The sequence below is a fragment of the Balearica regulorum genome, unplaced genomic scaffold (genome assembly GCF_011004875.1).
Source record: "Balearica regulorum gibbericeps isolate bBalReg1 unplaced genomic scaffold, bBalReg1.pri S36, whole genome shotgun sequence".
In the NCBI taxonomy this organism is placed as follows: Eukaryota; Metazoa; Chordata; class Aves; order Gruiformes; family Gruidae; genus Balearica; species Balearica regulorum.
In genome coordinates this window covers 212771-349336 of record NW_022679029.1, presented here as the reverse complement: position 1 = coordinate 349336, position 136566 = coordinate 212771, and the positions used below count along the sequence as shown (strand labels likewise).

At 51.3% G+C, this 136566-nt stretch overlaps 8 protein-coding genes, 1 long non-coding RNA gene and 1 pseudogene across 18 annotated transcripts in view; 8 read left to right on the top strand and 2 right to left on the bottom strand.

Annotated features, from left to right (window-relative positions):
- Positions 1–1298, bottom strand: part of LOC142599675 (endogenous retroviral envelope protein HEMO-like) — a 4479-nt gene extending 3181 nt beyond the window's left edge. The window contains 1 exon segment of the mRNA XM_075741405.1: positions 1157–1298. Coding sequence (XP_075597520.1) covers positions 1157–1298 — 142 coding nt within the window.
- Positions 1299–8663: 7365 nt separating this feature from the next.
- On the top strand, positions 8664–12690 carry LOC142599674 (ribosome maturation protein SBDS-like; annotated as a pseudogene).
- Positions 12691–14726: 2036 nt separating this feature from the next.
- Positions 14727–19975, top strand: LOC142599673 (coiled-coil domain-containing protein 183-like). Its single transcript, XM_075741404.1, has 14 exons — positions 14727–14838; positions 14923–15050; positions 15185–15262; positions 15944–16162; positions 16277–16381; positions 16576–16698; positions 17088–17216; positions 17368–17428; positions 17511–17611; positions 17896–18056; positions 18422–18596; positions 18740–18865; positions 19107–19203; positions 19863–19975. Exons 1-14 carry the CDS (start codon positions 14727–14729, stop codon positions 19973–19975), a joined length of 1728 nt encoding a protein of 575 aa, XP_075597519.1.
- A 15401-nt stretch (positions 19976–35376) lies between these two features.
- LOC142599663 (uncharacterized) lies at positions 35377–40842 on the top strand. 3 transcript variants are annotated; one of them, XM_075741392.1, is made up of 9 exons: positions 35377–35852; positions 36053–36114; positions 36483–36636; positions 36850–37106; positions 37292–37377; positions 37726–37787; positions 38323–38431; positions 38831–39342; positions 39850–40842. In XM_075741392.1, exons 1-8 carry the CDS (start codon positions 35735–35737, stop codon positions 39285–39287), a joined length of 1305 nt encoding a protein of 434 aa, XP_075597507.1. In that variant the 5' UTR covers positions 35377–35734; the 3' UTR covers positions 39288–39342; positions 39850–40842. The 3 variants fall into 3 exon arrangements, with proteins under 3 accessions (XP_075597507.1, XP_075597506.1, XP_075597505.1); XM_075741391.1 differs by having other exon boundaries at positions 35377–35514; positions 37726–37844; positions 39850–40840; XM_075741390.1 differs by having other exon boundaries at positions 37726–37844; positions 39850–40840.
- Positions 40843–55204: 14362 nt separating this feature from the next.
- On the top strand, positions 55205–60796 carry LOC142599661 (uncharacterized). Of its 3 annotated transcripts, none has more exons than XM_075741385.1 (9): positions 55205–55680; positions 55881–55942; positions 56311–56464; positions 56678–56934; positions 57120–57205; positions 57554–57615; positions 58151–58259; positions 58659–59170; positions 59678–60796. In XM_075741385.1, exons 1-8 carry the CDS (start codon positions 55563–55565, stop codon positions 59113–59115), a joined length of 1305 nt encoding a protein of 434 aa, XP_075597500.1. In that variant the 5' UTR covers positions 55205–55562; the 3' UTR covers positions 59116–59170; positions 59678–60796. The 3 variants fall into 3 exon arrangements, with proteins under 3 accessions (XP_075597500.1, XP_075597499.1, XP_075597498.1); XM_075741384.1 differs by having other exon boundaries at positions 55205–55342; positions 57554–57672; positions 59678–60794; XM_075741383.1 differs by having other exon boundaries at positions 57554–57672; positions 59678–60794.
- Positions 60797–71359: 10563 nt separating this feature from the next.
- Positions 71360–91127, top strand: LOC142599666 (uncharacterized). Its single transcript, XR_012833212.1, has 3 exons — positions 71360–72278; positions 73234–73463; positions 90987–91127. It is a non-coding gene; the product is annotated as an uncharacterized LOC142599666 (long non-coding RNA).
- Positions 74813–79873, top strand: LOC142599662 (uncharacterized). Of its 3 annotated transcripts, none has more exons than XM_075741389.1 (9): positions 74813–75441; positions 75642–75703; positions 76072–76225; positions 76439–76695; positions 76881–76966; positions 77315–77376; positions 77912–78020; positions 78420–78931; positions 79439–79873. In XM_075741389.1, exons 1-8 carry the CDS (start codon positions 75324–75326, stop codon positions 78874–78876), a joined length of 1305 nt encoding a protein of 434 aa, XP_075597504.1. In that variant the 5' UTR covers positions 74813–75323; the 3' UTR covers positions 78877–78931; positions 79439–79873. The 3 variants fall into 3 exon arrangements, with proteins under 3 accessions (XP_075597504.1, XP_075597502.1, XP_075597503.1); XM_075741387.1 differs by having other exon boundaries at positions 74815–75441; positions 77315–77433; XM_075741388.1 differs by having other exon boundaries at positions 74816–75103; positions 77315–77433.
- Positions 91128–96389: 5262 nt separating the features above from the next.
- On the top strand, positions 96390–100131 carry LOC142599665 (uncharacterized). Of its 2 annotated transcripts, none has more exons than XM_075741397.1 (6): positions 96390–96485; positions 96671–96756; positions 97105–97166; positions 97702–97810; positions 98211–98722; positions 99230–100131. In XM_075741397.1, the coding sequence occupies exons 1-5, from the start codon at positions 96417–96419 to the stop codon at positions 98665–98667; spliced, it is 783 nt and encodes a 260-aa protein (XP_075597512.1). In that variant the 5' UTR covers positions 96390–96416; the 3' UTR covers positions 98668–98722; positions 99230–100131. The 2 variants fall into 2 exon arrangements, with proteins under 2 accessions (XP_075597512.1, XP_075597511.1); XM_075741396.1 differs by having other exon boundaries at positions 97105–97223.
- A 14453-nt stretch (positions 100132–114584) lies between these two features.
- On the top strand, positions 114585–119814 carry LOC142599664 (uncharacterized). Of its 3 annotated transcripts, none has more exons than XM_075741395.1 (9): positions 114585–115060; positions 115261–115322; positions 115691–115844; positions 116058–116314; positions 116500–116585; positions 116934–116995; positions 117531–117639; positions 118039–118550; positions 119058–119814. In XM_075741395.1, exons 1-8 carry the CDS (start codon positions 114943–114945, stop codon positions 118493–118495), a joined length of 1305 nt encoding a protein of 434 aa, XP_075597510.1. In that variant the 5' UTR covers positions 114585–114942; the 3' UTR covers positions 118496–118550; positions 119058–119814. The 3 variants fall into 3 exon arrangements, with proteins under 3 accessions (XP_075597510.1, XP_075597509.1, XP_075597508.1); XM_075741394.1 differs by having other exon boundaries at positions 114585–114722; positions 116934–117052; positions 119058–119812; XM_075741393.1 differs by having other exon boundaries at positions 116934–117052; positions 119058–119812.
- Positions 119815–131518: 11704 nt separating this feature from the next.
- The window catches only part of LOC142599681 (uncharacterized), a 5538-nt gene continuing 490 nt past the window's right edge, over positions 131519–136566 (bottom strand). The window contains exons 2-6 of the mRNA XM_075741412.1: positions 133990–134067; positions 133527–133820; positions 132607–132906; positions 132206–132307; positions 131519–131768 (exon numbers count right to left, since the gene is read on the bottom strand). Of these exons, the coding sequence (XP_075597527.1) occupies positions 131740–131768; positions 132206–132307; positions 132607–132906; positions 133527–133820; positions 133990–134067 (803 nt within the window). The 3' untranslated portion in view covers positions 131519–131739. The remainder of the gene's footprint in view (positions 131769–132205; positions 132308–132606; positions 132907–133526; positions 133821–133989; positions 134068–136566) is intronic.

Here is a 136566-nt window from a genome sequence, read left to right as displayed (position 1 = left end):
TCCATATCCTAGAGTTAAGAACGTGAAAAATATAATTTTCCAGGTTGCACCTGTTTTACCCTCCATGGGGTTTTACAGGATTTCTTCACCCTGGAGTGATGGACCCAGGCGTTCTGGTTTTTAATCTTGATTGCAGTAAAAGAAGTAAGGAGCACTTGAAACAGTCCCTCCCACTGTGGCTCCAGGGTTTTCTCTGCAAGAGACTTAACATATACATAGTCTCCAGGTTGTATGTTATGTACAGGCCTATCCAAACCCCTACTTCGAGTCCCAACCACGTGTTTCTCAATTTTGCTGAGTTGTTTGCCTAATGCCACCATGTAGGAGGTCATGATTTCATCCCCCACTTGTGTGGACATCCCTTTCTGTATTCCACAGGGTCGTCCATACAAAATTTCAAAAGGGCTCAGCCCCTCTTTCGCTCTTGGCCTGGTTCGTATGCGCAAGAGAGCCAAAGGAAGAGACTGAGGCCAGGCCAAGTTAGTTTCCTGTCCCAATTTCACAATTTGCCGTTTGATTAAGTGGTTCATTTTTTCTACTTGGCCACTCGACTGAGGGCGATATGGGGTATGAAGCTGCCAATCTATATCCAAATGGCAGCTAATTTGTTGTACTACTTTTGAAATGAAATGTGGTCCTCTATCAGAAGATATGGTTGCTGGAACCCCAAAGCATGGTATTATTTCTTGTATTAATGTTCTGGTTACCTCCCGAGCCTTGGCTGTCCTGGTAGGAAATGTTTCTGGCCAACCTGAAAAGGTATCAGTTAATACCAATAAATATCGATACCCTCCTTTTCTTGGGAGTTCCGAAAAATCAATCTGCCATTGTTGCTCAGGCCCATTGCCTTTCCCAATTTGGCCCATTTCCGGTTTGGGGGTATTCTTGGGATTAGTCTGGAGGCAAAGATCGCACTGCTGAGTCACTTGTCTCACAGTGGTGTATAAATTTCTAGCTACAATCCCTCTAATTAGGTGTTTATATAGGGCCTCTGCCCCCCAATGCCTCTTCCTATGTTCTTCCCTTATCAGAGACCATGTTAGATAAGAGGGAATGATTAGTTTCCTTTGTGAGGTGAGAGCCCACCCCTCTTTATTATATGACCCTTCTAGATCTGTGATAAGCTGCTGATCCTCCTCAGTATATTCTGGCTTACCTTCTAGGGAGATTCGCCTGTCAGGGACCAAAGCCCCTTCTGTTTTTACCTTTATTTTGGCTACCTCTTTTGCCTCTCTGTCCGCCAGCTCGTTTCCTCTTTCCAACTCTGAGTTCACTTTCTGGTGCGCCTTAATGTGCATGATTGCCACTTTCTCAGGGAGTTGGACTGCCTCCAACAGCTTCAGGATCTCCTCCGCATGCTTGGTGTTTTTGCCTTGTGAGTTCAATAATCCTCTCTCCTTCCAGATTACTCCATGCGCATGCACGACTCCAAAGGCATATTTTGAGTCTGTATAGATATTTACAGCTTTGCCTCAGGCCAATTCCAAGGCACAGGTCAGAGCAATTATTTCTGCCTTCTGTGCAGAGGTATTCATGGGCAAGGGCCCTGACTCTATTACTTCCTGGCTGGTGGTAATGGCATATCTGGCATGTCTTTTACCGCTTAGGACATAGCTGCTTCCATCCGTGAACCAGTTTTCCGTGTTTTCCATAGGACTGTCTCTCAGGTCCGAGCGGCTCGAATATGTTGCCTCGTTGGTCTCCAGAGAGTCATGATGCACTGGTTCTCCTGTGTTTCCACTGAGGAAAGAGGCTGGATTGACAATGTTAGTGACTACAATCTCCACATCATCTTGTTCTACCATTATAGCCTGATATTTCAAGAATCTTTGTGGGGAAAGCCAGTGTCCACCTTTTGCTTCCAGTACTGCAGATACTGTATGGGACACTAACACAGTCATTTTCTGGCCCAGGGTGAATTTTTGGGCTTCCTGGATGTTCAGTACTACAGCCGCGACCGCTCGCAAGCATCCAGGCCAGCCCTTTGCAGTTGCATCCAATTGTTTGGAAAAGTAGGCAACTGTTTGTTGATAGGGGCCCAGATCCTAGGGCAATCCCCTGCTTCTCATGGGAAAAAAGGAAAAATGGCTTATTCACATCTGGGAGTCCTAAGGCTGGGGCCGACATCAGGGCCTTCTTTAGCAGCTCAAAGGCCTGTATGGTCTCTTTGCTCCATTTAAGGGGTTTCTGCTCAGTGGTTGTTAGTGCGTACAGGGGTTTAACAAGCAGTCCATAATTATAGATCCATAGTCGGCACCACCGAGTCATCCCCAGGAAAGTTCGTAACTCTTTCACTGTTTGTGGTCTCGGGGTTTGGCATATTGTCTCTTTGCGGGCCTGTCCCAAAGTCCTTTGTCCAGCACTAATTTCATAGCCCAGATAAGTCACTTTGCGCTGCATTATTTGGGCCTTTTTCTTGGATACCCGGTATCCCTGGAGCCCCAAAAAATTTAACAGACTCACCGTCCAGGTCATACAAGTGTCCTTTGTCTTAGTGGCAATCAGGATGTCATCCACATATTGCAACAGCTTCCCTTCCTCAGGCAGGGCTTCCCAAGACTCAAGATCTTTGGCGAGTTGATTACCAAATATAGTAGGGCTGGTTTTGAACCCTTGTGGTAACACCATCAAAGTAAGCTGAGTTTTACAACCGCTTTTAGGATTTTCCCATTTGAATGCAAATATTTTCTGGCTGGCTTCATGGAGAGGGAGGCAAAAGAAGGCATCCTTCAGGTCTAAAATGGTAAACCAGGTTAGTTCAGGTGTCAATATCAGGTGTCAGCAAGGTGTATGGATTCGCCACTACCGGGTAGAGGTCTTCAGTTATCTTATTTACAGCCCGTAGGTCCTGGACTACCCGGTATGATCCGTCGGGCTTACGGACAGGTAATATGGGAGTGTTAAAGTCGGACTCACATTCCTTTAGTAATCCTAGTCGTAGCAAATTTTCTATCACTGGCTGGATTCCTTCCTTGTCCTCCTTCCTCAGGGGATATTGTTTAATTCTTACCGGCTGCCTTCCTTCTTTGAGTCTGACCTCAACAGGTGGGGCATTCTTTGCTCTTCCAGGTACATCAGTGGCCCATACCCCAGGGTATACCTGGTTCGTGATCTCCTCCCCGATTTTTCCTTCTGTGGGAACACTAGCTAGTGATAAACTCATTATTTGGATATACTGTTGATCATTTACCTCCAGAGTAATCTCTCCCTTTTCGAATTTAATTATTGTACCCAATTGCTCCAATAAATCTCTTCCCAAAAGTGCCTTCGGGGAGTTGGGCATATACAGAAATCTGTGAATGCCCCATTGTTTTCCCAGTTTATATCTCAGAGGCTCACAAAAATATGCCTTTTCACTTTGGCCAGTTGCCCCTTTTACCATGATATAGTCATTTCCCAGGGGCATCAAAGCTTGGTTTAAAACTGAATACGTCGCCCCTGTGTTGATCAGAAATTCTATCTTCTTTTGTTCTTTCCCTAGCTTCATTATAACCAGTGGATCCGCTAGGGTAGATTCCCCAGGTCCCCGTCAGTCCTCCTTCACGTGGGCCACTATCCCTCTTTTCTGATTGCTTCGTCCCTTCCCCTTATTTCCCTGCCTTTCTGGACACTCATCCTTCCAGTGACCAGATCTTTTGCATAACGCACATTGATCCCTGCCTAATCGAGGCGGTCCTCGTCTGGGTTTTCTTTCTTCTTCTTCCCTGACGACCGCTACCACCCTTCTCTGTCCCCGTTTGTAATCTTCCTCTCTATTGCTGAACACTCTCCATGCCTCATCCAACAATACTTCCAGGTTCCTGCCCTCTGTGGGATGCAGCTTTTGGAGCTTTCACCTAATATCCCCTGTAGACTGGCCCAAAAATAAAGAAACTAGTTGTTCTATTCCTACCTCTGACCCAGGGTCCAGCGGTGTATTACGGCGCATTACGTCCCTCAGTCGATCCAGGAATTCAGATGGTGACTCGGAAGGCCCTTGCTTAATTGCATATAGTGATGACCAATTTATGGTCTGGGGAATGGCTCTTTCCATTCCTTTTGAAATCCATCCCTGATATGCCCGCAATTTCTTCATATGGGCGGACCTATTCGCATCCCATTTTGGGTCCTGAAGGGGGAGGTATTCTTTAACGTCTCCTCCCGAGACTTTATAATGGTCCTCAGCCAGATCCCCTGCAGTTTTTAAAATCAATTGTTTTTCCGTCTCGGTCATACATTCTAACAATAATTGTATGTCATTCCAATCGGGGTTGTATTGCTTTACGATAAACTGAAAATGTTTGGTCACACTCACCGGATCGTTCCTGTGATCATTAGCAACTCTTTTCCATGCCTCTAAATCGATTGTGGAAAAAGGTACCTTGATCAGCATTGTCCCACCATCAGGTCCTACTGCTTCCCGGAGAGGTGCCTGCAGGACTGTCAGGGCAGGCTTCCGCCTAGTGCGGGAGGATACAGGGCTAGTCGGGGGAGTGGAGGTTCCGTCCAAGTCCACATCCTGCTCCTGTGATCGAGGGGGAGGCTTAAACAAATCGGTTAGATCTTGTTCTAGTGCCTGGCGGTTTTTGTTTACGTTTGTACATCTTTGTCCAATACTACATGCCGAGCAGCACCGCTTCAGCTTGCCTTTAAGTTCCTTGTTATTTTCTCGTTCAAGGGCAAGTACCATAGGGTCCTGTGGTGGCACCATCCCACAGTCCCTTTGCCACTCCAGATGATTTTGGAGGCTGAAAAACATATCTGCATATGACACTTCATCCCATTTTCCTTCCCTTCTTAAAAACGGCATTAATTGCAAGATAGTGTTATAATCAATTGACCCATTCAATGGCCATTTGGCTCCATCTTCTAGTTTGTACAGCGGCCACCACTGATTACAGTACTTAATAAGGGTCTTCCTGCTCTCTGTGCCTCCAGTCCCAGCAATTTCCTTCCAGTGACCAAGCACACAGCCTAGGGGACTCTTTTTTAGAATGGCTCCCTGGGTATTGCCCATCCTAATAATTTCTTTTTCCTTTTCCCAAACTGTTTCCTGCTACTTTCTGTATCCCGTTTTAACTTCCACGCGAACCTCCTTTTGCAAATCTTCACGGTTTTCTCACAATCCTTTTCCCAAACGTCCCAAATTTCTGGGATTAGGTTTTTCTTTCCACACACCAATTTTACTGTTTCGGATTCTTGATAAGCCCTTTCCCAATCATGAAGCCGTGGGATTTTGGGAAAGCACTTAGGACATTCAGCTTTCCGCCTTCTAGATAAACAATACCACCTTTCCTTACAAAATGAACACTCTAACAAGACCCAGGCCGAATGCCAATTTTCGCATAATTTGTTAGTAAGCCCACACACAAAACAAGGAATCACCCTCCATCAATATGGGGGTTTAAAAATGGTATCTGGGACAGGTTGTTCCCAATCTAGGGCTACTATCTGTCCAGTTGGTGTTAAATACGCTCCGCTTAATAAAATTCGCTTCTCTCCCCTCCTTATACAGTTCCCTCCTTCGTTTAAATACTCCCAGGGTTCGAGCCCAAACCACTGAAGGAGTGACTCTCTCCGTCCTGCCACTTTGATGATCAGCCAGGCCTCTGATACTTAGGAGATTGACTAAACACCGCAGCAGCCCAACTTACATATATCAAAAACATTTACAGATCTTACAAACGTTTCAGAAACTTTGTCTGTCTCTGGCCGTGTTCCTCACGGTATCACGGAACCGCAAATCAGGACTCCCACTCGCTTCACAGTGGCGCTGTGTCTCAAACAAACACACACACACACACACTCTCATGCTTTTAACATAAAATACCCGGGCGTTTCATAGATAAATCATACAGTTCACGCTCTAGTTGTTATCCCTTCAGCAGCTGCACACTTTGAGGCTCGCTTACCCTTCTCCTGCTTCTTATACAGTCATTAGCAGGTCCGTCCTGGCTCCCGATGCCGGGATGCAGCAATAACCTCGGATTCACTCGATCTACTCCCAAGATCGCTAGCAGCCGCTCTATCAGTCAGCAAATCCCCCCCTTTACCTTAGGGTACCCTCCTCCCATACGGGGACTATGCTGTACGCCAGACGTCTCTGCGCGATTTACCAGCGGCCCCGGCCAAGTGTGGGCGTCCCCTATGACTTACTGGCCCCCTTGTTAAACGTACCGTTTATCTGCAGCTTCAGGAGGTTGTTGTCTACTCCCGCGGTGAGCGGCTGGGAGTGGAGGCTCCTCCGAGAGAAGTACTCAGGGCGCGCCTAGGAGCGTCCGCTCCTCAGTTGATCCCGCAGCCGAGCAGAGTGTCTCCTGGCTGGCTCACCAAAATGATGTGTGGAAAATCAGACTCCACAACTGGGAAAGTTGTAAAGTAGGTATGTTTATTCAGCGCTGGGCAGCACGTGGTCATCCCACCAAAATCGTGCGCACCTTGCGGCAATTCCCTTTGAATTTTATACAACAAAATGTTACATACTCAAAAAGCACCTATACATATTCATGATCTTTCCGTGTGTGTTGGTTTTGCGTGCCAAGGTTTTGGTAGCAGGGTGGGGGGGTCACAGGGGTGGCTTCTATGAGAAGCTGCCAGAAGCTTCCCCTGTGTCTGACAGAGCCAATGCCAGCCGGCTCCCAGACAGACCCACCGCTGGCCAAGGCCAAGCCAATCAGCACCTCTGTGATAACATATTTAAGAAGGACAAAAACAGTTAGAGAGAGCTTTTGCAGCCAGAGAGAGGAGTGAGAAGATGTAAGGAACTCTGCAGACACCAAGGTCAGTGCAGAAGGAGGGGCAGGAGGTGCTCCAGGTGCTGGAGCAGAGATCCCCCTGCAGCCCGTGGTGAAGACCATGGTGAAGCAGGCTGTCCCCCTGCAGCCCATGGAGGGAGGATGAGGGGGTGTAGCGATTCCACCTGCAGCCTGTGGAGGACCCCACGCCGAAGCAGCTGGAGGCACTTGAAGGAAGCTGTGGCCCCGTGGGAAGCCCGCGCTGGAGCAAGCTCCTGGCAGGACCTGTGGATCTGTGGAGAGAGGAGCCCACGCCAGAGCAGGTTTGCTGACAGGACTTGTGACCCCGTGGGGGACCCACGCTGGAGCAGTCTGCTCCTGAAGGTCTGCACCCCATGGGAGAGACCCACGCTGGAGAAGTTGGTGAAGGACTGTAGCCCGTGGGAAGGACTCACGTTGGAGAAGGTCGTGAAGGACTGTCTTCCGTGAGAGGGACCCCACGCTGAGCAGGGGAACGATGAGAGGAGTCCTCCCCCTGAGGATGAAGAAGCAGCAGAAACACCACGTGATGAACTGACCGTAACCCCCAGTCCCTGTCCCCCTGTGCCGCTGAGGGGGGGCGGAGGTTTGAAGCCGGGAGTGAAGTTGAGCCCGGGAAGATGGGAGGGGTGGGGGGACATGTTTTAAGATTTGGTTTTATTTCTCATTCCTCTACTCTGTTTTGCTTAGTAATAAATTGTATTAATTCCCTCTCTAAGTTCAGTCTGTTTTGCTCGTGACAATAATTAGTGAATGATCTCTCCCTGTCCTTATCTCGACCTATAAGTTTTTTTCGTTGTACTTTTTCTCCCCTATCTGATGAAGGAGGGGAGTGATAGAGCGGCTCGGGGGGGCACCTGGCCCTCAGACAGGGTCAACCCACCACACCGTGGAAAGGCGATCTTATTACAATGAGTTCATTTCCATTGTCTCCACCTTTAACTCCTCTCAGCTGTGCATGCGCAGTGCCTCTTGGTGGTCGTGGGCCAGGGTCTTAGGGATGAAGGCCGTATGTCTTCCTCACTGTGCACTTTTCACCTTCACCACAAAACTTACTCAGACCGGTTCCTAACTAGCAGAGAATCCTCCGTGTTCATTCCATTCTGATTTACTACCTCCTCATCTTGTGATTGGTTACAAAAGTGCAAGCAGAGCGAAGGGTCATCTTGACCCTTCCTTATGCTAGTTCTTGTTAAAACATCTTACGTAAGGGTTAAGATTACTAGATATGTGGCTTAAGCTAGTTAATGGTCCTGCCATTTCCCTTAAGTGTTAGTTCTCTCTATCAACGGTTCTGAACCAACTGGACAATTCAGGGTGCACCATGCTGCAGGCAGCAGTGTGCTTGTGATTACCTGTCATCTCCTAGGAAACATGCAGGAGCTTCAACAAGGGTGGTTTGTGAGACTTAGTGACTGAGAAACACAGAAGACACCCCCCTGCTGCTACCTGCAGTCCTCTTGGATCCGCTTTTCACAGGCATCAGACATGAGCACAGAAATCGAGGATTTCCAAGAGGCTGGGAACTTTGTTCTCTTCCTTCTCCCCTGGGCTGTCACTTACCATACCAGACCAAAACCTTGAGGGGATTCCTCCTCACCCCTCCACCAGCAGCACTGAACACCCCAAAAGCAGCCAGCTGCCAGCGCTCACCGCCGTGCCGCCAGCCCACGCAAGCAGCAACCCCCCTCGGACGGGGCTCCAGAGGCCGCAGCAGCCGCCTGCCCCCGGGTACCCCCCGCTACCTGCCCCCCGCCCCTCACCCCTCTGCCTGCCCCGCTACCTGTCCCCTCAGCCTGTAGCAGAAAAGATAGCCGCTAACAAAGGCCTGCTGAGAGGTGATAAGAAACTATGCATTATTCCTTTCGGTAGAAGACCAACGGCTCTTAGAATGAGCCCCTGCTACACATCATGAGACAAAGGAGCAGCTACAAGACACTGCAAGGTCCTTATGGACAGACTTGGCAGAAAGGGAGGACACTCCTTGCCTCCAGCAGCGTCCTGATCTTCCTGAGGCACATAGCGAACAATTACCAACACGGAAGTACGGAGAAACTAGGGGAAAGGGAATCTGGGCCAGGGTCCCCACCACCATCACCCATCCATAAGCCCCCTACCCAAATTATAGCACCTACGCAAAAGACAGAGGCGGAGAAAGGAACTGAGCAGGCCTTCTAGTTTGCATACTAGGTGAAGAAATAGGAACCAATTCTTGGAACGGGGAGTGTCCCGCTTTGGCATCTTTGTAACACTCGTGTATAAATATGACAAGAGAAGCAGCATTAGGGGTGCCTGAGGGGAGGAACTCTCCCCCGGTTCCCTCCGGACGGCTTTTGCTGGTGCGACGGAGGGCGGGGAAAGCGCAGCGGTGACCAATGGGGAAGCAGCACCGGTGGTGCAGGAGCCGCAGCCGCCGTGTCCATCTTCACCCCCAGGAACCAGATCCGCCTCCCCAACGTGGCCGTGGTACGGGCGCAGTGGAAAGCGCTTCGAGATCGGCTGCACCCGCAACAAGGTCCTGGGGTGGCGCAGCGGAGCGTGAGTGCAGGGCTGGCAGCGCCGGGGCCTGGCCAAGGGGGGCCGGCTGTGGTGGGGGGGAGGCCTGTGGGCCCGTGTGCGGCCCAGCTGTAGTGGGGGGGAGGCCCCCCCCGCCCTGTGGGGACCCGGCTGTGTGGGAGGGGAGGCCCCCCCCCATGGGGACCCGGCTGTGCATCCGTTGGGCCGGTGTGGAGCCGGGCAGGGGGAGCACCCTGGGGCACTGTGCGGTGTCCCTGGCCCTTCCCTGGGGAGTGACATTTCGGTAGTCGGAAGTGCCCAGGCTCCGCTGATTCGGCCTTGGCAGCAGGACTTGTTCCTCCTTGCCAAAAACTGGCGCACTCGTTCTCACATTGCTGGTTTCGCAAGTTTTCTAACCCTGCCCTGATCTGTAGGGAGAAAGATCTCGACGAGGTCCTGCAGACACCCACGGTATTTGTTAACGTTTCCAAAGGGCAGGTGGCAAAGAAGGAAGATCTCGTGCAAGCCTTTGGGACGGATGACCAAACAGAAATTTGTCAGATGGTAGGTTTCAACCGCTTTGCAGTTCCCTGCTTTCTAAAAGCTTGGAGAAGACTTTCCCAACGTTTGACGTGAGGGCCACGCAGATGTGGTAGGGTTGGTCTGGTACTGGGAAGGTTTTGTGGTGTGCGGTGCTGCTGTAGGCGCAACAGTTGGTCATTTGTTAAGAAATGGGTAGGAAGGAGTGGGCCCTGCTCCACAGGCTTTCACCTAGCAGAGACTTTTACCTGAGATGTCTCCCTAGCCCAACTCTGCGCAGCTTTCACCACGCCTTACGAGCAGGCCTCCCGTGCTCTTGGTGTGGGCCTGTCCCAGTGCGGGCCTGTCCCTTGCAGTGGTGAGAGCCACGGGGCTCCTTGAATAAGGCCTTCAACTCATGCAAATATTCAGATCAAATAAGATTGCCTTTACCTCTCCCAGGGGTCTTGCTCAGAGCTCTTCTCCCCAAGAATTCCCCGGTGCCGGCTGGAGGTCCTGCGATCCCACAGATCCGTCGAGGTTCAAAAGCAGTGTCCCACCTGGGTCGCCAAAAACTGTCACCGAAATCCGGGAATAAACCTCGTAACACCAATGTAGTGCTAAAAGGCAGGCATTCTTTATTGCAGAGCTGGATGCACGGGGAATAGCTCCACCCAACGTGCATGCCAGGTGATCACCAACACACAGGTTATGTAGGATCAAAACATACATATTCATCATTTTTCTCAGGAAGGGCAGTCCTATGATAATCATTTCTCAGAATCCATTTCCATATTCTCCTCCCCGTCACGCATGCTGAGTGATTGGAGTCGGTGGTCAAGGGTCTCTGGTGGTCGTCAGTGGTCTCGCACCCGTGTCCGCTGGGTGACCCTCTTCTTGTGGGCATGCGCAGTACCCTTGCTGTGGATGCACCTGTCCGTAACGACTTCATAAGATTAATATCTCCAAGCCTATTGTTAAGTTTGGTAGGGACTGTGCATGGAACGTAGCAGCATTGTACATTGCCATGGTCAATTAGCTTCATTACCTATTACCTTGGTTACAAACTAATTATCTCAACCTGATTCTATAGTTTCTGTTTCACAGTCCCTATCCTGCGGTTACGCTGCCTGTCACAACGATGTACGTTATTAATATGGTTATTCTTTTTCTGCGCTGCACATCAAACCGTTCAAGCAGTTGTGAAATTTAACAGAGTTACAAGAGGTTTCACTCTTTAGGCTGTGATGTTTATTAAATTATGTGTTACTTCCATAATACATTCTACATTTTGATATGATAAATAGTATCTATTTATTCTAGTGAATATTTTGTTTTTGTTTTTCCTGTACAGATTTTATCAAAAGGGGAGCTGCAGGTCCAAAGAACGACACGCAGAGCTGGAGCAGATGTTTAGAGACATTACAACTATTGTGGCTGACAAAGGTGTGGATCCCGAAACAAAGAGGCCATACACAGCAATCCTTACCGAAAGAGCCGTGAAGGACATTCGCTACTCCGTCAAACCACACAAGAGCACCAAGCAGCAGGTTAGTTTTCGTGCCAAATCGGCCTCTGCTCAGAGGTGTTGCCTTCAAGTGTAATTTCTCTGTTAGCGGTCACAGAGGGAACAGCAAAGCCCTCTGGTCTCACAGGCGCAGAGTGACTCCTCAGGTGGCTGGCAGGTGACTGCTGGGTACGAGCAGCCCCTGACACACGTGCAGTTTGGTTTCTAACCATTCAGGGAAGGGAGACGGAAAGAAAGGAATTAAAGCAGCGACAGCGATATGCCTGGAACAGAAAAAAAGAGTCTTAGGATTTATTTTCCTTGAGGTGGTAAATCCGGGTTTGCACCGGAGCCACATGGGTTTCTGTTGTGCTGCTGTGTAACTGCTACGTAACGTTGTTTCAGACAGGTTTGTTTAGTATTGGAAGTGATCTCCAACAGCAAGAACTCTGCCTTTTCTTGTTAATCTCTCAAAATAACGTAAGGGCAAGGTCCCTGCGGCAGAGTGGCGGTGATCGGTACTGAGACGTGTGTCTGAAGCTCGTGCAAAGGATCCGAGATTTTGAGCTGTGCCTGTTCTGTAAGCAGGTGTGTAACTGCTCTTTGTTCTGAATGTCTTTACAGGCCCTGGAAGCGATCAGGCAGTTAGAGGAGACCATGCAAATGGAACGTGCTCACATGAGGCTGCGATTTCTTCTTCCAGCACAGGAGGGGAAGAAACTGATCTTGAGAAGCTCAAGCCCCTGATTAAAGCTATTGAGAATGAAGACTTCGATGAACAGTTGGGAATTGTAAGCGGTCAAGCGATTCTTGTGTTTCCTATTTGATTTGACTACACCTGTACAGTTTACTGGGAGATGAATTAATCTATGGAAGTGGTTTCGATAAGCTGCAAGATTACCAGAGATTCTAAATCAGAGGGGTAGTTTGTAGTTTTTCATTTCACACGACCCTATTGATGAAAGCTTGGAAGTAGCCTTTATTACTCAGAGACTGCTGCTTGGAGCTGAGGAGAAGCCCCGTGTCATTTCTCTTCGCAGCGCCTCTCCTACAACACCGATGATTTCCTTTGCAAATATGGAGCATTTCTCTTGTGTACTTGGTGGGTCAGGCCTGTATTTTGACAGTGGTTAATTAGTTTGTTCAACAATAGTCTGTGGTAAAGTAAAATTTGGTCTTGGTAAAAATCTTTCTGAGAACAGACCAGAATCCAGCAATGTCTCTAGTCAAGAGACATGTCCCCAGCATGGACATGGAACTGCAGAACTGTGGAAAGATGACTTGATAGAAATCGCTGATCAACTCTGCAAAGTCCTTCGTAGGAACTAAACAATGCGGAGTGAGACAAAAGGGAAAGGAACGCTGGGAGTGCTCAGTCTGAAAGACGTGGAGGAAGGAAATGAAAAGCTTGAATAAGGAAAACCTTCCTGGCACAGTTCTACTTGAACAACATCCTACGAAATGACTGGTGTTAGCCACTCTCTTCTGTTAGGTCTTCCTGGTTTTTTTCCAATCTCTTGCTGCCACATGTTTTCTGACACTAATCCTTTGGGATTTTTCCATGCAGTGTGGGGTTTTTTTAATCGTTTGACACTTGTTTGTTTACAGATGGGTTTGCCTGTAGGAACATTTGGTGTCAGAGTTGCGCTACTGAGGATTGAGTTAAGACTTGATATGGAAGTTACTCTGGCTTTGGTTTGCTTTAATGAAGGGTTGCAGTTGAAGAGCATCTGACCGATACGGTGCCAAGAGGTTTTTCTTGAAGTTGTCGGTGTTGAGCGGAAGATGGCATATGTGGCTGAGAGGTGGGTTTTGTATGTGAGGAACCTGAAGAAAAGGGAGCTGCTTTTTTACTCTGAAACAGGTGCAAAGCGTGGATCGTATCTGAACTGATCTCGTGGCAGCGTGAAAAGTGACTTAGCCTTCCGTAACTGGCTGCTCGATAATTAGAGTACTTTAAAGGGCCATTCTTAGAGATTTCCTTCACTGGCTATAACAGTACTTGCTGACTTTTAGGAAAAAAAAATGTTCTCCAAATAAGGTATTCATAAAATATATTTAGCTACATTAATAAAAATGAACTATCATCTCTTTATATATTACAGGTAGAGAAAGAAATAAAAGCATTATTTTTCATTAATAGTCTAGGAGGTCTCTGTGGCCGTGGCGATGCTTTTTGTAGGCTGAAGGCTCAGCCTGCGCTTGTGAGCTGTTCTCACGTGATAAAACGCGTGTGGGACAGGCAGCGGTGGCCCCTGGCTGTTGAACTAGACGGGCTTTGTTGGGCCGTAATTCCCTGGCGGTAACTGTACGTGCTCCTTTTCTTCTCAGTGGGGTAGAGAACAATTCTGACAGCTGTCCTTTAGCCTCTCTCTTTTTATGCTGCTTTCTAATACATGCACAGAATTTCCTGATTCTTGAACCATGTTATCCATTTTAAAATGCTTTCTCCTACCCCCAAGGTGATCTTCTGTGGTGTTTCAGTTCTGCCTAGGAAAGTTTAGTGGCACGATGACTATATTTGCCATGTGGACACAGCCTCTGTGGAGATGTCTACACGCGTGGAGAGATTCCTCGTGCGTACAAACCCTTGACCGCTTGTTTTTCAAGCGGCCATCTCTTCCTGCATACTTTATGAAGCGCTGAAGATGATAATGTTGCTATTTAGCTTGTCACTGGCAATTAGCGCTAACATGCAACTGATAAATCTGCAAACGAGACACTGTCGGTGATGCTTTATTTCACAGTCCTGTCGTTTCTTCTTTCCCGATGTTGAACAGCTAGAGCGCAGTCAGATGGCTGCAGGTGAAAGATCTGGAGCTACAGAAACTTAATCTGAGCTGATTTACGAGCTTGGTGCTAGGGAGGCAATTTCCGTATAAAGTCTTTCTGTAAATCAAACGTTGAGGACTTTTTTCTGGTAGAGGGGCCTTGATTTTCTTTATCAACAACTAAATGTGCATGCTTGCCTTTCTTGTTGTATTTGTAGTTCAGCAAGAACGTATGGTGAGCATGGAGATAAATGTCAATATTGGTGGCTGGTTTGTTCTGGCCTGTTTCCACGGTTGTAAGTGCCCGCACAATCGCTTCCTCGCTAATGAACTGTAACTTCCAAAGGTACAGATCTGGGTAGTGGTGGACTCCCCTTGCCATTTGAAATACGCTGGCAGGTGCCAGGAGAGCGCTGGACGTGTCTGGGTTACCTGTAGAGGTCTTTTCCCCACAATGGTCCTCGTCCTGTTCCCGGTGGGGCGCGGAGGGTTCCGCGGCTGGGCGGGTTGCAACCGCTGTAGCCACGGTGATGGGAAACAGAGGGGGAGGTGATGGCCAAGCAGGAGGTGTGCGGCATGCCGCAGCTGGAGGTGTCACAGCAACGGTTCCACGGGCAACGGTAGCTGGGCTGCGTCCGTGGTCACAGCCCGGCCACGGCCCCACCGGGCATTGGAGCCGTGATGGCTGCCGCGGGGCTGGAGGGCCGAGGTGGGAGCGCCAGCACGGCGCAGGGCCGGAAGGCAAAGCTCAGCCAGCACACCCAGGAGCTGCGCACCATGGTCGCCTTGCAAGGTGCTGCCCCTTGGGCTTGGCGGGGGCAGGTGGGGGGCTCTTGGTCCTGCACGGTGCCAACAGCAGCGCCTTAATGTCCTGCAGAGCAAGGGAGGAAGGTTTTTGCCCAGTGCTGTGAGGAAAAGCTCCGTCAGAAGAGAGAGCTGCTCCCGCACCTGCGCGAGGCGGTGCAGGAGGACGTCCGTGCCCTGGGCAGCGTCCAGGCGGTAGCGGTAGGTGCCATCTGCTGTACCCTGCCTGGTGCTGGCCCTGCGGAGCCAGCTCCTCCAGCGGCCCTCTCCAGGAGCAGGATGTGACCTTCCCCAGGCTGGCGGTGATGTTCTCTCTGCCCCTTTCCTGCCCCCAGCGCAGCAAGTTGCCCATCGCTGCAGCTTGCGGAGCACAGAGGCACGTGGGCATGGATTTGGCCGGGAAGACGGTGGAGGTAATGGCAGGGTCGGGCGGGTGCGGGCTGCTGGCAGGGGTTGGGGCTCCAGGGACCCTTGGAAGGATGAGGTGCACGATGGAGGGACCTGGTGCCGGCACAAGGGCAGCACCCCGGGGCTGGTGTGGTGAGAGCCGGGGTTTTCACCTGCGGTCCCATGGGTCCCTTTCCACGGTAGGAGCCATGCATGCGGGTCCTCCTCTGGCTCCCTGAGCTTCCTTTGCCCCCTGCCGTGTCCCCAGGGCTGCTGGGGTTCCTGCCGGGTCCAGCTGCATCCCTGGGAGAGAGATGCTGTCTGTGCCCTTGACTGCCTGCCCCAAGGTCATGACCTGGTTCCAAGCCCATGGAGACGAGGCGCTGGCCCTGCAGAGCTGCCTTTGCCCAGGGGCCTCTTGCAGGGACAGAGCGGTGCCACTGCTCTCCGCCAGCAGCCGCATCTGGGGCACCAATGGATTTGGTTGACGCCCAGCCCCGGGTCTGCGTTACGCAGAGTCCCGAAGCCCGGCCCACCGCTGCCATCAGCAGATGCCCACCTCCGCCTTGCCCCAGCCAGCCCCCCAGAGCAAAGCTCTCCCTGAGCCCATCCTGCCAAGGGAGTGACGATGTCTCAGAGCAGCGTCCCAGTGTCCCTGGCTCTACCTTGGGGGGTGTTTTCCAGGCTGTGCCCCCTTCTCTCCCGAGTGCCCACCTAGCCCTGCCTCCAGCCTGGCAAACTCTCCCATGCCCATCCAGGTGGCCCTGGAGGAGCTCCGTGCCGAAATCTATGAGCAGAGGAGGACGTGCGACATGCTGCTGGACCGGGTGAGGCAGCGGAGCCAGACCCGGGACGAGCTGCAGAGGCGGCTGCAGCAGCTGCAGGATGCCAAGAGGGATGAGAAGCAGCACCAGGCGCAGGTGCAGGTACGTAGGACCCCTTCCTGGGGTGGCAGCACCCACGGGGGGTTTAATCCAACCCCTGCACCCCCCCGGGTGGGTGCCAGGCTCGGCACGCGGGGGTCACCGTCTGCGCCCCAGGCGATTCACCAGCTGGAGAACAACATCGAGAAGATGCTCGCAAAAGGCCGCGCTGCACAGAAGGTGACCGCCCGGTACCTGGTGGTGCGGGATGCCCTGAGGAAGGTGAGCTCTTCCTCACCGTGCTGTCGTCCCACCCACCACTCCTGCAAAGGCAGAGGTGCCCAAGGGGCTGTGCTGGTGGGATGCCCTCCTGGCTCGGTGAGGTCCTCCTGCTCCCCTCCATGCACTGTTGCAGTGTGCAGGGGACCCCCGGGGCTCGCTGGGGTGACGGGGTGCTGTGGCTCCCTGTGTCCCAGGAGCTGGCCCACCTGCCTCCACACCTGGACCTCCTGTGCGGGATGGCCGAGCTGTACCCTGGGGAGCTGGAAGACATGGAGCTCATGGCCTCGGATGCCCTCCGAGCTGCTGATGTAGCCAAGGTGAGATGGTCCAGGGCACCTTGGGGCCCTCTCCCACTCTCCAGAGAGCCCCCAGGCGCAGCCAGGCTGGTGAGTCTTCCTTCTCAAAAGAGGAGGCAAAAGAGCCTGAGCTGGGCTTGCCCACAGCACCCAGATGCCTCCCTAGCTCCTCCCGCATCTCGCTGTTGGGCTGGGCTGCCCTGGGGCTGGGGACAGCCCGCCCGAAGCACCAGCCATGGTGAAGGCAGCATGCTCCATCCTCCAGCCCTCCTTTCCCAGTTTCCTTCCCAGCCTGCTGACATGGGGGGGAGGGGGGCATCTTTGACCCTGGTAATCCCAGAAGCTCCGCTGGTGCACTAAGGTCTGTCCCAGCTTTGGCAGCCACTTCTCCCTTCTCCGATCTGCTCCAGGAGGACATGGCCGAGATGAAAACCCAGCTCCTGGCAGAGAGAGAGCGCAGGTACCGCTCCCTGGCTGCCCAGGAGGTGCACGGGGACAGGCTCTGGCTGAAGGAAGCAAGCAAAAGGCAGCCGAGAGCGGTGAGCTGGGGAGGCCCAGCGCAGGCAGGGCTGTGGGCAGAGAGCAGGCAGCAGTGTCGAGCCCCCCCATAGCGGGGGGGCTGCAGGGCCAGCTCCCCCAGGGTGCCAGCAGCCAGCAGCCAGGGGTGATGATGAACATCCATCCTTGCAGCAAGCCAGGTCCCAGCTCACCGTGGACTTCCCGAGCCTGCACTCGCAGGACCCGCTGGTGGGTGAGTGCCTGGCGGGGTGCCGGGGGGTGGGACGCGGGTGCAGCCGCAGGCATCCTGCCCTGCCGCTTCCCTCCCGACCCAGACGCCAAACTGGAGGCCACCCAATCCCCGATAGAGCGCGAGGCCTGGCTGACTGAGAAGATGGAGAAGGCCAAGGCTGCGGCGCAGCGCTCCTGCCCCTGGGTAACGTAAAAACCCATCTCTGGTAAAACCTGGGGCTGCTCGAGCCACAGGGAGACGAGACCTCACGGCTCGCCTTGTTTCCTTGTGGCGTTGTCTGCTCTCCGCTGCCCGTGGAGCCCCCCAAAGCCCCTCTTGCGCGGGCAGGGATGGAGCTCCTTTTCTCCATGCCATGAGTTTGCAGCGGTCGGTCCGTGGTGCAGAAACCTCCGCAAGGCCACGGCCTGGCTGCTGTACCGTGCTGCAGGAGTGCCGTGGGCTGAGTCCTGGTGCTCTCCCCCGGCCAGGACATCCCCAGCAGGCTCCTGGCGCAGCAGAAGTCCTGGGTGGAGCTGGAGCAGCACGTCAAGGAGGGCAAGCAGAAGAAGGCAGCGCTGAAGGAGACACTGAAGGAGCTGGAGCTGAAGCAGGCTGAGCTGAAGTTTGGCCAGCCCCGCAACACACCCAGGTGCTGCTGAGCTCGGGACAGATGTGCTAACCGGGCCCCCAGCCTTGGCAGGGGACACGTGCCTCACAAGTGTCCCAAGAGGGCACCCCTTCCTCCGTCCCCGCTGCAGCCACCCAGCCCTCCTGCACCGCAAGTTTTCTCAGCAGGGTGCTCCCCCAGCTCTGGTCCTGGCACAGCACCCAAAGCTCCCGCTGTGGCAGCAGGAGCACCCTTGCTCCTTGCCTGGTATGGGAAGTGGTGGCAGCATGTCCGAGTTGGGCTGCAGGCAGCATCTCTGCTCTGCAGTTGAGAGAGGGACAAGCAGAGCAGCTTTTGCAAGAGAGGTGGGGTGTCTCTGCGCCCCTGTGCACTTGTATGGATGGGAGTGTGGTTGGCTCCAGGATGCTGGAGGAGGACCTGAGGGTGAGGCTGCAGCGGGAAGAGGCTCAGCTGGAGCAGGCACGAACCCAGGCGCTGCGGAACGAGGAGCTCCTGCTCCACTTTGAAAACGGCATGGACAACCTCTTAGTCCATCTGCACGGCATCCCTGTGCCTGACCAGGTACCTGCACAGCTCTGGGGTGAGCACGGCCCAGGTAGTGCTTGGGGAGGCAACGGCACAGCATGGTGACACTTGGTGCAGCCACCATCACCCCAAGTGGCTCATTTTCCCCACCGAGGTTGTTGTTCTCTCTCTGACTCCAGGACGATTCTGTCAAGCCCTGGGGGGTGGTCGAGAAGCTCCAGTACGGTGAACAGAAGCTGCGGTACCTGGCACAGTGCATGGCCAACTTGCCCCGCAACAGCTACAGCCCCGATGAGAACAACGAGGTGCGTAGGGGCTCTGTCCCTGCTGTGGTCTTTGGGACTCTCCTGGATGGCCCATCCCAAACCGTCCTCCCAGCTAGGAGGATGGAGGAGGCCCCAGGGAAGAGCCATGGAGCAGCTCAGCCCCAGGTGGCACTGGGCACTGCAGGGTGTCCCCCCCAGGGGACATCAAGGTGGGGAACCAACCCCTGGGCTTCTTAAAACCACCTCCCCTCCATCAGTTAACCCCGGGTGTCTTTCACAGACTTTTGTGCACGTCAGGGATTTCCTGGAGAAAGCGACCGCCAGTGATCCACAGAACCTGCAGATCTCCTTGGATGACGTGGGCAGCCGGGTCCAAGGTAGGAGAGCACAGTGGGGACGCGTCCCACAGTGACTGTCCCAGCCCCTGCCCGCTGGGATTTCTGGGCATCCTTGCCTGCTTCCCGCTGTCCCAGCAGACCCCAAGCCATGAGTTGTCTCCAGACCTTGGGGCTGGCCTTGGCTATCTGCGAGGCTTTGAGCATGGCTGATGGTTTGAGGTGGGGATGCGGGCGAACAAAGGCAGCCAGTGGGGCAGTGAGTGTCGAACCACAGCAGGAAGAAGGAGGGATGCTGTGGGGCAAGGAGGGAGACCCTAATCTTCCAAATCATCTGGTTGTGAAGAATAACCAGTGCTTGGCTCTGGCTGTGGCCTCCTCCTCCTGTTGGATGCTCTTGGAGGAACCGCTGAGTTTTTGGCAGCTTACCACCCTTTTTTGAAGGAAGCGGGAGCTGTACCCACCACCCCATGGCTCCAGAGCTTTATGGGAAGCCCCGGCAGTGTTGGAGATGGGCCATGGCAGGTCCCCCAGGGATGCTGGGGTGGAAGAGCCAGTCAGCAGTGCCAGTGCTGGAGGGCTCAGCACGAGGGCTCCCTGTGAGGCCTCCGTAACGTGCTGGCTCTTCCCGGGGACACGGGCACAGCAGAGGTGGCCCCACAGCCTCTCCTCATCCCGCTCCTCTCTGGTCTCTCCTCCAGACCCCTCCGATTTCTCTGCAGAAGACCATGGCCTTGTCCCCACCCGGCAAGAAATCAAGCAGCAGGGGCTGCTCCTGCTGGAAAGCAGGAAGAAAAGCAGCAGGGAGAAGTAGCGGTCGCTCCACAAGAGCTTTGGCTGTTGCAGACCACCCGTTGTGCTTTGGATGCCCCAGACCACCCGTTGTACCTTTCCCAGCTGGTTCAATACAGCAGATCTTTTTCATTTCTCCCAAGCCTGTAGTCAAACCGGAACGAGGGGCCTAGCTCGCATCTGCCACCCGGGACGCACGGGGTGCAAACCCTGAGGGGTGCTGAGCTGGGTTTGGAGGAAGCCCCATCCCCATTCCTTGTCTCCCGGCCCTTGGCCCAGCTGCTCTCCCTGCAGAGGTGGGGATGGGCTGCGGTGGGGCCAGCTCTCCTGGCCAGAGCCAGGAGCTCCCCTTGATCCTGTGGGGCCAAGACCTCCCTGGGACCTCTGTCCCCAGCCAGCTCTGGGCCCTGCTGGGCTGGCATGTGTGCGAGGTGGCTATGGGGAAATGTGGGGCAGGGGATGAGACCTGGCTATCGGACCTCAGGGTGTCCTTTGTGTCCTTGTGTGGGAGTGGAAGGGCAGAGCCTGCCTTGGAAAGGGAGACCCAAGTCTGAGATGAAGCCCCTAGCCTGGGGCTGTCTGACCTGTCTGGGGACCCTTCGTGCCTCTTCCCTCCTCTGGCCCCGGCACGCACACACGTTGTGCAACACGTACTCATAAGCCTAAACTCAGAGCAAACATCAGGCGTTCCCTTTGGGTGCCTGGAGGTAAGGTCTAACTCAACGTGACCCAGGACAGCAGAGGATGCTGCACCGTGCCTGTGGCTTGGGGATGGATCCCCATCCCTGCAGGTGGGTCACGGACATCTGACCATGGAGGCCACATTGGCTTCCCTACAAAGACGCTCGTAAAACACCGCTGCAAACAGATGGTGCTGTTCCCCCTCCTACAGCCACCACTGAGGGCTTCTGCCGGGACCTGGAGTCCTGTCTGGAGACCCAGGAGAGTCACAGGGGGACATCGGCATCAGCCCAAGCTCTTGCTGTCATTTCTACTTGGTCCCTGTACTTTGTGCTGACATCGCTTGTGACATCATCATTGCAGGGAAAGAACGGCTGTTTCTGCCAAGCCTTCCAGCAGACTGGCAGGTCACGCCAACTGTTCTTGGTGGGTTTTGTGAAACTGCAGCTCTGGGGTTCATATTGCCAAAATACTTGTGTCTTTTAAGAATAGTGTAATGTGCCAGTGCACTCATCTGGTGGACCTTCCCAGAATCAACAGCCATAGAGGTGGGCTCCTCTGCCATTCAAGACCACACTATAATGACAGCCATCCATCTCCTGTCCCGTTCTCAGGTGCCCACCACAGCTGGGGCGGGTGCTGGGCTCTGGGTCAGGGAGTCCTCTGCTATGAGGAGCTGCCAGCCGTGGCAGCAGCAATTGGAAGATACTCAGCGAACCAGGAGGCTGAGCAGACAGCATGGGTGCATGGTGCTGGGCCACCCTGAAACTGCCCACGCTCAACACACCCAGGGTGTGAAGAAGCTTAGCCGGGCCACTGTGCCCAGACACCACCACACCAGTGATGAACGCTTTGAGGCCAGTTGATGAAACCAAGGGACTCTAGCTTTCTACACCTAGCTCCAGGAAGGGTGGTTGTGTTGTCCCAAAAGTGGGATCGTTTACCCGGCGTGCAGTACGCCAATAGACACACAGAGCAGAGGTAGTTTCTTTCTTTCATGTCTGCGCAGAGATGGGTGCTAGCTGGTAATTCCACACAGCTAGCACAGCACCCACAGAATCTGCCACATAGTTATCTTGTTACAAGATTAGAAAAACCCGCCGAAATTTACACTAATGGGGTATCAATTACCACATCATCACTACTGGTCAAGCATCTTTAAATGAGCAGGCATGCTCCTCGAGGGTGTGTGGGGTGTCACTTGCACAGGCCTTTAATTGGGTAGGTGGTGCTAAACCTGCCCCCCGCCCCCAGCCACCTTTCCCATCCCCTGGTTACTGGCGATTCTTGTTGACTTCAGGCCTCTCGGGCATTCGCCCAGCTCTCAGCGCCTTCTGGGGCAGGATGTTTCATCTGTATCAGTTTTTCAGCTCTCCTTCAAGGATGCTCTTTAGCAAAGCATGCTTTTGATCAGTCTTTCGGCTCTTCTTCAAAGATACAGTCATCAGCAAAGCAAGTAGTGCATTGAACCCTAAATTCAACAGTCTCTAAGCACTAACCCAAACACATTTCTCTCCCTGTAAAGCGGAAAATTCTACTTTAAGGATATCAAGAAGACTACACAGAATTGCGCAGTCTTCAGATGAGACGCTAAGGGTGGTTGTGCGGCAGGAGGGTATTGAGAAGGAATTTGGGAAGTTGTGGATTGCAGCTGGAGGAGATAAAGTACCATCTATCTGGGACCCAAAAGTGGTTATGGTAGTAGCAGATGTAATTGGCGGTGAAGACGTTGTCTCAGAATGGGAGATGTCCGCTCCACAAATCATCTTCCTGAGACCTTGTGACTGGAGAAAACAAGAATTCATAAAGTGGACCAGGCTGCTATCCCAGGGCCGTGAGATTTCCAACTTTGAGAAGGATAAGATCAGGAAGAACTGGATAGAACATTATAGGGGCATACCACACAGAAAGCTCATCAGAGCATTACAGCTGCAAGCAAACGCCTACCCAACAAGAGAATTTCTGGCAAGGGGTAGGCAAGAAACCCAAATTAAAGCCTGTCGCCACTGTCAGGCGGAGAATGAGACCTACTCCTATATAACTGGATATTGTCCTGTGGTTCAGGACGCCAGAATCAAAAGACATACTCAATTATGCGATCTGCGTCAGAAAAGTTACGACAGGGCTAACTGGCTTGTGGCAGCCAAGCGTTCATAGCGACGTCGCTTGTTGATCCTTCGATGTCGGCTCTTCCTGTCGTTGTGAAGCAGAATTCACCAAGCGTTGGATTGTTCACCCACTAATAGGGAACGTCAGCTGGGTTTAGACCGTCGTGAGACAGGTTAGTTTTACCCTACTGATGATGTGTTGTTGCAATAGTAATCCTGCTCCGTACGAGAGGAACCACAAGTTCAGACCCCTGGTGCGTGCGCTTGGCTGAGGAGCCACTGGCACGAGGCTACCATCTGCGGGTTTATGACTGTAAGTCAGAATCCTGACTAGACGTAGCGATACCACAGCACCGCTGACACCTCGGTGGGCTCGCGACAGCCAGCCGCCCGCCCTGCCTGGGGAGGGTCTGGTGCAGAGTGCCGCTCGTGGTCGGGACCAGAGGGGTCGACAGATGCGGCGCCGCCTCTCCCCCGTCACGTACCGAGTGATCGTGGGGCACCCGGCGCTAAATCATTCATAGACGACCTGATTCTGGGTCAGGGTTTCGTACGCAGCCGAGCAGCTCCCTCACTGCCAGCTATTGAGAATCAGCCCTCGACACAAGCTTTTGTCGCTCGCTTGCTCGCTCTCTCCTTGGTGGTAGTAGAGATGGGAAGGGGGCTTGGGGCGATTTTGGGTTGGTTTTGTCCTCCCCCCCCTTTCTTGAAATAGCTGTACTGACCTCCATCACCTATCTCCTCACCACTCTTCTGCATCTAACCGTACAGACACCAGCCCTGGAGTCTGTACGGTTTAAAACCTGCTTCACCAAGTAGGCCAGCCTGCTGCCAAAGATTCCCCCACCTCTTCTAGACAGGTGGATCCCATCCCTCTCTAACAGGTTACCATCATCCGAGAACGTCCCATTGTCATTTCACTGAGATGAGGCATGTGTTTCTGGTTCAGCAAAACGCCTTTGAACGGACCACCAAAACTCCGCACGCAGCTGTCAATAGGTTTCCTTATGAGAACTTGCCAAACCAGGTTGTAATAGTGCAAAACAAGATTTATTTGCAGAAAGACTTCCCAAGGTGCCCAGGACATGGCTAGTAGACAAGCCACTGAGCCAATCCTCTTGCCACCAGAGTTCTGTTCACTGACACCACCTAAAGGGAGGTATAAAAAAGAAAGAAAAAAAAAGGAGAAAGGTGAACAAGCCACGAGAGAGAAACATCAGCAAGTTCCTAATCACATGTCTGCATAACCAGAAATTCTCAGTGTTGAAAAAAATCGCTAGGTCAACATACGCACCTTGTCTCCCATCAAGTTCCACAGCTGGATCAGTGGCAGACCTGTTGCGTTGTCATAATTTGTGACCTGGAAAGACAGAAAAACATTAGTTTGCAGGCATCAGCCTGCAGCAATTCATTCAGGTCATGAGTGTGAGCAATTCTCCGCAAGTCTCTGGTCCGAGCCATGGAGGACGCAAGGCTAGCACCAGTCACTGCAGCTCAGGTCCTCAAAACACCAACTTAGGTGGAGGCTGGAGGAAAGGTAGCTACTGCTACCAGGCAGCTGGGACAGCCTGCTGGCAAATTGTCTCTAGTCACTCAAATCCATGCCCTTGCTAGAAGTCGTGACGCCTTTGAGCACTGCCTTAAAGCAAAGGAAGCTCTGAGACTGAGCATCACAAATGCCATCAGCTTCCCACTCGTCCCAATTCCACTGACGGGGATGGCTACAGCCACGAGTAGAAGCACTTCAAAAGCGGGAAGCGCCTCTCCCTTGAGATCAGGCACGACATGCAGAAGCCTTGGGGACACTGCCAGAAGCCTTACTTCTCCCTCTGGCCGGCCAGAGGCCAGGTCCCAGATGTCGGTGTTGCAAAGACAGCCGAGACTGACAAAGCAGTGCAGACCCAGGCAAATACTTCTCCGCTGGACAACAGGCCACTTTGTGCTCTGTAAAGCCATTCGGGAGCCCTGCCTCCTGGCCCACATCAGCAACAAGAGGGAATACTCAACCCTTCCCAGCCACAGCGTCCGGAGCGGTGCCGATGCTCCACAAGGAAGTTCTCAGCACCCAGATTGCTCCACAAGAACCCTGCCCAGCAGCCGGCCTGACAAGCTCGGCCCTTGTTTCGGATTTGAACACACACACGGTGGGCTAGGGGGATAACACAGAGGCTAACAGCAGCAGTCAAATCAGCAACAAGGCTTTTGCAGACAGCTCTCAGGTACCTGCGCCACTAGGACTGCGCCTTGGGTCATCTCAACAACAGCGGCGTCAGCTTTGGCGGAAAAGTGATCCTCGCCTGTGGAAAGAAGAGAGCAGGAGAAAACAAATGAGAGAGAGTCACGGGCTTTAAAGGCCAGAAGGGACTATTCAGCTCATCTCGTCGCACCTCCCACATCAGTTAGGCCAGAGAATAATCCTCACCTGCCCTTGCTGTGGGCACTTGCTGAACCCAGTCTATTAAGCTGGAGGTCACACAAGGAGTATGCCTGCTGTGTTGCCAAAGGGAAAGGGCAAAGTGCTTTCGAAAGCCACCAGCTAAGTGTACGTGAACATCGGTGGCTGATGAATTAGCATTGCTTGCAAGACAGAAAAGTAGACTTCTGCGGTACCTTTGAGCTGCCATGAGTACTTTGATCCTGAATAAACTAAGCTCAGGGGCTTCAGGACTTTACAGACCCTGCACAGAGCGCAGCACTCTCATGGGGACCTCAAAAGCATTTCTACCGCAGGCTGGCTGGCACCTGAGCAGTGCCAAACGCCCTCTTTGCAAGCACCGGCAGCTCCAGTCTCTCAGCCTGCACAGCTTACGTGGGTACCATTGCTAACTCCACACCTGTAAATGCAGCAGGAAACCCTTGTCTCCCGGGCAATCCAGTTACAATCGACTGGGCAGAAGGGTTGTCATTTTGGAGGACAGTCGCTTATTTCCTACCACATTGCTGCAAAATACAGCTTCTCCTTCGTGCTCCCCACCGCGAGACCATCTCCAGCAGCAAGTGAACAACTCCTGACAAGCCCACAAATCCTGAACGAGGTCGATCTCCTCCGGGAACGTGCAAAACACTGACTTCTGCTAGAAGCAGCTTAAACCCTGCCATCCCGCTAGTCTTGGCAGGGCCTGTACCTCCTGCAGTGCTGCCAGCCACAAACCCAGGGCTGAAACCTGGCCTGACCCTGAGCTCCTACAGCCACCCCTCCCGCACCCAGAAGGGCAGCTTTGGAGACACCAGCACAGCCTGCATCTCTAACATCACCAGAAAGAATGGGGGCAGTGGGGGCAGGGGCAATAAAAAAAAGCAAACCAGAAAGCATCTCTAGGCAGTGGCTGACTGACATTCTGCCAGGGCTTGGAGGCTAGTCTTTTGAACACAGAACCAGACACCTCCGTCATTTGCGTAGGGAAATGCCAGCTATTTGGCTGGCAGATTGAAAACGAAGTTGGCATGTACAGCTACTCTGTGCCAGAAGGCGGCAGCGTAGGTACAGCTACTTCACCTCTACCCTGCCAGTCCTGCCAACTTGCTGCTTAGGGGAGTCAGTCCTTCTCTCCTCCATGCACAAAAAAGCCTGGCCATTTATCCTCTTTCCCCTGGAGTGGGAGGGGTTATGCCATGCTAGCACATTTACAAGAAGAAAATACAATTTCTCGCTCTAGTCCTTGCTTGTACACAGTTGGCATCCATGGAAACCTGCAGGAGCACCACCGACGGTACGTCGAGAGTCCCGTTACCTGGAAGCGGTACCACGTTGTCCAGTAAAACTTCCGCTCCTTGGAAAGGCAGTGATAAGAAATCGGACCTTAAAGAAAAGAGAATCGATCCCATCGTAAGAACATGCCTTTAAGTTACTCCTGTATTCTTGAAGGTGACATTGATTAATCAATTGCTCTAACAGATATTCAGCTGAAAATTACTGACCTGGAACCTGGGAACCTGGCTTCTGCAGGTGTTTCTGTCACTGCTGGCTTAGTAACTGATAGCGCAGGCATGGGAACCTGGAGTGTGTAGGTGCATTTGATGTCACCCCATGCACAGTTCCTGCTAAGGCAGGCATGGGAACGTGGCTTGTGCAGGAGATTATGTCCCTTGTGGAACAGTCCCTGATGGGAGAGGCGCAGTGACCTGGCTTGTGCGTGTGCTTCTGACATCACAGATGGCTGACTAGCTGGTATGGCCAGCACGAGTACCAGGCGTACGTTGCTATTTTGACGTCACTGGTGCCCTACGTAGCTCCTATGGCGGGTGCGGGAAGCTGGCTTCTGCAAGTGTTTCTGTCACTGCTGGCTTAGTAAGTGATAGGGGAAACGCAGGAACCTGGCTTGTGCAGGAGGTTCTGATGTCACGTACGGCACAGGTCCTGATTGGGCAGGTGCGGGAACATTGCTTGTGGAGGTGCTTGTGATGTCAAGGCTGGCTGACAATGCGATATGGCGAGCACCGGAACGTGGCTGGCGAAGGTGCTTGTGATGTCATGGGTTGTGACTGACTGGCTTATAAACAGCAGGCACGGTAACCTGACTTATGCGGCTGTTCTGATGTCACAGCTGCACGTGTAGTTCCTCTGTCAGGCGCAGGAACCTGGCTTATGCAGGAGCTTCTGATGTGACTCTTTGCACGGTTCCTGACAGGGCGGTTGAGGGAATGTGGCTTGTGCAGGTGTTTATTTCACTGTTGCCGTAGTAGCCGATAGGGAAGCCGCGGGAACGTGGCTTGTGCAGGAGCTTCTGATGTCATGTATGGCACAGGTCCTGTTTGGGCAGGCTCAGGATCCTGGCTTCTGCAGGTGCCTCTGCTATCAGTTATGGCGCAGTTCCTGATGACGCGTGCCTGGGAAACAGGCTTATGCAGGAGTTGATGTTGTCTGTGGCACAGTCGATGATGAGGCAGGCATGGGAACACGAATTGTGCACGACTTCTGATTTTGCTTAAGGAACAGTTCCTTGTAGGATAGGCATGGGCACCTGGCTTGACCAGGTGCTTGTGATGTCACAGCAGCAGAAGCGTGTGCTTGTGAGGTCACATGTGCCCGAAGAGGTGATAGGGCAGGATGAGGACTTGTCTTGTAGAGCTGCTTGTGATGTCGCTGGCAGCTCTTTAGCGGTCAGGGCGCAGCACACATGTGCGCTGTGCAGGTGTTTGTCATGTCACGTGTACATGACTAGGTGATATGGCAGGAGCAGGCCCCTAGCTTCCAGATGTCCTTTTGTGGTCCAAGTATCCGACTGGGAATGAAAGGACATCTGGCTTGTCCAGCTGCTTCTCATGTCACTGGTGGCTAAGTGGCTGATAGGGCACAGGAGTATGTACCTGGCTTCCGCAGGTGCTTGTGATGTCATAGGTGGCTGAGGAGCTGATAGGGCAGGAGCTGTCAAGGGTGCTTACTAGTTGATAGGGTAGGTGCAAGAACCTGTCTTGTGCAAGTTCTTGTGAGGACGCTGGTGTTTGTGAAGCTGTGAAGCTGACACGGCAGGCATTGGAGCCTGGCTTCTGACAGTGCTTCTGATGTCATAGTACCTGACTGGGCAGGCGTGGGAACCTGGCTTGTTAAGGTCTTGTGATGTCACGGGTGGCTGACAGGCTGATGTGTCAGACACGGGAACCAGGCTTATGCTGCTGGTTTGATGTCTCTAGAGACTGTGCATCTCATGCGGAAAGGGCGAGAACCCGGCTTGTATAGGTGTTTGTGTCACTGCTGCTTAGTACCTGACAGGGCAGGCAGGGGAACCTGGCTTGCGCAGGTGCTTGTGATGTCACGTGTGCCTGAGGAGGTGATAGGCAGAAGGTGGGCCCTGGCTTGTGCAGGCTCTTGTGAGGTCACATGATCCCAAGTAGGAGATAGGGCAGGAGTAGGCCCCTGGCCTGTTCAGGTGTTTGTGATGTCACATGTACATGAGTAGGTGACAGGGCAAGAGCAGGCCCCTGGCTTGCAAAGGTGCATCTGATGTCACTGATGACTGATTAGGTCATCAAAAGGTGCTTTTGAGGTAACCGTTGTCCGAGTATCTGATTGGGAATGAAAGGACATCTGGCTTGTCCAGCTGCTTCTCATGTCACAGGTGGCTGAGGAGCTGATAGGGCAGGAGTATGCCCCTGGCTTCCGCGGGTACTTGTGATGTCACAGGTGGCTGAGGAGCTGATAGGGCAGGAGTATGCCACTGGCTTCCACGGGTACTTGTGATCTCAGTGGCGGGTGTTGCAGGAAACAACTACAGGATCCAGCCGAGTTGAGTAAAAAGCCACAGGGCAGTGGTGTGGAAGTAGCTGTTGAGTAAGGACTCTGCTGGCTACTCCTCTGTTCTCATGCAAAGGACCTGTTCTGGGTCTGCTAATCTTTGTCCTCCTTTTAATACGAATCCTAAATATGTTACTTCCTGCTGACACAGCTGAAGCTTAGAAAGAGATGCACGGTGACCTTTTCTGCTAAAGTTCTCCATAGACAAATAGTACTGTTGTCCGAACAGCGGATTCGTTGCCTGGTGTGCAATAAGCCAATTCTCACAAACAGAGGAGACATACTGCTTTTTATTCGGCCCTGGGTGCTCGGTGGATTCCCACAAATCAAGCACACCTAATGCCCGTTCTCTGTCATATTTATACACAAACCTTCCAAATGAGGACACTCCCACTTACAACAATTGCTTCATATTTCTTCTCCTAGCATGCCAACTAGAAGGCATGCTCGGTTCTTTTCTCCGCCTTTATCTTTGGGTAGGTGGTATAGTTTGGGTAGGGGGCTCATGGGTCGGTGGTTGCGGAGACCCTGGCCCAAATTCCCTTTCCCCTACTTTCTCAACACTTCTGGCACTCCCAAATGGTTCTTCAGGGTCTGTTGATCAGACTAACGATTTCTTCTACCTCTTGACAATCACGTCTTAATTGATACATTGTTTGGGTGAATATTAACTAACATAATGGTAGGACTGTACAATAGTCATCCTTAGCAGTACCTAGCAACTATTTGCAAAATTCTCTGTGACGTTCGTAACTATGGAGCTGTGGAGAACTATGTGTAACTTCTTAGCTACAGAATCATGATTGACTCTTCAACTTCGATGCTGGGTATCAGTATCTTTCAAGCAGTCTTGCTGGCGAGTAACAAATCATCTACGTGTTGTCCAAGTGTAGAACGTCCAGGTAATGTAATATCTGTCAAGTTGTCTTTAAGCAAACGGGAGAATATCATAGGAGACCCAGTGAAGCCCTGGGGCAAGAGGGTCCAGGTTAGTTGTTGGCCTTTCCACATAAATGCAAACAGATGCTGGCTGTCTTCTGCTGTAGGAATTCTATAAATGCAGCTGTTAAATTGGTAACACTTAAGTATTTAAGTCTGGGCACAGACAGATCTGGGCATTTAGGGATTGTAATAGTTCTCATCCCAACAAACAACAGAGGTGATTCTTCTGCCATCCCAAATCTGCCCTGCAGCCCCTGGCTACCTCTCCGTGGCAACGTTGGCTGGCTAAGCAATTTTTATCCCCCCCCCCCCCCCCCATCTTCTTCCTCTTCTGTCCCATTAAACTGTCTTTATCTCAGCCTTCCAGTTTTACCTCTTTACAGTTCTCTCCCATCCCACTGCAGGGTGGGGAGTGAGTAAACGGCTGTGTGATCGTTTTAGCTGCTGGCGGGGTTAAACCACAGCAAAGGTCCAAACTCCTCATTTAGGGAACAAAGACTTATTTGTTCCATGTCCAAAGCCTAGTTTTGAGCCTCCAAAGACCCATTTTTGGGGGTGAAAAGCCTTAGTTTTTGCTACCAAAGCCTCATGTTAGGACACGAAATCAAATTTCAGGGTTTAAACCCTCAATTTCATTTCTAGAGCCCCATTTTCAGGGCTCAAAGCTCCCTTCTTAAGGCCCAAACTCTCCTTTTGAGGCTCCAAACTCTCCTTTTGAGGGCCCAAACCCCTCTTTTACAGCTCTCAGCCTCCACGGAGTGCCCAAAGCCCTGTATTCAGGACCAAAGCTTCATTTTGTGGGGCCATAGAGGAACCAAGAGATTCCCCTCGTATTCAGGGTCCAAAGCATCATTTGTAGCATCTCACCCATCCTTATTAGTGCTCAGAGACTCATTTTGAGGGCTAAAATCCTCATTTTAATATTAAGGGATGAGAAAGGTGGTAGTGGTTAATGAGGATGTATTGAATTGTGTGGGACCTAAGCATGATGTAAATAGTATGGAATAAGGGGTGGATAATGTCCTGGTTTCAGCTGAGAGGATTGATTTTTCTTCGTAGTAGCTAGTGTGGGGATATGTTTTGGATTTGTGCTGGAGACAGCATTGATAATATAGAGATGTTTTTGTTTTATGGACCTGTTGTTGAGCAGTGTTTACGCGGGGCCAAGGCCTTTTCTGCTCCTCGCACTGCCCTGCCAGCGGGACGGCTGGGGGTGCACAAGGAGTTGGGAGGGGACACAGACAGGACAGCTGACCCCAACTGACCAAAGGGGGTATTCCATACCATGTGACGTCATGCTCAGCATAAAAGGGGGCTAGCCGGGGAGGGGCAGCAGCAGCTTCAGGACGCGTGGCTCGGGGACAGTCCGGTTTCGGGGCAGGTCTGAGCGTGCGGTCTGAGTTGTACGGTCCTCGGGTGAGAAACTGCATTCTGTATCACCAGTTTCGTATACTCTGTTAAGTACTGTTTTGTTTTGTTTTGTCTTGTCTTCCCCTCTCCCTTTGCAATCCTAGTAAACTGTCCTTATACCAACCCACCAGGTCTTGTCTTTTTTCCTTCCCATTCTCCTCCCCATCCCACTGAGGGGGGGGGGGGGGGAAGTGAACAAGCGGCTGCGTGGTGCTCAGCTGCCGGCTGGGGTAAAACCACGACAAGGTCCAAACCTGCCTTTTATTAGCCATAGCCTTTTGGGGGGACTACAGTTTCATTTCTTGGGTCTAAAACCTAATTTTCAGGGCAGAAAGCATTGTTTTAGGGTCCAAAGCTACATTTATAGTGACCAAAGCCTTGTTTTTCCTTTCCACAGCGTCATTTTAGGCTCCAAAGCCTCATTTTTATGATTCAAATTGGCAGTTTGCAGGGTGTCCTTTTTAGAGTCCAAAGCCTCACTTTCAGGCTCAAAAGTGGCATTTTTAGGATGCAGCCGGGCTTTTTTAGGGTACAAGCCACATTTTGAGTGTCCAAACTCTCATTTTTTAGGGTCCAAACCCTTTTGATAGGGCCCAAAGCCTCATTTTTAGGTCCCGAGCCTCAGTTTTAGGGTACAAACCCTCAATTATAGGTTCCAAACCCCCATTTTAAAGTCAAAAGACTCATTTTAACAGTACAAAGCATTATTTTTAAGGGCCCAAGGCCTGATTTTGAAGGTCCAAAGTCTCACTTTTAGAGTCCAAAGCCATATTTGTAGGGTCCAAGCCTGTCTTGTATTAAGCATAGCCTTTTGTTAGGACACACTTTTTCATTTTTAGGGTCTAAACCATCACTTTGACAGCAGAAAGCCTCTTTTTAGGCCCCAAAAGTTCATTTTTATGGTCCAGAGACTCAGTTGTGGTTTGCAAAGTCTCCTTCTTAGAGCCCAAAGCAGCATTTTTAGTTTGCAAAGCCTCATTTTCAGGCTTCAAAGCGGCATTTTTAGGATCCAGCCAGTTGATTTTTGGGTCCAAGCTGCACCTTGAGTGTCCAAACCCTCATTTTTATGGTCCAACCTCTCTTCTAGAACTCAAAGACACATTTTTAGTGTCCAAAGCCTCATTTTGAGGAATGAAATCCTCACTTTTAGGGTACAAGCCTGTCTTTTATTACCCATAGGTTTTTTTAGGGCCCACAGTTTCATATTTGGATGTCAACCCTCATTTTAAGGTGCCAAAAACCTATTATAAGGAGTAGCGTCATTACAAAGATACAAAGACACACTTTTCGTTTGCAAAAAGTCTCCCTTTTAGAGAACAAAGATGCATTTTTAGTGTCCAAAACTTCATTTACAGGTGTCGCGTGAAAGGGTACAAGTCTGATATGTGGCTGAGGGAGGCCCTCCCGTTGAGTCACGAGGTTCAGAAAGGACCCCCTTGCTTTCTAAACTCCTTCTCAGAGAGGAGCCTAGGTGCGGCTAGGTCCAGTCTTAGTCCCAGACTTGGTCAATGGTTTATGTCTAAAGGGTTATGTGTGTAGCCACTTATCAGAGTCAACGTTTGCCTGTCAGAGCCCCACTAAGGACTTTCACTGCAACAGTTTCGCAAAGTTGAAAAGAAAAATAGGTAATTTATTGAAGCGACAGATATAAAAGTTCAGAATTGGCGTTGATAAATGCACTAACTGCAACAATTTTGAGCTCAAGTTAATAGTTCAGCGCTTTTGTTAATGATAGTTTTCCCGGGGTAACATCCGACATAATCGGAGGCGCAAGTCTTACCAAAGAGGCGTCCCTGCTTGGGGAGGAGAGAGGTCCAGGCCCGTCGACCCGTCCGGATAGTTGGAGTTCTCGTCCTCAGAAAAGAGGATTCTAAATGCCAGATTTATACTTTTGGTGAGGTGGGACTAAGTCAGGTATTGTGTGTCGATTGGCCCTTAACAAGGCTTGTAGTGCAGTTGATCAGGGCTGGCGGGGGGGCGGGGGGAAGTGGCAGAGAGCAAAGGCATTCAGTACAGAGGAGCGGTGGTCTGTTTAGTTTTACCAAAGTAACGTCAAGCTGTGAAGGCTCCCCCTCACCCCAGGCGTCACTTAGTTGATTAAGGAGCAGACCCGTCAGGCGCTGCATCTTGTTAAGATGAACAAATTGCTCATCTCCTGCCCCTGTTCAGGTCCAGTGCTTATCAGCGCAAGATAAGCAAGTTGCTCAATCCCTGCTCTCGCCCAAGCTGGACTCCCCCAGGGCCCCTTCTGCTGGGTCATAACAGCCCTGTATTTGGCACCAACAAGCCTGGATAAGGCCGGCACCCCACAACAGGTTCCAAGCACCACTTTTAAGTTTCTAAGACTCATTTTAAGGGTCCAGATCATAATTTTTAAGGCCCGAAGTCTGATTTTGAAGGCCCAAAGCCTGAATGTTACAGTCAAAGTCTTATTTAGCGGGTCCCAAGCCTCATTTTCAGCTACCAAAGCCTCCTTTTCAGGAACCAAAGCCTGATTTTTAGGATACAGGCTGCAATTTTTAGAGCCCAAAGCCTCATTTTAAAGGTCCAAATACTCATTTTTAGGTGCCGAAGCCTCATTTTAAGATCCAAACTCCTCATTTACACTCCAAAGCCTCATTTGTTCCATATCCAAAGCCTCCTTTTGAGCCTCACTTGGTTTGTTCAGCTTGGAGAAGAGAAGGCTGAGGGATGCCCTCATAGCAGCCTACAACTTGCTCGAGGGGGAGGTGCTGATCTCCTCTCTCTGGTGACCAGTGACAGGACATGACAAAATGGAATGAAGCTGCATCAGGGCAAGTTCAGATTGGACACTGGGAGAAGGTTCTTCACTGAGAGGGCTGGAGGTCGCTGGAACAGGCTCCCCAGGGAAGCGGTCACGGCACCAAGCCTGTCAGACTTCAAGGAGCATCTGGATGACGCTCTTAGTCATATGGTTTAGGTTTAGGTAGTCCTGCGAGGAGCAGGGAGTTGGACTCAATGAGCTTTACGGGTCCCTTCCAACGTGAGATATTCTAGGGCTGTATTCTAACCCCAGAGGGCTGTGATAAGTGACGCAGAGTCTAGTTGGAGGCCTGAATCTAGTGGCACCCCAAGGGTCAGTGCTCGGTCCGGTCTTACTCAACATATTCATCCATGACCTGGATGAGGGGACAGAGTGTACTCTCAGCAAAATTCCTGATGATACTAAGCTGGGAAGAGCGGCCGACACACTGGAAGGCTGCGCTGCCATTCCGCGAGATCTTGACAGGCTGGAGAACTGGGCAAAGAGGAACCATATGAAATTCAACAAGGGCAAGTGTAGGATCCTGCACCTAGGGAAGAACAACCCCAGACACCAGTGCAGGTTAGGGGTTGACCTGCTGGGAGGCAGCGCTGCAGAGAAGGACCTGGGAGTCCTGGTGGACAGCAAGCTCTCCATGACCAGCAGTGTGCCCTCGTGGCCAAGGAGGCCAATGGTGTCCTAGGGTGTATTAAGAACGTGGCCAGCAGGTCGAGGGAGGTTCTCCTCCCCCTCTGCTCTGCCCTGCCCTGGTGAGGCCACGTCTGGAGTTGTGTGTCCAGGTCTGGGCTCCTCAGTTCCAGACAGACAGGGAACTACTGGGGAGAGTCCAGCAGAGGGCTGCGAGGATGAGGAGGGGACTGGAGCATCTCTGGTATGAGGAAAGGCTGAGAGCTGGGTCTCTTTAGCCTGGAGAAGACTGAGAGGGCATCTGATCAACGCTTATCAATATCTAAAGGGTGGGTGCCTAGAGGATGGGGCCAGACTCTTCTCAGTGGTGCCCAGTGACAGGACAAGGGGCAACGGGCACAAACTGGGACACAGGATGTCCCATCTGCATATGAGGAAAAACTTCTTCCCTCTGCGGGTGACCGAGCCCTGGGAGAGGCTGCCCAGAGAGGTTGTGGAGTCTCCTTCTCTGGAGAGATCCAAAACCCACCTGGACACGATTCTGTGCAACCTGCTCCAGGTGATCCTGCTCTAGCAGGGGGATTGGACTAGATGATCTCCAGAGGTCCCTTCCAACCCCTTACCAACCTGTGAATCTGTGAATCACGGGCCTGAGACAGCACGGACAGATGTTAGCTGGACAACGGACACAGAGGAAGGAGCCATGGCCTGGGCCCTGTATCATCACCAGGCATTGGCACAGGGGCGGTGGCAGCCCCGTCACAGAGGGCCAGCAGGTCAGTGGGTGGCATGTCCCCATGATCAGCAGCGCATGGTGGCCGTCTCACAGCAGGTAGCAGGTTGCTGGTGGCCGTGTCACAATGGGCAGCGTAGTCAGCAGTGGCCGTGTCACCACGATGTCACACTGAGTCTGTGACACGGCTGCACAGGGGTGTAAAAGGGGCTGCAGGGCACTGGGTCCCGCACCCTGGAGAAGTGTCCATAGGACGAACAGGGATGAGCTCCCACATGGCTGTTGCCACTAAGGAGCGACCCGCCAGCATGAGGCGGATCAAAATGGACTTCTGGGACGGGATGGAGCACACCTTCATGATGTCCAGCATCAGCGCCAAAGGTACAGGCATCCACGGCCACCACATTGTGGTGACCAAGGGTTGCGGCGTTGTCTGGGTGAGAGTCGGCACTGCAGCCATCTCAGGGATGTCTCCATATGGGGCTGGGGACAGTGATGACTCTTTGTATCAGCCACCTCACCACCGCTCAGGGGTTGGTGGTACACCGAGATCATGACCTCATTTTTCCTTTGCTTTCTAGTGCGAACAGCCATCTGGGACGCAGTGGCCGAATACATCCAACAACAGCTGCTGCTGCGGAAGGTGGGTCAACTCCTTGTCCGTGACCTTGTCCAGGGGGTGGGGAGAGGGTGGTCCAGAGGGAGGGCACACATCCCCAACATTGGACACTTCTAAGCTTCAGCTGGACAGGGTGCTGGGCCCTCTTGTCTAGACCATGCTTTTGCCAAGAAAGGTTGGACCAGATGATCCTTGAGGTCCCTTCCAACCTGGTATTCGATGATGTTATGATTCTGTGACTCGACGTCTCCTCCCCAAAGCTCTCCCCACTGCCCCAGCTCATGGACTGGGCAGGATCCAGCCTGAAGCGCCATCCCTGGACAGGACCACCTCTAGCTCTTTCCTCCGGCCAGTCCTCACCCTTCTGCCCTTCCCTTCTCTTCCGCTTACAGGGGGTCCAGATTCCTTCCATTGGCTCCTTTGACGTGGTCCCCACACGCATCCAGGTTGGGAACAAGGTGGTGATTATCCAGAGGCCCGTGTTTCGGCTGGCCAGGAACCTCGTGGTTGTCCACAACCTCAGGGACAACAAGGACTACCTGCCCGGTAAGCAGGAGGATTAAGCCCTGGTTGGTTGCATGGTCATCGCGTCCCTCCCCTGGATCTGAGACGCTTCTCTAAAGCAAACTGTCCTCTCTGCGGAGAAGGTCCAAAAATGGGGGGTTTTGTGGGTGACTGCAAGAGGCAGCCCTTGGGAAACGTTGGCCTGCAGAAGGAGCACTGGGTGAGCACCTCCATCCCTCTCGTGTGGTTTTACAGGCCATAAGGAGCTGGAGCCCCTGAAATATGCCAAGGTGGCCGAAGCCGCCTCGGTGTCCCGGCGGAAAGTGGAGAACTGTATCCAAGGCACCACGTCCCTCCTCTCTTACTGCCTGGGAAAGGGGAAGAACATCGCCCTTGTCCTGAGGGACATAGGGGTGCTCCTCATTGAAGGCACAAGGGTACAAATGAAGTTCTACCTCAGCTTCTTGGAGAGGATGTCTGGGAAAGAGAACTTTGAGAAAGCTACTTTTAAGGTGAGCATTTTGGCTTCTCCACGGCCCAGGTGGTTGCACAGCGGTGGCCCACCAGAACTTGGTCAGCCACTCAGGCCAGGTGAGAGCCACGGTCCTACCAACCCTCACTGCCTCAGGCTCCTCCGATATCGAGTGCCGCAGCCATGCTGAGGGCGTCCTGCCATCTTTGTGCTCCTCCGTTGCAGGTCCCCCAGCTGCTGGACATGATGGTGTCCCCAGTGGTACCTCTGGCCTCTCTGACATTTTCTGGCCGTCTCATCATCTTTCCTGAGTGAGTACCTCTGCAGATGTGACCTCTAGTTGCTCAGGTGTGGTTTGGTCGCATTTGCTCCACATGATCACAGGTGTCCTGCCGCAAGGGCACCAGGCAGCGACATGTGCCCCCTGCCCACAGTCCTTCGTGTGAGGCAGATCTGATGGGAAAGATGGAGGACTTCAGGCAACTCTTTGCAGGCTGACTTCATTTCCCAGGATAGTCCTTGGGGATGGGGTGTAGTCAACGTGGGAAAAAAAGGGGGTTTTGTGCAACGCCAAAATCTGCGTGTGAGCAGGCGATCGTGGCAAATGGCCATGGCTGGTGGTGCCGTGGGTCATGCTGGTGTCACCTCTTTGTCTCCAGGTTTGAAATGTATGTTGTGCCCAAATCACCACCAAGGGACCCTCGCAAGAGAAACGTTGCTGGTGAGGACAAGGAGAAGAAAGAAGAGGTTTTGGCAGGTCTCGACCAGGGCAAAAAAGGTAAAGCTGCTCCTGGCTCCTTTCCGCAGCACAGCCATCCTGCTTCTGTGATATATTGGGGAAAATCCTTCAGTGATGATTGTCAGAAGATCTGACTAGTGCCGGAGCTTCATGACAGCTCGGCACCGCCTTTTCTGCTGACGACTTCTTGGCTTCCACACAACCGAACCCCAGGGTGGGATGTGCCCCAGGGCGCAGTGGGAGGCTGGCAATCCAAGGCCCTCGGGAAATGAGAGTCCCTGTCCCAGCACCAACTGGCTCCTCATTCCCAAATCTGGTGCTGATAACGCGGTCACAAAACCACATTGCACCTTGGAAATGAGGCGCCAGGCAAGACCTGGTGTTGGGGTGGCTGCGAGGGGAGCAGAATGGCCCCCGCCATCGTTTTGGGAAGGGGCCTGAGCACCTCTACGTGTCACCCGGGCCAGCAGCATCCCAGCAATGCTCTTCTGACAAGGTCTCTCCTTCCCAATTCTAGTGGCATGTGCTAAACTGTCCTTGCTTGCCTGTTCGACCTTGACTCCTAATGAAGCCTCACAGCTCCAGGAAAGAAAGGAGATGGAGGACAAGGTGAAGTCTTGGCTCAGGTGAGTATGGAGGTTCAGGGCTGGCATCTGCACAGGGTCATTTTCTGACCCAGCAAGAGGCCATTCCCCAGCCCCAAACACTCACCGTTCATCACCACCCAACAGTGGTGAAGGCAGTGCCAGAGGGGCGGGATGATCCTGCCGGGACCCCCCCATTTCACAGGGCTGGCTCCTCTCCTTCCCTTCAGGAGAGCCCCAGCGTGGCCTCCTGAGCTGCGCATGGGGACAGCCGTGTGTCAGCCGAGGGTCCTGGCTCAGGGGGTTTCCTCTCTGGAGCTGAGCACAGCCATCGGCTGAGCTGCCAGCAGCTGCGCACAGAGGCACATGGCTCACGGGGGCAGGATGTGGCCCCAAACCCATGGCGTCCTCAAGCAGAGTCCTCCCATTGTGTCCTTTCAGGCAGCTGCCACCGATCCCAGAGCACTCCTCTGGCAAAAAGCAACCTGCGGCCAGCACACCCAAGGGCAAAGCCAAGCTCGAAGGCCAAGCATCAAAGCAGAGCCGAGCGCAGGCAGCAAAATCTCGGAGCTGCAGAGGAGGGGGACAAGGAGAACATAAAGTTCCCTTTGGAAGCAAATTACCGTCGTTGAGCTCTGAGACCAGGCTGCCTGAGGAGGCCACCTACAAGGTCTTTGTTCCACAGCCACCAGGACCTGAGACAGTAGAATTACTGAGATCAAGGCCTGAGATGTTCTGGTCAGTGCTGCAAGAGCCACAGAAGACCATCTTAGCTGGATACAGCTTTGATCCCTCCCTTTTGGTGCCACCAATCTACGAGAGGTCCAGGTCTGCACAATGCCAACCACCGAAGACCACACCAGTGGTCTCCAGGATGGAGTGGCCCTGGCTGGAGTGATCATGGCTTGGAGTGCCCGGAGCTGAGGGAGCACCACCTGGGGTGATGCCAACAGGTAGGTGATTGGGATCTGTGTCGTTCTTGGGTGCTGTTTCCTGGTAGAAATGCAGAGTTAGAGGGACAGTGGGGACTCTTCCAAGAGCCCTTGGTTCTGATTGACGGGGGGCTCAGTTCCCACCGTGGGCTCTTCCATCACCAGGGGCAAGGTACTGCTTTTCCAGTGTTGCCCTCTCTTCTGTAGCCTCAGGAAACACACAAGGCCACGTTACTTGGCCATGTTTGGAAGGCCTGACTAACCGCAAGGCTGCTCTGGGCCGGAGAGGGGACTGTTTCTCCCCAGCCTCATTGCTGCTTTAGATCCCCGGTGGGAAGAGAAAGGATTTTTGGGTGGGTCTGGCACAGCCTGGGAGCAAACCGCTGCTGCTAGAGCGGCTGCAGAGGGAGAGAAGCAGCTGCCCTCCGCTCAGTGTCCTGACCTGAAGCCATCTCTGGGTTCCGTGTGTGGGCAAAGAGTTCCCAAAACCTGCAGTATTGTCTGAGAAGAGTCTCTCTTCTTTTGCAGAAACCCATCTGTGCTCAGAACACGAGGAGCCCGGGAAAGAGATGAATAAAAACACAAAGGAGAAGTTGCAAAAAAGCGTTGACTCTTCCGTTGTTCCCAATGGTCCTTGACTGGAACAGGGGAGAGGGGTTTTACAGTTGGCCACGGCTCTGAGATCAGCCCAGCGTGGTACTGGAAGCAAGGCCACCTGAGGGACCTTCCTCGGGTCTTTTTCCATCCAGGGGACCTTTTGCATGGCTGCTATGGAAAGAAACCAGCTTTCTGGGGCAAGGGAGGGAAAGCGGGCACTTGGAGCTATGTAGCAAAGCGCTGAATGTCCCTGGAGGGGAAAGGAGAGGATACGAGCGCAGCTGGGGAAACATGAAGGGCACCTACACGCAGGAGCAGTGGAGGCCACCTGAGCTTTCACCCAGGGCCATAAGGGAACGAGGAAGGCACGAGCGCAAGGTTGAGCCCAGCTCCACTGGGCTGGACTTTCTACTTCCACTTGGGGTAGAGCCAGATGTCTTTACCGTCCTATTTTTCTCCCTGTTTATCCAATTTATATTCTATTTTTGGCTCTACTTCTGAAATCCTCCAAGTAGATCCGCCCTCTGGCCAACCCATGGGCCACCTGCAGTGATAGAAGGCCCATCTCCTGTCCCAGCGCTATGGCAGTCGTGTCCCCTGCTGTTACCTGGCATTTTTCTCCTTGCCCAAATCCATGCTACTTAACCCAGGAACCCAACCGTCCTTAAAGGAAGCTTCTACTTAGGACCCCTCCAGCATCTGGGAGAAGGGCTGAATGATGAGGGTCTACCAAGCCAAAGGCCACTTTGCAGGGCCGGATCTTTCTGCACCGGTTTGCAAGAGATCCGGGGGTGCCAGGCTGGAAATTTGAACACCTTGTTGAAGTGCCAAAATGGAGAGATCTGCCCAGAACCAGGAGCTCAGTGCTGGGCTGAGTTGTGTCTCTTGCTGGGGAGTCTGTAATGTCACCCTGTCTAGCTGAGCGTGTCAAATCAGGTCTTTCTACTGAGGGAAATCACAAAAATCATGGAATAATTCTGGTCAGGGGGGACATCCAGAAGTCTCCAGCCCAACCCCGTGCTCAGAGCAGGTCCCATCAGGCTGCTCAAGGACATGCCCAACGGAGGGAGGTATCAACACCACCAAAGTCTCGTCCCTCTGGCTACAAGATCTGCCCACCCTTTGGATAAAAAGCCCTCCTTCTTAACTTCCAAATCCTCATTTTTGAGTCCCAACCACCATGTTTACAGCACAAAGCATCTACATGTTTTTATTGTCCAAAGCTGCATCTTAAAGGCACTAAAACCTATTTCAGGCTCCAAAAGCCTCAATTTAGAGCCTAAATCAGCATTTCCAGAGTCCAAAGCCTCATACAAGTGTCCAAACCCTCATTTTTAAAGTCCAAGCTCATGTTTTTAAGGCAAACCTCATTTTCAAGAGGCAAGCCTCATTTTCAGGCCCAAAGCATCACTGTTTAAAAGCCCAGATTACCCCTTTGGGGGTCCAAATAGTCATTTTTAAGGTCCAAAGCCTCCTTTTTAGGAAACAAGCCCTCATTTCTAAGTTCCAAACCCTACTTCAAAGGTTCAAAGCCTCATTTTAAGGGCCCGAGGGCTCCTTGCTGGGACCCAATCCTCATTTTCAGGAACCTCAGTCTTTAGTCTTAGGATTATTTTGAGGATCCACTCCACACTTTGGAGGGTCCAAATCCTCATTTTTAGTGTCCAAAGCCTCATTTTAGCATCCAAACTCCTCATTTAGGGAAAATTTTAGTCTCATTTGTTTCATGTCCAAAGCCGTGTTTTAAGCCTCCAAAGACCATTTTTAGGGTGCAGAGCCTTAGCTTTCGGTACCAAAGCATCATTTTAGGGCACAAAAGCTAATTTCAGCATTCAAAACCTCATTTTCCTTTCCAAAGTCCCGTTTGTAAGGCTGAACCCCTCCAAACTCTCCTTTTGAGGGCCCAAACCCCTCTTTTACAGCTCTAAGCCTCCACGGAGTGCCCAAAGCCCTGTATTTGGGACCAAGGCTTCATTTTGTGGGGCCATAGAGGAACCAAGAGGTTCCCCTCGTATTCAGGGCCCAAAGCATCATTTGTAGCATCTCACCCATCCTTATTAGTGCCCAGAGCCTCATTTGAGGGCTAAAATCCTCAACTTCAGGGTGCAAACTTGTCTTCTATTACGCATAGACACTTTTTTACAGGCTACAGTTTCATTTCTTGGGTCTAAAACCTCATTTTTAGGGCAGAAATCCTCTTTTTAGAGTGTAAAGCCGCATTTTCCTTTCCAAAGTCTTAGGTTTTGCTTCCAAAGCCTCATTTCAGGGTCCAAAGCCCTTTTTTTGGCTCCAGAGCCTCGTTTGTAGGGTCCAAAGGCTCACTTTGAAGTTCCAAGCCACAGTTTTAAGGTCCAAAGACTCATCTGAAGGGCCCAGAGCATCATTTTCAATGACCCAAGTCCGATTTTGAAGGTCCAAAACCTCGCTTTAGGGTTCAAAGTCTCATCTTCCCATCCAAACACTCAATTTAGCTCCTAAAGCCCCATTTCCCTCATTTTTAGGATACTGCCTGTAATTTTTAGAGCCCAAAGCCTCATTTTCAGGGTCCAAAGCCGCATGGTTTTTATGTCCAAATCCTCATTATTAAGGCCTAAAGCCGTATTTTTGTTTTCCACACCTGAAGTTTGATGGCCAGAACTCTCATTTATAAAGTCCAAAGCCTCATTGTTAGCGTGCAAATCTTCATTTTGGGTCCACAAACTTTGAAGTGGACCTGATGCATCATTTTCAGGGTCAGAGTCCCCATTTTCATTTCCAAAGCCTCAGTTTGAGGATCCAAACTTCATTTGAAGACACAAAAGCTCATTTCAGAGTCCAAAGCCTCATTTTTGTTTCCAAGCCTTACATTATAGGGCTCAAAGCTTTGTTTTTAGAGTCCAAATTCTCATTCGCAGGGTCCAAACCCCTCTTTTACAGATCAAAGTCTTATTTTAGGACTGATTTTTAAGGCCCAAAGCTTCATTTTAAGGGTGTAAACGCTCATTGTTAGGGCCAAACCCACTTTTTTTTAAGGGCCAAAGCTACATTTATAGAGTCTGAAGTATTGTTTTAGGTCCCAAAGCAAACTTTTTTGTTTCAAAGTTTTAGTTAGAGAGTCCAAAGCATCAATTCGAGGGTCCAAAGCGTCAGTTTATTCATCCAAACCCTCGCTTCAGAGAACAAAACCTCATTTGCGGGCTCAACGCCTCATTTTCTTTGTTCAAAGCCTCATTTTTGGGGTCCAAACACATTTTTCAGGACTGAAAGCCTTGTTTTTAAGGCTCTAAGAATCCGCTTCAGATCCAAATCTTCATTTTCACCATACAAAGACTCATTTGTAGTGTTTTAACCCTCCTTTTAGGGTACCAGGCCTAATTTTTAAGAGTTCAAAGCCTGAGCTTTAGTTTAGAAGCTCAAACGTTCTGAGTCAAAGCTCCCATTCCTATGCCCCACACCCGCATGATTAGGATCCAATGCTGCATTCATAGCGTCCAAATCCTTATTACAGGACACAAAACCCAATTTCAAGGTCCAAAGCTTCATCTGTAGGCTACAAAGCCACAAGTGATGCTGCAAAGCCACATGTAAACTCTCATTTTCAGATCCAGACTCTCCCATGAAGTTACGAAAGCCCCCTTTATATAATCCCAAGCCTCATTTTTAAGGCCCAAAGTTGGGGTTTGAGGGGCCAAACACCAATCTGTAGGGTCTAAACCCTCTTTTTAGGGAACAAAGGCTGGGGTTTAGGGTCCAAAGCTTTATTTGGAGGCTCCAAAGCCGCATTTATATGGCCCAGATCTTTCTTTTGGAGTCCAAAATCTCGTGTTCTTGTCCAAATCCTTGATTTTGGTTTCTAATCCCGAAGCTTGAGGGGCAAACTCTCAGTTTTAGGGCCCAGTGCCTCCTTCTTGGGGTTCTAAGCCTCATTTATCGGGTCCAAATAGTAATTTCTAGGGTCCAAAGCCTCACATTCAGAGTTTAAAGCCACATTTTCAGTTTGCAAGGCCCTTCTTTAGGGCCCAAAGCCTCACTGTTAGGATCCCTCCACTCATTTTAAGGGTCCCAAGCCTCATTTTGACAGCCTAAATGCTCCTTTGTAGGGTCCAAGCCCTCACCTCAAAAGCAAATCCTGAGTTTTAGGGTCCAAAGGTTCACTTGGAGAGTAAAAGGAGTCATTGCTAAGGGCCTGAGCTTCATTTGGAGTGTGCAAATAGTCATGTTTAGGGTCCAGATACTCATTTTGGGGTCTAACTCTTCCCGGCCTAAAGTCTAATTGGAAGGGCTGCAAGCCTCATTGTAGGGCCCAAGCGCTCATTACTTTTGAGGACCGAAAGCCTCATTTCCAGGGTCCAAGCCCAAACTTTGAGGTCCTGAAGCCTCATTTTGGGAGACTAAATCCTCCTGTTTTGAAGCCTAACGACTTGTTCTGAGGGTACAAAGCCAATTTTCTATGGTCTGAAGCCACAGGCCTCGTCTGCGGTGGTTTGTTGTTCTAAGCAAGGTGGGTTGCCGTTAGCACCCTGCCTTTCGCAGCAGCAGCAGCTGCGAGGGCAGGATCAGGCCCCTGGCTGCTGGAGGTGCTTTTGACGTCCCCGGTGGCATCAGCCAGGACTATGGGGCTGGGCCGGGCCAGGCTGCCATGACAACGGCCCCCTGCCCGCCTTCAGCCCAGAACCTTCCCCGGCCGGCCGGCACTGCAGCAGCCAATGGGCTGCTGCCGTGGGAAGCGCGGCCACTCAGAGCTGTGCGTGCAGTGCCCAATCCCAGCGCTGCTCTGGGGAGGCGGCAGAGAGGTGGGAAGCCCTGAGGGGCGGGACCCGTCCCCGGCTGAGGCCCGGCCGCTCCGGCCCGTCCAGCCCCTGGCTTCTCCCGGACCCCTGGGCGTCCTGTGCCCCAGGAACTCCTCAGCAGTAGTTCTTCCGTTGGTCTTGCCTCCTCAGGGCTGAAGCGCTCACCCCCTGTGGCTGCAAAGTATTTCTGGTGGGGCGCAGCCTGCTTTCTCTCCGCAGACTCCTGAAAGGTACCTACTCAAAAAGCTCTCATCTCCTGTTGCAAGGACGACCGTGGTTTGTAGTGGCTCAGGCTTCCTGCCAGGACTTGCAGTGTCTGTTGGCCACCTCAGGAGGGAGCAGAACTCTTGGGTAAGAGAGTTCCTCCGGATTCCTCCAAGGCAGCTACCAGCGGAGTTTTGTGTCTGCTGCAGGCAGCTCCGGGCCCAGTAGCTGCCCCGGCCGACTCCTCCCAGGCATCTCCTGGGGACTTCTGGCCTCCTGTGAAGGGGAGCTGAAGTCCCATGTAGCAGCCCCAGATTCCTGCGAGGCAGCTACCAGAGGACTTTTGTACATGGTGGAAGCAGACCCATGGCCGGTAGCTGCCTGAATCTCTTCCCAGGACTCTCCCGGATTCTTCTGGCATGCTGTAGAGAGAGCTTAAGTCTCGGTAGGCAGCACCAGACACATCCAAGGCAGCTACCAGAGGAGTTCTGTGTATGATGGAGCCAGGTCCATGCCCGGTAGCTGCCCGTGCCTCCTTCCAGGAATCTCCTGGAGTCTTGTGGCTTCCTGTGGAGGGAACTGAAGTCCCAGGGAGCAGCCCAAGACTCCTCCAAGGAAGCCAGCAGAGGAGTGTTGTATGTAGGAGGCAGGTCTGTGCCTGGCAGCCCCCGCCAGGACTCCTCTCAAGCCTTTCCTGGAGACTTTTGGCATGCTGTGGAGGGAGGAAAGAGCCTGGGCAGCAACCCCAGACTCCTCCAGGGTCACTGCCCGAGGGGTCTCTTGTGCATTACAGGAAGATCTGTGCCCCGTAGCTACTGCCGTCTCCTGCCAGGGTGTTTCCATCTGGGGCTGGGGCTGGCAATGACACTTTGCATCTGCCACTGCACCATGGATCGGGGGGCGTAGACGGCTTAGAATGTGTGGACACAGAACGTGAGGTGGTTCTCCTTTGCTTTCCAGAGTGAACAGCCGTCTGGAGTTTGTCTTTTGCTGCTGTTTTGATGTCACTGGTGGCTGTGCAGCTCATATGGCAGGCCCGGGAAGATGGCTTGTGGAGGAGGTTAATGTCACTGGTGGCTTGTTAGCTGCTAGGGCAGGTGTGGAAACCTGGCTTTCCAGGTGCTTCTGATGTCACGGGTGGCTCACTATGTGATTCGCAGGTGCGGGAACCTGGCTTCTGCAGGTGTTTCTGTCACTGCTGGCTTAGTAACTGATAGCGCAGGCATGGGAACCTGGAGTGTGTAGGTGCATTTGATGTCACCCCATGCACAGTTCCTGCTAAGGCAGGCATGGGAACGTGGCTTGTGCAGGAGATTATGTCCCTTGTGGAACAGTCCCTGATGGGAGAGGCGCAGTGACCTGGCTTGTGCGTGTGCTTCTGACATCACAGATGGCTGACTAGCTGGTATGGCCAGCACGAGTACCAGGCGTACGTTGCTATTTTGACGTCACTGGTGCCCTACGTAGCTCCTATGGCGGGTGCGGGAAGCTGGCTTCTGCAAGTGTTTCTGTCACTGCTGGCTTAGTAAGTGATAGGGGAAACGCAGGAACCTGGCTTGTGCAGGAGGTTCTGATGTCACGTACGGCACAGGTCCTGATTGGGCAGGTGCGGGAACATTGCTTGTGGAGGTGCTTGTGATGTCAAGGCTGGCTGACAATGCGATATGGCGAGCACCGGAACGTGGCTGGCGAAGGTGCTTGTGATGTCATGGGTTGTGACTGACTGGCTTATAAACAGCAGGCACGGTAACCTGACTTATGCGGCTGTTCTGATGTCACAGCTGCACGTGTAGTTCCTCTGTCAGGCGCAGGAACCTGGCTTATGCAGGAGCTTCTGATGTCACTCTTTGCACGGTTCCTGACAGGGCAGTTGAGGGAATGTGGCTTGTGCAGGTGTTTATTTCACTGTTGCCATAGTAGCCGATAGGGAAGACGCGGGAACGTGGCTTGTGCAGGAGCTTCTGATGTCATGTGTGGCACAGGTCCTGTTTGGGCAGGCTCAGGATCCTGGCTTCTGCAGGTGCCTCTGCTGTCACTTATGGCGCAGTTCCTGATGACGCGTGCCTGGGAAACAGGCTTATGCAGGAGTTGCTGTTGCCTGTGGCACAGTCGATGATGGGGCAGGCATGGGAACTGGGATTGTGCACGACTTTTCTGATTTTGCTTAAGGAACAGTTCCTTGTAAGGCAGGCATGGGCACCTGGCTTGACCAGGTGCTTTTGATGTCACAGGAGCAGAAGCGTGTGCTTGCGAGGTCACATGTGCCTGAAGAGGTGATAGGGCAGGATGAGGACTTGTCTTGTAGAGCTGCTTGTGATGTCGCTGGCAGCTCTTTAGCTGTCAGGGCAGAAGCACGCATGTGCGCTGTGCAGGTGTTTGTGATGTCACGTGTACATGAGTAGGTGATAGGGCAGGAGCAGGCCCCTGGCTTGCAGAGGTCCTTTTGTGGTCCAAGTATCCGACTGGGAATGAAAGGACATCTGGCTTGTCCAGCTGCTTCTCATGTCACTGGTGGCTAAGTGGCTGATAGGGCACAGGAGTATGTACCTGGCTTCCGCAGGTGCTTGTGATGTCATAGGTGGCTGAGGAGCTGATAGGGCAGGAGCTGTCGAGGGTGCTTACTAGTTGATAGGGTAGGTGCAAGAACCTGTCTTGTGCAAGTTCTTGTGAGGACACTGGTGTTTGTGAAGCTGACAGGGCAGGCATTGGAGCCTGGCTTCTGACAGTGCTTCTGATGTCATAGTACCTGACTGGGCAGGCGTGGGAACCTGGCTTGTTAAGGTCTTGTGATGTCACGGGTGGCTGACAGGCTGATGTGTCAGACACGGGAACCAGGCTTATGCTGCTGGTTTGATGTCTCTAGAGACTGTGCATCTCATGCGGAAAGGGCGAGAACCCGGCTTGTATAGGTGTTTGTGTCACTGCTGCTTAGTACCTGACAGGGCAGGCAGGGGAACCTGGCTTGCGCAGGTGCTTGTGATGTCACGTGTGCCTGAGGAGGTGATAGGCAGAAGGTGGGCCCTGGCTTGTGCAGGCTCTTGTGAGGTCACATGATCCCAAGTAGGAGATAGGGCAGGAGTAGGCCCCTGGCCTGTTCAGGTGTTTGTGATGTCACATGTACATGAGTAGGTGACAGGGCAAGAGCAGGCCCCTGGCTTGCAAAGGTGCATCTGATGTCACTGATGACTGATTAGGTCATCAAAAGGTGCTTTTGAGGTAACCGTTGTCCGAGTATCTGATTGGGAATGAAAGGACATCTGGCTTGTCCAGCTGCTTCTCATGTCACTGGTGGCTGAGGAGCTGATAGGGCAGGAGTATGCCCCTGGCTTCCGCGGGTACTTGTGATGTCACAGGTGGCTGAGGAGCTGATAGGGCAGGAGTATGCCACTGGCTTCCACGGGTACTTGTGATCTCAGTGGCGGGTGTTGCAGGAAACAACTACAGGATCCAGCCGAGTTGAGTAAAAAGCCACAGGGCAGTGGTGTGGAAGTAGCTGTTGAGTAAGGACTCTGCTGGCTACTCCTCTGTTCTCATGCAAAGGACCTGTTCTGGGTCTGCTAATCTTTGTCCTCCTTTTAATACGAATCCTAAATATGTTACTTCCTGCTGACACAGCTGAAGCTTAGAAAGAGATGCACGGTGACCTTTTTCTGCTAAAGTTCTCCATAGACAAATAGTACTGTTGTCCGAACAGCGGATTCGTTGCCTGGTGTGCAATAAGCCAATTCTCACAAACAGAGGAGACATATTGCTTTTTATTCGGCCCTGGGTGCTCGGTGGATTCCCACAAATCAAGCACACCTAATGCCCGTTCTCTGTCATATTTATACACAAACCTTCCAAATGAGGACACTCCCACTTACAACAATTGCTTCATATTTCTTCTCCTAGCATGCAAACTAGAAGGCATGCTCGGTTCTTTTCTCCGCCTTTATCTTTGGGTAGGTGGTATAGTTTGGGTAGGGGGCTCATGGGTCGGTGGTTGCGGAGACCCTGGCCCAAATTCCCTTTCCCCTACTTTCTCAATACTTCTGGCACTCCCAAATGGTTCTTCAGGGTCTGTTGATCAGACTAACGATTTCTTCTACCTCTTGACAATCACGTCTTAATTGATACATTGTTTGGGTGAATATTAACTAACATAATGGTAGGACTGTACAATAGTCATCCTTAGCAGTACCTAGCAACTATTTGCAAAATTCTCTGTGACGTTCGTAACTATGGAGCTGTGGAGAACTATGTGTAACTTCTTAGCTACAGAATCATGATTGACTCTTCAACTTCGATGCTGGGTATCAGTATCTTTCAAGCAGTCTTGCTGGCGAGTAACAAATCATCTACGTGTTGTCCAAGTGTAGAACGTCCAGGTAATGTAATATCTGTCAAGTTGTCTTTAAGCAAACGGGAGAATATCATAGGAGACCCAGTGAAGCCCTGGGGCAAGAGGGTCCAGGTTAGTTGTTGGCCTTTCCACATAAATGCAAACAGATGCTGGCTGTCTTCTGCTGTAGGAATTCTATAAATGCAGCTGTTAAATTGGTAACACTAAAGTATTTTGCCCAAGGTGGACTTTGTAATAATTTTGTTGGTGGGTCTGGAACCACCAGGTGAGGTACAACCACGTGTTGATTTATTGCTCTGAGATCCTGTGCAAACTCATATTCTGGATCTCCTCCTTTGTCTAACCGGTTTTTGCTTATAGGTAAAAAGGGGTATTATACAGGGGATTGCATGATCGTAAAACCTCTTTTTTCAGATATTGGTTGATTCGTTTCTGAATACTTTTTTCTGCTTCTCTGGGAATGTGATCCTGCTTGATTGCTATGGGCTTTCCTCCCTTTGTTTTTATGGAGACCGATTGTGCCGGTTTCAATCCACCCACATCCATTCCGCAGGAGCTCCACAATTTTGAAGGCGCTTTAACAACTTCAGGTGGAACCCCAGGAGTTTCAGGCGTCTTTTTGGCAGTGAGACAGATCCTTGCTTCTAAAAGTTCTACCCCTTCTGGGCACAGACAGATCTGGGCATTTAGGGATTGTAATAGTTCTCATCCCAACAAACAACAGAGGTGATTCTTCTGCCATCCCAAATCTGCCCTGCAGCCCCTGGCTACCTCTCCGTGGCAACGTTGGCTGGCTAAGCAATTGTTCTCCCCCCCCCCCCCCATATCTTCTTCCTCTTCTGTCCCATTAAACTGTCTTTATCTCAGCCTTCCAGTTTTACCTCTTTACAGTTCTCTCCCATCCCACTGCAGGGTGGGGAGTGAGTAAACGGCTGTGTGATCGTTTTAGCTGCCGGCGGGGTTAAACCACAGCAAAGGTCCAAACTCCTCATTTAGGGAACAAAGACTTATTTGTTCCATGTCCAAAGCCTAGTTTTGAGCCTCCAAAGACCCATTTTTGGGGGTGAAAAGCCTTAGTTTTTGCTACCAAAGCCTCATGTTAGGACACGAAATCAAATTTCAGGGTTTAAACCCTCAATTTCATTTCTAGAGCCCCATTTTCAGGGCTCAAAGCTCCCTTCTTAAGGCCCAAACTCTCCTTTTGAGGCTCCAAACTCTCCTTTTGAGGGCCCAAACCCCTCTTTTACAGCTCTCAGCCTCCACGGAGTGCCCAAAGCCCTGTATTCAGGACCAAAGCTTCATTTTGTGGGGCCATAGAGGAACCAAGAGATTCCCCTCGTATTCAGGGTCCAAAGCATCATTTGTAGCATCTCACCCATCCTTATTAGTGCTCAGAGACTCATTTTGAGGGCTAAAATCCTCATTTTAATATTAAGGGATGAGAAAGGTGGTAGTGGTTAATGAGGATGTATTGAATTGTGTGGGACCTAAGCATGATGTAAATAGTATGGAATAAGGGGTGGATAATGTCCTGGTTTCAGCTGAGAGGATTGATTTTTCTTCGTAGTAGCTAGTGTGGGGATATGTTTTGGATTTGTGCTGGAGACAGCATTGATAATATAGAGATGTTTTTGTTTTATGGACCTGTTGTTGAGCAGTGTTTACGCGGGGCCAAGGCCTTTTCTGCTCCTCGCACTGCCCTGCCAGCGGGACGGCTGGGGGTGCACAAGGAGTTGGGAGGGGACACAGACAGGACAGCTGACCCCAGCTGACCAAAGGGGGTATTCCATACCATGTGACGTCATGCTCAGCATAAAAGGGGGCTAGCCGGGGAGGGGCAGCAGCAGCTTCAGGACGCGTGGCTCGGGGACAGTCCGGTTTCGGGGCAGGTCTGAGCGTGCGGTCTGAGTTGTACGGTCCTCGGGTGAGAAACTGCATTCTGTATCACCAGTTTCGTATACTCTGTTAAGTACTGTTTTGTTTTGTTTTGTCTTGTCTTCCCCTCTCCCTTTGCAATCCTAGTAAACTGTCCTTATACCAACCCACCAGGTCTTGTCTTTTTTCCTTCCCATTCTCCTCCCCATCCCACTGAGGGGGGGGGGGGGGAAGTGAACAAGCGGCTGTGTGGTGCTCAGCTGCCGGCTGGGGTAAAACCACGACAAGGTCCAAACCTGCCTTTTATTAGCCATAGCCTTTTGGGGGGACTACAGTTTCATTTCTTGGGTCTAAAACCTAATTTTCAGGGCAGAAAGCATTGTTTTAGGGTCCAAAGCTACATTTATAGTGACCAAAGCCTTGTTTTTCCTTTCCACAGTGTCATTTTAGGCTCCAAAGCCTCATTTTTATGATTCAAATTGGCAGTTTGCAGGGTGTCCTTTTTAGAGTCCAAAGCCTCACTTTCAGGCTCAAAAGTGGCATTTTTAGGATGCAGCCGGGCTTTTTTAGGGTACAAGCCACATTTTGAGTGTCCAAACTCTCATTTTTTAGGGTCCAAACCCTTTTGATAGGGCCCAAAGCCTCATTTTTAGGTCCCGAGCCTCAGTTTTAGGGTACAAACCCTCAATTATAGGTTCCAAACCCCCATTTTAAAGTCAAAAGACTCATTTTAACAGTACAAAGCATTATTTTTAAGGGCCCAAGGCCTGATCTTGAAGGTCCAAAGTCTCACTTTTAGAGTCCAAAGCCATATTTGTAGGGTCCAAGCCTGTCTTGTATTAAGCATAGCCTTTTGTTAGGACACACTTTTTCATTTTTAGGGTCTAAACCATCACTTTGACAGCAGAAAGCCTCTTTTTAGGCCCCAAAAGTTCATTTTTATGGTCCAGAGACTCAGTTGTGGTTTGCAAAGTCTCCTTCTTAGAGCCCAAAGCAGCATTTTTAGTTTGCAAAGCCTCATTTTCAGGCTTCAAAGCGGCATTTTTAGGATCCAGCCAGTTGATTTTTGGGTCCAAGCTGCACCTTGAGTGTCCAAACCCTCATTTTTATGGTCCAACCTCTCTTCTAGAACTCAAAGACACATTTTTAGTGTCCAAAGCCTCATTTTGAGGAATGAAATCCTCACTTTTAGGGTACAAGCCTGTCTTTTATTACCCATAGGTTTTTTTAGGGCCCACAGTTTCATATTTGGATGTCAACCCTCATTTTAAGGTGCCAAAAACCTATTATAAGGAGTAGCGTCATTACAAAGATACAAAGACACACTTTTCGTTTGCAAAAAGTCTCCCTTTTAGAGAACAAAGATGCATTTTTAGTGTCCAAAACTTCATTTACAGGTGTCGCGTGAAAGGGTACAAGTCTGATATGTGGCTGAGGGAGGCCCTCCCGTTGAGTCACGAGGTTCAGAAAGGACCCCCTTGCTTTCTAAACTCCTTCTCAGAGAGGAGCCTAGGTGCGGCTAGGTCCAGTCTTAGTCCCAGACTTGGTCAATGGTTTATGTCTAAAGGGTTATGTGTGTAGCCACTTATCAGAGTCAACGTTTGCCTGTCAGAGCCCCACTAAGGACTTTCACTGCAACAGTTTCGCAAAGTTGAAAAGAAAAATAGGTAATTTATTGAAGCGACAGATATAAAAGTTCAGAATTGGCGTTGATAAATGCACTAACTGCAACAATTTTGAGCTCAAGTTAATAGTTCAGCGCTTTTGTTAATGATAGTTTTCCCGGGGTAACATCCGACATAATCGGAGGCGCAAGTCTTACCAAAGAGGCGTCCCTGCTTGGGGAGGAGAGAGGTCCAGGCCCGTCGACCCGTCCGGATAGTTGGAGTTCTCGTCCTCAGAAAAGAGGATTCTAAATGCCAGATTTATACTTTTGGTGAGGTGGGACTAAGTCAGGTATTGTGTGTCGATTGGCCCTTAACAAGGCTTGTAGTGCAGTTGATCAGGGCTGGCGGGGGGCGGGGGGAAGTGGCAGAGAGCAAAGGCATTCAGTACAGAGGAGCGGTGGTCTGTTTAGTTTTACCAAAGTAACGTCAAGCTGTGAAGGCTCCCCCTCACCCCAGGCGTCACTTAGTTGATTAAGGAGCAGACCCGTCAGGCGCTGCATCTTGTTAAGATGAACAAATTGCTCATCTCCTGCCCCTGTTCAGGTCCAGTGCTTATCAGCGCAAGATAAGCAAGTTGCTCAATCCCTGCTCTCGCCCAAGCTGGACTCCCCCAGGGCCCCTTCTGCTGGGTCATAACAGCCCTGTATTTGGCACCAACAAGCCTGGATAAGGCCGGCACCCCACAACAGGTTCCAAGCACCACTTTTAAGTTTCTAAGACTCATTTTAAGGGTCCAGATCATAATTTTTAAGGCCCGAAGTCTGATTTTGAAGGCCCAAAGCCTGAATGTTACAGTCAAAGTCTTATTTAGCGGGTCCCAAGCCTCATTTTCAGCTACCAAAGCCTCCTTTTCAGGAACCAAAGCCTGATTTTTAGGATACAGGCTGCAATTTTTAGAGCCCAAAGCCTCATTTTAAAGGTCCAAATACTCATTTTTAGGTGCCGAAGCCTCATTTTAAGATCCAAACTCCTCATTTACACTCCAAAGCCTCATTTGTTCCATATCCAAAGCCTCCTTTTGAGCCTCACTTGGTTTGTTCAGCTTGGAGAAGAGAAGGCTGAGGGATGCCCTCATAGCAGCCTACAACTTGCTCGAGGGGGAGGTGCTGATCTCCTCTCTCTGGTGACCAGTGACAGGACATGACAAAATGGAATGAAGCTGCATCAGGGCAAGTTCAGATTGGACACTGGGAGAAGGTTCTTCACTGAGAGGGCTGGAGGTCGCTGGAACAGGCTCCCCAGGGAAGCGGTCACGGCACCAAGCCTGTCAGACTTCAAGGAGCATCTGGATGACGCTCTTAGTCATATGGTTTAGGTTTAGGTAGTCCTGCGAGGAGCAGGGAGTTGGACTCAATGAGCTTTACGGGTCCCTTCCAACGTGAGATATTCTAGGGCTGTATTCTAACCCCAGAGGGCTGTGATAAGTGACGCAGAGTCTAGTTGGAGGCCTGAATCTAGTGGCACCCCAAGGGTCAGTGCTCGGTCCGGTCTTACTCAACATATTCATCCATGACCTGGATGAGGGGACAGAGTGTACTCTCAGCAAAATTCCTGATGATACTAAGCTGGGAAGAGCGGCCGACACACTGGAAGGCTGCGCTGCCATTCCGCGAGATCTTGACAGGCTGGAGAACTGGGCAAAGAGGAACCATATGAAATTCAACAAGGGCAAGTGTAGGATCCTGCACCTAGGGAAGAACAACCCCAGACACCAGTGCAGGTTAGGGGTTGACCTGCTGGGAGGCAGCGCTGCAGAGAAGGACCTGGGAGTCCTGGTGGACAGCAAGCTCTCCATGACCAGCAGTGTGCCCTCGTGGCCAAGAAGGCCAATGGTGTCCTAGGGTGTATTAAGAACGTGGCCAGCAGGTCGAGGGAGGTTCTCCTCCCCCTCTGCTCTGCTCTGCCCTGCCCTGGTGAGGCCACGTCTGGAGTTGTGTGTCCAGGTCTGGGCTCCTCAGTTCCAGACAGACAGGGAACTACTGGGGAGAGTCCAGCAGAGGGCTGCGAGGATGAGGAGGGGACTGGAGCATCTCTGGTATGAGGAAAGGCTGAGAGCTGGGTCTCTTTAGCCTGGAGAAGACTGAGAGGGCATCTGATCAACGCTTATCAATATCTAAAGGGTGGGTGCCTAGAGGATGGGGCCAGACTCTTCTCAGTGGTGCCCAGTGACAGGACAAGGGGCAACGGGCACAAACTGGGACACAGGATGTCCCATCTGCATATGAGGAAAAACTTCTTCCCTCTGCGGGTGACCGAGCCCTGGGAGAGGCTGCCCGGAGAGGTTGTGGAGTCTCCTTCTCTGGAGAGATCCAAAACCCACCTGGACACGATTCTGTGCAACCTGCTCCAGGTGATCCTGCTCTAGCAGGGGGATTGGACTAGATGATCTCCAGAGGTCCCTTCCAACCCCTTACCAACCTGTGAATCTGTGAATCACGGGCCTGAGACAGCACGGACAGATGTTAGCTGGACAACGGACACAGAGGAAGGAGCCATGGCCTGGGCCCTGTATCATCACCAGGCATTGGCACAGGGGCGGTGGCAGCCCCGTCACAGAGGGCCAGCAGGTCAGTGGGTGGCATGTCCCCATGATCAGCAGCGCATGGTGGCCGTCTCACAGCAGGTAGCAGGTTGCTGGTGGCCGTGTCACAATGGGCAGCGTAGTCAGCAGTGGCCGTGTCACCACGATGTCACACTGAGTCTGTGACACGGCTGCACAGGGGTGTAAAAGGGGCTGCAGGGCACTGGGTCCCGCACCCTGGAGAAGTGTCCATAGGACGAACAGGGATGAGCTCCCACATGGCTGTTGCCACTAAGGAGCGACCCGCCAGCATGAGGCGGATCAAAATGGACTTCTGGGACGGGATGGAGCACACCTTCATGATGTCCAGCATCAGCGCCAAAGGTACAGGCATCCACAGCCACCATATTGTGGTGACCAAGGGTTGCGGCGTTGTCTGGGTGAGAGTCGGCACTGCAGCCATCTCAGGGATGTCTCCATATGGGGCTGGGGACAGTGATGACTCTTTGTATCAGCCACCTCACCACCGCTCAGGGGTTGGTGGTACACCGAGATCATGACCTCATTTTTCCTTTGCTTTCTAGTGCGAACAGCCATCTGGGACGCAGTGGCCGAATACATCCAACAACAGCTGCTGCTGCGGAAGGTGGGTCAACTCCTTGTCCGTGACCTTGTCCAGGGGGTGGGGAGAGGGTGGTCCAGAGGGAGGGCACACATCCCCAACATTGGACACTTCTAAGCTTCAGCTGGACAGGGTGCTGGGCCCTCTTGTCTAGACCATGCTTTTGCCAAGAAAGGTTGGACCAGATGATCCTTGAGGTCCCTTCCAACCTGGTATTCGATGATGTTATGATTCTGTGACTCGACGTCTCCTCCCCAAAGCTCTCCCCACTGCCCCAGCTCATGGACTGGGCAGGATCCAGCCTGAAGCGCCATCCCTGGACAGGACCACCTCTAGCTCTTTCCTCCGGCCAGTCCTCACCCTTCTGCCCTTCCCTTCTCTTCCGCTTACAGGGGGTCCAGATTCCTTCCATTGGCTCCTTTGACGTGGTCCCCACACGCATCCAGGTTGGGAACAAGGTGGTGATTATCCAGAGGCCCGTGTTTCGGCTGGCCAGGAACCTCGTGGTTGTCCACAACCTCAGGGACAACAAGGACTACCTGCCCGGTAAGCAGGAGGATTAAGCCCTGGTTGGTTGCATGGTCATCGCGTCCCTCCCCTGGATCTGAGACGCTTCTCTAAAGCAAACTGTCCTCTCTGCGGAGAAGGTCCAAAAATGGGGGGTTTTGTGGGTGACTGCAAGAGGCAGCCCTTGGGAAACGTTGGCCTGCAGAAGGAGCACTGGGTGAGCACCTCCATCCCTCTCGTGTGGTTTTACAGGCCATAAGGAGCTGGAGCCCCTGAAATATGCCAAGGTGGCCGAAGCCGCCTCGGTGTCCCGGCGGAAAGTGGAGAACTGTATCCAAGGCACCACGTCCCTCCTCTCTTACTGCCTGGGAAAGGGGAAGAACATCGCCCTTGTCCTGAGGGACATAGGGGTGCTCCTCATTGAAGGCACAAGGGTACAAATGAAGTTCTACCTCAGCTTCTTGGAGAGGATGTCTGGGAAAGAGAACTTTGAGAAAGCTACTTTTAAGGTGAGCATTTTGGCTTCTCCACGGCCCAGGTGGTTGCACAGCGGTGGCCCACCAGAACTTGGTCAGCCACTCAGGCCAGGTGAGAGCCACGGTCCTACCAACCCTCACTGCCTCAGGCTCCTCCGATATCGAGTGCCGCAGCCATGCTGAGGGCGTCCTGCCATCTTTGTGCTCCTCCGTTGCAGGTCCCCCAGCTGCTGGACATGATGGTGTCCCCAGTGGTACCTCTGGCCTCTCTGACATTTTCTGGCCGTCTCATCATCTTTCCTGAGTGAGTACCTCTGCAGATGTGACCTCTAGTTGCTCAGGTGTGGTTTGGTCGCATTTGCTCCACATGATCACAGGTGTCCTGCCGCAAGGGCACCAGGCAGCGACATGTGCCCCCTGCCCACAGTCCTTCGTGTGAGGCAGATCTGATGGGAAAGATGGAGGACTTCAGGCAACTCTTTGCAGGCTGACTTCATTTCCCAGGATAGTCCTTGGGGATGGGGTGTAGTCAACGTGGGAAAAAAAGGGGGTTTTGTGCAACGCCAAAATCTGCGTGTGAGCAGGCGATCGTGGCAAATGGCCATGGCTGGTGGTGCCGTGGGTCATGCTGGTGTCACCTCTTTGTCTCCAGGTTTGAAATGTATGTTGTGCCCAAATCACCACCAAGGGACCCTCGCAAGAGAAACGTTGCTGGTGAGGACAAGGAGAAGAAAGAAGAGGTTTTGGCAGGTCTCGACCAGGGCAAAAAAGGTAAAGCTGCTCCTGGCTCCTTTCCGCAGCACAGCCATCCTGCTTCTGTGATATATTGGGGAAAATCCTTCAGTGATGATTGTCAGAAGATCTGACTAGTGCCGGAGCTTCATGACAGCTCGGCACCGCCTTTTCTGCTGACGACTTCTTGGCTTCCACACAACCGAACCCCAGGGTGGGATGTGCCCCAGGGCGCAGTGGGAGGCTGGCAATCCAAGGCCCTCGGGAAATGAGAGTCCCTGTCCCAGCACCAACTGGCTCCTCATTCCCAAATCTGGTGCTGATAACGCGGTCACAAAACCACATTGCACCTTGGAAATGAGGCGCCAGGCAAGACCCGGTGTTGGGGTGGCTGCGAGGGGAGCAGAATGGCCCCCGCCATCGTTTTGGGAAGGGGCCTGAGCACCTCTACGTGTCACCCGGGCCAGCAGCATCCCAGCAATGCTCTTCTGACAAGGTCTCTCCTTCCCAATTCTAGTGGCATGTGCTAAACTGTCCTTGCTTGCCTGTTCGACCTTGACTCCTAATGAAGCCTCACAGCTCCAGGAAAGAAAGGAGATGGAGGACAAGGTGAAGTCTTGGCTCAGGTGAGTATGGAGGTTCAGGGCTGGCATCTGCACAGGGTCATTTTCTGACCCAGCAAGAGGCCATTCCCCAGCCCCAAACACTCACCGTTCATCACCACCCAACAGTGGTGAAGGCAGTGCCAGAGGGGCGGGATGATCCTGCCGGGACCCCCCCATTTCACAGGGCTGGCTCCTCTCCTTCCCTTCAGGAGAGCCCCAGCGTGGCCTCCTGAGCTGCGCATGGGGACAGCCGTGTGTCAGCCGAGGGTCCTGGCTCAGGGGGTTTCCTCTCTGGAGCTGAGCACAGCCATCGGCTGAGCTGCCAGCAGCTGCGCACAGAGGCACATGGCTCACGGGGGCAGGATGTGGCCCCAAACCCATGGCGTCCTCAAGCAGAGTCCTCCCATTGTGTCCTTTCAGGCAGCTGCCACCGATCCCAGAGCACTCCTCTGGCAAAAAGCAACCTGCGGCCAGCACACCCAAGGGCAAAGCCAAGCTCGAAGGCCAAGCATCAAAGCAGAGCCGAGCGCAGGCAGCAAAATCTCGGAGCTGCAGAGGAGGGGGACAAGGAGAACATAAAGTTCCCTTTGGAAGCAAATTACCGTCGTTGAGCTCTGAGACCAGGCTGCCTGAGGAGGCCACCTACAAGGTCTTTGTTCCACAGCCACCAGGACCTGAGACAGTAGAATTACTGAGATCAAGGCCTGAGATGTTCTGGTCAGTGCTGCAAGAGCCACAGAAGACCATCTTAGCTGGATACAGCTTTGATCCCTCCCTTTTGGTGCCACCAATCTACGAGAGGTCCAGGTCTGCGCAAGGCCAACCACCGAAGACCACACCAGTGGTCTCCAGGATGGAGTGGCCCTGGCTGGAGTGATCATGGCTTGGAGTGCCCGGAGCTGAGGGAGCACCACCTGGGGTGATGCCAACAGGTAGGTGATTGGGATCTGTGTCATTCTTGGGTGCTGTTTCCTGGTAGAAATGCAGAGTTAGAGGGACAGTGGGGACTCTTCCAAGAGCCCTTGGTTCTGATTGACGGGGGGCTCAGTTCCCACCGTGGGCTCTTCCATCACCAGGGGCAAGGTACTGCTTTTCCAGTGTTGCCCTCTCTTCTGTAGCCTCAGGAAACACACAAGGCCACGTTACTTGGCCGTGTTTGGAAGGCCTGACTAACCGCAAGGCTGCTCTGGGCCGGAGAGGGGACTGTTTCTCCCCAGCCTCATTGCTGCTTTAGATCCCCGGTGGGAAGAGAAAGGATTTTTGGGTGGGTCTGGCACAGCCTGGGAGCAAACCGCTGCTGCTAGAGCGGCTGCAGAGGGAGAGAAACAGCTGCCCTCCGCTCAGTGTCCTGACCTGAAGCCATCTCTGGGTTCCGTGTGTGGGCAAAGAGTTCCCAAAACCTGCAGTATTGTCTGAGAAGAGTCTCTCTTCTTTTGCAGAAACCCATCTGTGCTCAGAACACGAGGAGCCCGGGAAAGAGATGAATAAAAACACAAAGGAGAAGTTGCAAAAAAGCGTTGACTCTTCCGTTGTTCCCAATGGTCCTTGACTGGAACAGGGGAGAGGGGTTTTACAGTTGGCCACGGCTCTGAGATCAGCCCAGCGTGGTACTGGAAGCAAGGCCACCTGAGGGACCTTCCTCGGGTCTTTTTCCATCCAGGGGACCTTTTGCATGGCTGCTATGGAAAGAAACCAGCTTTCTGGGGCAAGGGAGGGAAAGCGGGCACTTGGAGCTATGTAGCAAAGCGCTGAATGTCCCTGGAGGGGAAAGGAGAGGATACGAGCGCAGCTGGGGAAACATGAAGGGCACCTACACGCAGGAGCAGTGGAGGCCACCTGAGCTTTCACCCAGGGCCATAAGGGAACGAGGAAGGCACGAGCGCAAGGTTGAGCCCAGCTCCACTGGGCTGGACTTTCTACTTCCACTTGGGGTAGAGCCAGATGTCTTTACCGTCCTATTTTTCTCCCTGTTTATCCAATTTATATTCTATTTTTGGCTCTACTTCTGAAATCCTCCAAGTAGATCCGCCCTCTGGCCAACCCATGGGCCACCTGCAGTGATAGAAGGCCCATCTCCTGTCCCAGCGCTATGGCAGTCGTGTCCCCTGCTGTTACCTGGCATTTTTCTCCTTGCCCAAATCCATGCTACTTAACCCAGGAACCCAACCGTCCTTAAAGGAAGCTTCTACTTAGGACCCCTCCAGCATCTGGGAGAAGGGCTGAATGATGAGGGTCTACCAAGCCAAAGGCCACTTTGCAGGGCCGGATCTTTCTGCACCGGTTTGCAAGAGATCCGGGGGTGCCAGGCTGGAAATTTGAACACCTTGTTGAAGTGCCAAAATGGAGAGATCTGCCCAGAACCAGGAGCTCAGTGCTGGGCTGAGTTGTGTCTCTCGCTGGGGAGTCTGTAATGTCACGCTGTCTAGCTGAGTGTGTCAAATCAGGTCTTTCTACTGAGGGAAATCACAAAATCATGGAATAATTCTGGTCAGAGGGGATAATCGAGAGGTCTCCAACCCAACCCCGTGCTCAGAGCAGGTCCCATCAGGCTGCTCAAGGACATGCCCAACGGAGGGAGGTATCAACACCACCAAAGTCTCGTCCCTCTGGCTACAAGATCTGCCCACCCTTTGGATAAAAAGCCCTCCTTCTTAACTTCCACATCCTCATTTTTGAGTCAAAACCATTATGTTTACAGCACAAAGCAGCTACATGCTTTTGTTGTCCAAAGCTGCATCTTGAAGGCACTAAAACCTATTTAAGGCTCCAAAAGCCTCAATTTAGAGCCTAAATCAGCATTTCCAGAGTCCAAAGCCTCATACAAGTGTCCAAACCCTCATTTTTAAAGTCCAAGCTCATGTTTTTAAGGCAAACCTCATTTTCAAGAGGCAAGCCTCATTTTCAGGCCCAAAGCATCACTGTTTAAAAGCCCAGATTACCCCTTTGGGGGTCCAAATAGTCATTTTTAAGGTCCAAAGCCTCCTTTTTAGGAAACAAGCCCTCATTTCTAAGTTCCAAACCCTACTTCAAAGGTTCAAAGCCTCATTTTAAGGGCCCGAGGGCTCCTTGCTGGGACCCAATCCTCATTTTCAGGAACCTCAGTCTTTAGTCTTAGGATTATTTTGAGGATCCACTCCACACTTTGGAGGGTCCAAATCCTCATTTTTAGTGTCCAAAGCCTCATTTTAGCATCCAAACTCCTCATTTAGGGAAAATTTTAGTCTCATTTGTTTCATGTCCAAAGCCGTGTTTTAAGCCTCCAAAGACCATTTTTAGGGTGCAGAGCCTTAGCTTTCGGTACCAAAGCATCATTTTAGGGCACAAAAGCTAATTTCAGCATTCAAAACCTCATTTTCCTTTCCAAAGTCCCGTTTGTAAGGCTGAACCCCTCCAAACTCTCCTTTTGAGGGCCCAAACCCCTCTTTTACAGCTCTAAGCCTCCACGGAGTGCCCAAAGCCCTGTATTTGGGACCAAGGCTTCATTTTGTGGGGCCATAGAGGAACCAAGAGGTTCCCCTCGTATTCAGGGCCCAAAGCATCATTTGTAGCATCTCACCCATCCTTATTAGTGCCCAGAGCCTCATTTGAGGGCTAAAATCCTCAACTTCAGGGTGCAAACTTGTCTTCTATTACGCATAGACACTTTTTTACAGGCTACAGTTTCATTTCTTGGGTCTAAAACCTCATTTTTAGGGCAGAAATCCTCTTTTTAGAGTGTAAAGCCGCATTTTCCTTTCCAAAGTCTTAGGTTTTGCTTCCAAAGCCTCATTTCAGGGTCCAAAGCCCTTTTTTTGGCTCCAGAGCCTCGTTTGTAGGGTCCAAAGGCTCACTTTGAAGTTCCAAGCCACAGTTTTAAGGTCCAAAGACTCATCTGAAGGGCCCAGAGCATCATTTTCAATGACCCAAGTCCGATTTTGAAGGTCCAAAACCTCGCTTTAGGGTTCAAAGTCTCATCTTCCCATCCAAACACTCAATTTAGCTCCTAAAGCCCCATTTCCCTCATTTTTAGGATACTGCCTGTAATTTTTAGAGCCCAAAGCCTCATTTTCAGGGTCCAAAGCCGCATGGTTTTTATGTCCAAATCCTCATTATTAAGGCCTAAAGCCGTATTTTTGTTTTCCACACCTGAAGTTTGATGGCCAGAACTCTCATTTATAAAGTCCAAAGCCTCATTGTTAGCGTGCAAATCTTCATTTTGGGTCCACAAACTTTGAAGTGGACCTGATGCATCATTTTCAGGGTCAGAGTCCCCATTTTCATTTCCAAAGCCTCAGTTTGAGGATCCAAACTTCATTTGAAGACACAAAAGCTCATTTCAGAGTCCAAAGCCTCATTTTTGTTTCCAAGCCTTACATTATAGGGCTCAAAGCTTTGTTTTTACAGTCCAAATTCTCATTCGCAGGGTCCAAACCCCTCTTTTACAGATCAAAGTCTTATTTTAGGACTGATTTTTAAGGCCCAAAGCTTCATTTTAAGGGTGTAAACGCTCATTGTTAGGGCCAAACCCACTTTTTTTTAAGGGCCAAAGCTACATTTATAGAGTCTGAAGTATTGTTTTAGGTCCCAAAGCAAACTTTTTTGTTTCAAAGTTTTAGTTAGAGAGTCCAAAGCATCAATTCTAGGGTCCAAAGCGTCAGTTTATTCATCCAAACCCTCGCTTCAGAGAACAAAACCTCATTTGCGGGCTCAACGCCTCATTTTCTTTGTTCAAAGCCTCATTTTTGGGGTCCAAACACATTTTTCAGGACTGAAAGCCTTGTTTTTAAGGCTCTAAGAATCCGCTTCAGATCCAAATCTTCATTTTCACCATACAAAGACTCATTTGTAGTGTTTTAACCCTCCTTTTAGGGTACCAGGCCTAATTTTTAAGAGTTCAAAGCCTCAGTTTTAGTTTAGAAACTTGAATGTTGAGAGTCAAAGCTCCCATTCCTATGCCCCAAACCCGCATGATTAGGATCCAATGCTGCATTTGTAGCATCCAAATCCTTATTACAGGACACAAAACCCGCTTTCACGGTCCAAAGCCTCATCTGTAGGCTACAAAGCCACAAGTGACGGTGCAAAGCCGCATGTAAAGAATCCAAACTCTCATTTTCAGATCCAGACTCTCATATGAAGTTACCAAAGCCTCCTTTATGTGGTCCAAAGCCTCATTTTTAAGGCCCAAAGTTGGGGTTTGAGGGGCCAAACACCAATCTGTAGGGTCTAAACCCTCTTTTTAGGGAACAAAGGCTGGGGTTTAGGGTCCAAAGCTTTATTTGGAGGCTCCAAAGCCGCATTTATATGGCCCAGATCTTTCTTTTGGAGTCCAAAATCTCGTGTTCTTGTCCAAATCCTTGATTTTGGTTTCTAATCCCGAAGCTTGAGGGGCAAACTCTCAGTTTTAGGGCCCAGTGCCTCCTTCTTGGGGTTCTAAGCCTCATTTATCGGGTCCAAATAGTAATTTCTAGGGTCCAAAGCCTCACATTCAGAGTTTAAAGCCACATTTTCAGTTTGCAAGGCCCTTCTTTAGGGCCCAAAGCCTCACTGTTAGGATCCCTCCACTCATTTTAAGGGTCCCAAGCCTCATTTTGACAGCCTAAATGCTCCTTTGTAGGGTCCAAGCCCTCACCTCAAAAGCAAATCCTGAGTTTTAGGGTCCAAAGGTTCACTTGGAGAGTAAAAGGAGTCATTGCTAAGGGCCTGAGCTTCATTTGGAGTGTGCAAATAGTCATGTTTAGGGTCCAGATACTCATTTTGGGGTCTAACTCTTCCCGGCCTAAAGTCTAATTGGAAGGGCTGCAAGCCTCATTGTAGGGCCCAAGCGCTCATTACTTTTGAGGACCGAAAGCCTCATTTCCAGGGTCCAAGCCCAAACTTTGAGGTCCTGAAGCCTCATTTTGGGAGACTAAATCCTCCTGTTTTGAAGCCTAACGACTTGTTCTGAGGGTACAAAGCCAATTTTCTATGGTCTGAAGCCACAGGCCTCGTCTGCGGTGGTTTGTTGTTCTAAGCAAGGTGGGTTGCCGTTAGCACCCTGCCTTTCGCAGCAGCAGCAGCTGCGAGGGCAGGATCAGGCCCCTGGCTGCTGGAGGTGCTTTTGACGTCCCCGGTGGCATCAGCCAGGACTATGGGGCTGGGCCGGGCCAGGCTGCCATGACAACGGCCCCCTGCCCGCCTTCAGCCCAGAACCTTCCCCGGCCGGCCGGCACTGCAGCAGCCAATGGGCTGCTGCCGTGGGAAGCGCGGCCACTCAGAGCTGTGCGTGCAGTGCCCAATCCCAGCGCTGCTCTGGGGAGGCGGCAGAGAGGTGGGAAGCCCTGAGGGGCGGGACCCGTCCCCGGCTGAGGCCCGGCCGCTCCGGCCCGTCCAGCCCCTGGCTTCTCCCGGACCCCTGGGCGTCCTGTGCCCCAGGAACTCCTCAGCAGTAGTTCTTCCGTTGGTCTTGCCTCCTCAGGGCTGAAGCGCTCACCCCCTGTGGCTGCAAAGTATTTCTGGTGGGGCGCAGCCTGCTTTCTCTCCGCAGACTCCTGAAAGGTACCTACTCAAAAAGCTCTCATCTCCTGTTGCAAGGACGACCGTGGTTTGTAGTGGCTCAGGCTTCCTGCCAGGACTTGCAGTGTCTGTTGGCCACCTCAGGAGGGAGCAGAACTCTTGGGTAAGAGAGTTCCTCCGGATTCCTCCAAGGCAGCTACCAGCGGAGTTTTGTGTCTGCTGCAGGCAGCTCCGGGCCCAGTAGCTGCCCCGGCCGACTCCTCCCAGGCATCTCCTGGGGACTTCTGGCCTCCTGTGAAGGGGAGCTGAAGTCCCATGTAGCAGCCCCAGATTCCTGCGAGGCAGCTACCAGAGGACTTTTGTACATGGTGGAAGCAGACCCATGGCCGGTAGCTGCCTGAATCTCTTCCCAGGACTCTCCCGGATTCTTCTGGCATGCTGTAGAGAGAGCTTAAGTCTCGGTAGGCAGCACCAGACACATCCAAGGCAGCTACCAGAGGAGTTCTGTGTATGATGGAGCCAGGTCCATGCCCGGTAGCTGCCCGTGCCTCCTTCCAGGAATCTCCTGGAGTCTTGTGGCTTCCTGTGGAGGGAACTGAAGTCCCAGGGAGCAGCCCAAGACTCCTCCAAGGAAGCCAGCAGAGGAGTGTTGTATGTAGGAGGCAGGTCTGTGCCTGGCAGCCCCCGCCAGGACTCCTCTCAAGCCTTTCCTGGAGACTTTTGGCATGCTGTGGAGGGAGGAAAGAGCCTGGGCAGCAACCCCAGACTCCTCCAGGGTCACTGCCCGAGGGGTCTCTTGTGCATTACAGGAAGATCTGTGCCCCGTAGCTACTGCCGTCTCCTGCCAGGGTGTTTCCATCTGGGGCTGGGGCTGGCAATGACACTTTGCATCTGCCACTGCACCATGGATCGGGGGGCGTAGACGGCTTAGAATGTGTGGACACAGAACGTGAGGTGGTTCTCCTTTGCTTTCCAGAGTGAACAGCCGTCTGGAGTTTGTCTTTTGCTGCTGTTTTGATGTCACTGGTGGCTGTGCAGCTCATATGGCAGGCCCGGGAAGATGGCTTGTGGAGGAGGTTAATGTCACTGGTGGCTTGTTAGCTGCTAGGGCAGGTGTGGAAACCTGGCTTTCCAGGTGCTTCTGATGTCACGGGTGGCTCACTATGTGATTCGCAGGTGCGGGAACCTGGCTTCTGCAGGTGTTTCTGTCACTGCTGGCTTAGTAACTGATAGCGCAGGCATGGGAACCTGGAGTGTGTAGGTGCATTTGATGTCACCCCATGCACAGTTCCTGCTAAGGCAGGCATGGGAACGTGGCTTGTGCAGGAGATTATGTCCCTTGTGGAACAGTCCCTGATGGGAGAGGCGCAGTGACCTGGCTTGTGCGTGTGCTTCTGACATCACAGATGGCTGACTAGCTGGTATGGCCAGCACGAGTACCAGGCGTACGTTGCTATTTTGACGTCACTGGTGCCCTACGTAGCTCCTATGGCGGGTGCGGGAAGCTGGCTTCTGCAAGTGTTTCTGTCACTGCTGGCTTAGTAAGTGATAGGGGAAACGCAGGAACCTGGCTTGTGCAGGAGGTTCTGATGTCACGTACGGCACAGGTCCTGATTGGGCAGGTGCGGGAACATTGCTTGTGGAGGTGCTTGTGATGTCAAGGCTGGCTGACAATGCGATATGGCGAGCACCGGAACGTGGCTGGCGAAGGTGCTTGTGATGTCATGGGTTGTGACTGACTGGCTTATAAACAGCAGGCACGGTAACCTGACTTATGCGGCTGTTCTGATGTCACAGCTGCACGTGTAGTTCCTCTGTCAGGCGCAGGAACCTGGCTTATGCAGGAGCTTCTGATGTGACTCTTTGCACGGTTCCTGACAGGGCGGTTGAGGGAATGTGGCTTGTGGAGGTGTTTACGTCACTGCTGCCATAGTAGCTGATAGGGAAGACGCGGGAACGTGGCTTGTGCAGGAGCTTCTGATGTCATGTGTGGCACAGGTCCTGTTTGGGCAGGCTCAGGATCCTGGCTTCTGCAGGTGCCTCTGCTGTCACTTATGGCGCAGTTCCTGATGACGCGTGCCTGGGAAACAGGCTTATGCAGGAGTTGCTGTTGCCTGTGGCACAGTCGATGATGGAGCAGGCATGGGAACAGGGATTGTGCACGACCTCTGATTTCGCTTAAGGAACAGTTCCTTGTAGGGTAGGCATGGGCACCTGGCTTGACCAGGTGCTTGTGATGTCACAGGAGCAGAAGCGTGTGCTTGTGAGGTCACATGTGCCCAAAGAGGTGATAGGGCAGGATGAGGACTTGTCTTGTAGAGCTGCTTGTGATGTCGCTGGCAGCTCTTCAGCTGTCAGGGCAGAAGCACGCATGTGCGCTGTGCAGGTGTTTGTGATGTCACGTGTACATGAGTAGGTGATAGGGCAGGAGCAGGCCCCTGGCTTGCAGAGGTCCTTTTGTGGTCCAAGTATCCGACTGGGAATGAAAGGACATCTGGCTTGTCCAGCTGCTTCTCATGTCACTGGTGGCTAAGTGGCTGATAGGGCACAGGAGTATGTACCTGGCTTCCGCAGGTGCTTGTGATGTCATAGGTGGCTGAGGAGCTGATAGGGCAGGAGCTGTCGAGGGTGCTTACTAGTTGATAGGGTAGGTGCAAGAACCTGTCTTGTGCAAGTTCTTGTGAGGACACTGGTGTTTGTGAAGCTGACAGGGCAGGCATTGGAGCCTGGCTTCTGACAGTGCTTCTGATGTCATAGTACCTGACTGGGCAGGCGTGGGAACCTGGCTTGTTAAGGTCTTGTGATGTCACGGGTGGCTGACAGGCTGATGTGTCAGACACGGGAACCAGGCTTATGCTGCTGGTTTGATGTCTCTAGAGACTGTGCATCTCATGCGGAAAGGGCGAGAACCCGGCTTGTATAGGTGTTTGTGTCACTGCTGCTTAGTACCTGACAGGGCAGGCAGGGGAACCTGGCTTGCGCAGGTGCTTGTGATGTCACGTGTGCCTGAGGAGGTGATAGGCAGAAGGTGGGCCCTGGCTTGTGCAGGCTCTTGTGAGGTCACATGATCCCAAGTAGGAGATAGGGCAGGAGTAGGCCCCTGGCCTGTTCAGGTGTTTGTGATGTCACATGTACATGAGTAGGTGACAGGGCAAGAGCAGGCCCCTGGCTTGCAAAGGTGCATCTGATGTCACTGATGACTGATTAGGTCATCAAAAGGTGCTTTTGAGGTAACTGTTGTCCGAGTATCTGATTGGGAATGAAAGGACATCTGGCTTGTCCAGCTGCTTCTCATGTCACTGGTGGCTGAGGAGCTGATAGGGCAGGAGTATGCCCCTGGCTTCTGCGGGTACTTGTGATCTCAGTGGCGGGTGTTGCAGGAAACAACTACAGGATCCAGCCGAGTTGAGTAAAAAGCCACAGGGCAGTGGTGTGGAAGTAGCTGTTGAGTAAGGACTCTGCTGGCTACTCCTCTGTTCTCATGCAAAGGACCTGTTCTGGGTCTGCTAATCTTTGTCCTCCTTTTAATACGAATCCTAAATATGTTACTTCCTGCTGACACAGCTGAAGCTTAGAAAGAGATGCACGGTGACCTTTTTCTGCTAAAGTTCTCCATAGACAAATAGTACTGTTGTCCGAACAGCGGATTCGTTACCCGGTGTGCAATAAGCCAATTCTCACACACAGAGGAGACATACTGCTTTTTATTCAGGCCTGGGTGCTCGGTGGATTCCCACAAATCAAGCACACCTAATGCCCGTTCTCTGTCATATTTATACACAAACCTTCCAAATTAGGACACTCCCAGTTACAACGATTGCTTCATATTTCTTCTCCTAGCATGCCAACTAGAAGGCATGCTCGGTTCTTTTCTCCGCCTTTATCTTTGGGTAGGTGGTATAGTTTGGGTAGGGGGCTCATGGGTCGGTGGTTGCGGAGACCCTGGCCCAAATTCCCTTTCCCCTACTTTCTCAATACTTCTGGCACTCCCAAATGGTTCTTCAGGGTCTGTTGATCAGACTAACGATTTCTTCTACCTCTTGACAATCACGTCTTAATTGATACATTGTTTGGGTGAATATTAACTAACATAATGGTAGGACTGTACAATAGTCATCCTTAGCAGTACCTAGCAACTATTTGCAAAATTCTCTGTGACGTTCGTAACTATGGAGCTGTGGAGAACTATCTGTAACTTCTTAGCTACAGAATCATGATTGACTCTTCAACTTCGATGCTGGGTATCAGTATCTTTCAAGCAGTCTTGCTGGCGAGTAACAAATCATCTACGTGTTGTCCAAGTGTAGAACGTCCAGGTAATGTAATATCTGTCAAGTTGTCTTTAAGCAAACGGGAGAATATCATAGGAGACCCAGTGAAGCCCTGGGGCAAGAGGGTCCAGGTTAGTTGTTGGCCTTTCCACATAAATGCAAACAGATGCTGGCTGTCTTCTGCTGTAGGAATTCTATAAATGCAGCTGTTAAATTGGTAACACTTAAGTATTTTGCCCAAGGTGGACTTTGTAATAATTTTGTTGGTGGGTCTGGAACCACCAGGTGAGGTACAACCACGTGTTGATTTATTGCTCTGAGATCCTGTGCAAACTCATATTCTGGATCTCCTCCTTTGTCTAACCGGTTTTTGCTTATAGGTAAAAAGGGGTATTATACAGGGGATTGCATGATCGTAAAACCTCTTTTTTCAGATATTGGTTGATTCGTTTCTGAATACTTTTTTCTGCTTCTCTGGGAATGTGATCCTGCTTGATTGCTACGGGCTTTCCTCCCTTTGTTTTTATGGAGACCGATTGTGCCGGTTTCAATCCACCCACATCCATTCCGCAGGAGCTCCACAATTTTGAAGGCGCTTTAACAACTTCAGGTGGAACCCCAGGAGTTTCAGGCGTCTTTTTGGCAGTGAGACAGATCCTTGCTTCTAAAAGTTCTACCCCTTCTGGGCACAGACAGATCTGGGCATTTAGGGATTGTAATAGTTCTCATCCCAACAAACAACAGAGGTGATTCTTCTGCCATCCCAAATCTGCCCTGCAGCCCCTGGCTACCTCTCCGTGGCAACATTGGCTGGCTAAGCAATTGTTCTCCCCCCCCCCCCCCCCCTATCTTCTTCCTCTTCTGTCCCATTAAACTGTCTTTATCTCAGCCTTCCAGTTTTACCTCTTTACAGTTCTCTCCCATCCCACTGCAGGGTGGGGAGTGAGTAAACGGCTGTGTGATCGTTTTAGCTGCCGGCGGGGTTAAACCACAGCAAAGGTCCAAACTCCTCATTTAGGGAACAAAGACTTATTTGTTCCATGTCCAAAGCCTAGTTTTGAGCCTCCAAAGACCCATTTTTGGGGGTGAAAAGCCTTAGTTTTTGCTACCAAAGCCTCATGTTAGGACACGAAATCAAATTTCAGGGTTTAAACCCTCAATTTCATTTCTAGAGCCCCATTTTCAGGGCTCAAAGCTCCCTTCTTAAGGCCCAAACTCTCCTTTTGAGGCTCCAAACTCTCCTTTTGAGGGCCCAAACCCCTCTTTTACAGCTCTCAGCCTCCACGGAGTGCCCAAAGCCCTGTATTCAGGACCAAAGCTTCATTTTGTGGGGCCATAGAGGAACCAAGAGATTCCCCTCGTATTCAGGGTCCAAAGCATCATTTGTAGCATCTCACCCATCCTTATTAGTGCTCAGAGACTCATTTTGAGGGCTAAAATCCTCATTTTAATATTAAGGGATGAGAAAGGTGGTAGTGGTTAATGAGGATGTATTGAATTGTGTGGGACCTAAGCATGATGTAAATAGTATGGAATAAGGGGTGGATAATGTCCTGGTTTCAGCTGAGAGGATTGATTTTTCTTCGTAGTAGCTAGTGTGGGGATATGTTTTGGATTTGTGCTGGAGACAGCATTGATAATATAGAGATGTTTTTGTTTTATGGACCTGTTGTTGAGCAGTGTTTACGCGGGGCCAAGGCCTTTTCTGCTCCTCGCACTGCCCTGCCAGCGGGACGGCTGGGGGTGCACAAGGAGTTGGGAGGGGACACAGACAGGACAGCTGACCCCAACTGACCAAAGGGGGTATTCCATACCATGTGACGTCATGCTCAGCATAAAAGGGGGCTAGCCGGGGAGGGGCAGCAGCAGCTTCAGGACGCGTGGCTCGGGGACAGTCCGGTTTCGGGGCAGGTCTGAGCGTGCGGTCTGAGTTGTACGGTCCTCGGGTGAGAAACTGCATTCTGTATCACCAGTTTCGTATACTCTGTTAAGTACTGTTTTGTTTTGTTTTGTCTTGTCTTCCCCTCTCCCTTTGCAATCCTAGTAAACTGTCCTTATACCAACCCACCAGGTCTTGTCTTTTTTCCTTCCCATTCTCCTCCCCATCCCACTGAGGGGGGGGGGGGGGGAAGTGAACAAGCGGCTGCGTGGTGCTCAGCTGCCGGCTGGGGTAAAACCACGACAAGGTCCAAACCTGCCTTTTATTAGCCATAGCCTTTTGGGGGGACTACAGTTTCATTTCTTGGGTCTAAAACCTAATTTTCAGGGCAGAAAGCATTGTTTTAGGGTCCAAAGCTACATTTATAGTGACCAAAGCCTTGTTTTTCCTTTCCACAGCGTCATTTTAGGCTCCAAAGCCTCATTTTTATGATTCAAATTGGCAGTTTGCAGGGTGTCCTTTTTAGAGTCCAAAGCCTCACTTTCAGGCTCAAAAGTGGCATTTTTAGGATGCAGCCGGGCTTTTTTAGGGTACAAGCCACATTTTGAGTGTCCAAACTCTCATTTTTTAGGGTCCAAACCCTTTTGATAGGGCCCAAAGCCTCATTTTTAGGTCCCGAGCCTCAGTTTTAGGGTACAAACCCTCAATTATAGGTTCCAAACCCCCATTTTAAAGTCAAAAGACTCATTTTAACAGTACAAAGCATTATTTTTAAGGGCCCAAGGCCTGATTTTGAAGGTCCAAAGTCTCACTTTTAGAGTCCAAAGCCATATTTGTAGGGTCCAAGCCTGTCTTGTATTAAGCATAGCCTTTTGTTAGGACACACTTTTTCATTTTTAGGGTCTAAACCATCACTTTGACAGCAGAAAGCCTCTTTTTAGGCCCCAAAAGTTCATTTTTATGGTCCAGAGACTCAGTTGTGGTTTGCAAAGTCTCCTTCTTAGAGCCCAAAGCAGCATTTTTAGTTTGCAAAGCCTCATTTTCAGGCTTCAAAGCGGCATTTTTAGGATCCAGCCAGTTGATTTTTGGGTCCAAGCTGCACCTTGAGTGTCCAAACCCTCATTTTTATGGTCCAACCTCTCTTCTAGAACTCAAAGACACATTTTTAGTGTCCAAAGCCTCATTTTGAGGAATGAAATCCTCACTTTTAGGGTACAAGCCTGTCTTTTATTACCCATAGGTTTTTTTAGGGCCCACAGTTTCATATTTGGATGTCAACCCTCATTTTAAGGTGCCAAAAACCTATTATAAGGAGTAGCGTCATTACAAAGATACAAAGACACACTTTTCGTTTGCAAAAAGTCTCCCTTTTAGAGAACAAAGATGCATTTTTAGTGTCCAAAACTTCATTTACAGGTGTCGCGTGAAAGGGTACAAGTCTGATATGTGGCTGAGGGAGGCCCTCCCGTTGAGTCACGAGGTTCAGAAAGGACCCCCTTGCTTTCTAAACTCCTTCTCAGAGAGGAGCCTAGGTGCGGCTAGGTCCAGTCTTAGTCCCAGACTTGGTCAACGGTTTATGTCTAAAGGGTTATGTGTGTAGCCACTTATCAGAGTCAACGTTTGCCTGTCAGAGCCCCACTAAGGACTTTCACTGCAACAGTTTCGCAAAGTTGAAAAGAAAAATAGGTAATTTATTGAAGCGACAGATATAAAAGTTCAGAATTGGCGTTGATAAATGCACTAACTGCAACAATTTTGAGCTCAAGTTAATAGTTCAGCGCTTTTGTTAATGATAGTTTTCCCGGGGTAACATCCGACATAATCGGAGGCGCAAGTCTTACCAAAGAGGCGTCCCTGCTTGGGGAGGAGAGAGGTCCAGGCCCGTCGACCCGTCCGGATAGTTGGAGTTCTCGTCCTCAGAAAAGAGGATTCTAAATGCCAGATTTATACTTTTGGTGAGGTGGGACTAAGTCAGGTATTGTGTGTCAATTGGCCCTTAACAAGGCTTGTAGTGCAGTTGATCAGGGCTGGCGGGGGGGGGAAGTGGCAGAGAGCAAAGGCATTCAGTACAGAGGAGCGGTGGTCTGTTTAGTTTTACCAAAGTAACGTCAAGCTGTGAAGGCTCCCCCTCACCCCAGGCATCACTTAGTTGATTAAGGAGCAGACCCGTCAGGCGCTGCATCTTGTTAAGATGAACAAATTGCTCATCTCCTGCCCCTGTTCAGGTCCAGTGCTTATCAGCACAAGATAAGCAAGTTGCTCAATCCCTGCTCTCGCCCAAGCTGGACTCCCCCAGGGCCCCTTCTGCTGGGTCATAACGGCCCTGTATTCGGCACCAACAAGCCTGGATAAGTCCGGCACCCCACAACAGGTTCCAAGCACCACTTTTAAGTTTCTAAGACTCATTTTAAGGGTCCAGATCATAATTTTTAAGGCCCGAAGTCTGATTTTGAAGGCCCAAAGCCTGAATGTTACAGTCAAAGTCTTATTTAGCGGGTCCCAAGCCTCATTTTCAGCTACCAAAGCCTCCTTTTCAGGAACCAAAGCCTGATTTTTAGGATACAGGCTGCAATTTTTAGAGCCCAAAGCCTCATTTTAAAGGTCCAAATACTCATTTTTAGGCGCCGAAGCCTCATTTTAAGATCCAAACTCCTCATTTACACTCCAAAGCCTCATTTGTTCCATATCCAAAGCCTCCTTTTGAGCCTCACTTGGTTTGTTCAGCTTGGAGAAGAGAAGGCTGAGGGATGCCCTCATAGCAGCCTACAACTTGCTCGAGGGGGAGGTGCTGATCTCCTCTCTCTGGTGACCAGTGACAGGACATGACAAAATGGAATGAAGCTGCATCAGGGCAAGTTCAGATTGGACACTGGGAGAAGGTTCTTCACTGAGAGGGCTGGAGGTCGCTGGAACAGGCTCCCCAGGGAAGCGGTCACGGCACCAAGCCTGTCAGACTTCAAGGAGCATCTGGATGACGCTCTTAGTCATATGGTTTAGGTTTAGGTAGTCCTGCGAGGAGCAGGGAGTTGGACTCAATGAGCTTTACGGGTCCCTTCCAACGTGAGATATTCTAGGGCTGTATTCTAACCCCAGAGGGCTGTGATAAGTGACGCAGAGTCTAGTTGGAGGCCTGAATCTAGTGGCACCCCAAGGGTCAGTGCTCGGTCCGGTCTTACTCAACATATTCATCCATGACCTGGATGAGGGGACAGAGTGTACTCTCAGCAAAATTCCTGATGATACTAAGCTGGGAAGAGCGGCCGACACACTGGAAGGCTGCGCTGCCATTCCGCGAGATCTTGACAGGCTGGAGAACTGGGCAAAGAGGAACCATATGAAATTCAACAAGGGCAAGTGTAGGATCCTGCACCTAGGGAAGAACAACCCCAGACACCAGTGCAGGTTAGGGGTTGACCTGCTGGGAGGCAGCGCTGCAGAGAAGGACCTGGGAGTCCTGGTGGACAGCAAGCTCTCCATGACCAGCAGTGTGCCCTCGTGGCCAAGGAGGCCAATGGTGTCCTAGGGTGTATTAAGAACGTGGCCAGCAGGTCGAGGGAGGTTCTCCTCCCCCTCTGCTCTGCTCTGCCCTGCCCTGGTGAGGCCACGTCTGGAGTTGTGTGTCCAGGTCTGGGCTCCTCAGTTCCAGACAGACAGGGAACTACTGGGGAGAGTCCAGCAGAGGGCTGCGAGGATGAGGAGGGGACTGGAGCATCTCTGGTATGAGGAAAGGCTGAGAGCTGGGTCTCTTTAGCCTGGAGAAGACTGAGAGGGCATCTGATCAACGCTTATCAATATCTAAAGGGTGGGTGCCTAGAGGATGGGGCCAGACTCTTCTCAGTGGTGCCCAGTGACAGGACAAGGGGCAACGGGCACAAACTGGGACACAGGATGTCCCATCTGCATATGAGGAAAAACTTCTTCCCTCTGCGGGTGACCGAGCCCTGGGAGAGGCTGCCCGGAGAGGTTGTGGAGTCTCCTTCTCTGGAGAGATCCAAAACCCACCTGGACACGATTCTGTGCAACCTGCTCCAGGTGATCCTGCTCTAGCAGGGGGATTGGACTAGATGATCTCCAGAGGTCCCTTCCAACCCCTTACCAACCTGTGAATCACGGGCCTGAGACAGCACGGACAGATGTTAGCTGGACAACGGACACAGAGGAAGGAGCCATGGCCTGGGCCCTGTATCATCACCAGGCATTGGCACAGGGGCGGTGGCAGCCCCGTCACAGAGGGCCAGCAGGTCAGTGGGTGGCATGTCCCCATGATCAGCAGCGCATGGTGGCCGTCTCACAGCAGGTAGCAGGTTGCTGGTGGCCGTGTCACAATGGGCAGCGTAGTCAGCAGTGGCCGTGTCACCACGATGTCACACTGAGTCTGTGACACGGCTGCACAGGGGTGTAAAAGGGGCTGCAGGGCACTGGGTCCCGCACCCTGGAGAAGTGTCCATAGGACGAACAGGGATGAGCTCCCACATGGCTGTTGCCACTAAGGAGCGACCCGCCAGCATGAGGCGGATCAAAATGGACTTCTGGGACGGGATGGAGCACACCTTCATGATGTCCAGCATCAGCGCCAAAGGTACAGGCATCCACGGCCACCACATTGTGGTGACCAAGGGTTGCGGCGTTGTCTGGGTGAGAGTCGGCACTGCAGCCATCTCAGGGATGTCTCCATATGGGGCTGGGGACAGTGATGACTCTTTGTATCAGCCACCTCACCACCGCTCAGGGGTTGGTGGTACACCGAGATCATGACCTCATTTTTCCTTTGCTTTCTAGTGCGAACAGCCATCTGGGACGCAGTGGCCGAATACATCCAACAACAGCTGCTGCTGCGGAAGGTGGGTCAACTCCTTGTCCGTGACCTTGTCCAGGGGGTGGGGAGAGGGTGGTCCAGAGGGAGGGCACACATCCCCAACATTGGACACTTCTAAGCTTCAGCTGGACAGGGTGCTGGGCCCTCTTGTCTAGACCATGCTTTTGCCAAGAAAGGTTGGACCAGATGATCCTTGAGGTCCCTTCCAACCTGGTATTCGATGATGTTATGATTCTGTGACTCGACGTCTCCTCCCCAAAGCTCTCCCCACTGCCCCAGCTCATGGACTGGGCAGGATCCAGCCTGAAGCGCCATCCCTGGACAGGACCACCTCTAGCTCTTTCCTCCGGCCAGTCCTCACCCTTCTGCCCTTCCCTTCTCTTCCGCTTACAGGGGGTCCAGATTCCTTCCATTGGCTCCTTTGACGTGGTCCCCACACGCATCCAGGTTGGGAACAAGGTGGTGATTATCCAGAGGCCCGTGTTTCGGCTGGCCAGGAACCTCGTGGTTGTCCACAACCTCAGGGACAACAAGGACTACCTGCCCGGTAAGCAGGAGGATTAAGCCCTGGTTGGTTGCATGGTCATCGCGTCCCTCCCCTGGATCTGAGACGCTTCTCTAAAGCAAACTGTCCTCTCTGCGGAGAAGGTCCAAAAATGGGGGGTTTTGTGGGTGACTGCAAGAGGCAGCCCTTGGGAAACGTTGGCCTGCAGAAGGAGCACTGGGTGAGCACCTCCATCCCTCTCGTGTGGTTTTACAGGCCATAAGGAGCTGGAGCCCCTGAAATATGCCAAGGTGGCCGAAGCCGCCTCGGTGTCCCGGCGGAAAGTGGAGAACTGTATCCAAGGCACCACGTCCCTCCTCTCTTACTGCCTGGGAAAGGGGAAGAACATCGCCCTTGTCCTGAGGGACATAGGGGTGCTCCTCATTGAAGGCACAAGGGTACAAATGAAGTTCTACCTCAGCTTCTTGGAGAGGATGTCTGGGAAAGAGAACTTTGAGAAAGCTACTTTTAAGGTGAGCATTTTGGCTTCTCCACGGCCCAGGTGGTTGCACAGCGGTGGCCCACCAGAACTTGGTCAGCCACTCAGGCCAGGTGAGAGCCACGGTCCTACCAACCCTCACTGCCTCAGGCTCCTCCGATATCGAGTGCCGCAGCCATGCTGAGGGCGTCCTGCCATCTTTGTGCTCTTCCGTTGCAGGTCCCCCAGCTGCTGGACATGATGGTGTCCCCAGTGGTACCTCTGGCCTCTCTGACATTTTCTGGCCGTCTCATCATCTTTCCTGAGTGAGTACCTCTGCAGATGTGACCTCTAGTTGCTCAGGTGTGGTTTGGTCGCATTTGCTCCACATGATCACAGGTGTCCTGCCGCAAGGGCACCAGGCAGCGACATGTGCCCCCTGCCCACAGTCCTTCGTGTGAGGCAGATCTGATGGGAAAGATGGAGGACTTCAGGCAACTCTTTGCAGGCTGACTTCATTTCCCAGGATAGTCCTTGGGGATGGGGTGTAGTCAACGTGGGAAAAAAAGGGGGTTTTGTGCAACGCCAAAATCTGCGTGTGAGCAGGCGATCGTGGCAAATGGCCATGGCTGGTGGTGCCGTGGGTCATGCTGGTGTCACCTCTTTGTCTCCAGGTTTGAAATGTATGTTGTGCCCAAATCACCACCAAGGGACCCTCGCAAGAGAAACGTTGCTGGTGAGGACAAGGAGAAGAAAGAAGAGGTTTTGGCAGGTCTCGACCAGGGCAAAAAAGGTAAAGCTGCTCCTGGCTCCTTTCCGCAGCACAGCCATCCTGCTTCTGTGATATATTGGGGAAAATCCTTCAGTGATGATTGTCAGAAGATCTGACTAGTGCCGGAGCTTCATGACAGCTCGGCACCGCCTTTTCTGCTGACGACTTCTTGGCTTCCACACAACCGAACCCCAGGGTGGGATGTGCCCCAGGGCGCAGTGGGAGGCTGGCAATCCAAGGCCCTCGGGAAATGAGAGTCCCTGTCCCAGCACCAACTGGCTCCTCATTCCCAAATCTGGTGCTGATAACGCGGTCACAAAACCACATTGCACCTTGGAAATGAGGCGCCAGGCAAGACCTGGTGTTGGGGTGGCTGCGAGGGGAGCAGAATGGCCCCCGCCATCGTTTTGGGAAGGGGCCTGAGCACCTCTACGTGTCACCCGGGCCAGCAGCATCCCAGCAATGCTCTTCTGACAAGGTCTCTCCTTCCCAATTCTAGTGGCATGTGCTAAACTGTCCTTGCTTGCCTGTTCGACCTTGACTCCTAATGAAGCCTCACAGCTCCAGGAAAGAAAGGAGATGGAGGACAAGGTGAAGTCTTGGCTCAGGTGAGTATGGAGGTTCAGGGCTGGCATCTGCACAGGGTCATTTTCTGACCCAGCAAGAGGCCATTCCCCAGCCCCAAACACTCACCGTTCATCACCACCCAACAGTGGTGAAGGCAGTGCCAGAGGGGCGGGATGATCCTGCCGGGACCCCCCCATTTCACAGGGCTGGCTTCTCTCCTTCCCTTCAGGAGAGCCCCAGCGTGGCCTCCTGAGCTGCGCATGGGGACAGCCGTGTGTCAGCCGAGGGTCCTGGCTCAGGGGGTTTCCTCTCTGGAGCTGAGCACAGCCATCGGCTGAGCTGCCAGCAGCTGCGCACAGAGGCACATGGCTCACGGGGGCAGGATGTGGCCCCAAACCCATGGCGTCCTCAAGCAGAGTCCTCCCATTGTGTCCTTTCAGGCAGCTGCCACCGATCCCAGAGCACTCCTCTGGCAAAAAGCAACCTGCGGCCAGCACACCCAAGGGCAAAGCCAAGCTCGAAGGCCAAGCATCAAAGCAGAGCCGAGCGCAGGCAGCAAAATCTCGGAGCTGCAGAGGAGGGGGACAAGGAGAACATAAAGTTCCCTTTGGAAGCAAATTACCGTCGTTGAGCTCTGAGACCAGGCTGCCTGAGGAGGCCACCTACAAGGTCTTTGTTCCACAGCCACCAGGACCTGAGACAGTAGAATTACTGAGATCAAGGCCTGAGATGTTCTGGTCAGTGCTGCAAGAGCCACAGAAGACCATCTTAGCTGGATACAGCTTTGATCCCTCCCTTTTGGTGCCACCAATCTACGAGAGGTCCAGGTCTGCGCAAGGCCAACCACCGAAGACCACACCAGTGGTCTCCAGGATGGAGTGGCCCTGGCTGGAGTGATCATGGCTTGGAGTGCCCGGAGCTGAGGGAGCACCACCTGGGGTGATGCCAACAGGTAGGTGATTGGGATCTGTGTCGTTCTTGGGTGCTGTTTCCTGGTAGAAATGCAGAGTTAGAGGGACAGTGGGGACTCTTCCAAGAGCCCTTGGTTCTGATTGACGGGGGGCTCAGTTCCCACCGTGGGCTCTTCCATCACCAGGGGCAAGGTACTGCTTTTCCAGTGTTGCCCTCTCTTCTGTAGCCTCAGGAAACACACAAGGCCACGTTACTTGGCCGTGTTTGGAAGGCCTGACTAACCGCAAGGCTGCTCTGGGCCGGAGAGGGGACTGTTTCTCCCCAGCCTCATTGCTGCTTTAGATCCCCGGTGGGAAGAGAAAGGATTTTTGGGTGGGTCTGGCACAGCCTGGGAGCAAACCGCTGCTGCTAGAGCGGCTGCAGAGGGAGAGAAGCAGCTGCCCTCCGCTCAGTGTCCTGACCTGAAGCCATCTCTGGGTTCCGTGTGTGGGCAAAGAGTTCCCAAAACCTGCAGTATTGTCTGAGAAGAGTCTCTCTTCTTTTGCAGAAACCCATCTGTGCTCAGAACACGAGGAGCCCGGGAAAGAGATGAATAAAAACACAAAGGAGAAGTTGCAAAAAAGCGTTGACTCTTCCGTTGTTCCCAATGGTCCTTGACTGGAACAGGGGAGAGGGGTTTTACAGTTGGCCACGGCTCTGAGATCAGCCCAGCGTGGTACTGGAAGCAAGGCCACCTGAGGGACCTTCCTCGGGTCTTTTTCCATCCAGGGGACCTTTTGCATGGCTGCTATGGAAAGAAACCAGCTTTCTGGGGCAAGGGAGGGAAAGCGGGCACTTGGAGCTATGTAGCAAAGCGCTGAATGTCCCTGGAGGGGAAAGGAGAGGATACGAGCGCAGCTGGGGAAACATGAAGGGCACCTACACGCAGGAGCAGTGGAGGCCACCTGAGCTTTCACCCAGGGCCATAAGGGAACGAGGAAGGCACGAGCGCAAGGTTGAGCCCAGCTCCACTGGGCTGGACTATCTACTTCCACTTGGGGTAGAGCCAGATGTCTTTACCGTCCTATTTTTCTCCCTGTTTATCCAATTTATATTCTATTTTTGGCTCTACTTCTGAAATCCTCCAAGTAGATCCGCCCTCTGGCCAACCCATGGGCCACCTGCAGTGATAGAAGGCCCATCTCCTGTCCCAGCGCTATGGCAGTCGTGTCCCCTGCTGTTACCTGGCATTTTTCTCCTTGCCCAAATCCATGCTACTTAACCCAGGAACCCAACCGTCCTTAAAGGAAGCTTCTACTTAGGACCCCTCCAGCATCTGGGAGAAGGGCTGAATGATGAGGGTCTACCAAGCCAAAGGCCACTTTGCAGGGCCGGATCTTTCTGCACCGGTTTGCAAGAGATCCGGGGGTGCCAGGCTGGAAATTTGAACACCTTGTTGAAGTGCCAAAATGGAGAGATCTGCCCAGAACCAGGAGCTCAGTGCTGGGCTGAGTTGTGTCTCTTGCTGGGGAGTCTGTAATGTCACCCTGTCTAGCTGAGCGTGTCAAATCAGGTCTTTCTACTGAGGGAAATCACAAAAATCATGGAATAATTCTGGTCAGGGGGGACATCGAGAAGTCTCCAGCCCAACCCCGTGCTCAGAGCAGGTCCCATCAGGCTGCTCAAGGACATGCCCAACGGAGGGAGGTATCAACACCACCAAAGTCTCGTCCCTCTGGCTACAAGATCTGCCCACCCTTTGGATAAAAAGCCCTCCTTCTTAACTTCCAAATCCTCATTTTTGAGTCCCAACCACCATGTTTACAGCACAAAGCATCTACATGTTTTTATTGTCCAAAGCTGCATCTTAAAGGCACTAAAACCTATTTCAGGCTCCAAAAGCCTCAATTTAAACTCATTTCCAGAGTCCAAAGCCTCATACAAGTGTCCAAACCCTCATTTTTAAAGTCCAAGCTCATGTTTTTAAGGCAAACCTCATTTTCAAGAGGCAAGCCTCATTTTCAGGCCCAAAGCATCACTGTTTAAAAGCCCAGATTACCCCTTTGGGGGTCCAAATAGTCATTTTTAAGGTCCAAAGCCTCCTTTTTAGGAAACAAGCCCTCATTTCTAAGTTCCAAACCCTACTTCAAAGGTTCAAAGCCTCATTTTAAGGGCCCGAGGGCTCCTTGCTGGGACCCAATCCTCATTTTCAGGAACCTCAGTCTTTAGTCTTAGGATTATTTTGAGGATCCACTCCACACTTTGGAGGGTCCAAATCCTCATTTTTAGTGTCCAAAGCCTCATTTTAGCATCCAAACTCCTCATTTAGGGAAAATTTTAGTCTCATTTGTTTCATGTCCAAAGCCGTGTTTTAAGCCTCCAAAGACCATTTTTAGGGTGCAGAGCCTTAGCTTTCGGTACCAAAGCATCATTTTAGGGCACAAAAGCTAATTTCAGCATTCAAAACCTCATTTTCCTTTCCAAAGTCCCGTTTGTAAGGCTGAACCCCTCCAAACTCTCCTTTTGAGGGCCCAAACCCCTCTTTTACAGCTCTAAGCCTCCACGGAGTGCCCAAAGCCCTGTATTTGGGACCAAGGCTTCATTTTGTGGGGCCATAGAGGAACCAAGAGGTTCCCCTCGTATTCAGGGCCCAAAGCATCATTTGTAGCATCTCACCCATCCTTATTAGTGCCCAGAGCCTCATTTGAGGGCTAAAATCCTCAACTTCAGGGTGCAAACTTGTCTTCTATTACGCATAGACACTTTTTTACAGGCTACAGTTTCATTTCTTGGGTCTAAAACCTCATTTTTAGGGCAGAAATCCTCTTTTTAGAGTGTAAAGCCGCATTTTCCTTTCCAAAGTCTTAGGTTTTGCTTCCAAAGCCTCATTTCAGGGTCCAAAGCCCTTTTTTTGGCTCCAGAGCCTCGTTTGTAGGGTCCAAAGGCTCACTTTGAAGTTCCAAGCCACAGTTTTAAGGTCCAAAGACTCATCTGAAGGGCCCAGAGCATCATTTTCAATGACCCAAGTCCGATTTTGAAGGTCCAAAACCTCGCTTTAGGGTTCAAAGTCTCATCTTCCCATCCAAACACTCAATTTAGCTCCTAAAGCCCCATTTCCCTCATTTTTAGGATACTGCCTGTAATTTTTAGAGCCCAAAGCCTCATTTTCAGGGTCCAAAGCCGCATGGTTTTTATGTCCAAATCCTCATTATTAAGGCCTAAAGCCGTATTTTTGTTTTCCACACCTGAAGTTTGATGGCCAGAACTCTCATTTATAAAGTCCAAAGCCTCATTGTTAGCGTGCAAATCTTCATTTTGGGTCCACAAACTTTGAAGTGGACCTGATGCATCATTTTCAGGGTCAGAGTCCCCATTTTCATTTCCAAAGCCTCAGTTTGAGGATCCAAACTTCATTTGAAGACACAAAAGCTCATTTCAGAGTCCAAAGCCTCATTTTTGTTTCCAAGCCTTACATTATAGGGCTCAAAGCTTTGTTTTTAGAGTCCAAATTCTCATTCGCAGGGTCCAAACCCCTCTTTTACAGATCAAAGTCTTATTTTAGGACTGATTTTTAAGGCCCAAAGCTTCATTTTAAGGGTGTAAACGCTCATTGTTAGGGCCAAACCCACTTTTTTTTAAGGGCCAAAGCTACATTTATAGAGTCTGAAGTATTGTTTTAGGTCCCAAAGCAAACTTTTTTGTTTCAAAGTTTTAGTTAGAGAGTCCAAAGCATCAATTCGAGGGTCCAAAGCGTCAGTTTATTCATCCAAACCCTCGCTTCAGAGAACAAAACCTCATTTGCGGGCTCAACGCCTCATTTTCTTTGTTCAAAGCCTCATTTTTGGGGTCCAAACACATTTTTCAGGACTGAAAGCCTTGTTTTTAAGGCTCTAAGAATCCGCTTCAGATCCAAATCTTCATTTTCACCATACAAAGACTCATTTGTAGTGTTTTAACCCTCCTTTTAGGGTACAAGGCCTAATATTTAGAGTTCAAAGCCTGAGCTTTAGTTTAGAAGCTCAAACGTTCTGAGTCAAAGCTCCCATTCCTATGCCCCACACCCGCATGATTAGGATCCAATGCTGCATTTGTAGCGTCCAAATCCTTATTACAGGACACAAAACCCGCTTTCACGGTCCAAAGCCTCATCTGTAGGCTACAAAGCCACAAGTGACGGTGCAAAGCCGCATGTAAAGAATCCAAACTCTCATTTTCAGATCCAGACTCTCATATGAAGTTACCAAAGCCTCCTTTATGTGGTCCAAAGCCTCATTTTTAAGGCCCAAAGTTGGGGTTTGAGGGGCCAAACACCAATCTGTAGGGTCTAAACCCTCTTTTTAGGGAACAAAGGCTGGGGTTTAGGGTCCAAAGCTTTATTTGGAGGCTCCAAAGCCGCATTTATATGGCCCAGATCTTTCTTTTGGAGTCCAAAATCTCGTGTTCTTGTCCAAATCCTTGATTTTGGTTTCTAATCCCGAAGCTTGAGGGGCAAACTCTCAGTTTTAGGGCCCAGTGCCTCCTTCTTGGGGTTCTAAGCCTCATTTATCGGGTCCAAATAGTAATTTCTAGGGTCCAAAGCCTCACATTCAGAGTTTAAAGCCACATTTTCAGTTTGCAAGGCCCTTCTTTAGGGCCCAAAGCCTCACTGTTAGGATCCCTCCACTCATTTTAAGGGTCCCAAGCCTCATTTTGACAGCCTAAATGCTCCTTTGTAGGGTCCAAGCCCTCACCTCAAAAGCAAATCCTGAGTTTTAGGGTCCAAAGGTTCACTTGGAGAGTAAAAGGAGTCATTGCTAAGGGCCTGAGCTTCATTTGGAGTGTGCAAATAGTCATGTTTAGGGTCCAGATACTCATTTTGGGGTCTAACTCTTCCCGGCCTAAAGTCTAATTGGAAGGGCTGCAAGCCTCATTGTAGGGCCCAAGCGCTCATTACTTTTGAGGACCGAAAGCCTCATTTCCAGGGTCCAAGCCCAAACTTTGAGGTCCTGAAGCCTCATTTTGGGAGACTAAATCCTCCTGTTTTGAAGCCTAACGACTTGTTCTGAGGGTACAAAGCCAATTTTCTATGGTCTGAAGCCACAGGCCTCGTCTGCGGTGGTTTGTTGTTCTAAGCAAGGTGGGTTGCCGTTAGCACCCTGCCTTTCGCAGCAGCAGCAGCTGCGAGGGCAGGATCAGGCCCCTGGCTGCTGGAGGTGCTTTTGACGTCCCCGGTGGCATCAGCCAGGACTATGGGGCTGGGCCGGGCCAGGCTGCCATGACAACGGCCCCCTGCCCGCCTTCAGCCCAGAACCTTCCCCGGCCGGCCGGCACTGCAGCAGCCAATGGGCTGCTGCCGTGGGAAGCGCGGCCACTCAGAGCTGTGCGTGCAGTGCCCAATCCCAGCGCTGCTCTGGGGAGGCGGCAGAGAGGTGGGAAGCCCTGAGGGGCGGGACCCGTCCCCGGCTGAGGCCCGGCCGCTCCGGCCCGTCCAGCCCCTGGCTTCTCCCGGACCCCTGGGCGTCCTGTGCCCCAGGAACTCCTCAGCAGTAGTTCTTCCGTTGGTCTTGCCTCCTCAGGGCTGAAGCGCTCACCCCCTGTGGCTGCAAAGTATTTCTGGTGGGGCGCAGCCTGCTTTCTCTCCGCAGACTCCTGAAAGGTACCTACTCAAAAAGCTCTCATCTCCTGTTGCAAGGACGACCGTGGTTTGTAGTGGCTCAGGCTTCCTGCCAGGACTTGCAGTGTCTGTTGGCCACCTCAGGAGGGAGCAGAACTCTTGGGTAAGAGAGTTCCTCCGGATTCCTCCAAGGCAGCTACCAGCGGAGTTTTGTGTCTGCTGCAGGCAGCTCCGGGCCCAGTAGCTGCCCCGGCCGACTCCTCCCAGGCATCTCCTGGGGACTTCTGGCCTCCTGTGAAGGGGAGCTGAAGTCCCATGTAGCAGCCCCAGATTCCTGCGAGGCAGCTACCAGAGGACTTTTGTACATGGTGGAAGCAGACCCATGGCCGGTAGCTGCCTGAATCTCTTCCCAGGACTCTCCCGGATTCTTCTGGCATGCTGTAGAGAGAGCTTAAGTCTCGGTAGGCAGCACCAGACACATCCAAGGCAGCTACCAGAGGAGTTCTGTGTATGATGGAGCCAGGTCCATGCCCGGTAGCTGCCCGTGCCTCCTTCCAGGAATCTCCTGGAGTCTTGTGGCTTCCTGTGGAGGGAACTGAAGTCCCAGGGAGCAGCCCAAGACTCCTCCAAGGAAGCCAGCAGAGGAGTGTTGTATGTAGGAGGCAGGTCTGTGCCTGGCAGCCCCCGCCAGGACTCCTCTCAAGCCTTTCCTGGAGACTTTTGGCATGCTGTGGAGGGAGGAAAGAGCCTGGGCAGCAACCCCAGACTCCTCCAGGGTCACTGCCCGAGGGGTCTCTTGTGCATTACAGGAAGATCTGTGCCCCGTAGCTACTGCCGTCTCCTGCCAGGGTGTTTCCATCTGGGGCTGGGGCTGGCAATGACACTTTGCATCTGCCACTGCACCATGGATCGGGGGGCGTAGACGGCTTAGAATGTGTGGACACAGAACGTGAGGTGGTTCTCCTTTGCTTTCCAGAGTGAACAGCCGTCTGGAGTTTGTCTTTTGCTGCTGTTTTGATGTCACTGGTGGCTGTGCAGCTCATATGGCAGGCCTGGGAAGATGGCTTGTGGAGGAGGTTAATGTCACTGGTGGCTTGTTAGCTGCTAGGGCAGGTGTGGAAACCTGGCTTTCCAGGTGCTTCTGATGTCACGGGTGGCTCACTATGTGATTCGCAGGTGCGGGAACCTGGCTTCTGCAGGTGTTTCTGTCACTGCTGGCTTAGTAACTGATAGCGCAGGCATGGGAACCTGGAGTGTGTAGGTGCATTTGATGTCACCCCATGCACAGTTCCTGCTAAGGCAGGCATGGGAACGTGGCTTGTGCAGGAGATTATGTCCCTTGTGGAACAGTCCCTGATGGGAGAGGCGCAGTGACCTGGCTTGTGCGTGTGCTTCTGACATCACAGATGGCTGACTAGCTGGTATGGCCAGCACGAGTACCAGGCGTACGTTGCTATTTTGACGTCACTGGTGCCCTACGTAGCTCCTATGGCGGGTGCGGGAAGCTGGCTTCTGCAAGTGTTTCTGTCACTGCTGGCTTAGTAAGTGATAGGGGAAACGCAGGAACCTGGCTTGTGCAGGAGGTTCTGATGTCACGTACGGCACAGGTCCTGATTGGGCAGGTGCGGGAACATTGCTTGTGGAGGTGCTTGTGATGTCAAGGCTGGCTGACAATGCGATATGGCGAGCACCGGAACGTGGCTGGCGAAGGTGCTTGTGATGTCATGGGTTGTGACTGACTGGCTTATAAACAGCAGGCACGGTAACCTGACTTATGCGGCTGTTCTGATGTCACAGCTGCACGTGTAGTTCCTCTGTCAGGCGCAGGAACCTGGCTTATGCAGGAGCTTCTGATGTCACTCTTTGCACGGTTCCTGACAGGGCAGTTGAGGGAATGTGGCTTGTGCAGGTGTTTATTTCACTGTTGCCGTAGTAGCTGATAGGGAAGACGCGGGAACGTGGCTTGTGCAGGAGCTTCTGATGTCATGTGTGGCACAGGTCCTGTTTGGGCAGGCTCAGGATCCTGGCTTCTGCAGGTGCCTCTGCTGTCACTTATGGCGCAGTTCCTGATGACGCGTGCCTGGGAAACAGGCTTACGCAGAAGTTGATGTTGTCTGTGGCACAGTCAATGATGGGGCAGGCATGGGAACTGGGATTGTGCACGACTTTTCTGATTTTGCTTAAGGAACAGTTCCTTGTAAGGTAGGCATGGGCACCTGGCTTGACCAGGTGCTTGTGATGTCACAGGAGCAGAAGCGTGTGCTTGTGAGGTCACATGTGCCCAAAGAGGTGATAGGGCAGGATGAGGACTTGTCTTGTAGAGCTGCTTGTGATGTCGCTGGCAGCTCTTTAGCTGTCAGGGCAGAAGCACGCATGTGCGCTGTGCAGGTGTTTGTGATGTCACGTGTACATGAGTAGGTGATAGGGCAGGAGCAGGCCCCTGGCTTGCAGAGGTCCTTTTGTGGTCCAAGTATCCGACTGGGAATGAAAGGACATCTGGCTTGTCCAGCTGCTTCTCATGTCACTGGTGGCTAAGTGGCTGATAGGGCACAGGAGTATGTACCTGGCTTCCGCAGGTGCTTGTGATGTCATAGGTGGCTGAGGAGCTGATAGGGCAGGAGCTGTCGAGGGTGCTTACTAGTTGATAGGGTAGGTGCAAGAACCTGTCTTGTGCAAGTTCTTGTGAGGACACTGGTGTTTGTGAAGCTGACAGGGCAGGCATTGGAGCCTGGCTTCTGACAGTGCTTCTGATGTCATAGTACCTGACTGGGCAGGCGTGGGAACCTGGCTTGTTAAGGTCTTGTGATGTCACGGGTGGCTGACAGGCTGATGTGTCAGACACGGGAACCAGGCTTATGCTGCTGGTTTGATGTCTCTAGAGACTGTGCATCTCATGCGGAAAGGGCGAGAACCCGGCTTGTATAGGTGTTTGTGTCACTGCTGCTTAGTACCTGACAGGGCAGGCAGGGGAACCTGGCTTGCGCAGGTGCTTGTGATGTCACGTGTGCCTGAGGAGGTGATAGGCAGAAGGTGGGCCCTGGCTTGTGCAGGCTCTTGTGAGGTCACATGATCCCAAGTAGGAGATAGGGCAGGAGTAGGCCCCTGGCCTGTTCAGGTGTTTGTGATGTCACATGTACATGAGTAGGTGACAGGGCAAGAGCAGGCCCCTGGCTTGCAAAGGTGCATCTGATGTCACTGATGACTGATTAGGTCATCAAAAGGTGCTTTTGAGGTAACCGTTGTCCGAGTATCTGATTGGGAATGAAAGGACATCTGGCTTGTCCAGCTGCTTCTCATGTCACTGGTGGCTGAGGAGCTGATAGGGCAGGAGTATGCCCCTGGCTTCCGCGGGTACTTGTGATGTCACAGGTGGCTGAGGAGCTGATAGGGCAGGAGTATGCCACTGGCTTCCACGGGTACTTGTGATCTCAGTGGCGGGTGTTGCAGGAAACAACTACAGGATCCAGCCGAGTTGAGTAAAAAGCCACAGGGCAGTGGTGTGGAAGTAGCTGTTGAGTAAGGACTCTGCTGGCTACTCCTCTGTTCTCATGCAAAGGACCTGTTCTGGGTCTGCTAATCTTTGTCCTCCTTTTAATACGAATCCTAAATATGTTACTTCCTGCTGACACAGCTGAAGCTTAGAAAGAGATGCACGGTGACCTTTTTCTGCTAAAGTTCTCCATAGACAAATAGTACTGTTGTCCGAACAGCGGATTCGTTGCCTGGTGTGCAATAAGCCAATTCTCACAAACAGAGGAGACATATTGCTTTTTATTCGGCCCTGGGTGCTCGGTGGATTCCCACAAATCAAGCACACCTAATGCCCGTTCTCTGTCATATTTATACACAAACCTTCCAAATGAGGACACTCCCACTTACAACAATTGCTTCATATTTCTTCTCCTAGCATGCAAACTAGAAGGCATGCTCGGTTCTTTTCTCCGCCTTTATCTTTGGGTAGGTGGTATAGTTTGGGTAGGGGGCTCATGGGTCGGTGGTTGCGGAGACCCTGGCCCAAATTCCCTTTCCCCTACTTTCTCAATACTTCTGGCACTCCCAAATGGTTCTTCAGGGTCTGTTGATCAGACTAACGATTTCTTCTACCTCTTGACAATCACGTCTTAATTGATACATTGTTTGGGTGAATATTAACTAACATAATGGTAGGACTGTACAATAGTCATCCTTAGCAGTACCTAGCAACTATTTGCAAAATTCTCTGTGACGTTCGTAACTATGGAGCTGTGGAGAACTATGTGTAACTTCTTAGCTACAGAATCATGATTGACTCTTCAACTTCGATGCTGGGTATCAGTATCTTTCAAGCAGTCTTGCTGGCGAGTAACAAATCATCTACGTGTTGTCCAAGTGTAGAACGTCCAGGTAATGTAATATCTGTCAAGTTGTCTTTAAGCAAACGGGAGAATATCATAGGAGACCCAGTGAAGCCCTGGGGCAAGAGGGTCCAGGTTAGTTGTTGGCCTTTCCACATAAATGCAAACAGATGCTGGCTGTCTTCTGCTGTAGGAATTCTATAAATGCAGCTGTTAAATTGGTAACACTTAAGTATTTTGCCCAAGGTGGACTTTGTAATAATTTTGTTGGTGGGTCTGGAACCACCAGGTGAGGTACAACCACGTGTTGATTTATTGCTCTGAGATCCTGTGCAAACTCATATTCTGGATCTCCTCCTTTGTCTAACCGGTTTTTGCTTATAGGTAAAAAGGGGTATTATACAGGGGATTGCATGATCGTAAAACCTCTTTTTTCAGATATTGGTTGATTCGTTTCTGAATACTTTTTTCTGCTTCTCTGGGAGTGTGATCCTGCTTGATTGCTACGGGCTTTCCTCCCTTTGTTTTTATGGAGACCGATTGTGCCGGTTTCAATCCACCCACATCCATTCCGCAGGAGCTCCACAATTTTGAAGGCGCTTTAACAACTTCAGGTGGAACCCCAGGAGTTTCAGGCGTCTTTTTGGCAGTGAGACAGATCCTTGCTTCTAAAAGTTCTACCCCTTCTGGGCACAGACAGATCTGGGCATTTAGGGATTGTAATAGTTCTCATCCCAACAAACAACAGAGGTGATTCTTCTGCCATCCCAAATCTGCCCTGCAGCCCCTGGCTACCTCTCCGTGGCAACGTTGGCTGGCTAAGCAATTGTTCTCCCCCCCCCCCCCCCCCATCTTCTTCCTCTTCTGTCCCATTAAACTGTCTTTATCTCAGCCTTCCAGTTTTACCTCTTTACAGTTCTCTCCCATCCCACTGCAGGGTGGGGAGTGAGTAAACGGCTGTGTGATCGTTTTAGCTGCCGGCGGGGTTAAACCACAGCAAAGGTCCAAACTCCTCATTTAGGGAACAAAGACTTATTTGTTCCATGTCCAAAGCCTAGTTTTGAGCCTCCAAAGACCCATTTTTGGGGGTGAAAAGCCTTAGTTTTTGCTACCAAAGCCTCATGTTAGGACACGAAATCAAATTTCAGGGTTTAAACCCTCAATTTCATTTCTAGAGCCCCATTTTCAGGGCTCAAAGCTCCCTTCTTAAGGCCCAAACTCTCCTTTTGAGGCTCCAAACTCTCCTTTTGAGGGCCCAAACCCCTCTTTTACAGCTCTCAGCCTCCACGGAGTGCCCAAAGCCCTGTATTCAGGACCAAAGCTTCATTTTGTGGGGCCATAGAGGAACCAAGAGATTCCCCTCGTATTCAGGGTCCAAAGCATCATTTGTAGCATCTCACCCATCCTTATTAGTGCTCAGAGACTCATTTTGAGGGCTAAAATCCTCATTTTAATATTAAGGGATGAGAAAGGTGGTAGTGGTTAATGAGGATGTATTGAATTGTGTGGGACCTAAGCATGATGTAAATAGTATGGAATAAGGGGTGGATAATGTCCTGGTTTCAGCTGAGAGGATTGATTTTTCTTCGTAGTAGCTAGTGTGGGGATATGTTTTGGATTTGTGCTGGAGACAGCATTGATAATATAGAGATGTTTTTGTTTTATGGACCTGTTGTTGAGCAGTGTTTACGCGGGGCCAAGGCCTTTTCTGCTCCTCGCACTGCCCTGCCAGCGGGACGGCTGGGGGTGCACAAGGAGTTGGGAGGGGACACAGACAGGACAGCTGACCCCAACTGACCAAAGGGGGTATTCCATACCATGTGACGTCATGCTCAGCATAAAAGGGGGCTAGCCGGGGAGGGGCAGCAGCAGCTTCAGGACGCGTGGCTCGGGGACAGTCCGGTTTCGGGGCAGGTCTGAGCGTGCGGTCTGAGTTGTATGGTCCTCGGGTGAGAAACTGCATTCTGTATCACCAGTTTCGTATACTCTGTTAAGTACTGTTTTGTTTTGTTTTGTCTTGTCTTCCCCTCTCCCTTTGCAATCCTAGTAAACTGTCCTTATACCAACCCACCAGGTCTTGTCTTTTTTCCTTCCCATTCTCCTCCCCATTCCACTGAGGGGGGGGGGGGGGGAAGTGAACAAGCGGCTGCGTGGTGCTCAGCTGCCGGCTGGGGTAAAACCACGACAAGGTCCAAACCTGCCTTTTATTAGCCATAGCCTTTTGGGGGGACTACAGTTTCATTTCTTGGGTCTAAAACCTAATTTTCAGGGCAGAAAGCATTGTTTTAGGGTCCAAAGCTACATTTATAGTGACCAAAGCCTTGTTTTTCCTTTCCACAGTGTCATTTTAGGCTCCAAAGCCTCATTTTTATGATTCAAATTGGCAGTTTGCAGGGTGTCCTTTTTAGAGTCCAAAGCCTCACTTTCAGGCTCAAAAGTGGCATTTTTAGGATGCAGCCGGGCTTTTTTAGGGTACAAGCCACATTTTGAGTGTCCAAACTCTCATTTTTTAGGGTCCAAACCCTTTTGATAGGGCCCAAAGCCTCATTTTTAGGTCCCGAGCCTCAGTTTTAGGGTACAAACCCTCAATTATAGGTTCCAAACCCCCATTTTAAAGTCAAAAGACTCATTTTAACAGTACAAAGCATTATTTTTAAGGGCCCAAGGCCTGATTTTGAAGGTCCAAAGTCTCACTTTTAGAGTCCAAAGCCATATTTGTAGGGTCCAAGCCTGTCTTGTATTAAGCATAGCCTTTTGTTAGGACACACTTTTTCATTTTTAGGGTCTAAACCATCACTTTGACAGCAGAAAGCCTCTTTTTAGGCCCCAAAAGTTCATTTTTATGGTCCAGAGACTCAGTTGTGGTTTGCAAAGTCTCCTTCTTAGAGCCCAAAGCAGCATTTTTAGTTTGCAAAGCCTCATTTTCAGGCTTCAAAGCGGCATTTTTAGGATCCAGCCAGTTGATTTTTGGGTCCAAGCTGCACCTTGAGTGTCCAAACCCTCATTTTTATGGTCCAACCTCTCTTCTAGAACTCAAAGACACATTTTTAGTGTCCAAAGCCTCATTTTGAGGAATGAAATCCTCACTTTTAGGGTACAAGCCTGTCTTTTATTACCCATAGGTTTTTTTAGGGCCCACAGTTTCATATTTGGATGTCAACCCTCATTTTAAGGTGCCAAAAACCTATTATAAGGAGTAGCGTCATTACAAAGATACAAAGACACACTTTTCGTTTGCAAAAAGTCTCCCTTTTAGAGAACAAAGATGCATTTTTAGTGTCCAAAACTTCATTTACAGGTGTCGCGTGAAAGGGTACAAGTCTGATATGTGGCTGAGGGAGGCCCTCCCGTTGAGTCACGAGGTTCAGAAAGGACCCCCTTGCTTTCTAAACTCCTTCTCAGAGAGGAGCCTAGGTGCGGCTAGGTCCAGTCTTAGTCCCAGACTTGGTCAACGGTTTATGTCTAAAGGGTTATGTGTGTAGCCACTTATCAGAGTCAACGTTTGCCTGTCAGAGCCCCACTAAGGACTTTCACTGCAACAGTTTCGCAAAGTTGAAAAGAAAAATAGGTAATTTATTGAAGCGACAGATATAAAAGTTCAGAATTGGCGTTGATAAATGCACTAACTGCAACAATTTTGAGCTCAAGTTAATAGTTCAGCGCTTTTGTTAATGATAGTTTTCCCGGGGTAACATCCGACATAATCGGAGGCGCAAGTCTTACCAAAGAGGCGTCCCTGCTTGGGGAGGAGAGAGGTCCAGGCCCGTCGACCCGTCCGGATAGTTGGAGTTCTCGTCCTCAGAAAAGAGGATTCTAAATGCCAGATTTATACTTTTGGTGAGGTGGGACTAAGTCAGGTATTGTGTGTCGATTGGCCCTTAACAAGGCTTGTAGTGCAGTTGATCAGGGCTGGCGGGGGGGGGAAGTGGCAGAGAGCAAAGGCATTCAGTACAGAGGAGCGGTGGTCTGTTTAGTTTTACCAAAGTAACGTCAAGCTGTGAAGGCTCCCCCTCACCCCAGGCATCACTTAGTTGATTAAGGAGCAGACCCGTCAGGCGCTGCATCTTGTTAAGATGAACAAATTGCTCATCTCCTGCCCCTGTTCAGGTCCAGTGCTTATCAGCGCAAGATAAGCAAGTTGCTCAATCCCTGCTCTCGCCCAAGCTGGACTCCCCCAGGGCCCCTTCTGCTGGGTCATAACGGCCCTGTATTCGGCACCAACAAGCCTGGATAAGTCCGGCACCCCACAACAGGTTCCAAGCACCACTTTTAAGTTTCTAAGACTCATTTTAAGGGTCCAGATCATAATTTTTAAGGCCCGAAGTCTGATTTTGAAGGCCCAAAGCCTGAATGTTACAGTCAAAGTCTTATTTAGCGGGTCCCAAGCCTCCTTTTCAGGAACCAAAGCCTGATTTTTAGGATACAGGCTGCAATTTTTAGAGCCCAAAGCCTCATTTTAAAGGTCCAAATACTCATTTTTAGGCGCCGAAGCCTCATTTTAAGATCCAAACTCCTCATTTACACTCCAAATCCTCATTTGTTCCATATCCAAAGCCTCCTTTTGAGCCTCACTTGGTTTGTTCAGCTTGGAGAAGAGAAGGCTGAGGGATGCCCTCATAGCAGCCTACAACTTGCTCGAGGGGGAGGTGCTGATCTCCTCTCTCTGGTGACCAGTGACAGGACATGACAAAATGGAATGAAGCTGCATCAGGGCAAGTTCAGATTGGACATTGGGAGAAGGTTCTTCACTGAGAGGGCTGGAGGTCGCTGGAACAGGCTCCCCAGGGAAGCGGTCACGGCACCAAGCCTGTCAGACTTCAAGGAGCATCTGGATGACGCTCTTAGTCATATGGTTTAGGTTTAGGTAGTCCTGCGAGGAGCAGGGAGTTGGACTCAATGAGCTTTACGGGTCCCTTCCAACGTGAGATATTCTAGGGCTGTATTCTAACCCCAGAGGGCTGTGATAAGTGACGCAGAGTCTAGTTGGAGGCCTGAATCTAGTGGCACCCCAAGGGTCAGTGCTCGGTCCGGTCTTACTCAACATATTCATCCATGACCTGGATGAGGGGACAGAGTGTACTCTCAGCAAAATTCCTGATGATACTAAGCTGGGAAGAGCGGCCGACACACTGGAAGGCTGCGCTGCCATTCCGCGAGATCTTGACAGGCTGGAGAACTGGGCAAAGAGGAACCATATGAAATTCAACAAGGGCAAGTGTAGGATCCTGCACCTAGGGAAGAACAACCCCAGACACCAGTGCAGGTTAGGGGTTGACCTGCTGGGAGGCAGCGCTGCAGAGAAGGACCTGGGAGTCCTGGTGGACAGCAAGCTCTCCATGACCAGCAGTGTGCCCTCGTGGCCAAGGAGGCCAATGGTGTCCTAGGGTGTATTAAGAACGTGGCCAGCAGGTCGAGGGAGGTTCTCCTCCCCCTCTGCTCTGCCCTGCCCTGGTGAGGCCACGTCTGGAGTTGTGTGTCCAGGTCTGGGCTCCTCAGTTCCAGACAGACAGGGAACTACTGGGGAGAGTCCAGCAGAGGGCTGCGAGGATGAGGAGGGGACTGGAGCATCTCTGGTATGAGGAAAGGCTGAGAGCTGGGTCTCTTTAGCCTGGAGAAGACTGAGAGGGCATCTGATCAACGCTTATCAATATCTAAAGGGTGGGTGCCTAGAGGATGGGGCCAGACTCTTCTCAGTGGTGCCCAGTGACAGGACAAGGGGCAACGGGCACAAACTGGGACACAGGATGTCCCATCTGCATATGAGGAAAACTTCTTCCCTCTGCGGGTGACCGAGCCCTGGGAGAGGCTGCCCGGAGAGGTTGTGGAGTCTCCTTCTCTGGAGAGATCCAAAACCCACCTGGACACGATTCTGTGCAACCTGCTCCAGGTGATCCTGCTCTAGCAGGGGGATTGGACTAGATGATCTCCAGAGGTCCCTTCCAACCCCTTACCAACCTGTGAATCACGGGCCTGAGACAGCACGGACAGATGTTAGCTGGACAACGGACACAGAGGAAGGAGCCATGGCCTGGGCCCTGTATCATCACCAGGCATTGGCACAGGGGCGGTGGCAGCCCCGTCACAGAGGGCCAGCAGGTCAGTGGGTGGCATGTCCCCATGATCAGCAGCGCATGGTGGCCGTCTCACAGCAGGTAGCAGGTTGCTGGTGGCCGTGTCACAATGGGCAGCGTAGTCAGCAGTGGCCGTGTCACCACGATGTCACACTGAGTCTGTGACACGGCTGCACTGGGGTGTAAAAGGGGCTGCAGGGCACTGGGTCCCGCACCCTGGAGAAGTGTCCATAGGACGAACAGGGATGAGCTCCCACATGGCTGTTGCCACTAAGGAGCGACCCGCCAGCATGAGGCGGATCAAAATGGACTTCTGGGACGGGATGGAGCACACCTTCATGATGTCCAGCATCAGCGCCAAAGGTACAGGCATCCACAGCCACCATATTGTGGTGACCAAGGGTTGCGGCGTTGTCTGGGTGAGAGTCGGCACTGCAGCCATCTCAGGGATGTCTCCATATGGGGCTGGGGACAGTGATGACTCTTTGTATCAGCCACCTCACCACCGCTCAGGGGTTGGTGGTACACCGAGATCATGACCTCATTTTTCCTTTGCTTTCTAGTGCGAACAGCCATCTGGGACGCAGTGGCCGAATACATCCAACAACAGCTGCTGCTGCGGAAGGTGGGTCAACTCCTTGTCCGTGACCTTGTCCAGGGGGTGGGGAGAGGGTGGTCCAGAGGGAGGGCACACATCCCCAACATTGGACACTTCTAAGCTTCAGCTGGACAGGGTGCTGGGCCCTCTTGTCTAGACCATGCTTTTGCCAAGAAAGGTTGGACCAGATGATCCTTGAGGTCCCTTCCAACCTGGTATTCGATGATGTTATGATTCTGTGACTCGACGTCTCCTCCCCAAAGCTCTCCCCACTGCCCCAGCTCATGGACTGGGCAGGATCCAGCCTGAAGCGCCATCCCTGGACAGGACCACCTCTAGCTCTTTCCTCCGGCCAGTCCTCACCCTTCTGCCCTTCCCTTCTCTTCCGCTTACAGGGGGTCCAGATTCCTTCCATTGGCTCCTTTGACGTGGTCCCCACACGCATCCAGGTTGGGAACAAGGTGGTGATTATCCAGAGGCCCGTGTTTCGGCTGGCCAGGAACCTCGTGGTTGTCCACAACCTCAGGGACAACAAGGACTACCTGCCCGGTAAGCAGGAGGATTAAGCCCTGGTTGGTTGCATGGTCATCGCGTCCCTCCCCTGGATCTGAGACGCTTCTCTAAAGCAAACTGTCCTCTCTGCGGAGAAGGTCCAAAAATGGGGGGTTTTGTGGGTGACTGCAAGAGGCAGCCCTTGGGAAACGTTGGCCTGCAGAAGGAGCACTGGGTGAGCACCTCCATCCCTCTCGTGTGGTTTTACAGGCCATAAGGAGCTGGAGCCCCTGAAATATGCCAAGGTGGCCGAAGCCGCCTCGGTGTCCCGGCGGAAAGTGGAGAACTGTATCCAAGGCACCACGTCCCTCCTCTCTTACTGCCTGGGAAAGGGGAAGAACATCGCCCTTGTCCTGAGGGACACAGGGGTGCTCCTCATTGAAGGCACAAGGGTACAAATGAAGTTCTACCTCAGCTTCTTGGAGAGGATGTCTGGGAAAGAGAACTTTGAGAAAGCTACTTTTAAGGTGAGCATTTTGGCTTCTCCACGGCCCAGGTGGTTGCACAGCGGTGGCCCACCAGAACTTGGTCAGCCACTCAGGCCAGGTGAGAGCCACGGTCCTACCAACCCTCACTGCCTCAGGCTCCTCCGATATCGAGTGCCGCAGCCATGCTGAGGGCGTCCTGCCATCTTTGTGCTCCTCCGTTGCAGGTCCCCCAGCTGCTGGACATGATGGTGTCCCCAGTGGTACCTCTGGCCTCTCTGACATTTTCTGGCCGTCTCATCATCTTTCCTGAGTGAGTACCTCTGCAGATGTGACCTCTAGTTGCTCAGGTGTGGTTTGGTCGCATTTGCTCCACATGATCACAGGTGTCCTGCCGCAAGGGCACCAGGCAGCGACATGTGCCCCCTGCCCACAGTCCTTCGTGTGAGGCAGATCTGATGGGAAAGATGGAGGACTTCAGGCAACTCTTTGCAGGCTGACTTCATTTCCCAGGATAGTCCTTGGGGATGGGGTGTAGTCAACGTGGGAAAAAAAGGGGGTTTTGTGCAACGCCAAAATCTGCGTGTGAGCAGGCGATCGTGGCAAATGGCCATGGCTGGTGGTGCCGTGGGTCATGCTGGTGTCACCTCTTTGTCTCCAGGTTTGAAATGTATGTTGTGCCCAAATCACCACCAAGGGACCCTCGCAAGAGAAACGTTGCTGGTGAGGACAAGGAGAAGAAAGAAGAGGTTTTGGCAGGTCTCGACCAGGGCAAAAAAGGTAAAGCTGCTCCTGGCTCCTTTCCGCAGCACAGCCATCCTGCTTCTGTGATATATTGGGGAAAATCCTTCAGTGATGATTGTCAGAAGATCTGACTAGTGCCGGAGCTTCATGACAGCTCGGCACCGCCTTTTCTGCTGACGACTTCTTGGCTTCCACACAACCGAACCCCAGGGTGGGATGTGCCCCAGGGCGCAGTGGGAGGCTGGCAATCCAAGGCCCTCGGGAAATGAGAGTCCCTGTCCCAGCACCAACTGGCTCCTCATTCCCAAATCTGGTGCTGATAACGCGGTCACAAAACCACATTGCACCTTGGAAATGAGGCGCCAGGCAAGACCCGGTGTTGGGGTGGCTGCGAGGGGAGCAGAATGGCCCCCGCCATCGTTTTGGGAAGGGGCCTGAGCACCTCTACGTGTCACCCGGGCCAGCAGCATCCCAGCAATGCTCTTCTGACAAGGTCTCTCCTTCCCAATTCTAGTGGCATGTGCTAAACTGTCCTTGCTTGCCTGTTCGACCTTGACTCCTAATGAAGCCTCACAGCTCCAGGAAAGAAAGGAGATGGAGGACAAGGTGAAGTCTTGGCTCAGGTGAGTATGGAGGTTCAGGGCTGGCATCTGCACAGGGTCATTTTCTGACCCAGCAAGAGGCCATTCCCCAGCCCCAAACACTCACCGTTCATCACCACCCAACAGTGGTGAAGGCAGTGCCAGAGGGGCGGGATGATCCTGCCGGGACCCCCCCCATTTCACAGGGCTGGCTCCTCTCCTTCCCTTCAGGAGAGCCCCAGCGTGGCCTCCTGAGCTGCGCATGGGGACAGCCGTGTGTCAGCCGAGGGTCCTGGCTCAGGGGGTTTCCTCTCTGGAGCTGAGCACAGCCATCGGCTGAGCTGCCAGCAGCTGCGCACAGAGGCACATGGCTCACGGGGGCAGGATGTGGCCCCAAACCCATGGCGTCCTCAAGCAGAGTCCTCCCATTGTGTCCTTTCAGGCAGCTGCCACCGATCCCAGAGCACTCCTCTGGCAAAAAGCAACCTGCGGCCAGCACACCCAAGGGCAAAGCCAAGCTCGAAGGCCAAGCATCAAAGCAGAGCCGAGCGCAGGCAGCAAAATCTCGGAGCTGCAGAGGAGGGGGACAAGGAGAACATAAAGTTCCCTTTGGAAGCAAATTACCGTCGTTGAGCTCTGAGACCAGGCTGCCTGAGGAGGCCACCTACAAGGTCTTTGTTCCACAGCCACCAGGACCTGAGACAGTAGAATTACTGAGATCAAGGCCTGAGATGTTCTGGTCAGTGCTGCAAGAGCCACAGAAGACCATCTTAGCTGGATACAGCTTTGATCCCTCCCTTTTGGTGCCACCAATCTACGAGAGGTCCAGGTCTGCGCAAGGCCAACCACCGAAGACCACACCAGTGGTCTCCAGGATGGAGTGGCCCTGGCTGGAGTGATCATGGCTTGGAGTGCCCGGAGCTGAGGGAGCACCACCTGGGGTGATGCCAACAGGTAGGTGATTGGGATCTGTGTCATTCTTGGGTGCTGTTTCCTGGTAGAAATGCAGAGTTAGAGGGACAGTGGGGACTCTTCCAAGAGCCCTTGGTTCTGATTGACGGGGGGCTCAGTTCCCACCGTGGGCTCTTCCATCACCAGGGGCAAGGTACTGCTTTTCCAGTGTTGCCCTCTCTTCTGTAGCCTCAGGAAACACACAAGGCCACGTTACTTGGCCGTGTTTGGAAGGCCTGACTAACCGCAAGGCTGCTCTGGGCCGGAGAGGGGACTGTTTCTCCCCAGCCTCATTGCTGCTTTAGATCCCCGGTGGGAAGAGAAAGGATTTTTGGGTGGGTCTGGCACAGCCTGGGAGCAAACCGCTGCTGCTAGAGCGGCTGCAGAGGGAGAGAAGCAGCTGCCCTCCGCTCAGTGTCCTGACCTGAAGCCATCTCTGGGTTCCGTGTGTGGGCAAAGAGTTCCCAAAACCTGCAGTATTGTCTGAGAAGAGTCTCTCTTCTTTTGCAGAAACCCATCTGTGCTCAGAACACGAGGAGCCCGGGAAAGAGATGAATAAAAACACAAAGGAGAAGTTGCAAAAAAGCGTTGACTCTTCCGTTGTTCCCAATGGTCCTTGACTGGAACAGGGGAGAGGGGTTTTACAGTTGGCCACGGCTCTGAGATCAGCCCAGCGTGGTACTGGAAGCAAGGCCACCTGAGGGACCTTCCTCGGGTCTTTTTCCATCCAGGGGACCTTTTGCATGGCTGCTATGGAAAGAAACCAGCTTTCTGGGGCAAGGGAGGGAAAGCGGGCACTTGGAGCTATGTAGCAAAGCGCTGAATGTCCCTGGAGGGGAAAGGAGAGGATACGAGCGCAGCTGGGGAAACATGAAGGGCACCTACACGCAGGAGCAGTGGAGGCCACCTGAGCTTTCACCCAGGGCCATAAGGGAACGAGGAAGGCACGAGCGCAAGGTTGAGCCCAGCTCCACTGGGCTGGACTTTCTACTTCCACTTGGGGTAGAGCCAGATGTCTTTACCGTCCTATTTTTCTCCCTGTTTATCCAATTTATATTCTATTTTTGGCTCTACTTCTGAAATCCTCCAAGTAGATCCGCCCTCTGGCCAACCCATGGGCCACCTGCAGTGATAGAAGGCCCATCTCCTGTCCCAGCGCTATGGCAGTCGTGTCCCCTGCTGTTACCTGGCATTTTTCTCCTTGCCCAAATCCATGCTACTTAACCCAGGAACCCAACCGTCCTTAAAGGAAGCTTCTACTTAGGACCCCTCCAGCATCTGGGAGAAGGGCTGAATGATGAGGGTCTACCAAGCCAAAGGCCACTTTGCAGGGCCGGATCTTTCTGCACCGGTTTGCAAGAGATCCGGGGGTGCCAGGCTGGAAATTTGAACACCTTGTTGAAGTGCCAAAATGGAGAGATCTGCCCAGAACCAGGAGCTCAGTGCTGGGCTGAGTTGTGTCTCTTGCTGGGGAGTCTGTAATGTCACGCTGTCTAGCTGAGTGTGTCAAATCAGGTCTTTCTACTGAGGGAAATCACAAAATCATGGAATAATTCTGGTCAGAGGGGATAATCGAGAGGTCTCCAACCCAACCCCGTGCTCAGAGCGGGTCCCATCAGGCTGCTCAAGGACATGCCCAATGGAGGGAGGTATAAACACCGCCAAAGTCTCGGTCCTCTGGCTACAAGATCTGACTGCCCTTTGGGTAAAAAGCCCGCCTTCTTAACTTCCACATCCTCATTTTTGAGTCAAAACCATTATGTTTACAGCACAAAGCAGCTACATGTTTTTGTTGTCCAAAGCTGCATCTTGAAGGCACTAAAACCTATTTCAGGCTCCAAAAGCCTCAATTTAGAGCCTAAATCGGCATTTCCAGAGTCCAAAGCCTCATACAAGCATCCAAACGCTCATTTTTAAAGTCCAAGCTCATGTTTTTAAAGCAAAACTCATTTTCAAGAAGCAAGCCTCATTTTCAGGCCCAAAGCATCACTGTTTAAAAGCCCAGATTACCCCTTTGGGGGTCCAAATAGTCATTTTTAAGGTCCAAAGCCTCCTTTTTAGGAAACAAGCCCTCATTTCTAAGTTCCAAACCCTACTTCAAAGGTTCAAAGCCTCATTTTAAGGGCCCGAGGGCTCCTTGCTGGGACCCAATCCTCATTTTCAGGAACCTCAGTCTTTAGTCTTAGGATTATTTTGAGGATCCACTCCACACTTTGGAGGGTCCAAATCCTCATTTTTAGTGTCCAAAGCCTCATTTTAGCATCCAAACTCCTCATTTAGGGAAAATTTTAGTCTCATTTGTTTCATGTCCAAAGCCGTGTTTTAAGCCTCCAAAGACCATTTTTAGGGTGCAGAGCCTTAGCTTTCGGTACCAAAGCATCATTTTAGGGCACAAAAGCTAATTTCAGCATTCAAAACCTCATTTTCCTTTCCAAAGTCCCGTTTGTAAGGCTGAACCCCTCCAAACTCTCCTTTTGAGGGCCCAAACCCCTCTTTTACAGCTCTAAGCCTCCACGGAGTGCCCAAAGCCCTGTATTTGGGACCAAGGCTTCATTTTGTGGGGCCATAGAGGAACCAAGAGGTTCCCCTCGTATTCAGGGCCCAAAGCATCATTTGTAGCATCTCACCCATCCTTATTAGTGCCCAGAGCCTCATTTGAGGGCTAAAATCCTCAACTTCAGGGTGCAAACTTGTCTTCTATTACGCATAGACACTTTTTTACAGGCTACAGTTTCATTTCTTGGGTCTAAAACCTCATTTTTAGGGCAGAAATCCTCTTTTTAGAGTGTAAAGCCGCATTTTCCTTTCCAAAGTCTTAGGTTTTGCTTCCAAAGCCTCATTTCAGGGTCCAAAGCCCTTTTTTTGGCTCCAGAGCCTCGTTTGTAGGGTCCAAAGGCTCACTTTGAAGTTCCAAGCCACAGTTTTAAGGTCCAAAGACTCATCTGAAGGGCCCAGAGCATCATTTTCAATGACCCAAGTCCGATTTTGAAGGTCCAAAACCTCGCTTTAGGGTTCAAAGTCTCATCTTCCCATCCAAACACTCAATTTAGCTCCTAAAGCCCCATTTCCCTCATTTTTAGGATACTGCCTGTAATTTTTAGAGCCCAAAGCCTCATTTTCAGGGTCCAAAGCCGCATGGTTTTTATGTCCAAATCCTCATTATTAAGGCCTAAAGCCGTATTTTTGTTTTCCACACCTGAAGTTTGATGGCCAGAACTCTCATTTATAAAGTCCAAAGCCTCATTGTTAGCGTGCAAATCTTCATTTTGGGTCCACAAACTTTGAAGTGGACCTGATGCATCATTTTCAGGGTCAGAGTCCCCATTTTCATTTCCAAAGCCTCAGTTTGAGGATCCAAACTTCATTTGAAGACACAAAAGCTCATTTCAGAGTCCAAAGCCTCATTTTTGTTTCCAAGCCTTACATTATAGGGCTCAAAGCTTTGTTTTTAGAGTCCAAATTCTCATTCGCAGGGTCCAAACCCCTCTTTTACAGATCAAAGTCTTATTTTAGGACTGATTTTTAAGGCCCAAAGCTTCATTTTAAGGGTGTAAACGCTCATTGTTAGGGCCAAACCCACTTTTTTTTAAGGGCCAAAGCTACATTTATAGAGTCTGAAGTATTCTTTTAGGTCCCAAAGCAAACTTTTTTGTTTCAAAGTTTTAGTTAGAGAGTCCAAAGCATCAATTCGAGGGTCCAAAGCGTCAGTTTATTCATCCAAACCCTCGCTTCAGAGAACAAAACCTCATTTGCGGGCTCAACGCCTCATTTTCTTTGTTCAAAGCCTCATTTTTGGGGTCCAAACACATTTTTCAGGACTGAAAGCCTTGTTTTTAAGGCTCTAAGAATCTGTTTCAGCTCCAAATCTTCATTTTCACCATACAAAGACTCATTTGTAGTGTTTTAACCCTCCTTTTAGGGTACAAGGCCTAATATTTAGAGTTCAAAGCCTGAGCTTTAGTTTAGAAGCTCAAACGTTCTGAGTCAAAGCTCCCATTCCTATGCCCCAAACCCGCATGATTAGGATCCAATGCTGCATTTGTAGCGTCCAAATCCTTATTACAGGACACAAAACCCGCTTTCACGGTCCAAAGCCTCATCTGTAGGCTACAAAGCCACAAGTGACGGTGCAAAGCCGCATGTAAAGAATCCAAACTCTCATTTTCAGATCCAGACTCTCATATGAAGTTACCAAAGCCTCCTTTATGTGGTCCAAAGCCTCATTTTTAAGGCCCAAAGTTGGGGTTTGAGGGGCCAAACACCAATCTGTAGGGTCTAAACCCTCTTTTTAGGGAACAAAGGCTGGGGTTTAGGGTCCAAAGCTTTATTTGGAGGCTCCAAAGCCGCATTTATATGGCCCAGATCTTTCTTTTGGAGTCCAAAATCTCGTGTTCTTGTCCAAATCCTTGATTTTGGTTTCTAATCCCGAAGCTTGAGGGGCAAACTCTCAGTTTTAGGGCCCAGTGCCTCCTTCTTGGGGTTCTAAGCCTCATTTATCGGGTCCAAATAGTAATTTCTAGGGTCCAAAGCCTCACATTCAGAGTTTAAAGCCACATTTTCAGTTTGCAAGGCCCTTCTTTAGGGCCCAAAGCCTCACTGTTAGGATCCCTCCACTCATTTTAAGGGTCCCAAGCCTCATTTTGACAGCCTAAATGCTCCTTTGTAGGGTCCAAGCCCTCACCTCAAAAGCAAATCCTGAGTTTTAGGGTCCAAAGGTTCACTTGGAGAGTAAAAGGAGTCATTGCTAAGGGCCTGAGCTTCATTTGGAGTGTGCAAATAGTCATGTTTAGGGTCCAGATACTCATTTTGGGGTCTAACTCTTCCCGGCCTAAAGTCTAATTGGAAGGGCTGCAAGCCTCATTGTAGGGCCCAAGCGCTCATTACTTTTGAGGACCGAAAGCCTCATTTCCAGGGTCCAAGCCCAAACTTTGAGGTCCTGAAGCCTCATTTTGGGAGACTAAATCCTCCTGTTTTGAAGCCTAACGACTTGTTCTGAGGGTACAAAGCCAATTTTCTATGGTCTGAAGCCACAGGCCTCGTCTGCGGTGGTTTGTTGTTCTAAGCAAGGTGGGTTGCCGTTAGCACCCTGCCTTTCGCAGCAGCAGCAGCTGCGAGGGCAGGATCAGGCCCCTGGCTGCTGGAGGTGCTTTTGACGTCCCCGGTGGCATCAGCCAGGACTATGGGGCTGGGCCGGGCCAGGCTGCCATGACAACGGCCCCCTGCCCGCCTTCAGCCCAGAACCTTCCCCGGCCGGCCGGCACTGCAGCAGCCAATGGGCTGCTGCCGTGGGAAGCGCGGCCACTCAGAGCTGTGCGTGCAGTGCCCAATCCCAGCGCTGCTCTGGGGAGGCGGCAGAGAGGTGGGAAGCCCTGAGGGGCGGGACCCGTCCCCGGCTGAGGCCCGGCCGCTCCGGCCCGTCCAGCCCCTGGCTTCTCCCGGACCCCTGGGCGTCCTGTGCCCCAGGAACTCCTCAGCAGTAGTTCTTCCGTTGGTCTTGCCTCCTCAGGGCTGAAGCGCTCACCCCCTGTGGCTGCAAAGTATTTCTGGTGGGGCGCAGCCTGCTTTCTCTCCGCAGACTCCTGAAAGGTACCTACTCAAAAAGCTCTCATCTCCTGTTGCAAGGACGACCGTGGTTTGTAGTGGCTCAGGCTTCCTGCCAGGACTTGCAGTGTCTGTTGGCCACCTCAGGAGGGAGCAGAACTCTTGGGTAAGAGAGTTCCTCCGGATTCCTCCAAGGCAGCTACCAGCGGAGTTTTGTGTCTGCTGCAGGCAGCTCCGGGCCCAGTAGCTGCCCCGGCCGACTCCTCCCAGGCATCTCCTGGGGACTTCTGGCCTCCTGTGAAGGGGAGCTGAAGTCCCATGTAGCAGCCCCAGATTCCTGCGAGGCAGCTACCAGAGGACTTTTGTACATGGTGGAAGCAGACCCATGGCCGGTAGCTGCCTGAATCTCTTCCCAGGACTCTCCCGGATTCTTCTGGCATGCTGTAGAGAGAGCTTAAGTCTCGGTAGGCAGCACCAGACACATCCAAGGCAGCTACCAGAGGAGTTCTGTGTATGATGGAGCCAGGTCCATGCCCGGTAGCTGCCCGTGCCTCCTTCCAGGAATCTCCTGGAGTCTTGTGGCTTCCTGTGGAGGGAACTGAAGTCCCAGGGAGCAGCCCAAGACTCCTCCAAGGAAGCCAGCAGAGGAGTGTTGTATGTAGGAGGCAGGTCTGTGCCTGGCAGCCCCCGCCAGGACTCCTCTCAAGCCTTTCCTGGAGACTTTTGGCATGCTGTGGAGGGAGGAAAGAGCCTGGGCAGCAACCCCAGACTCCTCCAGGGTCACTGCCCGAGGGGTCTCTTGTGCATTACAGGAAGATCTGTGCCCCGTAGCTACTGCCGTCTCCTGCCAGGGTGTTTCCATCTGGGGCTGGGGCTGGCAATGACACTTTGCATCTGCCACTGCACCATGGATCGGGGGGCGTAGACGGCTTAGAATGTGTGGACACAGAACATGAGGTGGTTCTCCTTTGCTTTCCAGAGTGAACAGCCGTCTGGAGTTTGTCTTTTGCTGCTGTTTTGATGTCACTGGTGGCTGTGCAGCTCATATGGCAGGCCCGGGAAGATGGCTTGTGGAGGAGGTTAATGTCACTGGTGGCTTGTTAGCTGCTAGGGCAGGTGTGGAAACCTGGCTTTCCAGGTGCTTCTGATGTCACGGGTGGCTCACTATGTGATTCGCAGGTGCGGGAACCTGGCTTCTGCAGGTGTTTCTGTCACTGCTGGCTTAGTAACTGATAGCGCAGGCATGGGAACCTGGAGTGTGTAGGTGCATTTGATGTCACCCCATGCACAGTTCCTGCTAAGGCAGGCATGGGAACGTGGCTTGTGCAGGAGATTATGTCCCTTGTGGAACAGTCCCTGATGGGAGAGGCGCAGTGACCTGGCTTGTGCGTGTGCTTCTGACATCACAGATGGCTGACTAGCTGGTATGGCCAGCACGAGTACCAGGCGTACGTTGCTATTTTGACGTCACTGGTGCCCTACGTAGCTCCTATGGCGGGTGCGGGAAGCTGGCTTCTGCAAGTGTTTCTGTCACTGCTGGCTTAGTAAGTGATAGGGGAAACGCAGGAACTTGGCTCGTGCAGGAGCTTCTGATGTCACGTACGGCACAGGTCCTGATTGGGCAGGTGCGGGAACATTGCTTGTGGAAGTGCTTGTGATGTCAAGGCTGGCTGACAATGTGATATGGCAAGCACCGGAACGTGGCTGGTGAAGGTGCTTGTGATGTCATGAGCTGTGACTGACTGGCTTATAAACAGCAGGCACAGTAACCTGACTTATGCAGCTGTTTTGATTTCACAGCTGCATATGTAGTTCCTATGTCAGGCGCAGGAACCTGGCTTGTGCAGGAGCTTCTGATGTCACTCTTTGCACGGTTCCTGACAGGGCAGTTGAGGGAATGTGGCTTGTGGAGGTGTTTACGTCACTGCTGCCGTAGTAGCTGATAGGGAAGACGCGGGAACGTGGCTTGTGCAGGAGCTTCTGATGTCATGTATGGCACAGGTCCTGTTTGGGCAGGCTCAGGATCCTGGCTTCTGCAGGTGCCTCTGCTGTCAGTTATGGCACACTTCCTAATAATGCATACATGGGAAACAGGCTTACGCAGAAGTTGATGTTGTCTGTGGCACAGTCAATGATGGGGCAGGCATGGGAACTGGGATTGTGCACGACTTTTCTGATTTTGCTTAAGGAACAGTTCCTTGTAAGGCAGGCATGGGCACCTGGCTTGACCAGGTGCTTGTGATGTCACAGGAGCAGAAGCGTGTGCTTGTGAGGTCACATGTGCCCGAAGAGGTGATAGGGCAGGATGAGGATTGTCTTGTAGAACTGCTTGTGATGTCGCTGGCAGCTCTTTAGCTGTCAGGGCGCAGCACACATGTGCGCTGTGCAGGTGTTTGTCATGTCACGTGTACATGACTAGGTGATATGGCAGGAGCAGGCCCCTAGCTTCCAGATGTCCTTTTGTTGTCCAAGTATCTGACTGGGAACGAAAGGACATCTGGCTTGTCCAGCTGCTTCTCATGTCACTGGTGGCTAAGTGGCTGATAGGGCACAGGAGTATGTACCTGGCTTCCGCAGGTGCTTGTGATGTCATAGGTGGCTGAGGAGCTGATAGGGCAGGAGCTGTCGAGGGTGCTTACTAGTTGATAGGGTAGGTGCAAGAACCTGTCTTGTGCAAGTTCTTGTGAGGACACTGGTGTTTGTGAAGCTGACAGGGCAGGCATTGGAGCCTGGCTTCTGACAGTGCTTCTGATGTCATAGTACCTGACTGGGCAGGCGTGGGAACCTGGCTTGTTAAGGTCTTGTGATGTCACGGGTGGCTGACAGGCTGATGTGTCAGACACGGGAACCAGGCTTATGCTGCTGGTTTGATGTCTCTAGAGACTGTGCATCTCATGCGGAAAGGGCGAGAACCCGGCTTGTATAGGTGTTTGTGTCACTGCTGCTTAGTACCTGACAGGGCAGGCAGGGGAACCTGGCTTGCGCAGGTGCTTGTGATGTCACGTGTGCCTGAGGAGGTGATAGGCAGAAGGTGGGCCCTGGCTTGTGCAGGCTCTTGTGAGGTCACATGATCCCAAGTAGGAGATAGGGCAGGAGTAGGCCCCTGGCCTGTTCAGGTGTTTGTGATGTCACATGTACATGAGTAGGTGACAGGGCAAGAGCAGGCCCCTGGCTTGCAAAGGTGCATCTGATGTCACTGATGACTGATTAGGTCATCAAAAGGTGCTTTTGAGGTAACCGTTGTCCGAGTATCTGATTGGGAATGAAAGGACATCTGGCTTGTCCAGCTGCTTCTCATGTCACAGGTGGCTGAGGAGCTGATAGGGCAGGAGTATGCCCCTGGCTTCCGCGGGTACTTGTGATGTCACAGGTGGCTGAGGAGCTGATAGGGCAGGAGTATGCCACTGGCTTCCACGGGTACTTGTGATCTCAGTGGCGGGTGTTGCAGGAAACAACTACAGGATCCAGCCGAGTTGAGTAAAAAGCCACAGGGCAGTGGTGTGGAAGTAGCTGTTGAGTAAGGACTCTGCTGGCTACTCCTCTGTTCTCATGCAAAGGACCTGTTCTGGGTCTGCTAATCTTTGTCCTCCTTTTAATACGAATCCTAAATATGTTACTTCCTGCTGACACAGCTGAAGCTTAGAAAGAGATGCACGGTGACCTTTTTCTGCTAAAGTTCTCCATAGACAAATAGTACTGTTGTCCGAACAGCGGATTCGTTACCCGGTGTGCAATAAGCCAATTCTCACAAACAGAGGAGACAAATTGCTTTTTATTCGGCCCTGGGTGCTCGGTGGATTCCCACAAATCAAGCACACCTAATGCCCGTTCTCTGTCATATTTATACACAAACCTTCCAAATGAGGACACTCCCACTTACAACAATTGCTTCATATTTCTTCTCCTAGCATGCCAACTAGAAGGCATGCTCGGTTCTTTTCTCCGCCTTTATCTTTGGGTAGGTGGTATAGTTTGGGTAGGGGGCTCATGGGTCGGTGGTTGCGGAGACCCTGGCCCAAATTCCCTTTCCCCTACTTTCTCAATACTTCTGGCACTCCCAAATGGTTCTTCAGGGTCTGTTGATCAGACTAACGATTTCTTCTACCTCTTGACAATCACGTCTTAATTGATACATTGTTTGGGTGAATATTAACTAACATAATGGTAGGACTGTACAATAGTCATCCTTAGCAGTACCTAGCAACTATTTGCAAAATTCTCTGTGACGTTCGTAACTATGGAGCTGTGGAGAACTATCTGTAACTTCTTAGCTACAGAATCATGATTGACTCTTCAACTTCGATGCTGGGTATCAGTATCTTTCAAGCAGTCTTGCTGGCGAGTAACAAATCATCTACGTGTTGTCCAAGTGTAGAACGTCCAGGTAATGTAATATCTGTCAAGTTGTCTTTAAGCAAACGGGAGAATATCATAGGAGACCCAGTGAAGCCCTGGGGCAAGAGGGTCCAGGTTAGTTGTTGGCCTTTCCACATAAATGCAAACAGATGCTGGCTGTCTTCTGCTGTAGGAATTCTATAAATGCAGCTGTTAAATTGGTAACACTTAAGTATTTTGCCCAAGGTGGACTTTGTAATAATTTTGTTGGTGGGTCTGGAACCACCAGGTGAGGTACAACCACGTGTTGATTTATTGCTCTGAGATCCTGTGCAAACTCATATTCTGGATCTCCTCCTTTGTCTAACCGGTTTTTGCTTATAGGTAAAAAGGGGTATTATACAGGGGATTGCATGATCGTAAAACCTCTTTTTTCAGATATTGGTTGATTCGTTTCTGAATACTTTTTTCTGCTTCTCTGGGAATGTGATCCTGCTTGATTGCTATGGGCTTTCCTCCCTTTGTTTTTATGGAGACCGATTGTGCCGGTTTCAATCCACCCACATCCATTCCGCAGGAGCTCCACAATTTTGAAGGCGCTTTAACAACTTCAGGTGGAACCCCAGGAGTTTCAGGCGTCTTTTTGGCAGTGAGACAGATCCTTGCTTCTAAAAGTTCTACCCCTTCTGGGCACAGACAGATCTGGGCATTTAGGGATTGTAATAGTTCTCATCCCAACAAACAACAGAGGTGATTCTTCTGCCATCCCAAATCTGCCCTGCAGCCCCTGGCTACCTCTCCGTGGCAACATTGGCTGGCTAAGCAATTGTTCTTCCCCCCCCCCCCCCCCATCTTCTTCCTCTTCTGTCCCATTAAACTGTCTTTATCTCAACCTTCCAGTTTTACCTCTTTACAGTTCTCTCCCATCCCACTGCAGGGTGGGGAGTGAGTAAACGGCTGTGTGATCGTTTTAGCTGCCGGCGGGGTTAAACCACAGCAAAGGTCCAAACTCCTCATTTAGGGAACAAAGACTTATTTGTTCCATGTCCAAAGCCTAGTTTTGAGCCTCCAAAGACCCATTTTTGGGGGTGAAAAGCCTTAGTTTTTGCTACCAAAGCCTCATGTTAGGACACGAAATCAAATTTCAGGGTTTAAACCCTCAATTTCATTTCTAGAGCCCCATTTTCAGGGCTCAAAGCTCCCTTCTTAAGGCCCAAACTCTCCTTTTGAGGCTCCAAACTCTCCTTTTGAGGGCCCAAACCCCTCTTTTACAGCTCTCAGCCTCCACGGAGTGCCCAAAGCCCTGTATTCAGGACCAAAGCTTCATTTTGTGGGGCCATAGAGGAACCAAGAGGTTCCCCTCGTATTCAGGGTCCAAAGCATCATTTGTAGCATCTCACCCATCCTTATTAGTGCTCAGAGACTCATTTTGAGGGCTAAAATCCTCATTTTAATATTAAGGGATGAGAAAGGTGGTAGTGGTTAATGAGGATGTATTGAATTGTGTGGGACCTAAGCATGATGTAAATAGTATGGAATAAGGGGTGGATAATGTCCTGGTTTCAGCTGAGAGGATTGATTTTTCTTCGTAGTAGCTAGTGTGGGGATATGTTTTGGATTTGTGCTGGAGACAGCATTGATAATATAGAGATGTTTTTGTTTTATGGACCTGTTGTTGAGCAGTGTTTACGCGGGGCCAAGGCCTTTTCTGCTCCTCGCACTGCCCTGCCAGCGGGACGGCTGGGGGTGCACAAGGAGTTGGGAGGGGACACAGACAGGACAGCTGACCCCAACTGACCAAAGGGGGTATTCCATACCATGTGACGTCATGCTCAGCATAAAAGGGGGCTAGCCGGGGAGGGGCAGCAGCAGCTTCAGGACGCGTGGCTCGGGGACAGTCCGGTTTCGGGGCAGGTCTGAGCGTGCGGTCTGAGTTGTACGGTCCTCGGGTGAGAAACTGCATTCTGTATCACCAGTTTCGTATACTCTGTTAAGTACTGTTTTGTTTTGTTTTGTCTTGTCTTCCCCTCTCCCTTTGCAATCCTAGTAAACTGTCCTTATACCAACCCACCAGGTCTTGTCTTTTTTCCTTCCCATTCTCCTCCCCATCCCACTGAGGGGGGGGGGGGGGGAAGTGAACAAGCGGCTGCGTGGTGCTCAGCTGCCGGCTGGGGTAAAACCACGACAAGGTCCAAACCTGCCTTTTATTAGCCATAGCCTTTTGGGGGGACTACAGTTTCATTTCTTGGGTCTAAAACCTAATTTTCAGGGCAGAAAGCATTGTTTTAGGGTCCAAAGCTACATTTATAGTGACCAAAGCCTTGTTTTTCCTTTCCACAGTGTCATTTTAGGCTCCAAAGCCTCATTTTTATGATTCAAATTGGCAGTTTGCAGGGTGTCCTTTTTAGAGTCCAAAGCCTCACTTTCAGGCTCAAAAGTGGCATTTTTAGGATGCAGCCGGGCTTTTTTAGGGTACAAGCCACATTTTGAGTGTCCAAACTCTCATTTTTTAGGGTCCAAACCCTTTTGATAGGGCCCAAAGCCTCATTTTTAGGTCCCGAGCCTCAGTTTTAGGGTACAAACCCTCAATTATAGGTTCCAAACCCCCATTTTAAAGTCAAAAGACTCATTTTAACAGTACAAAGCATTATTTTTAAGGGCCCAAGGCCTGATTTTGAAGGTCCAAAGTCTCACTTTTAGAGTCCAAAGCCATATTTGTAGGGTCCAAGCCTGTCTTGTATTAAGCATAGCCTTTTGTTAGGACACACTTTTTCATTTTTAGGGTCTAAACCATCACTTTGACAGCAGAAAGCCTCTTTTTAGGCCCCAAAAGTTCATTTTTATGGTCCAGAGACTCAGTTGTGGTTTGCAAAGTCTCCTTCTTAGAGCCCAAAGCAGCATTTTTAGTTTGCAAAGCCTCATTTTCAGGCTTCAAAGCGGCATTTTTAGGATCCAGCCAGTTGATTTTTGGGTCCAAGCTGCACCTTGAGTGTCCAAACCCTCATTTTTATGGTCCAACCTCTCTTCTAGAACTCAAAGACACATTTTTAGTGTCCAAAGCCTCATTTTGAGGAATGAAATCCTCACTTTTAGGGTACAAGCCTGTCTTTTATTACCCATAGGTTTTTTTAGGGCCCACAGTTTCATATTTGGATGTCAACCCTCATTTTAAGGTGCCAAAAACCTATTATAAGGAGTAGCGTCATTACAAAGATACAAAGACACACTTTTCGTTTGCAAAAAGTCTCCCTTTTAGAGAACAAAGATGCATTTTTAGTGTCCAAAACTTCATTTACAGGTGTCGCGTGAAAGGGTACAAGTCTGATATGTGGCTGAGGGAGGCCCTCCCGTTGAGTCACGAGGTTCAGAAAGGACCCCCTTGCTTTCTAAACTCCTTCTCAGAGAGGAGCCTAGGTGCGGCTAGGTCCAGTCTTAGTCCCAGACTTGGTCAATGGTTTATGTCTAAAGGGTTATGTGTGTAGCCACTTATCAGAGTCAACGTTTGCCTGTCAGAGCCCCACTAAGGACTTTCACTGCAACAGTTTCGCAAAGTTGAAAAGAAAAATAGGTAATTTATTGAAGCGACAGATATAAAAGTTCAGAATTGGCGTTGATAAATGCACTAACTGCAACAATTTTGAGCTCAAGTTAATAGTTCAGCGCTTTTGTTAATGATAGTTTTCCCGGGGTAACATCCGACATAATCGGAGGCGCAAGTCTTACCAAAGAGGCGTCCCTGCTTGGGGAGGAGAGAGGTCCAGGCCCGTCGACCCGTCCGGATAGTTGGAGTTCTCGTCCTCAGAAAAGAGGATTCTAAATGCCAGATTTATACTTTTGGTGAGGTGGGACTAAGTCAGGTATTGTGTGTCGATTGGCCCTTAACAAGGCTTGTAGTGCAGTTGATCAGGGCTGGCGGGGGGGGGGAAGTGGCAGAGAGCAAAGGCATTCAGTACAGAGGAGCGGTGGTCTGTTTAGTTTTACCAAAGTAACGTCAAGCTGTGAAGGCTCCCCCTCACCCCAGGCGTCACTTAGTTGATTAAGGAGCAGACCCGTCAGGCGCTGCATCTTGTTAAGATGAACAAATTGCTCATCTCCTGCCCCTGTTCAGGTCCAGTGCTTATCAGCGCAAGATAAGCAAGTTGCTCAATCCCTGCTCTCGCCCAAGCTGGACTCCCCCAGGGCCCCTTCTGCTGGGTCATAACAGCCCTGTATTTGGCACCAACAAGCCTGGATAAGGCCGGCACCCCACAACAGGTTCCAAGCACCACTTTTAAGTTTCTAAGACTCATTTTAAGGGTCCAGATCATAATTTTTAAGGCCCGAAGTCTGATTTTGAAGGCCCAAAGCCTGAATGTTACAGTCAAAGTCTTATTTAGCGGGTCCCAAGCCTCATTTTCAGCTACCAAAGCCTCCTTTTCAGGAACCAAAGCCTGATTTTTAGGATACAGGCTGCAATTTTTAGAGCCCAAAGCCTCATTTTAAAGGTCCAAATACTCATTTTTAGGTGCCGAAGCCTCATTTTAAGATCCAAACTCCTCATTTACACTCCAAAGCCTCATTTGTTCCATATCCAAAGCCTCCTTTTGAGCCTCACTTGGTTTGTTCAGCTTGGAGAAGAGAAGGCTGAGGGATGCCCTCATAGCAGCCTACAACTTGCTCGAGGGGGAGGTGCTGATCTCCTCTCTCTGGTGACCAGTGACAGGACATGACAAAATGGAATGAAGCTGCATCAGGGCAAGTTCAGATTGGACACTGGGAGAAGGTTCTTCACTGAGAGGGCTGGAGGTCGCTGGAACAGGCTCCCCAGGGAAGCGGTCACGGCACCAAGCCTGTCAGACTTCAAGGAGCATCTGGATGACGCTCTTAGTCATATGGTTTAGGTTTAGGTAGTCCTGCGAGGAGCAGGGAGTTGGACTCAATGAGCTTTACGGGTCCCTTCCAACGTGAGATATTCTAGGGCTGTATTCTAACCCCAGAGGGCTGTGATAAGTGACGCAGAGTCTAGTTGGAGGCCTGAATCTAGTGGCACCCCAAGGGTCAGTGCTCGGTCCGGTCTTACTCAACATATTCATCCATGACCTGGATGAGGGGACAGAGTGTACTCTCAGCAAAATTCCTGATGATACTAAGCTGGGAAGAGCGGCCGACACACTGGAAGGCTGCGCTGCCATTCCGCGAGATCTTGACAGGCTGGAGAACTGGGCAAAGAGGAACCATATGAAATTCAACAAGGGCAAGTGTAGGATCCTGCACCTAGGGAAGAACAACCCCAGACACCAGTGCAGGTTAGGGGTTGACCTGCTGGGAGGCAGCGCTGCAGAGAAGGACCTGGGAGTCCTGGTGGACAGCAAGCTCTCCATGACCAGCAGTGTGCCCTCGTGGCCAAGGAGGCCAATGGTGTCCTAGGGTGTATTAAGAACGTGGCCAGCAGGTCGAGGGAGGTTCTCCTCCCCCTCTGCTCTGCCCTGCCCTGGTGAGGCCACGTCTGGAGTTGTGTGTCCAGGTCTGGGCTCCTCAGTTCCAGACAGACAGGGAACTACTGGGGAGAGTCCAGCAGAGGGCTGCGAGGATGAGGAGGGGACTGGAGCATCTCTGGTATGAGGAAAGGCTGAGAGCTGGGTCTCTTTAGCCTGGAGAAGACTGAGAGGGCATCTGATCAACGCTTATCAATATCTAAAGGGTGGGTGCCTAGAGGATGGGGCCAGACTCTTCTCAGTGGTGCCCAGTGACAGGACAAGGGGCAACGGGCACAAACTGGGACACAGGATGTCCCATCTGCATATGAGGAAAAACTTCTTCCCTCTGCGGGTGACCGAGCCCTGGGAGAGGCTGCCCAGAGAGGTTGTGGAGTCTCCTTCTCTGGAGAGATCCAAAACCCACCTGGACACGATTCTGTGCAACCTGCTCCAGGTGATCCTGCTCTAGCAGGGGGATTGGACTAGATGATCTCCAGAGGTCCCTTCCAACCCCTTACCAACCTGTGAATCTGTGAATCACGGGCCTGAGACAGCACGGACAGATGTTAGCTGGACAACGGACACAGAGGAAGGAGCCATGGCCTGGGCCCTGTATCATCACCAGGCATTGGCACAGGGGCGGTGGCAGCCCCGTCACAGAGGGCCAGCAGGTCAGTGGGTGGCATGTCCCCATGATCAGCAGCGCATGGTGGCCGTCTCACAGCAGGTAGCAGGTTGCTGGTGGCCGTGTCACAATGGGCAGCGTAGTCAGCAGTGGCCGTGTCACCACGATGTCACACTGAGTCTGTGACACGGCTGCACAGGGGTGTAAAAGGGGCTGCAGGGCAGTGGGTCCCGCACCCTGGAGAAGTGTCCATAGGACGAACAGGGATGAGCTCCCACATGGCTGTTGCCACTAAGGAGCGACCCGCCAGCATGAGGCGGATCAAAATGGACTTCTGGGACGGGATGGAGCACACCTTCATGATGTCCAGCATCAGCGCCAAAGGTACAGGCATCCACAGCCACCACATTGTGGTGACCAAGGGTTGCGGTGTTGTCTGGGTGAGAGTCGGCACTGCAGCCATCTCAGGGATGTCTCCATATGGGGCTGGGGACAGTGATGACTCTTTGTATCAGCCACCTCACCACCGCTCAGGGGTTGGTGGTACACCGAGATCATGACCTCATTTTTCCTTTGCTTTCTAGTGCGAACAGCCATCTGGGACGCAGTGGCCGAATACATCCAACAACAGCTGCTGCTGCGGAAGGTGGGTCAACTCCTTGTCCGTGACCTTGTCCAGGGGGTGGGGAGAGGGTGGTCCAGAGGGAGGGCACACATCCCCAACATTGGACACTTCTAAGCTTCAGCTGGACAGGGTGCTGGGCCCTCTTGTCTAGACCATGCTTTTGCCAAGAAAGGTTGGACCAGATGATCCTTGAGGTCCCTTCCAACCTGGTATTCGATGATGTTATGATTCTGTGACTCGACGTCTCCTCCCCAAAGCTCTCCCCACTGCCCCAGCTCATGGACTGGGCAGGATCCAGCCTGAAGCGCCATCCCTGGACAGGACCACCTCTAGCTCTTTCCTCCGGCCAGTCCTCACCCTTCTGCCCTTCCCTTCTCTTCCGCTTACAGGGGGTCCAGATTCCTTCCATTGGCTCCTTTGACGTGGTCCCCACACGCATCCAGGTTGGGAACAAGGTGGTGATTATCCAGAGGCCCGTGTTTCGGCTGGCCAGGAACCTCGTGGTTGTCCACAACCTCAGGGACAACAAGGACTACCTGCCTGGTAAGCAGGAGGATTAAACCCTGGTTGGTTGCGTGCTCATCGCGTCCCTCCCCTGGATCTGAGACGCTTCTCTAAAGCAAACTGTCCTCTCTGCGGAGAAGGTCCAAAAATGGGGGGTTTTGTGGGTGACTGCAAGAGGCAGCCCTTGGGAAACGTTGGCCTGCAGAAGGAGCACTGGGTGAGCACCTCCATCCCTCTCGTGTGGTTTTACAGGCCATAAGGAGCTGGAGCCCCTGAAATATGCCAAGGTGGCCGAAGCCGCCTCGGTGTCCCGGCGGAAAGTGGAGAACTGTATCCAAGGCACCGCGTCCCTCCTCTCTTACTGCCTGGGAAAGGGGAAGAACATCGCCCTTGTCCTGAGGGACATAGGGGTGCTCCTCATTGAAGGCACAAGGGTACAAATGAAGTTCTACCTCAGCTTCTTGGAGAGGATGTCTGGGAAAGAGAACTTTGAGAAAGCTACTTTTAAGGTGAGCATTTTGGCTTCTCCACAGCCCAGGTGGTTGCACAGCGGTGGCCCACCAGAACTTGGTCAGCCACTCAGGCCAGGTGAGAGCCACGGTCCTACCAACCCTCACTGCCTCAGGCTCCTCCGATATCGAGTGCCGCAGCCATGCTGAGGGCGTCCTGCCATCTTTGTGCTCCTCCGTTGCAGGTCCCCCAGCTGCTGGACATGATGGTGTCCCCAGTGGTACCTCTGGCCTCTCTGACATTTTCTGGCCGTCTCATCATCTTTCCTGAGTGAGTACCTCTGCAGATGTGACCTCTAGTTGCTCAGGTGTGGTTTGGTCGCATTTGCTCCACATGATCACAGGTGTCCTGCCGCAAGGGCACCAGGCAGCGACATGTGCCCCCTGCCCACAGTCCTTCGTGTGAGGCAGATCTGATGGGAAAGATGGAGGACTTCAGGCAACTCTTTGCAGGCTGACTTCATTTCCCAGGATAGTCCTTGGGGATGGGGTGTAGTCAACGTGGGAAAAAAAGGGGGTTTTGTGCAACGCCAAAATCTGCGTGTGAGCAGGCGATCGTGGCAAATGGCCATGGCTGGTGGTGCCGTGGGTCATGCTGGTGTCACCTCTTTGTCTCCAGGTTTGAAATGTATGTTGTGCCCAAATCACCACCAAGGGACCCTCGCAAGAGAAACGTTGCTGGTGAGGACAAGGAGAAGAAAGAAGAGGTTTTGGCAGGTCTCGACCAGGGCAAAAAAGGTAAAGCTGCTCCTGGCTCCTTTCCGCAGCACAGCCATCCTGCTTCTGTGATATATTGGGGAAAATCCTTCAGTGATGATTGTCAGAAGATCTGACTAGTGCCGGAGCTTCATGACAGCTCGGCACCGCCTTTTCTGCTGACGACTTCTTGGCTTCCACACAACCGAACCCCAGGGTGGGATGTGCCCCAGGGCGCAGTGGGAGGCTGGCAATCCAAGGCCCTCGGGAAATGAGAGTCCCTGTCCCAGCACCAACTGGCTCCTCATTCCCAAATCTGGTGCTGATAACGCGGTCACAAAACCACATTGCACCTTGGAAATGAGGCGCCAGGCAAGACCCGGTGTTGGGGTGGCTGCGAGGGGAGCAGAATGGCCCCCGCCATCGTTTTGGGAAGGGGCCTGAGCACCTCTACGTGTCACCCGGGCCAGCAGCATCCCAGCAATGCTCTTCTGACAAGGTCTCTCCTTCCCAATTCTAGTGGCATGTGCTAAACTGTCCTTGCTTGCCTGTTCGACCTTGACTCCTAATGAAGCCTCACAGCTCCAGGAAAGAAAGGAGATGGAGGACAAGGTGAAGTCTTGGCTCAGGTGAGTATGGAGGTTCAGGGCTGGCATCTGCACAGGGTCATTTTCTGACCCAGCAAGAGGCCATTCCCCAGCCCCAAACACTCACCGTTCATCACCACCCAACAGTGGTGAAGGCAGTGCCAGAGGGGCGGGATGATCCTGCCGGGACCCCCCCATTTCACAGGGCTGGCTCCTCTCCTTCCCTTCAGGAGAGCCCCAGCGTGGCCTCCTGAGCTGCGCATGGGGACAGCCGTGTGTCAGCCGAGGGTCCTGGCTCAGGGGGTTTCCTCTCTGGAGCTGAGCACAGCCATCGGCTGAGCTGCCAGCAGCTGCGCACAGAGGCACATGGCTCACGGGGGCAGGATGTGGCCCCAAACCCATGGCGTCCTCAAGCAGAGTCCTCCCATTGTGTCCTTTCAGGCAGCTGCCACCGATCCCAGAGCACTCCTCTGGCAAAAAGCAACCTGCGGCCAGCACACCCAAGGGCAAAGCCAAGCTCGAAGGCCAAGCATCAAAGCAGAGCCGAGCGCAGGCAGCAAAATCTCGGAGCTGCAGAGGAGGGGGACAAGGAGAACATAAAGTTCCCTTTGGAAGCAAATTACCGTCGTTGAGCTCTGAGACCAGGCTGCCTGAGGAGGCCACCTACAAGGTCTTTGTTCCACAGCCACCAGGACCTGAGACAGTAGAATTACTGAGATCAAGGCCTGAGATGTTCTGGTCAGTGCTGCAAGAGCCACAGAAGACCATCTTAGCTGGATACAGCTTTGATCCCTCCCTTTTGGTGCCACCAATCTACGAGAGGTCCAGGTCTGCGCAAGGCCAACCACCGAAGACCACACCAGTGGTCTCCAGGATGGAGTGGCCCTGGCTGGAGTGATCATGGCTTGGAGTGCCCGGAGCTGAGGGAGCACCACCTGGGGTGATGCCAACAGGTAGGTGATTGGGATCTGTGTCATTCTTGGGTGCTGTTTCCTGGTAGAAATGCAGAGTTAGAGGGACAGTGGGGACTCTTCCAAGAGCCCTTGGTTCTGATTGACGGGGGGCTCAGTTCCCACCGTGGGCTCTTCCATCACCAGGGGCAAGGTACTGCTTTTCCAGTGTTGCCCTCTCTTCTGTAGCCTCAGGAAACACACAAGGCCACGTTACTTGGCCGTGTTTGGAAGGCCTGACTAACCGCAAGGCTGCTCTGGGCCGGAGAGGGGACTGTTTCTCCCCAGCCTCATTGCTGCTTTAGATCCCCGGTGGGAAGAGAAAGGATTTTTGGGTGGGTCTGGCACAGCCTGGGAGCAAACCGCTGCTGCTAGAGCGGCTGCAGAGGGAGAGAAGCAGCTGCCCTCCGCTCAGTGTCCTGACCTGAAGCCATCTCTGGGTTCCGTGTGTGGGCAAAGAGTTCCCAAAACCTGCAGTATTGTCTGAGAAGAGTCTCTCTTCTTTTGCAGAAACCCATCTGTGCTCAGAACACGAGGAGCCCGGGAAAGAGATGAATAAAAACACAAAGGAGAAGTTGCAAAAAAGCGTTGACTCTTCCGTTGTTCCCAATGGTCCTTGACTGGAACAGGGGAGAGGGGTTTTACAGTTGGCCACGGCTCTGAGATCAGCCCAGCGTGGTACTGGAAGCAAGGCCACCTGAGGGACCTTCCTCGGGTCTTTTTCCATCCAGGGGACCTTTTGCATGGCTGCTATGGAAAGAAACCAGCTTTCTGGGGCAAGGGAGGGAAAGCGGGCACTTGGAGCTATGTAGCAAAGCGCTGAATGTCCCTGGAGGGGAAAGGAGAGGATACGAGCGCAGCTGGGGAAACATGAAGGGCACCTACACGCAGGAGCAGTGGAGGCCACCTGAGCTTTCACCCAGGGCCATAAGGGAACGAGGAAGGCACGAGCGCAAGGTTGAGCCCAGCTCCACTGGGCTGGACTTTCTACTTCCACTTGGGGTAGAGCCAGATGTCTTTACCGTCCTATTTTTCTCCCTGTTTATCCAATTTATATTCTATTTTTGGCTCTACTTCTGAAATCCTCCAAGTAGATCCGCCCTCTGGCCAACCCATGGGCCACCTGCAGTGATAGAAGGCCCATCTCCTGTCCCAGCGCTATGGCAGTCGTGTCCCCTGCTGTTACCTGGCATTTTTCTCCTTGCCCAAATCCATGCTACTTAACCCAGGAACCCAACCGTCCTTAAAGGAAGCTTCTACTTAGGACCCCTCCAGCATCTGGGAGAAGGGCTGAATGATGAGGGTCTACCAAGCCAAAGATCAGTTTGCAGGGCCGGATCTTTCTGCACCGGTTTGCAAGAGATCCGGGGGTGCCAGGCTGGAAATTTGAACACCTTGTTGAAGTGCCAAAATGGAGAGATCTGCCCAGAACCAGGAGCTCAGTGCTGGGCTGAGTTGTGTCTCTCGCTGGGGAGTCTGTAATGTCACCCTGTCTAGCTGAGCCTGTCAAATCAGGTCTTTCTACAGAGGGAAATCACAAAATCATGGAATAATTCTGGTCAGAGGGGATAATCGAGAGGTCTCCAACCCAACCCCGTGCTCAGAGCGGGTCCCATCAGGCTGCTCAAGGACATGCCCAACGGAGGGAGGTATCAACACCACCAAAGTCTCGTCCCTCTGGCTACAAGATCTGCCCACCCTTTGGATAAAAAGCCCTCCTTCTTAACTTCCAAATCCTCATTTTTGAGTCCCAACCACCATGTTTACAGCACAAAGCATCTACATGTTTTTATTGTCCAAAGCTGCATCTTAAAGGCACTAAAACCTATTTCAGGCTCCAAAAGCCTCAATTTAGAGCCTAAATCAGCATTTCCAGAGTCCAAAGCCTCATACAAGTGTCCAAACCCTCATTTTTAAAGTCCAAGCTCATGTTTTTAAGGCAAACCTCATTTTCAAGAGGCAAGCCTCATTTTCAGGCCCAAAGCATCACTGTTTAAAAGCCCAGATTACCCCTTTGGGGGTCCAAATAGTCATTTTTAAGGTCCAAAGCCTCCTTTTTAGGAAACAAGCCCTCATTTCTAAGTTCCAAACCCTACTTCAAAGGTTCAAAGCCTCATTTTAAGGGCCCGAGGGCTCCTTGCTGGGACCCAATCCTCATTTTCAGGAACCTCAGTCTTTAGTCTTAGGATTATTTTGAGGATCCACTCCACACTTTGGAGGGTCCAAATCCTCATTTTTAGTGTCCAAAGCCTCATTTTAGCATCCAAACTCCTCATTTAGGGAAAATTTTAGTCTCATTTGTTTCATGTCCAAAGCCGTGTTTTAAGCCTCCAAAGACCATTTTTAGGGTGCAGAGCCTTAGCTTTCGGTACCAAAGCATCATTTTAGGGCACAAAAGCTAATTTCAGCATTCAAAACCTCATTTTCCTTTCCAAAGTCCCGTTTGTAAGGCTGAACCCCTCCAAACTCTCCTTTTGAGGGCCCAAACCCCTCTTTTATAGCTCTAAGCCTCCACGGAGTGCCCAAAGCCCTGTATTTGGGACCAAGGCTTCATTTTGTGGGGCCATAGAGGAACCAAGAGGTTCCCCTCGTATTCAGGGCCCAAAGCATCATTTGTAGCATCTCACCCATCCTTATTAGTGCCCAGAGCCTCATTTGAGGGCTAAAATCCTCAACTTCAGGGTGCAAACTTGTCTTCTATTACGCATAGACACTTTTTTACAGGCTACAGTTTCATTTCTTGGGTCTAAAACCTCATTTTTAGGGCAGAAATCCTCTTTTTAGAGTGTAAAGCCGCATTTTCCTTTCCAAAGTCTTAGGTTTTGCTTCCAAAGCCTCATTTCAGGGTCCAAAGCCCTTTTTTTGGCTCCAGAGCCTCGTTTGTAGGGTCCAAAGGCTCACTTTGAAGTTCCAAGCCACAGTTTTAAGGTCCAAAGACTCATCTGAAGGGCCCAGAGCATCATTTTCAATGACCCAAGTCCGATTTTGAAGGTCCAAAACCTCGCTTTAGGGTTCAAAGTCTCATCTTCCCATCCAAACACTCAATTTAGCTCCTAAAGCCCCATTTCCCTCATTTTTAGGATACTGCCTGTAATTTTTAGAGCCCAAAGCCTCATTTTCAGGGTCCAAAGCCGCATGGTTTTTATGTCCAAATCCTCATTATTAAGGCCTAAAGCTGTATTTTTGTTTTCCACACCTGAAGTTTGATGGCCAGAACTCTCATTTATAAAGTCCAAAGCCTCATTGTTAGCGTGCAAATCTTCATTTTGGGTCCACAAACTTTGAAGTGGACCTGATGCATCATTTTCAGGGTCAGAGTCCCCATTTTCATTTCCAAAGCCTCAGTTTGAGGATCCAAACTTCATTTGAAGACACAAAAGCTCATTTCAGAGTCCAAAGCCTCATTTTTGTTTCCAAGCCTTACATTATAGGGCTCAAAGCTTTGTTTTTAGAGTCCAAATTCTCATTCGCAGGGTCCAAACCCCTCTTTTACAGATCAAAGTCTTATTTTAGGACTGATTTTTAAGGCCCAAAGCTTCATTTTAAGGGTGTAAACGCTCATTGTTAGGGCCAAACCCACTTTTTTTTAAGGGCCAAAGCTACATTTATAGAGTCTGAAGTATTGTTTTAGGTCCCAAAGCAAACTTTTTTGTTTCAAAGTTTTAGTTAGAGAGTCCAAAGCATCAATTCGAGGGTCCAAAGCGTCAGTTTATTCATCCAAACCCTCGCTTCAGAGAACAAAACCTCATTTGCGGGCTCAACGCCTCATTTTCTTTGTTCAAAGCCTCATTTTTGGGGTCCAAACACATTTTTCAGGACTGAAAGCCTTGTTTTTAAGGCTCTAAGAATCCGCTTCAGATCCAAATCTTCATTTTCACCATACAAAGACTCATTTGTAGTGTTTTAACCCTCCTTTTAGGGTACCAGGCCTAATTTTTAAGAGTTCAAAGCCTCAGTTTTAGTTTAGAAACTTGAATGTTGAGAGTCAAAGCTCCCATTCCTATGCCCCAAACCCGCATGATTAGGATCCAATGCTGCATTTGTAGCGTCCAAATCCTTATTACAGGACACAAAACCCGCTTTCACGGTCCAAAGCCTCATCTGTAGGCTACAAAGCCACAAGTGACGGTGCAAAGCCGCATGTAAAGAATCCAAACTCTCATTTTCAGATCCAGACTCTCCCATGAAGTTACGAAAGCCCCCTTTATATAATCCCAAGCCTCATTTTTAAGGCCCAAAGTTGGATTTTGAAGGGCCAAATACCGACCTGTAGAGTCCAAAACCTCTTTTTAGTGAACAAAGGCTGAGTTTTAGGGTCCAAAGCTTTATTTGGAGGCTCCAAAGCCGCATTTATATGGCCCAGATCTTTCTTTTGGAGTCCAAAATCTCGTGTTCTTGTCCAAATCCTTGATTTTGGTTTCTAATCCCGAAGCTTGAGGGGCAAACTCTCAGTTTTAGGGCCCAGTGCCTCCTTCTTGGGGTTCTAAGCCTCATTTATCGGGTCCAAATAGTAATTTCTAGGGTCCAAAGCCTCACATTCAGAGTTTAAAGCCACATTTTCAGTTTGCAAGGCCCTTCTTTAGGGCCCAAAGCCTCACTGTTAGGATCCCTCCACTCATTTTAAGGGTCCCAAGCCTCATTTTGACAGCCTAAATGCTCCTTTGTAGGGTCCAAGCCCTCACCTCAAAAGCAAATCCTGAGTTTTAGGGTCCAAAGGTTCACTTGGAGAGTAAAAGGAGTCATTGCTAAGGGCCTGAGCTTCATTTGGAGTGTGCAAATAGTCATGTTTAGGGTCCAGATACTCATTTTGGGGTCTAACTCTTCCCGGCCTAAAGTCTAATTGGAAGGGCTGCAAGCCTCATTGTAGGGCCCAAGTGCTCATTACTTTTGAGGACGGCTCCCTGCCCGCCTTCAGCCCAGAACCTTCCCCGGCCGCTCCAGCCCGTCCAGGCCCCGGCTTCTCCTGGACCCCTCGGCGTCCCTGGGGCAGCCAGTGGGGAGGAGGGCCCTGGTCCTTCCCGGCCAGTCTGGTCCCAAGGAACGCCCCATGGGACCTCCTGCCAAAGCCTCATACAAGTGTCCAAACCCCTTTTTAAGGTCCAATCTCACGTTTTTAAAGCCCAAACCCTCATTTTCAAGAGGCAAGCCTCATTTTCAGGGCCCAAAGCATCACTTTTTAAAGTCCCAAAGTATCCCTTCGGGCATCCAAACAGTCATTTGGATTGAGTCACGATATTGTCATTTGAGTGAGCCAAGAGTCACCAAGGTGAGCAGCTCCGGTGGTGGCACCATCCACAGCCGAGCTCTCTGGCATGGTGCACAGGGGGGTTTCCTGAACCAGGGGATCCTCATGGGAAGCCGAGAGATCTGCCAAGAGCTCACACGACAGTGGCTGATGAGACCTGAGCAGGGCCAGGAGCAATGGCAACCAAAACCCCTCCCTGCCAACAGACAAAAAAAGCGCTTAGGAAGCACCAGCGACCAGGAGCGCTGTGAACAGCACAGGCAAACAGGGCAAGCACAGCTAAAAAAAAAAACCTTTAAATTGGACCTGATGCCTAATTTTCATGGTCAAAGCCTCAGGTTGCATTTCAAAGCCTCATTTTTCACGTCCTTTCACCTTATTTTAAGAAACAAAAGCTGATTTCATAGCCCAAATTCTTAGTTACTGTGCTCAAAGCTTCATTTTTAGGGTCCAAACTCTCCTTTTACAGCTTAAAGTCTTAATTTTAGGGCTCATAATCTTTTTAAGGCCTGAAGCTTCATTTTAAAGGTCTAAACCCTCATTTTTAGGGCCAAAGCCCACTTTTTTTAAGGTGCAAAGCTACATTTGTGAAGTCTGAAGTATCATTTTAGGGTCCAAAGTGTCATTTTTAGTTTCCGAAGTCTTATTTTATACAGTTCAGACCATCAATTCTAGGGTACAAAGCGTCAGTTTTATTGTCCCAACACTCCCTGTAGGGAACAAAACCTCATTTTGGTTCTCAAAGCCTCATTTTTATTGTTAAAAGCCTCATTTTTTCAGGTCCAAACATCCTTTTCAGAGCGGAAAGCCTCATTTTTTAAGGCTCAAAGAATCTATTTCAGGTCCAAACTGTCATTTTTAGAATCCAAAGCCTCATTCATCATGTTCTAATTATCATTTGTGGGATCCAAAACTTCATTTGTAGGGTCTTAACCTTCCTTTTAGACTACCAAGCCTCATTTTTATGGTCCAAAGCCACAGTTTTAGTTTACTATTTTAGATTTACAAAAAACAGCCGGGTCTGGCCCTTCCCTCAGGCCTTTCCGTGCCTTGGGGGACATTTGGGTACGTGTTGTGGTTTAGCCCATCCAGCAGCTAGAACAACCACAAGAGCCGTTCGCTTACTCCCTTCCTCTTCATGGAACAGGGGAGAGAATGGAAAAAAACCAAACCGACAAAACCTCATGGGTTGAGATAAAGAGAGTTTAATAGGACAGAAAAGGAAGATGATGATGTCGATGTTGCCCCACCTCCCGGCCCAGCCTGCAGTTATATAAGGAACATGATGTCATACAGTATGGAATATCCCTTTGGTTAGTTTTGGTCTGCTCTCCTGGCCACGTCCCCTCCCAGCTTCTTGGGCACCCTCAGCCTTCTCGTTGGCAGGGCAGGGTGAGAAGCTGAGAAGTCCTTGACTGCTTTAGTTGTTTAGGCAATGACTAAAAACATCAGTGTGTTATCAACATTATTCTCATCCTAAATTCAAAACACAACACTACACCAGCTGCTAGGAAGGAGATTAACTCTATCCCTGTCGAAACCAGGACAGCACAGCAGAGGGGACGGTCCCGCCAATGCCTGATGGGGAGGAGATCCGAGGTCAACACAGGGGCGATGCCTTCCTTCGCCCCTGGGATGACATGTCCCAATGTGCCACAGCACCTGGTGTGTCCCCACTGGTGCTGTGGGCTCCAGCGTGGTTGCCGTGGTGGGGGAATACATTTCCTAGTGTGCTGCGGAGGTCCCAGCCCTGTGCAATTCTTCTGCCAGCTCCTGGTCGCATGCAGTGTGAAAACCTGCATCTCCCCAAACCGTATTTCCTTCTTCTTGCAGTTCTTTTTGTTTCATCTGATGTGCAACGATGAGCTCATCAGTTTTTATTTCTGTTTCAGACCACAGCGTTTCCTGCTGGTTTTCACATGGGAAGGGCTCGTACATTTGCAGCCTTGAGTAAGCGGGTAAAGTCTCATAACCTCTCTGTAACAGAGAAAGGAAAAAAGATGTTTCTTTTTGCACAGACATGACGTGTTGCAGGGGCACCTTGACAGTGGTTTAGCAAACAAGGAGGCAGACAGAAGATTGCTCAGCCCAAGGTATAGATCAAAGGCACCTGGAGCCCCAGGATGGCTGGAAGGTGTTGAGCATTGTTTCCAAGCTACCGATACAGGCAGGAGACTGGTTTCTCCAGGGACAATTGCCCATATAGGGATGGGGACACCTACTGGGGTCTAACAGTTCATTCTAGAGTTGCAGGGCCCAATTTGCCCCAGTTCACCCCTCCTTAAATCCCCAAGTACTGCCTCAGGTCCTTCAACCCTTGCCTGCTTCCTCTCCATGCCGTAGTTTTGCTGACTCTTCCTCCATTACAGGTTTCCTGTTGAGTTGTGCTGAAGGGAAGTCACAACCCATAGTTTGAGCAATTGCCAGAGGGAGATGACCGCAGGACAACCTACAGAGGAAACGGACACAGGTCCTTGCGAAGACCCCAGGAGAGAAGACACAAGTCCTAGGAGCAGAGGCAACATGGGACTTGGGGAAAGTAGGGTCCTTGTGAGGTTGGAAGAGGAGCTGGGGTGCAATGGCAGAGCATGTGGAGCAACTCGGAGGGTTTGGAGGTCACTGGGAAGGGATGGAATAAAGTAGGGGATGTAGGAAGGGCCTACATTCATTGAGCAACCCCCTAACAATGACCTGACATGCCATGGGGTTAAGGGGAAGGCTGCTTACTCCTAAGTAATTGTAGATAGCACTGGGTAATTAGGGGAGAGCCTGTGGCTGGGGGCCAAGAGGGATCTGGGTGTACTTGGGGGTGTGGGTGGAGCAGGGACATCTGGGCAGCTGGGTCCTGGGTGGGTAGGAATGGGGGACAGCGGACAGTGAGGTAGGTTGGGGCACCCCATTGCCCAGGTCTCCTGGAGGGCAGTGCTGCATGTGGGGTTGAACAGGGGGATACAGCATGCCTGGGTCCCCTGAGGGAGTAGGTGGGGGCAGTGGAGCAGAGGAGCTGGGACATCTGGGTTTCTCCTGGGGAGCAGTTGGGTGTGTTGAGTGCAGCAGGGGCACCCAGATACCACAGTCCTGCGGGGATCTGTGGTTGCCCATACAGTGGATTGCCCTTACAGTTCCCTTTCTAGGTCACCATGGCTGTGAAGTCTCCGTTGATGCTCTATAGGCAGCCCATACACCTGTTACCAGTAGCTCTTGTGGCAGCATGTGGACTACCTCATGGCACCAATTCATCTGGGGTCCTGTTATGTGGTCCATGATGTGCACTGCAACCCCATAGCCTGGTGCCTAAGCCGTAGTCCCACTCCTACTCCATCCTGCGTTTCCACCCCATAACCCTTGCCTGTCCCACCTCAATCCCATAGCCCGACTCCCACCTCCTGGCCAAACACCAACCCCATCGTGCCATGCTATTGTGCCACTCCCGCTCCATACCCCAAACCCACCCCAACGTCCAACACTGACCACACGGGCCCACTCCTACCACCACAATACCACCAAGCCACTCCCTGGTAAACCACAGCTCTGTCCCACCCCAGAGCCCTCTCTCACCCCATATCTGCACTGTCTCCTCGTAAACAAAACCCTATGCTCAAGTGCTGTTTTCCACCATCTAGCTTCCCATTTCTTCATCTGTTCTTTCTCCATAGCGTATAACCTTACCTATAGTGCCACTCCAGCCCTGTAGCTTCACGTCTACCCCAGAGCGTAATGCCCACTCCATAACGTGAAACTTCCCCCATAAACCCACTCACAACACGTAGCCCAATTCTGCACCGTGGGCAAGTAACCACCCTACAGCCTGCCTCCCAACGCCTACCTCAAAGCCCCATTGTCACCCCATAGCACGAAGAACACCCCGTAGAAGACTCACTGCATTACTCCACTCCTATAATCCCTCATCCACTCCATCCCTGCTCCCACATTATAGCCTGACAGCTACCCTACACCCTATATCCCATAGAATCATAGAATCACAGAATCTTTAAGGTTGGAAAAGACCTTTAGGATCATCAAGTCCAACCATCAATCCAACACCACTGTGTCTACTAGGCCATGTCCCAAAGTACATGTCTAATGCTTTCTGAACACCTCCAGGGATGGTGACTCCACCACCTCTCTGGGGAGCCTGTTCCAATGTCTGACCACCCTATCAGTGAAGAATTTTTTCCTAATATCCAACGTAAACCTCCCCTGGAGCAATTGAGGCTGTTTCCTCTTGTCCTATCACTTGTTGCTTGGGAAAGAGACCAACACCCATCTCTCCACAACCTCCTTTCAGGTAGTTGTAAAGAGCGATAAGGTCTCCCCTCAGCCTCCTCTTCTCCAGACTAAACAACTGCAGTTCCCACAGCTGCTCCTCGCAAGACTTGTGCTCCAGACCCTTCACCAGCTTTGTTGCCCTTCTCTGGGCAGGCTCCAGCACCTCAATGTCTTTCTTGTAGTGAGGGGCCCAAAAATGAACACAGTACTCAAGGTGCAGCCTCACCAGAGCCGAGAACAAGGACACAATCACATCCCTACTCCTGCTGGCCACAGTATTCCTGATGCAAGCCAGGATGCTGTTGGCCTTCTTGGCCACCTGGGCATGCTGCTGGCTCATGTTCAGCTGGCTGTCAACCAGCACACCCAGGTCCTTTTCCTCCAGGCAGCTTTCCAGCCACTCGTCCCCAAACCTGTAGCGTTGCCTGGGGTTGGTGTGACCCAAGTGCAGGACCTGGCACTTGCCCTTGTCAAACCTCATACAGTTGGCCTCAGCCCATCGATCCCCCCTGTCCAGATCCCTCTGCAGAGCCTTCCTACCCGTGATCAGATCGATGCTCCCACACAACTTGATGTTGTCTGCAAACTTTCTGAGGGCGCACTCAATCCCCTTGTCCAGATCATTGATAAAGATATTAAATAAAACTGGCCCCAAGACTGAGCCCTGGGGAACACCGCTTGTGACCGGCCACCAACTGCATTTAACTCCGTTCACCACAACTCTCTGGGCTTGGCCTTCCAGCCAGTTTTTCACCCAGCGAAGAGCGCACCTGTCTAAGGCATGAGCCACCAGCTTCTCTAGGAGAATGCTGTGGGAGACTGTGTCAAAAGCTTTACTGAAGTCCAGGTAGATAACATCCACAGCCTTTCCCTCATCCACTAGGCGGGTCGGCGGGTCACCGGGTCATAGAGGGAGATCAGGTTGGTCAGGCAGGACCTGCCTTTCATGAATCCATGCTGCCTAGCCTGATCCCCTGGGTGTCTTGCACACATTTGGTGAGTGCACCCAAGGTGAACCACTCCATAACCTTCCCCGGCACTGAAGTCAGGCTGACAGGCCTGTAGCTTCCCAGATCCTCTTTCGGGACCTTCTTGTAGATGGGCACCACATTGGAAAGCCTCCAGTCATCTGGGACCTCCCCTGTTAACCAGGACTGTTGATAAATGATGGAGAGTGGCTTGGCAAGCTTGTCTGCCAGCTCCCTCTGCACTCTCAGGTGCATCCCATCCAGCACCATAGACTTGTGAGTGTCCAGATGGCATAGTAAGTCACTAACTCCTTCCTCCTGGGTCATGGGGGGTTTAGTCTGCCCTCCATCCCTGTCTTCCAGCTCAGGGGGCTGAATGCCCCAGGGGCAGCTGGTCTGATTATTAAAGACTGAGGCAAAGAAGGCATTAAATATCTCAGCCTTTTCTTCATCCTTAGTGGCCATGTTCCCCTCCACATCCAATGAAGGATGGAGATTCCCCTTGGCCCTCTTTTTGTTGTTGATGTATTTGTAAAAACATTTCCTGCTATCCCTTACAACAGTGGCCAGATTGAGCTCTAGCTGAGCTTTTGCCTTTCTAATTTTCCCTCTGCATGACCTAGCGAGATCCCTGTACTCTTCTTGAGTTGCCTGCCCCTTCTTCCAAGAGTGATAAACTCTCCTTTTTTTCCTGAGTCCCAGCAGAAGCTCCCTGTTCAGCCAGGCCAGTCATCTTCCCTGCCCGTTTGTCTTATGGCACATAGGGACAGCCTGGTCTTGTGCCTTTAAGACTTCCTTCTTGAAGAATGCCCAGCCTTCCTGGACCCCTTTGCCCTTATGCCACACCGACCTGATAATCCTACATGAAGCCTGTCTCCTTTCTCCCACCCCGTTTTCCTTCTCCCATGGGTCAAGAGTCTCTCGTTGCAGGTCAAGGACAATCCTGTAGAGCAACACAAATTGCAAACAGCCGTTCATCCATCCATCTACCCCTACAAACACCATAACCAATCCTTGTAGTCCTTACAGTCCATCTCTACAGCCTCCAGTAAGCCCAAAGTCTACCCTGATCTCATCCCCACAGACACCATATGCCCACAGTACCCCATATACTCTACTGCCTCAATATTTCACTCCTGCAACTGCAGCTCCCCCACAGCCCCTCATTTTTCCAAGGTCATAGAATCATAGAACCATAATATCACAGAATGGTTTGGGTAGGAAGGGACCTCAAAGCCCATCTAGTTCCAGCGCCCTGCCATGGGCAGGGTCATCTTTCACTAGATCGGTTTGATCAAAGCCCCATCCAACCTGACATTGAACATTTCCAGTGATGGGGCATCCACAACTTCTCTGGACAACCTATTCCAGTGTCTTACCAACCTCATCGTAAAAATGTCTTCCTTATGTACAACCTAAATCTCCCCTCATATTCTACCCCCACAGCTCCCATATATAATGAGTACAGCCAGCAAAAATGCAATCTCCTTTCTTCACATACCCCTTAACCACACAATGCGCCCATCAGCCATCCCAACCGACACAGTGTCCCTACAAAGCCCCATCCTTGATACGTCCTCGCTGTCCCCCATACTCCTGCACTGCCCAGCAAATCCCCACTTTCTCCCAGATTACCCCACCTGGAGTACTGCATTCAGCTCTGGGAGCCCCAGTACAGGAGAGATATGGAGCTGTTGGAGCGAGTCCAGAGGAGGCCACAAAGCTGATCAGAGGGATGGAGCACCTCTGCTATGAGGACAGGCTGAGAGAGTTGGGATTGTTCAGCCTGGAGAAAAGAAGGCTGCCGGGAGATCTAATTGCGGCTTTCAAGTACCTGAAGGGACCTACAGGAAAGATGGTGAGGGACTGTCCATCAGGGAGTGTAGTGACAGGACAAGGGGTAATGGGGTTAAGCTGAAGGAGGGTCGATTTAGATTAGATGTTAGAAAGAAATTCTTCACTGTTAGAGTGGTGAGGTACTGGAACTGGTTGCCCAGAGAGGTTGTGGAGGCCCCATCCCTGAAAGTGTTTAAGACGAGGTTGGATGAGGCCTTGGGCGATGTGGTCTAGTGGAGGGTGACCCTGCCCGTAGCAGGAGGGTTGGAACTAGATGATCTTTGAGGTCCCTTCCAACCCAAACCATTCTATGATTCTATGATTTTCTCAGTGCCTCCATCTCAGGCCTCATCACTACTATCCCAGAGATCCTGGACAGCTGGGCTTCCCCTCGCAATCACCTGCCCCCACTGTGGTGGCTCTCCCGGCACCCAGTGTACCCACTGGATGCCACTGCCCTAACACCAAGGACAGGGACAACCCCAGGCAGAGGCAGAGTTACAGCAGTGGCTGTTGGGTTGATGACTCACCATATTTGCTTTGCGGACACCGTTTCACCCTCTTCCTTCTCATCCTTCCTCTATCTGCCTCCATTGCTTTGGGAAGGAGCATGGAAACGTGCATCTCTCCATGAAACCCACAAGACCAAAACATAATGTCCAGCTTTATTAGAATGGACCCAAGGCAGGTTGGAAGGCACAGGGGTCTGCACAGAGGAAAGGAGCGGCCAAAACAATGCCGGTTGAACATGCACCACTTCTGCTTCTTGCAGAATCTGAGGCAGACAACGAGGAATCAGGCAGGCCCCGAGGGAACGATGGCCTTAGCTAAATGGAGTAAAACCTTTAAGGGATTTTTCTTCTCATTCCTCTCATTAGTCCATCCGGAATCCCTCTTTCAGATCTGCAAATGAGGGAAGCAGCAGCATCAGAAATGGCTTCTCTTCAGTCTTGCATCTTTAAGGGAGATAAATTTGGGGATTGAAGGAAGGAGGAGGGTGAGACTCAGAGAATCAGAGAATCATACTATCTTTTAGACTGGAAAAGACCTTGAAGATCATCGAGTTCAACCATAAGCCTAGCACTAAACCATGTCCCTAAGTGCCATATCTACACATCTTTTAAATACCTGCAGGGATGCTGACTCAGCCACCATTGAGGAGCAATACTTTTCAAATTCTCTGTCCAGAACAACCTCCCAAACCAGCTTTGAACAAAAGGTTTGTTTGTTTCTTTTCTTTCTTTGGCAAGGAAGGTGGGATAACAGTCAAAAAGGGTCATTATTTGGCAAGGAAAATGAAGTCCCAGGGGTCTAAGAATTAATGAAAGTAAAATATTTACCTCTTCTCTTCATCAGGCGATGGGAGAAGAAAAAGATGAGGCCATTGATGGTAAAGAAGGAACCCCCAACAATGATGTCTCTAATCCAGCTGATTTTATGGCCTGGGAAGAATCAATGGTGACTTTACCATGACACAAACTTCCCCCCCGCCCCCTGCCCAAAATCTTTTCATTGAGATCGTTTTCTCCAGTATCTCTCCTTATTGTTGTTTGTAAAAGAATGGGCAGGTATGGCAATGAGCTCATTTAGTGATGGATAGAGGGGCTGACGCAGAGAGATGGATGGTCATAGGACAGGAAGGGATGGAGATGAGGCTCATAGACGAATTCATAGAGAAGCACACAGGGAATGAATTAACTGAAGATGGGTCAGTAGTCACTGGATGGGTTTGAAAACTCACTTTTCATGTTGACGTTGATCCAGTGGCTCCTTTCTGAGAGAACAGGACGATCAGACAGAGTTACAAAATAGGCACAGCTGTAAGACCCAGAGACCTCCTTTCCCGTGATGCTGAGGTCATAGCTGTAGTTTCTCATGTTCGATACTGGGATGGACATCTGAAATCCATGGTCCGCATAGTACTGGACTTCTCTGACATAATCTGCAGATGAGGGGATGGAGCAGAGTAGCCTGACAGAGTCCCCGATTCTATAGAACTCCTGCTGAGGATCCAGGGATAACGTTGGGGCCACGGGAGCAGCTGGGGAAAAACCAAACAAACATAACACAACACATAACCCAACCAAATCAGCTGTCTATGACATCAGGACCTGTGCACAAAGCCCATGATTTTTCCCAATGTCACAACTCAGCCTTGACAAAGGGACTAGAAAGGAAGTTAATTATTCTTCTGACTATTGCTGGGGCAAATACAGAGCCTTGAACTACAGAACAGCTTCTGGGGCTCACTCGTGGCTCTCTTTCCTATACCCTTGAACCACGGACAGAGGAGAAAAGACCCACCAATCTCAGAGATAAGAACTCAAAGCAGCTTGAGCGGTTTCTTTGTATTCTCTGAAGCACAGAAAATAAGTATTTTTACACGCCCAAAGTAGAAAGGCATGTAATACACCCTGAACCCTAATGAAAGGCTTGGGCAGGCTCACTGCTGTAAGACCTCTTGGAGGTGACACAGCTCCTAGGCCAACTTATTCCGGCTTTCTCAGAGAAATGCAGGAGCACAACAGGAGCTTGTGAGAAGCCAGAGCAACTTCATCTGTACACTGGCAACCAAAAGACGAGGCCATCGAACAAGATGATGCTCTAAAGGGAGGCATGTGGTGTCTGGGCTGATGAGACCATAAGACAAGACCAACCTACCCCGAACCTCAATTGAAAGAGGAAGGCTCCTATTGGAAGGAATTTGGTGTCCGAAGTCCTCCACAAAATACATGCACGTGTACTCTCTAGATGTGTTTGTAGCTGTGAGCTGCAGCCGGGCTTTTGGGAGGGAGTAAGGTGCTTGCAGGTAGATTTGGTCCCCGCTTTGATTGAAGAACCGAAATCCACCTATGTTCCTCTTTGTCGTAGCCAAGCAGATCAAAGCGAGATATTCCCCTTCATAATAATAATGGTAACTGGGGTCTGCAGAGAGTGTAGGGCTCGGCAGAAGGTCTAAGGAAGAAAGAAAGGATGTGGAGGATGGGAGGGAACTTTCTGAGAGGAAAAGGGAAATGAGACACCCCTTTTCCCTCCCTTTTACAAAACACAACTCAACCCCGCCTCGCCGTCAAAGGCTCAGTTCAGCAGGAGAGCATCTTCTGAGAGGTCAGGCTGCACTTACCCGCAGAGGACACAGCCAACGGTAGCAGCTGGAGGAAAGCTGTGAGAGAGCGGCATTGAGACGAGAAGAGAGAGGAGGCTGCAAAAAAGGAGAGAAAGGAAGTCACTTTGGCAGCCGCTGCCCTGGGAATTCCTGGCCCTTTTCGCCATCACTCAAGACGGCAGCCCCTCCCCAGCACCATGGATTCGTACAGGTCATGGGTCCTTCTGGTGCCACTGTAGCACGGAAAGCCTAGACTGATCACAGAGAAACCCTGTCACAACAATTTCACATGCCAATGAGGCCACCCACGGGCAAAAAAAAATCTACAAAACTCAACGTGCCCCTGAACTTATCATTTTGCTCCATGGAACACATGTTGGACGAGATTATTTCTTCTGTTATAAGCGATTTGATGATTGCCAAGCAATTGATTACTACCAGCAAGAGGAAACGATATCTTAAAGAAATGGGGCTGCTGGAGTCCTTACAGGGTTAGGAAGAATGGGATATCTCATGGTCCTAGCAGCGGAGAAAGGAGTTGTTGAGCTGGGGTGCATGGCAGGAGGAGCTCAAGGTCTATTTACATCAAATACCATTGCTGCAGAAAGGAATCTTTGGGGTTTCTGCCCCAATATGAGGTGGGGTGTGTTGCTTGCAATAGATATGAAGAGGGCTGGTGTGGGCTGACCCTGCCTGGCGGACCAGCCCCACGCAGCCACACACTGCCCCCCTGCCCCCAGTAGGACGGGAGAAGAGAATAGAGAGCAAAATTAAGAAAACTTATGGGTTGAGATTAAAAAAAGTAATTGAAAGAGGGAGAGAGAAAACAACTACAGAGATGAAACAAAGACAATCGCTCACCACCTCCCACAAGTGCAGTGATACCCAGCCAGACCCCAAGCTATGGCTGCATGCCCCAAACCCCCCTCTCCTCCATTTTTGTTGATAAACATGATGTTATAGGGCATGGAATATCTCTTTGGTCAGCTGGGGTCAGCTGTCCTCATTGTCTTCCCTCCCAGCTTCTTGCACACCCACAGCCTTCTCCTTGCAGGGCAGAGTGGGAAACAGAAGACCTTGAGACCATGCAAACACCGTCAGCAATAGCCAAAGCTCTGGTGTGTTATCATCACTCTTTTAGTCACAAACCCAAAATAGCACTGTTCGGGCTGCTATGAAGAAAAATAACTCCAGCCAGCCAGACCCAGGGCAGGAGCCAGGATCCAGGGTGCTCTCCCTGGCCCAGGATCAGTAACCCATTGCTTCAACCCTGCACAGGACATCAGTGTAGGACTTCATGTCCTTCCACCCTAGAGGAAACAAAGCCTACTCAAATCAGGTATTTAACCGCAGAATCGGTTGAACTGGCCCCACTCCAGTCTCTCCTGTTTCTCTTCTCAAATAACAAACTACACTGTAAAGGTTGCATTTCTTCCCCCTTTGGTATCTACAGGCAAGTCTCCCAAGTGGTCCAGATGCAAATTCTTGTTTTCAAACTTGGGATGTCCTGGTTAAAAAATACTTTCACTTCTTTGCTACTAAATTTCCAAGAGGTACGTTGGAAGAAGTAAACCCCCCAACATTCTGAAAGCAAAATAAACCAAGAAAACTTGTTTGTGCTGTGGGGTTTTTTGGCTTTGTTTGGTTTGGTGTCTTTGTCTTGCTAATGTGAAAAAAGCAACCATCGTCCAGACCTCAACAGCCTCTTCATTGAATACTGCTCTGGTGTGAGCTGCCAGAGATGAGCAAGCTGCCAAAGTCTCCATCTCCATCCATCAAATTTCTGTCTTACCATGGAGAGAGGGCATCACATCCCAAAACCGTTGGCCTCTTCCTTTCTGCTTCCTGGAACAAAGCTCTCAGGCTTGGCCAACATGTGAGTAATTCAAGCCCCTTAATTTTGCACTCGACTTCTGTTGGTGACGCCCTAGAGAGTCATCTTGCCTACATCTGGGTGTCACCGTCAAGACGTTAAGTGCTGTGCAAGTGTTGCCAGTGGGGAAATCCGGGATAAGGTCTCAGCTGGACTAGCGAGATGAAGGATGTGGTTGGGTGACGTCGGCTTTGCTGTGGTAAGTGTGAGGCAGCAGTAGATCTAATCAGCTTTTTTCTGCTGAGCAGCGTCTTCCCCACACAGAGCACGTGAATGTAGTGTCCTTCGTAACAGGGGGAGATGTACCCAAGAAGAGCGTGCGTGGAGGTGCATGTTCCTTATTTTCAGCCCCTCACTGACAATGCTGGAGAGAGGCAGGATGGAGGCAGGGCTGACCATTTAAAGTTCTGGAGCACATTTTTGACCTGAGATAGATCTTTCTTAGACAGATCATAACTATGGTTCACCCCCAGCCTGGGATGAACCAGTCCTAGTCTGGTTCTCAAGCCAGAAACCAATCCAAAAAAGGATGCAAAACAGCCAGTCAGATAATCAGATCTAATTTCAAAAGAATCTACACCAGAAAGACCATGATGGAATTGATATTTAACAGCCAGACCCATTTGCCACAAAGAAGATCATGTGTTGGCATCGTCTCCAGCACCACCACAGCAATGAGTTCTTCATCTCCTGAGAATACTGATACCCAGCTGACAGGACAG

Coding starts and splice junctions, on each gene's coding strand:
- LOC142599673 (XM_075741404.1), top strand. CDS start 14,727: ATGGCTGCCGCGGGGCTGGAGGGCCGAGGTGGGAGCGCCAGCACGGCG. Junction 18,866..19,106: donor GCCCCGATGAGAACAACGAG/GTGCGTAGGGGC, acceptor TGTCTTTCACAG/ACTTTTGTGCACGTCAGGGA. Junction 19,204..19,862: donor CGTGGGCAGCCGGGTCCAAG/GTAGGAGAGCAC, acceptor TCTCTCCTCCAG/ACCCCTCCGATTTCTCTGCA.
- LOC142599663 (XM_075741390.1), top strand. CDS start 35,735: ATGAGCTCCCACATGGCTGTTGCCACTAAGGAGCGACCCGCCAGCATG. Junction 35,853..36,052: donor GTCCAGCATCAGCGCCAAAG/GTACAGGCATCC, acceptor TTTGCTTTCTAG/TGCGAACAGCCATCTGGGAC. Junction 36,637..36,849: donor CAACAAGGACTACCTGCCCG/GTAAGCAGGAGG, acceptor GTGGTTTTACAG/GCCATAAGGAGCTGGAGCCC.
- LOC142599661 (XM_075741383.1), top strand. CDS start 55,563: ATGAGCTCCCACATGGCTGTTGCCACTAAGGAGCGACCCGCCAGCATG. Junction 56,935..57,119: donor TTGAGAAAGCTACTTTTAAG/GTGAGCATTTTG, acceptor CCTCCGTTGCAG/GTCCCCCAGCTGCTGGACAT. Junction 57,206..57,553: donor CGTCTCATCATCTTTCCTGA/GTGAGTACCTCT, acceptor CTTTGTCTCCAG/GTTTGAAATGTATGTTGTGC.
- LOC142599662 (XM_075741387.1), top strand. CDS start 75,324: ATGAGCTCCCACATGGCTGTTGCCACTAAGGAGCGACCCGCCAGCATG. Junction 76,226..76,438: donor CAACAAGGACTACCTGCCCG/GTAAGCAGGAGG, acceptor GTGGTTTTACAG/GCCATAAGGAGCTGGAGCCC. Junction 76,696..76,880: donor TTGAGAAAGCTACTTTTAAG/GTGAGCATTTTG, acceptor CTTCCGTTGCAG/GTCCCCCAGCTGCTGGACAT.
- LOC142599665 (XM_075741396.1), top strand. CDS start 96,417: ATGAAGTTCTACCTCAGCTTCTTGGAGAGGATGTCTGGGAAAGAGAAC. Junction 96,757..97,104: donor CGTCTCATCATCTTTCCTGA/GTGAGTACCTCT, acceptor CTTTGTCTCCAG/GTTTGAAATGTATGTTGTGC. Junction 97,224..97,701: donor TCTCGACCAGGGCAAAAAAG/GTAAAGCTGCTC, acceptor TCCCAATTCTAG/TGGCATGTGCTAAACTGTCC.
- LOC142599664 (XM_075741393.1), top strand. CDS start 114,943: ATGAGCTCCCACATGGCTGTTGCCACTAAGGAGCGACCCGCCAGCATG. Junction 116,315..116,499: donor TTGAGAAAGCTACTTTTAAG/GTGAGCATTTTG, acceptor CCTCCGTTGCAG/GTCCCCCAGCTGCTGGACAT. Junction 117,053..117,530: donor TCTCGACCAGGGCAAAAAAG/GTAAAGCTGCTC, acceptor TCCCAATTCTAG/TGGCATGTGCTAAACTGTCC.